This window comes from Mirounga angustirostris, unplaced genomic scaffold (assembly GCF_029215605.1).
Source record: "Mirounga angustirostris isolate CCGP_5_RB_7025 unplaced genomic scaffold, mMirAng1.0.hap1 SCAF_4, whole genome shotgun sequence".
Lineage (NCBI taxonomy): Eukaryota > Metazoa > Chordata > Mammalia > Carnivora > Phocidae > Mirounga > Mirounga angustirostris.
In genome coordinates this window covers 87229315-87343094 of record NW_026991712.1, presented here as the reverse complement: position 1 = coordinate 87343094, position 113780 = coordinate 87229315, and the positions used below count along the sequence as shown (strand labels likewise).

Genomic DNA, 113780 nt, shown 5'->3' with positions numbered 1-113780 from the left:
TGGGTCAGAGCCTCAACAAGCTCAAGCCCCAGCTCTGCAACGCTTGGCTCTGAGGAATGAGGGAGCCCAGGGGATTATTAGAAGCCCCACAAAAAACAGCAACACATACTGAAGAGCTCATTAAAGAGGAAGAGCTGCTTCAGGACCCCGAGGGACATTGCCCTCCTTGGTCAAATTGTTTTAAGCCATATTGTATCAAAGCATCTTTCCAGGGTAAATCTTGGAACACTTCATAGTGAAAGAGTCTTTTAAATAGAGATGAAGATGCGCGAATCAACTTTGGGCTTTAGAAATTTCGTTTTAAAAAAAAAGTTGCCGAGGAGCCCCTGGGTGGCTTAGTCAGTTAAGCAACTGCCTCTGGCTCAGGTCATGATCCTGGGGTCCTGGGATCGAGCCCCGCAGCGGATTCCCTGCTCAGCAGGGAGCCTGCTTCTCCCTCTCCTCCCCACTCGTGCTCTCTCTCTCCCAAATAAATAAATATTTTTTTAAAAAGTTGCCATGGGTGGGGGGATGGGTTAAATACGTGATGGGGATTAAGAAGTGCAGAGATGAGCACCAGGTGATGTATGGAAATGTTGAATCACTAAATTGTACACCTGAAACCAATATTACACTGTGTATTAACTGGAACTTAAATAAAAACTCAAATAAATACAAATTTAAAAAGTTGCCATGCACCTCCTGGTTGCAATACCATGTCCCTCCCGGGCTTTTCACGCAGGAGGCAAGGGGTGCTCCTGCAACCTTCTTTTCCCACGTCGGGGCTGATGCAGGCTTGCAGGAAGCTGGGTGCTGACGGCTGCATGTCCGGGCAGCTCTAAGCACCCAGCACAAAGAAACAGGCCTTCGTGGCAAAGGTCCTGGGCAGGCAGATTCAATCTTCGCTCCACAAAATATTCAAGCTGCGCAGAAGAGTTGGCTTACCAGTGACCTAACACAGGCAATAAACAGGTTGCTGAAATCAGGAGCCGCTTGCTCACCACACCCTTCCTCAGGCTCTGGGCTCCATCTCCTCCTCCCGTCTCGGCTCCCCATTGAAAAGGCGGCTGAGGTATAAAAGATCTTTCCCAGGGCTTTCTCTTCCGAGAGTCGCTCCTTAGCCTCGGGGGCAAGCCCCTGCTCCTTTCGGTGGTGATACAACTAGACTGTGGCAAATACACAGCAGAGGCACGTCTCGGTCCAAGGACCCTCTCAGAGCCCCAGTTCTAGTCTCCAGACCCCTTCTTTCTCTCCAGTCCGAGTCTCTGCTCTTCCCACCACGCCCTGGAGGCGCAGCTTGAGAGCCTCCCTTTCCCTGTATGGCAGCACCCTCACTCCTGCCTTCCAGCCTTGCAAGTCTTGGCGCCACAGGCAACCCCACCCCACTTCCACCCTCTTCACACTCTGCGAACAAGCACAGTCTAGCTATACCCCTGCCAAGCAAGACTGCCAAAGAAAGACGAGAACCCTGGGCTGTCAGAAGACAAACCCAGGTCTGGAATGGAAGGTTTCCAATGCATTCTGAAACCTGGGGTGTGAAGTAGCTGACAAGCAGAAGGGGGAAGAAGAGTCCTAAGAGAAAAATTTCCGTTCTTCCCATTGAAGGGGAAGGAAGGGGCCAGGGACAAAGGGGGCTGCATTTCTAGTTTCTTTGGTCTAGAAAAGATTTGTGTAAACTTGGCTATGCCCCTGGGGGCTCTGCAGTCAACTACATTCTTGGCAGGAAGAAAGAAAAAGAGCAGTGGACTAATTGAACGATGCCCAGAGAAAGCCGAACACGAAACCCTTAAACGGCTGCTGTCAGCTTTTCCAAAGCCTTGGCATTTCCGCCAAGGGCCTGGAGTGGCTCCATTTCCTCCCATGCTGATTGGTGAATCTCTAAGTAGTCACAGGACCTCCACTGTGACCAGTTCTTCTCCCATCGAGGAGGACACACACTGGCCAAGCCTAGGGCTCCCACAAAGCCACCACCCCAGACAGGGCCACCTCCTACAGTGAAGACTCAACCCACAAAGCTGAGCTGCTTAAGAGGGACATTCTAACTCCTCTGAATGCCACGGTCCTTTAGTGTTTGGGCTGTCTGACCCACACCTTCCAGATGTGGACAACAGGGGGCCCATCTTCAACAGGCATTAAAATCATGTTTTTTCATCCTCCCAGGAAAGTTGGGGGTGTTGGGGGGGGGTTGGGCGGCAGGGGAACAGGCCAGCAGCTCAAAGAGACACATTAACATATTTTATTAAGTTTGCCATACAAAGACTATGCCACAGGAAAGAACATCAGAACTGGACAGGCCCATGGAGACCATCCGGACCCCTCTTTTTACAAATGAGGAAAGTGAATGAGGAACACCAGAACAGCATTCTGGATAGCACCAGCCTGTCAGCCCAGTCCTGACACACAGAAACACACAGACGTCGGGCTTCTGGTTTTGAGCCAAGTAGAACCTAAAGACTTGATCCATGTTGACTTTGAATGTTTCTGTGCCCTACAGTACCACATTCTGATGCTTATCTCCTCCTTGAGGCTGCAGGAAGAGCCCTAAAGAAAACACGATGAGTGTCAGGGTCATTCAGAGCCGGAAAAACAGACCGACTGTGGAGCAGAGGGTGCAGAGGGCTGAGGAGAAGAACTCAATCCCACCCAAGAGAGTCCTGATCACCCCTTCCCCCCAAACAACACACACTCAGACCCCAAAGCCTCAGGGCAAATATGCTTGCCTTCCTGAAGTTCAGATCAGGTTTGAAGGAGGAAGGGAAAGAAGGAGGTAGGAGAAAAAGAGAAAAAGATTTACTTCTGAAATCAACAAGTCCAGTGGGAACACATTTTTCCCAGCACGGAGCAAATCCAAACACCACAAGAGAAGGCTATAAAACTCTGGTATTAAATCCGTTGTGAGATGTAAAGAAAAACACCAATAACTTAGCAAAATAAATACAATGAGAGTTTCACTGAAATTGATGTAACCCAGTGAAAACAGTTTTTAGGCTCTTGAGTCAAGAAGACGGACGTGTACCTTGCACTGCATCTTAGGGGAAAACCCTGAGATGCCAGGAGGCTTCCCAGCAGAGAGGAGTCACACGGAACTACCTGGGGCCCTACAGAATCTTTCCACTAAAAGCTACTCCCGGAATGTACATTTCCTTCTCCCAGGAAGACAAGGCTGGCCGGTCAAAGCTGAGGCTCGCTGGCTCTGCCCAGGCCATGACAGGCCGCCGTGTCTGTCCATAGGAGGCCCGGGTCTGCAGGGGCTAAGGGCGGAGCGAGTGGGAAAACAAACAACGTGTTGCAAAGAGCTGAGCCGTGTTTGTGGAGGGAACTTCATTCCCCCAGGCCGCCCTCCCATAGCTGTGGACAGTGGTGCCTCTGGCATCGCCGGGTGAGTCTCCCAACCCAGTGACGGCCTGGATTCTGGGCCAGCTGAGCTCCAGTCTACAGGAGAAGGGAGGCTCTGCTACAGAGAAAAACACTAACTACAGGAATAAGGATACTGCCCTGGCTCTTGCTGGCCGGTTAGTGTCCTCCAGAGGGCTGCGGTGTCCAGAGGAGGTGTTCATCCTCTGTCTGCCCAGCAGACGGGGGACAGGAGTTTGGGAAGAGTGGGACACGTGAACTGCCCAGCCCTGAGTGCAGCCCGGGAGCGGCCAGGAAGTCGAAGTCGGGGCGAAGAGCCTGCGGGGCTGGCGGGCTTCTCCGCAGGCGACAGGTAGCACCAAGAGCAGCATCCGGCTCCTCCCGCTCATGTTTCCACCACTCGGATAAGAGGCAGGGGCTTATCAGGGCTGGGGGGCTTGGATATCCTCACGCTGAAAGAAAGCCGGAAACACTGAGTGCTGCTTGCTGCCCGCCCCGCACGCAGCCACCTCCCGCATCGGCCCCCTCGCGTCCACTTCGAAACACTGACTGTCAGCAGCGTCGAAGAGAAGATATGGGGGGTCATGCTGCTGTCTGGGGGGCAGGGGTGATGGAAACACAGGGACTGAGAAGCGGGTCTAGCTGTGAGTCTTGACTTTTTTCAAAGTCTGGGACCTTTTTGTGAGTCTCTTAGAAACAAAAGGCCCTCTCTCTAGAAATACACACTTGCTACACCTTCATGATTTTTGCAAACAATTGCAGGGGGTCCATCTGTGTCCAGAGGCTGTTCATGGGCCTCCTTGGCGTTGTGCTATCAGGCTCTACTCTGACCTGGTTAGAAAATGGTTCAGGTGGAGAACAGGTCAGATTAGAGACTGTGAGCATAAGCGGGATTTAAAAGAGCCTTGCCCTTGCCTCAGCACTAAAGCTTTCCTTCCCACAGCTCTGTCCCTCTTCCCTCACTTCTCACCAGGCCCCAGCACAGGTACGCCCACTCACCTGCCCAGGTTCTCAGTCTTGGTCCAGGTCTGGGTGCTAAAGTGGCCATGACTGATCTGCTTTTCTATCAGGTGTTCCATCCGGTCATGCATCTCTAAATTCTGTAATACAAGTTGTGGGGTCAGAGTTGGCCATTTGTGACATTTAACTAGCTCATTCTGGTCTCTGCACCTGTTTGTGCTGCAGTCACCGCCACCCCTACCATGCGTGCCACCACCGGGCTGCCCTCTCCCCCCACCCCTCATCTTCACCACTCCCGACCACCCTCTTCCTCCAGTTCTCGCTCCTGCCTCCTCCCCTCAAGAACTATGTGCAACACCGATCCTTCCCTGCTGTCCTCCCCAGCTCTCAGGAAAGGCGGAAATTAGACTAAGAAGAACTCGTGAGCTGATCGAGGCCATCACCTTAGCCGTGGAGAAGACAAGACCCCTCCTACAGAACGCCTCCCCCTTCACAGCCCAGCTCCACTGTCACTTCCTCTGCTAAGCCCATGGCACGCAGCTCACACAGGGACGATGTGCCCCTTTAGAGTGGGGACAGGTCTTACCACCGTAACTCCCTGAAGGTTCTCAGAAAACACTGACTCAACTGAACTGCACGTCAACAATCTTCCCAGATACTCACTTCCCAGCAGCAGCCAGACAGGACAAAGAGCCCTCCAGAATCTCTACCTCCCTATGTACAGTCCTGTCTTCAAGAGCCTGCTCCCTTCCCAGGGCTGCCCAGTGCACACACCTCTGCTTCCAGGTAGGCGATTTTCTCCTTGAGCTCCTGGATGGTGCTGTCCTTTGACTGGACCACAGCTTTTGAATTCTGGAGCTACAAAGATGTGGGAGAAAATGGGGTTCATTTTGAAATGACTCAGTACACACTCGTCGAACTTCACTCTGCTGCTGGGGAGCCAGCAGAAACATAAGGCAGACTTTTGCACCTCTTACACAACTTGCTTAGCTTTTCTAGAAAAGCCTCATTTCAGTCAATATTGAGCTCTTGATTATCCCAGGCATGAGGGGAGGGGTTGTGAGAACACCACCCTGATGATCCAAAATCATGGATGGCTCAAAACCCATTCCATTTGATGTTGGGAAATACAAATTATTTATTCATTCAAGAAATATTTGTTGGGGCGCTGTGGCTCAGTTGGTTGGGTGTCTGCCTTTGGCTCGGGTCATGATCCCAGAGCCCTGGGATTAATCCCCGCGTCGGGGCTCCCTTCTCAGCGGGGAGCCTGCTTCTCCCTCTCCCTCTGTCCCTCCCCTGTGCTCTCTCTCTCAAATAAATAAATAAAAATCTAAAAAAGGAAAAGAAAAGAAAAAGAAATATTTGTTGAGTGCTTACTATGTGACAGGCTCTGTTCTAGACACTGGGAAATAGCAGTGAACCAAACAGAAAAATCCTAGTACTCATGGAGCTGACATGCAGCAAATATGCCCTCCCAGTTAGAGGGTTTTAAGTTCTCAAGACAATTCTGCAAAATGCCATATCCTGAGTACGCTACCCTGAAGCTCCGGTGGGGAAAGGCAGAAAATCTGCCGAGAGGTACAAAGGTTGATAATCTGCACACAGATAAGTGAGTTTATTGTGACTTCATTATTCATTTACCAGCCCTCTTCAAAGTGTAAGAGAGACTAACTTTTTCCTTCTTTTCCCATTGGAAAGCAAAGGCAAATGACTAAAACCATAGGGGAAAGATGGGAGAAAAGCAAATCCCAATCACCCAAACCTAGTAATTGGTAGCCATAAATGTTTTAATATAAGGAATATAAGCCAAGCTCCCCAAGAGAGTGAATGGCAAAAGCATGGACTTGACAGGAAAACAGGGCTGGGCTCCATGTGGTGACTTCCCGAGCAGGTGACGCGTGGTAACACGGGCCCTGTTTACCTGCTCTATCATTTGCCGCACTTTCCGCTGCTGGCTCTTCAGCATGTCATCCAAGTGGTGGATCTTCTCCCGCAACCCAGCCACTTCCTTTTCCAGACTGGCAGCCCTGGGCATTAAGACCAGAAAGCTGAGGCGAGGGGAAAAGATGCCTTCTCTACCCAGTCACAGGAAGAACCTTGGGCTTGGGGGCTTCCACGAACTGGATCCCCTCTGCCTGATGCCCCAGTGGTCTGCCATGGGGCGGAGGTGCTCGGGACACCTTGGAACAACACAGTGGAAGCCTCACTAGAGATCAGCTAGTCTGAACAAGGACATTGCAGCTCAGAGAGGTAAGAATGGGTAAGTCATTCTGGAATGCTCTAGAAGGTATAACTAGAACCAATAGGTAGATGTCCAGGGAAGCAGTCCTTATGCTAACACAGGACAGACTTTCTCAGCATCAAAGCTGTCAGAATGTGGACTGCCTCAGCTGTGATGAGCTCCTCATTCCTGGAAAGATTCAAGTGGGAGCTGGGAGTTTAATACCCAATGCCGTCAAGCTGTTGGAAAGGACTCTATGTCAAAGGGAGATAAGATTTACGGGTCCTTAAAGCCTCTTCACACAGGTGTGTTCCTAAGTCTCCTGATTCCCAGACACTGCTATATCCTCTGCATCTTCCAAACTGGGCCAAGATCCCCAGAGGTCCGGCGACTGGGCAGGGTCTCCAGGAGTTCAGACCTCTGAAGGACCGCCGGTGCCCATCACTCTCCGCTCCTGCCTGAGAAGGCAGACAGGCGCTGTTGGAAGGGCAGTGCTCCCGGTGAGGGTGGGGGCGGGGTACAATGCAATCTGAGCCCCGACATCCTCCCTAAGCCTCAAACAATCTAAGAGTCCACCCTCAGCTCTCCAGTGCCCTATTGCTCAGTCTCCTTTTATTTAGAAAATTAACGTTTATGGTGCATAGCCATCGCCTGCCATTCTCAAGCCTCTGGTTTGGATTATCTGGGTCTTCTTTTGTTTCTCCTGCTGCTTCCTCTCAGCCACCTGCCCATGAGCACCACTGCTGAGAAAGAAGGAGTGCTGAGTAATTTAAAACAATTCCGTGATGACGTCGAGCCCAAAAGGAGGTGACAATAAAATGTCTGCATGTCCCATGCCTAGACTGAGGTTATCCCAAAGGAGAGAAGATGCCCCCCACCGACTGCAGGGTCCAAGGGGGCAAGGATCATGTCTGTTGGGGCGGCTGAGTGGCTCAGTCGGTTAAGCGTCTGCCTTCGGCTCAGTTCATGACCCCGGGGTCCTGGGATCGAGTCCCACATCGGGCTCCTTCTGCTCAGCAGGGAGCCTGCTTCTCCCTCTCCCTCTGCTGCTCCCCCTGATTGTGTTCTCTCATGCTCTATCTCTGTCAAATAAATAAATAAAGTCTTAAAAAAAAAAAGGGATCATGTCTGTTAATCTTGCAATGCCTTAGAAGGCCCTCCAGGTGACGTCCGTTGAACTTAAAAAGATCTAACTTACACCACGCAGGGCAGGCCCAGCATGCTGCTGTTAACTTTGATTTACATTTGAGGCCTTATTTATTAGTAGCCAGCAGCATAAACAATTTCCCAAATCTTGACGGTCCCAAATGGCCTACTCTTTGCTCTGCAGGTTTCCCTGGTAGGGCCTCTGATCTCTGATCAGACGGCATGCGTGAAAACCTTGGGGTGGAAGAGGATCCCAGAGACCCCCTGCACGCCGCGGCCGATGCCGGCTCTCAGGTGCGGCAGCTTCCAGTGACAGGAAGTTGAGAATCTCTTCATGACGCCGCTCGCTGTGTTTTTCGAAGCATGACTTGTGAGGAAGTTGTCTGATTGACCCTCAAACACTTTACAGCCGGCCTTGTGTCTGGGGGAGGGACGTGCAGCCCTCCCCCAGACACACTGCCACTGCCACGGCGGCATCCGGCGAGCCCCGGCGGCGGGTCCGTCACCAGCTCTCGCCCCACCTCGTTCCAACACCATGCAAGCCTTCTCCTAGGCTCCTACTCCACGGAAAACGACCTCCTCAGAGATGGCAGCCTCCCAAACAGTCTCTCCCTGGGCGGGACCCCACCCAGAGCAGCCACCCATGAGTCAGAGCTGGAACTTCCTCCCCAGGCCTGGCCGCACAGAGCTGCAGGCTGCGTGGCCCGCCCTCCCCTCCCTGCACCCCAGCTTCCCGGGGGACGAGGGCCCTTACTTTTCTCGTTCCGTTTGGCAGTCAGTGTTCTTGCTCCGAAGTTCCTCCAGGGCTGTTTCCCCTTCCCTAACCTTCACCAGTAAGGCCTGATGCTCCTGGATGGGCCGAAGGGAAGAAAATCGAGGATAAGGAGGTGGCAAGGGTTTCCGTGTTTGGGGTGAAAGGGGCCCGAGGGCTGGGGCTCAGCCCCTATTGGGTCTGGGACATCTGCCAACAATCTGCAGCAGGCCAAGCTGGTTTGCTAGGGCGCCCTCCCCTGTCAGGGATAACCCTCCCCACCCTCAGCACACAGAAACTTCCCAGCTTCACCCAGCTATCTGGACAGAGAGCCTGGCCCTGCATTATCCAGGCCCACCTGCCGGCTAGGGCTGCCGGTCCCCGGGAAACCAGGCCCAGTGGCTCCTTAAGAGCAGTCTTGTCTTTTTTCTTTTCTTTTAAGCACACTTCAAAAGCCCATAAAGGGCAGCTCTACAAGAACCCAACTGAAATGGAAATGGGTTCAACTCTAGTTAGCAAGGGCTGAGCTTAGCTGAGAGAAAGACCTCTTGTTCCTTAAAGGCTAAAAGGTTCTCAAAGGTATTTGCTGAGGAAGCTGTGAAGTGTGTTTTTCTGGGGCTGCTCAGAAAAACAGACTACAGTGGTCTCAGTCAGTCCCAGGGACCAGCCCCCCCTCCCCCCCAGCCCCCAGCCCAGGAGTTAGGCCCTGAAGGCAGGACTCCAACAATTACCGCCTGCACGCCTAGCAAGCGCTTCTGGAGCTCTCCCACATCTGCCTCCTTCTGCTCCACTCTGTCCTCCGCTCTCTGAAGGGCCACTTGACTCTGTTCTGCTTCTCTCTGGTACCGGCTGAGTGTGACCTAAGACAGGATGGGGATGGGTGAAGGGGATGGAGGGGAAAGAGCAAACGTGGGTAAAAGCCTTAGGAGAGAACCCAGGACCCCGGGCGCAGTGATGGGAGAAGGGAGGCACCCCTCTCTTTCCCATTCACGGTTCTAGGACGACTTGGGAAACTAGCAGGTATCTCCATTTCCAGGGTTCACATAGTTGATCAAGTTCTACTCTTTTTTTTTTTTTTAAGATTTATTTATTTATTTATTTGAGGGAGAAGGTGTGAGGGCTGGGGGTGGTGGGGAGGGCAGAAGGAGAGGGAGAGAAAGTCTTAAGCAGACTTCACACTGAGTGTAGAGCTGGACACAGGGCTCAATCTCACAACCCTGACATCATGACCTGAGCTGAACCAAGTCAGACACTTAACTGACTGCACCACCCAGGCGCCCTGATCAAGCTCTACTTTAGAGTGACATCTGGAACCCAGAAGCACCTTCCAGATGGTGGACTTCTTCAGCATCCCCCCAAGGCGGCCAGTGCCACCCAAGCTTAACCCAGTACTGTGGCTTTCCTACAAATGCAAATGCAAAGAATCCAGGGGAGCACATCTCCACATCCTTCCTTCTGTGTCCCCACTCTTCCTCACCCTCACATCAAGCAATATGGCAGCCTGCAATATAAAGGCCAAAATGGCCTCTGGAAGGGCTACTAAGCACCAGAAGAACTGCTCCATGTCCAAGACGATAAGCCAATTTGGGAAGGATAGAAGCAGAACTGTAGAATGAAAAATTAAGGAAGAACTTGCCTCCCTTCCTCCCACATGCCAACTTCAGGTCTCAGCTTAGATACCCTTCCTTCCAGAAGCCTCCAGGCCCAGTGAGGAGTCCTTCCACTGTGTGGCCTTCCCTCTTACAGCACCAAATGGATTTTGCCCAGTCGCTTGTGTGCGCTCCCCAGTGGGCCGCTGGCGGGGGCCTTGAGCTCGGCACGGTACCTAGCATACAGTTACTGCTCGCTAACGTCATGAGTGAAATTGGTATTCATCTAGTCCGATCCTCTCCTTTTGCAACGGAAGGTCAACTGATCTCCCCAAGGTACACAGCTAGGGAATAACAGAGCCAATGCTGGAACACAGTGCCTTCATCATCCATCTCAGTTCTTCCCAGCTACCCCACACTGACTCCCCAGTCAGTTACTGAAAAAGAATCCACGGAACCTCTCAAAAGTCCACGCAGCCCTGGGAAAACAGAACGCCAAAGAAGCCAGTTTGTCTGACTCCTCCCAACGTCAGAATCAAGGAAGAGAAAGCACAGCACAGGATGATGTGTGATGGGACACGTCCATGCTGCACACCAGCCCTGTGCAGAGCAGACTCTCCATGAACCCTTCCTGACAGCAGGCTGCTGCTGGGAGAACGGAAAACCCATGCTTACTGGCAGGCTGTGTGCACGGTAATTGACAATCTTGCCCTTGCTACCCCCTGGCTCAGAAAAGTAGATCAGAGAGTCTCATTCACTAGCAAAGACCAAGAAAAGCCTCCGAAGGTCCCATATTAGCCTGGAACAGGCCAGCCCCATGGACAGGAACGTAAAAACAAAACCTCTCATTTCTGTACCTAACACTGCACCCAGGTTGATGTGTACTCAGAGCACAGCGTTAATGGGCCACGGGCTGTCCTCACTCTGCTATGGGATCACAAAGGGAAAAAAACATACTCCTCTGCCACATCTGTCCTTGTTGCTCCAGTCGGCAATGCTCCAAAGGAACCTCTTAGTCATAAAAGGGCATGCCAACCTACCCCAACAGTGGAAACAGCACCTCTGCTTGCAGGCCGGTGCTACTTACCAAGGGCAGCCCCTTCTTAGAAACTGTGGGCAGGTGACTACAGCTGTCAGGGACCTTCTGGCCTTAGGCTTTCATTCTGGACCCTTTTGTCCAAGCACTGAAACCCAGAGCGAGCAGACCCCTCCGTGGATGGCCAAAACCAACCAGTGCTTCATAATGCCTCTCGGTGTAGAAATTTCTTTCCGAAATTCACAGTCTGGTCAGTGCTACAGTCTCAACCGCCCCTTCCTCCTGCTGTGTACCAAGAAGGTAGGGAACAGTCACCAAAATGATACATCGTGAACCCAATTATCCAAATTGTGGAATCTGAAACAGATGCAGCAAACTCCTTTACTACACAGCTACTTTGTTCTGAGACCAAACTAATCACAGTATCACGCTAAGTCCAAACTGCTTAGGATAGGAAAACCCACTTAACTAAATTGATCACTAAGAAAAATATAGGGTATCTTATATTTCTAAAATCCTTCAGAGTAATAAATATACTTACATATCTTACCTCACTCAATTCACACACCACACTTGTAAGATATACTTAAAATGACCCATTTTTACATAATTTGGAACTGATACTTAGGTTAAATTACTTGCTCAAATAATTGGTCATCTCTAAAGGCAACTGATTATCCCTGTGCCCTCTTCCTCCGCCTCAATATCCCTCTCAAAAATTCTCTCTCTTAGTCCCATGGAAGAGAAGCATCAGTCTTCTTCCTACCACCAGCTCCTGGCATGCCTGGGCAGGGCATATCCTATCATTACAAATTTATGACACAGAAATACTTTACATGTGGCTGAACAATAGCAGACAACAGATGGTCAATCTCACACAGAAGCCTAGTGTTTTCCCAGTGTACCTCATTTTATACACAAAGAATTTTCTGGAAAGTATGGCAGACCTCAAACAGTTTTTAATGGGGGGGGGGGCTTTCACTCTCTACAGACTTTTGTACTTCTTTAATCTTCCATAATAATTTAGTATTACTTTTGTAACAATAATTGAAATACTCATTCAAGATCACAAAGCTCTGCATAGTAAAATCAAGATTTGACTTCAAGTCCTCTGACTCCATGGGCACAGATCCTTCTACAACCACACTGTTCCGTCCATTCAACTAGTCCACACTTAAGAGGTACCCACCTTACAGCTGGCGTTATGCCAGACATGGGGATGCAGGGTGACCTTGACAGCAACAGTCCCTGCCTGCGTGGTGCCTAGAGCCCAGTAATTCTTACTGTGGTAAGAGTAATGCCCCCTGAGTTACTTGCTATCCCAGACCAGCACTACCACTCAACTTCAGTAGAAAACCAAGTACCAACCTTTAAACCATGGGCTAGCCTTGAACAGCAAAAACGATACATGTCCAGGAATGTGAAAAGCAGAGAGGAAAGTGCCCAGGCCTCAAAGCCTAGCCTCTCCAATTGATGGCACACAGCCAGAAAGACATGAAGTCCATGCTACGTCCCTGGCACCTATATCCAGCAGCCTAACCCTTGGGGCACCTTCTCCTCAAATCCCAAATCTCACCTCAAAAGCCACACGATCGGACTGGTGCTGCCGCTCAGCCTCCTGCAGTTTGACAAGCAGGTCCCGCACAGTCTTCCTCAAGCTCTCGACATCTTCGTTTATATAGGCGTCTACCTATAGTCAGAGCAGGGAAGAGAAGGGGAAGGCCCTGTGTTTGTATAAGAGAAGGTCCCCCTCAGGGCGCCTGGGTGGCTCAGTCAGTTAAGCGTCTGCCTTCGGCTCAGGTCATGATCGCGGGGTCCTGGGATCAAGCCCGCATTGGGCTCCCTGCTCGGCGGGAAGCCTGCTTCTCCCTCTCCCACTCCCCCTGCTTGTGTTCCCTCTCTCGCTCTCTCTTTCTGTCAAATAAGTAAATAAAATCTTAAAAAAAGAATTACCATTAAAAAGAGAGAGAGAGAGGGTCCCCCGCAACACACACTTGGCCCTCTCATCCAGACCACCCTCACATCCCTCAGGGGGAGAGTTAGTCTTGGGCACCCAGGTGCTCTGAGTTATTCACGTGAACACACTCTTTCTTCATATCCTAAGGAACTCAACTAGCCTCAAATCGCTGAATGATTTTAGGACAAACTCAGTAATTTTTATACAGGTATCAACTGATTAACAGGTATGCTTATCCCATCCTCACCTGCGGGTCCTGCTTCCATCAGACTAGAGTTCTCTGAGAGCAGGGGCCGTGTTCCCCTTTAGACTACAGTGCCCCAAGGGCAGGGACTGTGCCACACCCACTACGAGGGGTGCATCCCAAAGGCGCATCTTTTGGTCTTCTCTGCATCTAGCACAGAGATCAGCATGTAGAGGGTTACTGATGGACAGGCAGGTTTAGAGCAAAAGCACCCATGACTCCAGGAATCTGATTCAATGTGAGAAAAGGTGTCTTCATCGAGGTTACGAGTCTCTCTCCAGACACACCCAACGGTGGGTTGGTGCTTAGCACTGAGCTGGCATGTGGGGTCTTGCCCCAACCTCTGCCGCACAGGTACCAGACATTTCAGTTACCAGCTCCCAGCGAGTCTGACAGAAAAATCTTTCCCCGTCTTGCACGTTAGGAAGGACGGAGCTCAACTGGGAGGTGGGCCACAGGGTCCCAGTCGCTGTGCGATCACTGAGTCCAGTGGGCCTTCACTTCTCTATCTGTGAAGCAGGAAGAAGACTCCTTACCATGCCCTGCCTTCCAGGCTGCCTCAAAAAGAAGACAATATCCGGCAGGGCTTAGAGCTTGTGAGAAGCAGCAGCTGAACAAACAGTACCAGGTGTGATTATAACCTGTTGCCAGCAGCACATTTGCTAAATACGGTGGTTCGGGGGAAGGGAAAAAATTCAAACTGCACATCTAGAGTGAGTGGCTAGAATCACAACATGCCAAACTCTAGCCATCAAGAAGTTATCCAGTCATTCTTAATCGCAGGAAACAAACTGAGGGTTGCTGGAGTGGGGGGTGGGGGGGGAGGGAGGGGGTGACTGGGTGATAGACACTGGGGAGGGTATGTGCTCTGGTAAGCGCTGTGAATTGTGCAAGACTGTTGAATCTCAGATCTGTACCTCTGAAACAAATAATGCAATATATGTTAAGAAAAAAAAAAAGAAGAAGAAGAAGGTAGCAGGAGGGGAAGAATGAAGGGGGGGAAATCGGAGGGGTAGAGGAACCATGAGAGACGATGGACTCTGAAAAACAAACTGAGGGTTCTAGAGGGGAGGGGGTGGGAGGATGGGTTAGCCTGGTGGTGGGTATTGAGGAGGGCACATTCTGCATGGAGCACTGGGTGTTATGCACAAACAATGAATCATGGAACACTACATCTAAAACTAATGATGTAATGTATGGGGATTAACATAAGAATAAAAAAAAAAAAAAAGAAGTTATCCAGTCAACTGCCCTAGATCTGTACCTAAGTGGCTGAGCAGGTGAGAATGATTTAAAGGGCTCCTGGAGGGGGTACCTGGGTGGCTCAGTCATTAAGCATCTGCCTTCGGCTCAGGTCATGATCCCAGGGTCCTGGGATCGAGCCCCGCATCAGGCTCCCTGCTCCGCGGGAAGCCTGCTTCTACCTCTCCCACTCCCCCTGCTCGTGTTCCCTCCCTGGCTGTGTCTCTCTTTGTCAAATAAATAAATAAAATCTTTAAATAAATAAATAAATAAATAAATAAATAAATAAATAAATAAATAAATAAATAAATAAATAAAGGGTTCCTGGAGCATAACTACTACGTGCTTATTTCAAATGTTCTTATAAGACTATTTAATGACATGGAAAATTTTCATGGTATAATATGAAGAGAAAAAAGGTAGTTATAAAACTTTGCATGTAGGGGGGCACCTGGGTGGCTCAGTCATTAAGCGTCTGCCTTCGGCTCAGGTCATGATCCCAGGGTCCTGGGATCGAGCCCCGCATAGGGCTCCCTGCTCGGCGGGAAGCCTGCTTCTCCCTCTCCCACTCCCCCTGCTTGTGTTCCCTCTCTCTGTCAAATAAATAAAAAATCTTTAATAAAAAAAACCCAAAAACCTTTGCATGTAGGAGTTAGAAACACATTAGATTTAAGCACAGCAATGTGGATAGATCCTAAGAACATGGTGTTGGTTAAAAAGGAAAACAAGAGAAATATAGCACAAATCCATTATGAAAATTGAAAACAAAGGCATATCTAAATCATACATTGACTATATTAGAATGTATACCTTTTGGCTGGGGAGGGGAGAGGCCAAAAAAAAGAAAAAAGTGAAAGGCCTTTATGAGACCAGAGATGATAATATGCCCTGAATGGATGGGTAGATCTGATTTAGCCAGGCACTCAAGGGCCAGAAATAACAATCCAAAAAAACAAAAAACAAACAAAACCAAAAAATCCACCCAAGCAAAAAAAACAAACAGAAAGAAATGCTATATGCAGTATAATCTCAATAGTGTAATACATATTTGCATTTCAAACTGGTTTTTTTCTGGGTAGATTTGAATGACATTTTTTCTTCTTTCACGTTTCTGTGTTTCTGAATTTCCTAAATTTTCTATGATAAGCATATCTTATTACATAATCACAAAAAATGTAATAACAGAGGCCTTTTTTTTTTTATATAAGTATAGCCATGTTTATTTGTCAATCATACCTCAATAAAGCTGGGGGAAAATTTTTTTTCAAAAAAGATAGCCATGGGTGCCTGGGAGGCTCAGTTGGTTAAGCGACTGCCTTCGGCTCAGGTCATGATCCTGGAGTCCCTGGATCGAGTCCCGCATCGGGCTCCCTGCTCGGCAGGGAGTCTGCTTCTCCCTCTGACCTTCCTCCCTCTCATGCTCTCTGTCTCTCATTCTCTCTCTCTCTCAAATAAATAAATAAAATCTTTAAAAAAAAAAAAGATAGCCATGATGAGCATTGGGTGGGGATACATAGGATTGTTGAATCCATTGTACACCTGAAACCAACACTGTATGTTAACTATACTGGAATTTTAAAAAATAAATAAATAAACAAGGACAGCCATGGAAAGAAATACTACTACGTCATTATTCAAAAGAATGAGGTAGATCTACATGTACTAACATAGAAAGAAGGCTATAAATTTAATAAATTGATAGAAGGCTATCAGTTTAAAAAAACTGAAGAGTAAGCAAGGAGTAATGTATTTATCATGACCCTGCATCTGTGCAAAGTATGTGTATGTTATACACACGTTATTTATACATGTATCTATGGTGTGTATGTATATATTACCATATATACAAACATACATGCATGTGGTATTTAGATATGGTGGTCTGTGTATAGAAAAATAAACTAGAGGGTGCCTGGCTGGCTCAGTCAGAAGAGCATGAGAATCTCGATCTCTGGGTCGTCAGTTTGAGCCCCATGTTGGGTGTAGAGATTACTTAAAAAAAATAAAAACAAAATCTTTTTTTTTTTTTAAGATTTTATTTATTTGTCAGAAAGAGAGAGAGAGAGAGCACAAGCAGAGGGAGTGGCAGGCAGAGGGAGAAGCAGGCTCCCCACTGAGCAAGAAGCCCCAGGACCCTGGGATCATGACCAGAGCCAAAGGCAGATGCTTAACGGACTGAGCCACCCAGGCATCCCAAAAAAACAAAATCTTTAAAAAAAAAAAAAGAAAAGAAAAGAAAAGATGGGGCGCCTGGGTGGCCCAGTCTGCCCAGTTAAGCGTCTGCCTTTGGCTCAGGTCATGATCCCGGGGTCCAGGGATCGAGTCCCGCATCAGACTCCCTGCTCCGCGGGAGGCCTGCTTTTCCCTCTCCCACTCCCCCTGCTTGTGTTCCCTCTCTGGCTGTCTTTCTCTCTGTCAAATAAATAAAACCTTTATTTATTTATTTATTTATTTATTTATTTATTTATTTATTTATTTATTTATTTATTTTAAAGATTTTATTTATTTATTTGACAGACAGAGACATAGTGAGAGAGGGAACACAAGCAGGGGGAGTGGGAGAGGGAGAAGCAGGCTTCCTGCAGAGCGGGGAGCCCGACGCGGGGCTCAATCCCAGGACCCCGGGATCATGACCTGAGCCAAAGGCAGACGCTTAATGACTGAGCCACTCAGGCGCCCCTAAATAAAATCTTTAAAAAAAAAAAAGAAAAGAAAATATGCTAGAACGTTGGTACTCAGCTTTGGCTAGATAGTAGAATCACCTGAAGAGATATTTTTTCTTTTTTCTAAGATTTTATTTTTAAGTAATCTCCACACCCAACATGGGACTCAGACTCACAACCCCAAGATCAAAAGTTGCATGCTTAGAGTGCCTGGGTGGCTCCATCAGTTAAGCGTTCAATTCTTGATTTCGGCTCAAGTCATGATCTCAGGGTCGTGAGATCAAGCCCCAAGTTGGGCTCCAAGCTGAGTGTGGAGCCTGCTTAAGATTCTCTCTCCCTCTCCCTCTCTCCACTGCCCCCTCAATAAATAAATTAATTAATTAAAACAAAACAAAACAAAAGTTGCATGCTCTACCCACTGAGCCAGCCAGGCTCCCCCTGAAGAGCTTTTTAAAGCCCGATGCCCAGTCCACATCTCAGACCAATTAAATTACAATCTCTGGGGGCTGGCATCAGGCTTGTCTCCTTAAAGCTCCCAGGGCCATTCCAACCAGCAGTGAAGGCCAAGAGCACTGCTCTAAAAGGAACCACCCACTTCAATCTGTTCACAGTGGATCCTTTAAAGGAGTGGAACTGGGGAAGGAGAATCTCCGGTTTGTATGTTTCTCCGTTGTTTGAATTTTTACAGCAAATGTTACTCTTATATTTAGTGAGAGAGAAAGAGCGATAACAAGGGGATAGGGGAGGAGGATATCCTGCCTCCTGGCTATGAAGTAGTTACCACCGTTTTCCCTGTTACCTACCTCAGGTGGGCTGCTATATGGGGTCGTGGAGCTTGGATTTAATCCATTGGGCTTTTCTAACACCACCTGTTCAAAGAAAAATAAAACTGGTAGTCAAAACAGCCCATAAAACCAACTTTGAAACATTAATCTCCTAAGACCTCAAATCTTAGATAGAATAAAAGAAAGAGATGGAGAAGATAGAGCAAGAAGAGGAAGGGGAAGTGAAGGAGGAAGACGAAGAAGAAAAGGAAGGAAGGCAAGTAGGAAGGCAGGTAGGCAGGCAGGAAGGGAAAAAAGACTTTGAGTGCTCTGTGGAAAATGGAGGAGAGGGAGTGGAGAAACGTGTGTGGCCTTGAAAGGGAATACTGTAGCCTTGCAGGGAGGATGCAGGGATCCTCAGGCTAAAACGTTTCAGCAGACAGGAAAACATGCAGGCTGACTCCTGGAAGCCCAGGGGATACAAGCAGCCGCCTGCCACCAACAAAGAGCTCCCATTGCCCCTCGGGGATCCTGACAAGGTTTGACGAAGCATAAAGCGAAAGGTGAAGCGGCCTTTGCTGCAATCCTTTCCAACCCAAAGCCTGATTATTCATCATATGACTGCTGGTCTGTGCAAGCAAGGGCCCTGGACTTTTGGGCCAGTCTCTGAGCACATCAGGCTCTTCAGTTACCTGACAAAGCACCTCCCAGCAGCCAGATGTGAGCTCGGGCAGTGAAAGTCCTATTTCAGGCACAGCAAAGCGAGTTGGGGGAATGGCCACACAAGCTTCAGGCACGCTCATGCCAGAGAGGAGCCCTGCCGCCTCTAGGTGCCAGGTCACGGTTTCCCTCAGGAGAATGAGGGCAGGGGCTACTGGAGGAAGACTACCCCCTCCCGAACCAAATGCAAATGAAGGAGCTATAACTCAGCCTCTAAAGGAGGATGAAGGTGAAATGGAAGAGACAGGTCTCTTCTCCTGAGGTCAGTTCTAGCCTCCAATTTTTTTTTATTTTTTATTTTTTAGATTTTATTTAGTTCGACAGAGAGAGACACAGCGAGAGAGGGAACACAAGCAGGGGGAGTGGAAGAGGGAGAAGCAGGCCCCCCGCGGAGCAGGGAGCCCGATGCGGGGCTCGATCCCAGGACCCTGGGATCATGACCTGAGCTGAAGGCAGACGCCTAACAACTGAGCCACCCAGGCACCCCTAGCCTCCAATTTTAGAAAAGCTGAATAGCAAGATCCCAGGGTTATCCATCCATCTCAAGAAGACCTCGCCTCTAGGTTCAATATGACATTTACTGATGATCTTCTGCATCCTTGACCCTGTGCTGAGTGTGGGGATACAGAGCTGGGGTGGGGGTGAACCCTAACCTCGAGGAGCTTCTTGTGCCAGGGCAGAGACCGCTACATACACAAATAACAGACAAGGACCAAGACCTCCAATTCACACCACAGTGTCACCCCAATTTAGTATGATGGACTTATGAGAAGTTTGCATTTATAGGTAATTGTCTGCTTTATAAGACACTGTGTTGCAAAAAGACTGATCACAGAATCCTCACAGAAAAGAGGTTTTGCCAATAACTTCATGTAGTTTTATTTACATGAATCCCATTTTTACACAGTGTTTTCGGAACAGGTATACTTCTCTATAGGCTGATATGTGTAAACGCAAGTGCCCACCTGCTGGAGAGCACTACTAAAGTCGTGAGCACTCTGAGAAGCCAATATTGCCTGTATTTGCGCCATTCCCGGAGAATCGCAATGCCGAATCTCCCACCGCGTGATGCAAACGGGACTACCCGGCACAACCTCTTCCATTGACCATTTCCCATTACCTGTATCTCCTGTCCATGGAGACAATCTCCTGGATCTCTGTCAAGCTTGCTACTTATGTCCTCCCGGAGCTTCTGCAGGCAGTTCCGGGCCTGGGAGGGGAGGGCAAGAAGCCTTAGCTTTGGGAAAAAGGCAAGAGAGCATACCACCTCACCCAGCTTTGTGCCCATCCCCAACCCATACTCCTAGGAGCCAGGTACTGTCCTTAGCACTGGCTGGGGGAAGGAGGGACCCCAGGCAAGTCCCTCCTACACAAACAGGAAACCCTGCCCTGCCGGAGCTAATATTCTTGTTGCAGAAACACACAACGCAAAAGGCAAACATGTGGAACATGTATTATGTTATTACATGACGACGAGTGCCAAGAAGCCAACAGGAGCCGGGGGAGGGTCAGGAAAAGCTGGGGAAAAGAGACTGGCAGTTTTAGAGACAATGGCCAGGGTACAGTGCTGGGCCCATGGTAATCAATAAATATGTGTTGATGAATGGATCGGCTGATTATTGGAAGGGTCGGAAATGATACTTGACTCAAGGGGCCTGGTGGCACTTTGGGTATAAAGGGAGCAGATGGGAGAGAACCAGACCCTACAAAAGAAGGGAGCCAAAAAAATGGGAAGTTCCCTCAGAGGGAGGGGTGCCCACCTCCTGGATGTACTGCACCTCACTCTTCAGCTGCTTGATATTCTTCTCATGGATCATCTTATCTCCAGACCTCCCCTTCAAGTATACCTGCAATCAGGAAAATGGTACTGTTCAGTTACGGAACCTCCTGATCAGTTAATGCCCCCCAGGCAGGCTCATACACTGCTGCTGGGAGGGCCAATTGTTACCGCCTTTCTGGGAGCCAATTCGACGATTCAAATCAGAAGGCTTAGAACTATACTTACTCCTTGACCTATCAAATCTACTTCTGGAAATTTATCCTAAGGAAGTAAATTTAGCCAAACTGGCATAAACGCTCACATATATATGTAAATTTATGCAAAGGAAGTTGTAAAAAGGGATTTACACATTTTTCTCTATACATGCTTCAATCTTTTACAATTAAGAAAATATTTATTACCTGTATTATAGAACACATACACAATTTAGTAACATATGTTCAACAAAATATTGTTTATGAATGCAAAACTGGAAATAGGCATAATGTCCCACAATGGGGGATTACTTATATCGTGGTGTGTCTGTAATAGCAAACTATGCAGCCATCAGAATACCAGACATTTACATTTATGGACACAGAAGATGTTATAAACCAACATTAAAGCATTAAAGTGTGTGGGGGGGCAAGCAAATTGTAGAACAGAATATATATAATACAATCTAACTTTTGAAAAAATACACATATATAGGAAAATGTCTGAGAGGATACACAATAAAGTAGTAACAACAATGATTACATCAATAGAATTATGGGGTAGTTTTGCTTTCTTTAAGGGCCATGGAATGACTTTAAATAAGAAAAAGAAATTAATTAAAGGCATTAAGATTGAAAAGAAAGAGGAAATACTACCTCCATTTGCAGATGAAGTGATCATTTATATAGAATACCCTAAGGAATCCACTACAAAACTCTTAGAGGCTGTAGCAAGGTTGTAGGATTTAAGATCAATATACAAAAGGGGCGCCTGGGTGGCTCAGTCGTTAAGGTCTGCCTTCGGCTCACGTCATGATCCCGGGGTCCTGGGATCGAGCCCCACATCCGGCTCCCTGTTCAGCAGGAAGCCTGCTTCTCCCTCTCCCACTCCCCCTGCTTGTGTTCCCTCTCTCGCTGTGTCTCTCTCTCTGTCAAATAAATAAATAAAATCTTAAAAAAAAAAAGATCAATATACAAAAAATAACTGTATTTCTATACAGTAGCAAGGAACAATCTGAAATGGAATTTAAAAATAATTCTTTACAATAGCAACAAAAAGAAAAAATACTATGTGGATGGAGCTAGAGTATATTATGCTAAGTGAAATAAGTCGGTCAGAGAAAGACAAATACCATATGATTTCACTCATACATGGAATTTAAGAAACAAAACAGATGAACATACAGGAAGAGAAGGAAAAATAAGATAAAAACAGGGAAACAAACCAAAGAGACTCTTAACTCTAGGAAACAAACTGAGGGCTGCTGGAGTGGGGGATGGGGTAACTGGGTGATGGGCATTAAGGAGGGCAGTTGATGTAATGAGCACTGGGTGTTATATGCAACTGAAGAATCACCAAATCCTACCCCTGAAACTAATAATACACTGTATGTTAACTAAACTGAATTTAAATAAAAATTTTAAAAAGAAAACATACTTAGAAATAAATTTAACAAAGTTCAAGACTTGTATTTTGAAAATTAGAGAATATTGTTCAAAAAAATAAAAGAAGGCCTAAAAAAATGAACAAACATACCATTTTTGTGGATTGGAAAACTTAATATTGTTAAGATGGTAATACTCCCCAAACTGATCTACAGTTTCAATATAATTCCTATCGAAATCCAAGCTGGCTTCTTTGCAGAAACTGACCAACTGATCCTAAAATTCATATGGAAATACAAAGGACTCTGAATAGCTAAAACAATCCTGAAAAATAACAAAATTACAAATATTAATAAATATTAACAAAATTAACAAAGCTACAGTAATCAAGGCAGTGTGGAACTGGCATAAGGAGAAGACCCATAAATCAATGGAATACAACTGAGAGTCCAGAAACAATAATAATACAATAAAAATACACTAAACTGATTTTTGACAGGACGCCAAGACAATTCAATGGGGAAAGAACAGTCTTTCCAACAAATGATGCTGGTTTAAGTGAAAGAAACCAGACACAAAGGCCACATGTTCTAGGATTCCATTTACATGAGATGTCTAGAAGAAGCAAATCCACAGAGACAGAGAATAGATTGGTGATTGCCAGGAGCAGGAAAAGAGTGACTGAAAATGTTCTGGAATTAATAGTGGTGATGATTGCCACAATCTGTAAACATACTAAAAACCTGAATAAATAAATGGATATCCACATGGAAAAGAATGATACTGGACCTCTTCCTTATACCATACACAAAAATTAACCCAAAATGGGTCATAGACCTATTCATAAGAGCTAAAACCATAATTCTTTGAAGAAAACACAGGAATAAATCTTTGTGACCTTGGGTTAGGCAAAACCTTCTTAGATAGGACACCAAAAACACAATAAAAGAAAAAATATATATAAGTTGGATTACATCAAATTAAAAACTTTTGTTTCAAAGGACATCAGTAAGAAAGTGAAAAACAAAACAAAACACAGAGTGAGAAAATTTTTTTCTTAATATTTCCAAGTCAGGGTGGGAGGATGGGTTAGCCTGGTGATGGGTATTAAAGAGGGCACGTTCTGCATGGAGTACTGGGTATTATACACAAACAGTGAATCATGGAACACTACATCAAAAACTAATGATGTAATGTATGGTGATGAACATAAAATAATAAAATTTTTTTTAAAAGTTACAAAAAAAATTTTTCCAAGTCATATATATCATAAGGGTCTAGTCAGTATCCAGAATATATAAGGAACCCTTACATCTCGAAAATTAAAACACAATTGACTTAACAAAAATGACAATATTTTATTTATAATATTCATATGCCAAACTCTTTTTGGCAAATTTAATTAATTATCATTAAAAGTCTTTTGGACTATTCACTGCTATTTAAAAATTCAAATATAGCGAGGGTAACACCATGGAGAAAGTGCGGCCACATTCATTACTTGTACCTACACATAAACTCTTTAAACACAACTGAATTTTTAAATGGGCAAAGGATTTGAATAAATATTTCTCCAAAGAAGATACACAAATAGGCAATAAGCATATGAAAGCATATCATCAGGGAAATGCAAATGAAAACCACAAGATATGGCTTCATATGCAATAGGAAGGCTATAATCAAAAAGACAGATAATAACAAGTGTTGGTAAGGATATAAAGAAACTGGAACCCTCCTACACTGCTGGTGAGAATATAAAGTAGAACAAATGTTTTGAGAAAAACTCTGGTAGTTCCTCAAAAGATTAAATATAGAGTTACCAAATGACCTAGCAATTCCACTCCTAGGTAGATACAAAGAAAACTGAAAACATATGTTCACACAAAAACCTGCACTTGAATATTCATAGTAGCATAATAGCCAGACAGTGGAAATAACCCAAATGTTCATCAACGGATGAGTGGGTAACAGAATGTCATATATCCATTCAAGGGAATGTTATTTAACCATTAAAAGGATTAAGTACTGATATACGTTACAACATGGTTGGATCTTGAAACTATTATGCTAAGTGAAAGAAGCCAGACACAAAGTCCACATGTTCTAGGATTCCATTTACGTGAGATGTCTAGAAGAAGCAAACCCACAGAGACAGAGAATAGATTGGTGATTGCCAGGAGCAGGAAAAGAGTAACTGAAAATATTCTGGAATTAATAGTGGTGATGATTGCCACAATCTGTGAACATACTCAAAACCTGAATTGTACACTTTAACTGAATCGACTGTATGGTATGTGAATTATGTCTCAAAGAGCTGTTTTTAAAAAAGAATTAACAGGGGCGCCTGGGTGGCTCAGTTGGTTAAGCGACTGCCTTCGGCTCAGGTCATGATCCTGGAGTCCCGGGATCGAGTCCTGCATCGGACTCCCTGCTGAGCAGGGAGTCTGCTTCTCCCTCTGATCCTCCCCCCTCTCATGCTCTCTCTCTCTGTCTCATTCTCTCTCTCAAATAAATAAATAAAATCTTTAAAAAATAATAATAATAAATAAATAAAAATTAAAAAGAATTAACAAAAACTGTTCTATTAAAAAAAAATAGTAAGTTCCCTAACCACACCTCCCACCTGTCTCCACAACCTCCAGCAGCTAAATATGGATAGTGGGATAGGCACCTAGAAAGGTCATCCCATCCATCCTCATGCCTACGGCTGAGTTGCACCAAAGTCACTACACACGGACTATGGTCTCCTGGTGTTAATTATCTTTCCAGGAAAATACCCAGGAACTAGCATTGAGTCTCGTTCCTCCTAGTCAAACCACAGTCAAACCCCGTGGCAAAGTCTGCTGCTCCCTCTCACATGCCTGTCAGGAGAAAGAGGGGAGAGAGAAAGAGTGGAGGTGAACAAAGCTCACCTTAATGATCTCCTCATGGCCATCACTGGACTCCACCAGTTCTGAGGCCAGGGAATGACTGGGTGAGCGGCCAGACACCACAGCATAGGTCTTCCTGCCCGCCTGCCAGAGAGGGAGAGAGAGAGAAATGGCTCAGAAATCATGACAAGCCCAGAACTTCTGCCCCTTGACCAATGCAGAAGACCTGCTCCTCAGAAGATGTAAAGGGTTAGTCTGATTGTCCCCGCCAAAAATTCATTTCAGAACCTCTACCAGAAGCCACCCAGCAGCAACACCGGACGGGGGAAATTAGCAGAAATTGCAGTTAGTTTTACTTTTAGTGGGGTCTCCCCATCCCCAAAGCAGCGCACAATGCGGAGGTCAGGTGGTGTGTCTGAAAGGAGGTGATCCTGAGCGGCAGCAGAGATGGTTCCAGGCAGCACTGGCTTGGGAAGGCAGCAGCAAGGAAGGAAAACTGGCTGAGGGGGGAGGTCTCACGCCACCAGAAACCTCGATACCTTCTGGGCTAAGTGTTCAAGTTCATCTCCTGTCAGTTCACTTTGTAGAGCCAGCCTGAGAATGTCCACGCTGCCCTAATAATGACAATGACAGCAACAATAACCCCTTACCTTTACGGTCCACGACTGGGACTTTGCCAGTCCTGTGGAGTGGGCCTTATTATCACCACTTAACAGACAGCAAAGTTGAGGTCTGGAGAGGTGACGTTAGCCCGCCTAAGATGAGTCACTCCTGGGTGGCAGGATGTCTCTGGGGCCTCTGACAGTGCTCTGTATACCACACCAGAGACTACACAGCATGCTGCTCCATGAAGCTCCAGAGGGGCTAGCTACCCTGGTCCTCGGATTACAGCACATTGCACGCATTCCCGTTTCCCCAGCCTTGAAGAAGGCATCCCCAATCCAGGGTTCCTGCACCTGACAGCCAACCAGGAAGCTACAGACGCACTTTCCAAGACTAGGATAGCCTCCTTCTTGAACCAAACTATAGGGCAGTAGTTGAATCCAAACCACCCCTTTTTTTTTAAGATTTACTTATTTAGGGGCACCTGGGTGGCTCAGTCGTTAAGCATCTGCCTTCGGCTCAGGTCATGATCCCAGGGTCCTGGGATCGAGCCCTTCATTGGGCTCCCCGCTCAGCGGGAGGCCTGCTTCTCCCTCTCCCACTCCTCTGCTTGTGTTCCCTCTCTCGCTGTCTCTCTCTGTCAAATAAATAAAATCTTAAAAAAAAAAAAAAAAGATTTACTTATTTATTTGAGAGAGAGAGTTGAGGGGGAGAGAGACACAGGAACTTAAGCAAACTCAGCACTAAGCACGGAGGCCAGTGCTGGGCTCAATCTCACCACCTGATCACCTGATCATAACCTGAGCCAAAACCAAGAGTCAGAAGCTTAACTGACTGCGCCACCCAGGCGCCCCCAAGCCCCTATTTTTATAAGGCATACAGAAATTATCCAAATGAAAGCAGGCAAGACAATAGGTATCTATCTACAGATGAGTCTAATTTCAAAGGAAGAAGCAGGTTTTCTTTCCTAACTCAAAGGAGGTTTAAAAAACAAACTGTGGGGGTGCCTGGGCGGCTCAGTCGTTAAGTGTCTGCCTTTGGCTCAGGTCATGATCCCAGGGTCCCGGGATCGAGTCCCACATCTGGCTCCCTGCTGGGTTAGCCTGCTTCTCCCTCTCCCTCTGCCTGCCTCTCTGCCTACTTATGCTCTCTCTCTGTCAAATAAATATATAAAATCTTTTTTAAAAAAATAAAAAATAAAAAACAAAATGTGGGGCAAATAGAACACATTAAGAGGGAAATCATACGGGGCGCCTGGGTGGCTCAGTCGTTGAGCGTCTGCCTTCGGCTCAGGTCATGATCCCAGGATCCTGGGATCGAGCCCCGCATCGGGCTCCCCACTCAGCGGGAGGCCTGCTTCTCCCTCTCCCACTCCCCCCTGCTTGTGTTCCCTCTCTCGCTGTCAATCTCTCTGTCAAATAAATAAATAAATAAAATCTTAAAAAAAAAAAAGAGGGAAATCATATGGTAAATGGAAAAATTAGGTGCTGAAGATCTGGGGAGATAACAACATTGAGAGAGGGTCACCAAGGCAGAGAGGACCCAACTCTGCCATAACCTGTGTTATGTGTAGAGCTGGATGAGAGATTTAGCCACCACACTGGGCCTCTGGCTGGCACCAGAAAAACAAGGAGTTGGACTAAGTATCTCTAAGGTTCCTTCCAGCTTTAATACAATGAGAGCATGAAAAGGGAGTATATGCTTCCCCCAGGCAATGATGGGAAGATGGGGGCTGAGCTACCCAAGGATAAAAGGGATCTTGAGATCCAGGAGTATAAATGCCATCTTACCCTTAACAGGTTTTAAGGAACCCTCCTAACATTCCAAATGTCTGGTGGAAGGAAAGGAGGAAGAAAGAATGTGCCTAACTGAGGGAGCTGGGAGAAGCTTCTCTGGACAGGGAATAGTCCTTCCTATTCAAGGAAGAAAACTTGGGACAGAAGAAATCAGTCTCTGTGGTCAGATACTTAACTCTCAGTGTTCTCCTTATAAAATGGCAACACTACCCTCTAACACTACTAGGGTTTTTTTGTTGAAAATTAACTGAAAGTGTATGGAGGTTGTTCTCTGCCACATAAGAGAGAGGTACTCAAATATTAGCCTCCTCCTACTTCTTGAAATGAACCCAAATTTGGGACAGATGGAAGACACTCCCACATGGCCCTTCAACCTTCCCAATCCTAGCAATGTAGCTGCTTTTACAAAAATACTTAATTCCTACCAAATACAAGTTAGGTCCTTAGTGGGGGCATTTCAGGCCCTCCGGAGCCTAGGTCAACTCACTTCTTCTGTTACTGCTTCTCAAAGCCCCTGGCCCAGTACATCTCCCCTCAGTGACTTGGCTTTCACCATTTGTCTTAAATGTCCTTTCTTCCCATTTTCACATGGGGCATCTACCAGGCCCTCCAGAATTCACACTGAAATCCACATCTTGCATGACTCTTCCCTACATCCAGTGGGAACACCCTCCCAGCTCCCTCAGCATCACAGGGCCTCCCGTGGCACCTGCCTCTCAGTTATTTATGTTCCATGAGGAATTGCCCCTTCTGTTAACTCCTTGTGGGCTGCTGTCTGCCACAGTCCTTTACACAGGTAAGTATTTTCTGAATGTATATGAGTGCTCCATGACATCTAGGTCAAGAGAACATTACACAAGAAAGAAGAGGAAATGATTTCAAAATAGCCAGAGTGGCTGCCAACTCTTTTTTCCCCAGGACACAGACAGGCACTTAGGTTAAAACATCTCTCCATACCGGGAGGCAGCTGGGGAAAGCTGGGGCATCCCTCAGCCAAAATAAAGGGGTTATTATAAGCTAATGAAGATCATCAAGTCTGGTTTATTGTATGAACCCAGGCATTCTAACTGAAAGAGCACAGACAACTAGGCTAGATGGAAGCCTTTGAGAAGTCATCTCACCCATTCATGTTATCAGAATTCCAGGTGGACAGGAGAAAGTAGGCAACTTGCAAAAGTACTCAAAGAAATAATGGCTGAAAACTTTCCAAATTTTGCAAAAGACATAAACCCGCAGATTCAAGGAGCTGAGCAAATCCCAAACACGATGAGCCCCCAAATCATGTCAAGACACATCATAATTAAACTTCTGATAACTAAAGACAAAGAAAAAATCTTTTCAAGTCAGAGAAAAAAATGCCACCTTACTTATAAGGGGAAAACACTCTGAATAAAAAGGAGATTTTTCATCAGAAACCAGGAAGACCAGGAGAAAATGGCACACTATTTTCAAGTACTGAAAAAAACCTCTTAATCAACAATCCTACGACCAAAAAATCTTCTTCAGGAATGAGGGAGAAATCAAGATGTTCTCAGGTAAAGGAAAACTAAGAGAATTTGTTACCAATATAGCTACACTAAAAGAATGGCTGTAGGGGAACCTGGGTGGCTCAGATAGTTAAGTGTCCGACTATTGATTTTGCCTCAGGCCATGATCTCAGGGTCCTGAGATCAAGTCCTACATTGGGCTCTGTGCTCAGCGTGAAGTCTGCTTGTCCCTCTCCTTCTGCTCCTCCCCCCACTCTTGCACTCTCTCTCTGGAATAAATAATAAAATCTTTTTTATTTTTATTTTTTATTTTTTAAAGATTTTATTTAGGGGCACCTGGGTGGCTCAGTTGGTTAAGCGACTGCCTTCGGCTCAGGTCATGATCCTGGAGTCCCTGGATCGAGTCCCGCATCGGGCTCCCCGTTCAGCAGGGAGTCTGCTTCTCCCTCTGACCCTCCCCCCTCTCATGTTCTCTCTATCTCATTCTCTCTCTCAAATAAATAAATAAAATCTTTGAAAAAAAAAAAAGATTTTGGGCGCCTGGGTGGCTCAGTCGGTTAAGCGACTGCCTTCGGCTCAGGTCATGATCCTGGAGTCCCAGGATCGAGTCCCGCATCGGGCTCCCTGCTCAGCGGGGGGTCTGCTTCTCCCTCTCCCTCTGCCTGTTGCTTGTGTTCCCTCTCTCGCTGTGTCTCTCTCTGTCAAAAAAATAAATAAAATCTTAAAAAAAAAAAATGTTAGTGTATTCCTTATAATCTTTCTACGCTTATTTTTTAAAAACATCGTACTGTACAAAGTTATATACTTGCTTTTTCCCTTTAATATTACATTGTTAATTTCCATCATACTCAACATTCTTCAAAACTGGCTCTTAATGGCCACTAGTATGCCACTGAATAGATTAAACTAAATAAACTTAGGTATTCAAACTAAGCCCCCTCCCTTGCCCCCACTTTTGTAGATTACTGTCAAATTCTTTTTTTTTTTTTTTTAAGATTTTATTTATTTATTTGACAGAGAGAGAGAGGCAGGGAGAGAAGGAACACAAGCAGGGGGAGTGGGAGAGGGAGAAGCAGGCTTCCGGCAGAGCAGGGAGCCTGATGCGGGACTCGATCCCAGAATCCTGGGATCATGACCTGAGCCGAAGGCAGACGCTTAACGACTGAGCCACCCAGGCACCCCTCTTTTTATTTCTTATATATTTATTTTTTTATTTCGGAAAATATATTTTCTTTTGACAGTTAGAATGAGATGATACACAACAGTACCTAGATTACCACCAAATTTATTGCCTGGTCTGTTACCCCTCAAGCCCAAATGACTTTTTCTCTTCTTTGCAGAAAAAGAATCACATTTGGAACAGTTGGACCTGTGCTCAAACACTGATTCTGGCTTTCATTTGTTGTGTGTATTGATTTATTCTCCCTCAGCCTTAGCGTATTAGTTGGTAAGATGGACAGTATGATGCTTAAGTGAAAATATAGTGACTAAAACACATAAACAAAAGTTCCAGTTCCTCAAAATTTGATGTACTGCTCCTCTTCAAAATATTTGCCATAGCATATGCTTATCGCTAAAGTAAGAGAGTCTTGTTGGAAAAAGATGTATATTTACTTCTACCTCACACCATATACAAATATCAATTTCAAGTGGATTGCATATTTATTTATTTATTTATTTTAAATATTTTATTTATTTATTTGTCAGACAGAGAGTGAGCACAAGCAGGGGGAATGGCAGGCAGGAGCCTGATGTGGGACTCGATCCTAGCACCCTGGGATCACGACCTGAGCTGAAGGCAGAAGCTTAACTGACTGAGCCACCCAGGTGTCCCTGTATTGCAGATTTAAATGTAAAAAGCAAAAAATATCTTCCCCATAAAAAATTTGATAAATTGGACTATATTAAAGTTTTGAACTTTTGTTCATCAAAAGAGAGTGCATGACAATCCACAGAGCATAAGGTATTCACTCTATATATCTGGCAAAGAATATTCAGAATATATTAAGAATTCCTATAAAACAAAAAGACTAAATATAACATGGTCTCCTGGACTGGATCCTGGATCAGAAAAAGTACATTAGTGGAAAAACTAGCAAAATCCAAATAAAACCTATACTTTAGTTAATAGTCTTGTATCAACATTAATTTTCTTAGTTATGACAAAGGTACCATGGTTATATAAGATGTTAACATTGGGGGAAACTGAGCAAAGAGTATATTGAGAATTCTCTGTAAAATCTTTGCAACTTTCCTATAAACTTAACTTAGTATTATTCCAAAATAAAAAGTTTACTTAAAGAAAGAGAGAGAGAGAAAGGGCAAGGAGGGAAAGAAAGGGAGAGAAAGCAGGTGCCCAACAGAAAAATGGACAAAAGACTTCAAAAGACACATCACATAAGAAGATATCGAAATGGTCAATAAACATCTGAAAAGGGTTCAGTCTCATTAGTCATTGTCACCAAAGAGCTAGACAATAACCACAAGGCAATACTACAAAATACCCATCAGAAAGACTACAAATGAGAGCAAAAAACCATTGTTGGGGGCTATGGAACAATTAGAACTCTCCTACACTGATGGTGGGATTGCTTGTTACCATAATTTCCTTGGAAACATCTACCAAAGATGAACATTTGCAAATCCTGTAGCACAGCAATTCTACTCCCAGTTATCTACCCAAGGGATGGGGTGGCTGGGTGATAGACATTGGGGAGGGTATGTGCTATGGTGAGTGCTGTGAATTGTGCAAGACTGTTGAATCACAGATCTGTACGTCTGAAACAAATAATGCAATATATGTTAAGAAAAAAAAAAAAGAAGAAGATAGCAGGAGGGGAAGAATAAAGGGGGGGAATCGGAGGGGGAGACGAACCATGAGAGACGATGGACTCTGAAAAACAAACTGAGGGTTCTAGAGGGGATGGGGGTGGGAGGATGGGTTAGCCTGGTGATGGGTATTAAAGAGGGCACGTTCTGCATGGAGCACTGGGTGTTATATGCAAACAATGAATCATGCAACACTACATCAAAAACTAATGATGTAATGTGTGGTCATTAACATAACAATAAAAAAATTTTTAAAAAAGAAATGTATACCTATGTTCCCCCTAAAAACAAAAAAATTCTACTCATAAAAAAATGATACTAGAATGTTCACAGTAGCATTTCTCATAATAGCCCAAAATTAGAATTTATCCAAATGTTCAAGAAGAAAATGGATAGAGGCACCTGGATGGCTAAGTTGGTAGAGCATGCAACTCAATCTCAGGGTTGAAAGTTTGACCCCAGGATGGGTATAGAGATTACTTACTTACTTACATACAACCAAAATTTTTTTTTAAGGATTTTATTTATTTGAGAGAGAGAGAACTGTGGTAGGGAGGGGCAGGGCGGGGGGAGAAAGAGAGAGAGAGAGAGAGAAGCAGACTCCCTGCTGGGCAGGAAGCCCAATGCCAGGCTCGATCCCAGGACCCAGAGATCATGACCTGAGCTGAAGGCAGATGCTTAACCAACTGAGCCACCCAGGCGCCTCTTTATTTTCTTTTTTTAAAGATCTTATTTTTTTAAGACTTCTTTATTTTTAAAAATAAGAGAGAGAGTACATGGGGGAGGGGCAAAGAGAAAGAGTCTTAAGCAGACTGCACTGAGCACAGAGCCCAACATGGGGCTTCTCACAACCCTGAGATCACGACCTGAGTGAAAACCAAGAGTCGGCCTCGTAACCTACTGCACCACCCAGGCATCCCTAAAGATTTTATTTTATTTTTTAAAGATTTTATTTATTTATTTTAGAGAGAGAGAGACAGCATAAGCAAGAGGGGGAGAGGGAGAGAGAGAATCTCAAGCAAACTCCACACTGAGCATGGAGTCCAACACAGAGCTCAATCCCAGGACCCTGGGATCATGACCTGAGCTGAAACCAAGAGTCAGACACTTAACTGACTCTGCCACCCAGGGGCCCCTAAAGATTTTATTTTTAAGTAATCTCAACACCCACAACCCCGAGATCAAGAGTTGCATGCTCTTCTGACTAAGCCAGGTGCCCCTAAAACCAACCCCTTTTTTTTAAGATTTTTATTTATTTATTTGACAGAGAGAGACACAGCGAGAGAGGGAACACAAGCAGGGGGAGTGGGAGAGGGAGAAGCAGGCTTCCTGCTGAGCAGGGAGCCCGATGCGGGGCTCGATCCCAGGACTCTGGGATCATGACCTGAGCCGAAGGCAGACGCTTAACAACTGAGCCACCCAGCACCCCTAAGACCCCATTTTTTAAAAAATATTTTATTTATTTATTTGTCAGAGAGAGAGCACAAGCAGGGGGAGCACCAGGTAGAGGGAGAAGCAGGCTCCCTGCTGAGCAGGGAGCCCGATGCAGAACTCGATCCCAGGACCCTGGGATCATGACCTGAGCCAAAGGCAGATACTTAACCAACTGAGCCACCCAGGGGTCCCAAACCATATTCTTTTAAAAGATGTATTTGTTTATTTTAGAGAGAGAGTGAGCGAGCAAGCACGCGTTGAGGGAACAGGCAGAGGGAGAGGGAGAGAGAATCTTAAGCAGACTCTGTGCTGAGCACAGAGTCGGGCACAGGGCTTGATCTCATGACCTGAGCTGAAACCAAGAGTCATACGCTTAACCAACTGCACCACCCAGGCACCCCCTAAAACCACATTAAAAAAAAAAAAAGAGTAGAATGGATAAATTAAAATTGTGATATAGTCATACCATGGAACAGTGTACAGCCATGAAAAAGAATGAACTACTGAGCAACGTGGATAAACTTCACAGAAATGTTAAGCAAAAGAATTCTGACACAAAGGTATACTATATGATTCCACTTATACACAAAGTATAAAAACAAGCAAAACTAATATATACTTTAGAAGTCACGATAGTGGTTACCCCTGGAGGACAGGGGTAGGTACTGACTAGAAGGGGATAATGACTAGAAGCAGGGGCTTCTGTGGGGCTAATGATTTGTTTCTTGCTCTAGATGCTGGGTTGAGAAATATTTCCAGTTTGTGACATTACTTGACTGTACATTTATGATACATGCACTTTTCTGTATGTATGTCATTGTTAAATAAAATCTTCTAAAAAAATTAAAATTCCTCATGGCACTAAAGTTCCCTCAGTACTAGGCTTATCATTGTCTATACCACATAATGTCTTGACTCCTCCCACTACCCTACCTGTACCCTACACTCTACCCCAAACTTTCCTGGTCCAATTGTAGGAAGGCACCCAAATCCAAATCTCTTTCTGTGGATGAGTCCTCTGATGCACTATGTGTTTCACTTCCCCATAAATGCACATGTTGCTTTCTCTTTCTGGGTCCCTTCCCATCCCTTGCCTCTTTGGAGAATTCCCAGCTCAGGCATCCTTTCTCTAAGGGTCTTAGCCCAGCACTCCTGGGTCAGAGCCTGCTCCCTACACCCACCGCATACTACACTATAGCAATGATCCCATTCCTTTATAACTACTTATTCATGCAACTCCTCCAGTAAAATCAGAAGCTTACTTAGCACAGTGTCTGAACTAAGTAGGTTCTCAAAAAATATACACTGCATCAATTCCAGGTGATGAGACCAAGGATTTCCCCAATTCCCTTTCTTACGAGAAACTCAAACTTCTCAGTTTAGAGAAGCAATATGGAATACTGGAAAAGGCAAACACAAAAAGAGGGGAAACAAAAATAATGAGCAAAGGCTAAGAAAGGTAACTCTAAGAAGAAATATAAGTAGCTAATAGACATATGAAAAGATACTCTGCATGGAGACAGATGGTAGCTACACTTGTGAGCACAGCATAACATATAGACTTATTGAATCACTATGCTGTACACTTAAAACTAATGTCACGAGGTGTGTCAATTATATTTCAATTAAAAATAATGATATAATAAAATTAAAAGTTTAATGTATAAATAAATAAATCAGTTGGTAGATAGATGGGACATATGGATTGATAAAGTAGGGGTTTGGTCTGAATACAGGGAGTTGGGTCAGTTAAGTCAAGTCATTCACTATCAAGAGCTCTATTGTCCAATATGGTAGCCATTAGCCACATGTGGCTATCAACCACTTGGGAATGTGGCCAGTCCAAGTAGAGATGTTCTGTACAAAGACATAGTACAAAAAATTGAATAATTTCTTTTTATCCTGATCACTTGGAATGATAACCTTTGCATATATTGGGTTAAATAAAATCTATTATTGGAAAAATTTTTAATGTAAAATTTAAAAATATATGAAAGAGCTCAACCTCACCAGTAATTAGGGAAATGTTAGTTAAAACAATAATGAGTTATCATCTTGGGGAGAATTTCACTAAATTGATAGATTTAAGAAGTGTAGGGGCACCTGGGTGGTGCAGTTGGTTAAACCTCTAACTCTGGGTTTCGGCTCAGGTGATCTCAGGGTCGTGAGATGAAGCCCTGAGTCAGGCTCCGAGCTCAGCCCTTGGAGTCAGCTTGGGAATCTCTCTCCCTCTCCTTCTGCCCCTCCCACTCATGCGCGCTCTCTCTCTCAAATAAATAAATAAATCTTTAAATTAAGAAAAAGAAAATTAAGAAAAAGTAAAGAAGAAACATGCAGATATATGCTCACAGCAGCATTGTTTGTAATGGCTACACGCTGGCAACAGCCCAGATGATCTACCGACAAGAAAATGGATGAATAAACTCTGGCATATTAGTACAGTGAACTAGTATTCATCTGTGAAAATAACTGAATTACAGCTTCACGTATCGACATGAATGAATCTCCAAATTAATGGTAAGTTTAAAAGCAAGCTATAGAAGGGGAACCTGGCTGGCTCAGCCGGAAGACCATGCGAGTCTTGGTCTCGGGGTCATGAGTTTAAGCCCCACATTGGGTGCAGAGATTACTTTCATTAATTAATTAATTAATAAAAAAAACAAGCTAGAGAATATAGATAATATCATGAATATAAAGTTCAAAATATATCAACTCAAGCACTATATCACTTGTCCATGTAGGAAAAGTATAATAAAGAGCAAGGAAATAAACACAAAATTCGAGTCAGTGATCACTTCTGTGGAGGAGGGAGAGGGTTATGAACTAGGAAGGACCCCAGGGGCTTCAAAAAGATTGGTAATGTTCTATTTCTTAAGCTGAGCGTTCAGTGCACAGCTGTCCACTTTATTGCTATGCTTTAAAGCTTCCCTTATACACAAGCCTTCTTTCTTGCTCTCAGTAAAGCAATGGACTTTTCCTCATGTAAATCCTGCAGAAATAGCATTTGTAGACCAACAAATGGGCAAATATTAAAGATACTGGGGCACCTGGGTGGCTCAGTCAGTTAAGCATCTGCCTTCGGCTCAGGTCATGATCCCAGCGTCCTGGGATGGAGCCCTGAGTCCGGCTCCCTGCTCAGCGGGGAGTCTGCTTCTCCCTCTCTCTTTGCCCCTCCCCTTCGCTTATGCTCTCTCTCTCTCACAAAATAAATAAATAAAATCTTTAAAAAAAAAAAGATACTGATAATATCCAGGATTGGTGAGGGTGCAGGAAGAAAGAGTAATCTCATATATTGTTAGAGAGAGTGTAAGTTTATACAAGTATTTTGGGAATTTGGCAATATTAATAAAAAGTATTTGCACATTTTGTAAACCTTTTGACCCAGTAATTCCACTTTTAGGAATATGCCTTATGAGGGGCGCCTGGGTGGCTCAGCCGTTAAGCGTCTGCCTTCGGCTCAGGTCATGATCCCAGGGTCCTGGGATCGAGCCCCACATCGGGCTCCCTGCTCAGCGGGAAGCCTGCTTCTCCCTCTCCCACTCCCCCTGCTTGTGTTCCCTCTCTCACTGTGTCTCTCTGTCAAATAAATAAAATCTTTAAAAAAAAAAAAAAGGAATATGCCTTATGAAAATCCACACACATTTGCCCAAAGATACATGTGTCAAACTGTTGATGGCAGTACTGTTTACAATAGTTACAAACTGGGAACAGCATAACTATCCTCTAGTAGGTGAGTGAGTGAATGAAGTATGGTATCATCTGCACTATGGAATACTACACTGCTGATAAATAAACTTCTGGGGATGCCTGGGTGGAGTCGTTAAGCGTCTGCCTTTGGCTCAGGTCATGATCCCAGGGTCCTGGGATCAAGCCCCACATCGGGCTCCCTGCTTAGCAGGAAGCCTGTTTCTCCCTCTCCCACTTCCCCTGCTCATGCTCCCTCTCTCACTGTGTCTCTCTCTGTCAAATAAATAAATAAAATCTTTTTAAAAAAGTAAACTTCTGGGCGCCTGGGTGGCTCAGTCGGTTAAGCGGCTGCCTTCGGCTCAGGTCATGATCCCAGGGTCCTGGGATTGAGCCCCGCGTCGGGCTCCCTGCTGAGCAGGGGGCTCCCTGCTGCTCCCTCTCCCACTCCCCTTGCTTGTGTTCCCTCTCTCGTTGTCTCTCTCTCTGTCAAATAAATCAATAAAAAATCTTTAAAAAAAATAAAAATAAAAAAATACACTTCTGTGAACTGACAGAAAATGATCTCCAAGATAAAGTAGGAAAAAAGCAAGGCACTAATTCATAAAAAATGACTTCCTATCTATTTAAGTACATATATATATGTTTACAGTAATTGTCAACTCCTATATATAGCAATTACTATGTGCTGAGCCCTACTGGGCTCTGTTCTAAGCGCTTTATATATATTAACTCATTTAATCCTCATAATAGTACTGTATGGTAAATATTATTATCAACATCCTTATTTTATAGATGAGAAAACCAAGGCACAGACATTAAGTATCTTGCCCACAGCCACATAACTAGCAAGGGTCAGAGCCAGGATTCAAACTCAGGTCCTGTAGCTCTAGAGTCAGTGTTCCCAACCACCATGCCCCAGGGCATTTCTAGAATGTAAGCACATGGGAAAAGCACTGACTTTATACACATTAAACAAGAGAAGGACAAAGGCGTAAAGGGACTTTCAGTCCATGCTTCTAGTGTTTTAAACTTTAGCAACAAAAATGTGTTTGTGAAGCACTGGTCTAGTAAAATATCTCAATTAAGAGAAGGCAAGAAAAAGTGCTAAACTTGGAGTTGGAGGTGGGGTCTGAGTCAAACTGACACCTATTAGTCCTTGAGCAAATCACTTTATCTCTCAGGGCCTGTTTTCTATCTGCAAAATGGTAGTGATAATAGGTACCCTGCCTACATTTAACGCAGGACAGGTAGAGATGTAGGATAGTGTGAAAGTGCTTTGCAAACCATAAATCACTTCACAAAGGTGAGACAGCATTACTTTCCCAAGGAGCTCTGGGAAGACACGGGGAGGAGGGTGGGTGAGCCAAATTGTCTAAATGAAGCCTGTGAACAAATCTAGGGTTCTCTCTGCCACCTCAGCCTCCAGAACCAGAGAATCCAGTCTGCAAGGCCATGAACCTCAAACCACAACCCCAGCCCAGAGCTAAGGAGGGAAACCCAGGCCCAACTCTGCCTGGTGCCATTAGCTGTCTTCCGGAGCTGGAGTGATCTCAGGGCTATGAGAAGGTTCCAGGGAGCTTTAGGAATACCCCAAAATGTCTAGCAGGGAAGTCCCACTGGGCACTCTCTGAAAGGCAAGATAAGATTTTTTTTTTTTTTTTTAATTTGAGAGAGACAGAATGAGAGAGCATGAGAGGGAGAAAGGTCAGAGGGAGAAGCAGACTCCCTGCCAAGCAGGGAGCCTGATGCAGGACTCGATCCCGGGACTCCAGGATCATGACCTGAGCCGAAGGCAGTCGCTTAACCAACTGAGCCACACAGGCGCCCCTGAAAGGCAAGATAAGAAGCAGAGCCTTCTCTAGGGAAAAAGAAGCAGCTAATCACAAGGTAAGCAGCCTCTAACCTCATAAACATTCTTGGGGAGAAGCCCAGCCACCTCCAAATTACAGGCAGCCTCTCGCTTCTGTTCAAACAAATCTCCAGCTGTGAGTCACTCCTCAGAGCAGGGAGGGGATAAACACATAGCTGAGGGGTTAGAGATCAAGACGCTGTGGAGAAATGATAGGGAGATAAAGAGGGAGGCCCCAGAGGTTCTCACACCCCAGGCTCATGTGATAGGGGACAGATCTATAGGAAATTATTGCTCCTACTCCCCAGGCTGCTATGGGGGCCATGAGCATGGGTGGCAGGTGAGGGTCAAGGGTCTTTCTAAGAAGTAAGGGCAGTAGAGATTGTCCCTGAGCTGGAAGCCAGCATCCTTAATTCATCTTCACTCTATAACCCATTCCTCCATCACTCCGTCCCTCAGTCCTATCCCCTGAGAAATGGGAATAGCCAGCCGCTTGAAACACTGGCTCCCAAGAGGCCAGCACAAGGAAAGCCCCAATAAAATCAAAGAGGGCCAGACAGGGTGGTTGGGGCTTACCCTCCCTTGGCTGCCACTCCACTCTCAGGTTTTGGGCAGTCTTGGTTCTGCCTTCTACTGGGCTCTCTAGGCCAGAGATGGCCCCTTGTCAAGTATGACACAAAGAATTATTCCACTCCTCCCCACAGATTAGCCAACAAAACAGGTGTCTGCTTTTGCCAGCGGCATGGGCTGGACAAACACCATGCAGAGGGCTGACCAGGGTGATTGTGAGGTGAAATGAGAAAAAGGATTTAGGGTGGCACCCTGAATGGGGCAGCCTTTCTCATCACCTGGAGACCTGGCACAGGAAACCGCCGGGGCAGAAGAGGCCTAACAGTGAGTGTGTATAAGGAGGGAGGTGGGCTTGAACACCTCTGTTCATGCTCAAGACAGGATCAGAGGCCATGGATGTTGACAACTGATGTGTCTGTTTTCCTCTTTTTCCATGACTGTATCTACTGCCTCGTCTTGATTTACATATAAAACCTGGAAAACCTACAAAAATAAGTGTTTTGTTGTTCATCTAGGAATAATACAGAAAATAGTGCTGTTATTTTTGGTGAAGAAAATCAATTTTGTATAGTTTATTTCAACCTAAATAAAATGTGGATTTTGTTTAAAAAAAAAAAAAGGGGGGGGGAGGGAGGTGGGCTCCTGAATGCTCAACTCTGAAGGAGACACCCTTTTGCTGAGCTAGTCGGTCTCCAGGAAACCCGCCAGGTGCTCAGTCAGCCTGGGATGGAGGGGCAGTGCTCCCTCCTCTCTCTTGTCATTTTGTCATTTTTTACTTTTGTGCCTCCAGACCCTAGAAAATCATTTCCTTTTTCTTCCTTCATCTACCCATCTCCATCATACCCTCTATTTTCTTCTCCTCTACCTGCCCCTGCTGGCCAGGCTTAAACCTAGGCCACCAGCCTCCGTGGCACATACCTATTCCCCTAACTAAACCTCCCCACCCCTAAGAAACAAAAGCATTTCACAAGGACATTGTGACCCAGAGAGGCACATACCATAATTACCGGCAGGCAGGGAAGCTCGTCTCACCTGCTGAGTATATGTGTCTGGAACCGAAACCATCTGGGTGAACACCCCATCCCCCACCCCAGAAAAATATGGCGCCAAATGCCAGGTGATTGGCTAAGCCTCCTATCCCAGATCCTCTAGCAGAGCTCAGGATTCCCCAGATTCCTGGCAGGCTTGGAGACATCAGCTGTAGTACTCTAGAAAGTAAGAATCTGGCGATGGATGGGGGAGACGGAATGGTGTGAGGAGGAATTTACGGGCTGAGCTGGGGACAGGTGTCCTGAGTGGAAGGAACAGGCAGTCACCAAACTTGAAAGGTCCCTCTGCCCAGGAGTTTCTTCCCCGCCCTGGGGTCACAGAGCCAGTGCTGTCAGCATTTTGGAATTCATTCATTCCTCTGGAGGACCAGTGACTCCAGAGGAATCCTCTTTCAAAATAAAGATATTCTGACCCAGCAATCCCACTCCTAGGTTTATCTCTCCAAAAGAAATTAAAATAGATGTCCAGGGGCGCCTGGGTGGCTCAGTCGTTAAGCGTCTGCCTTCAGCTCAGGTCATGATCCCGGGGTCCTGGAAACAAGCCCCAAGTCAGTCCCAGTCAGTCCATCCTTCTCCCTGCTCAGCAAGGAGCCTGCTTATACCTCTCCCTCTGCCCCTGCCCCTCCCCCTCCACTTGTGCTCTCACGTTCTCTCTCAAATAAATAAAATCTTCAAAAAACAAAATAAAATAAAATGGAATGAAGTACTGATTCATGTTACAACATGGATCAACCATAAAAACATCATGCTGACTGAGAGAAGCCAGTCACAAAGGATCACACATTATATGATTACATTTACATAAAATGCCTAGAACAGGAAATCTCAGAGAAAGAAAGTAGACTAGTGGTTGTCTAGGGCTGGGGGGATTAAGAGAAAATGAGGATTGACTGCTAATGGATCAAGATTTCTTTATGGCTAGAGAAAATGTTCTAAAATTGATTATGTTGATGACTGTACAACTCAGTGACTACACTAAAAGCCATTGAATTGTACATTTTAAATGGGTTATTTGTGCAGTCTATGAAGTATAGCTCATTAAAGTAGTTACAGAAAAATTAGGCCCATAGTAAACCTTCAATAAATCATAGCTTTAGTTAAAAAAATTTTTTAAATTTTTTTAAAGATTTTATTTATTTATTTGAGAGAGAGAGAGCACAAGTGGGGGGAGGCAGGGAGAGGGAGAAGCAGACCCCCCACTGAGCAGGGAGCCCGACGAGACACTCGATCCCAGGACCTGGGGATCATAAATTGAGCCAAAGCAGATGCTTAACCGACTCAGCCACCCAGGCACCCCCTCCCCCAAAAAAATTTTTTTAAAGAATGGAGCTCAGGAAAGACTTGGTATTAAACTAATTCAGCTTCTGAGATCCTAAAAGAATAACACCTGTTCCAGGATAAAGACAAAGGTTCAAGCTGTAGGCTGATGAAAAAATTGCAAATCCACCCAGGCATTGTTGAGAGAAACTCTCTGGCCAAGAGTGATCAAGACAAAAAAAATTAGAGGGGTGCCTGGGTGGTTCAGTCGGTTAAGCGTCTGCCTTCAGCTCAGCAGGGAGTCTGCTTCTCCCTCTGCTGCTCCCCCTGCTTGTGCTCTCTCACTCTCTGTCAACTAAATAAAATCTTTAAAAAAATAAAATAAAATAAAATCTTTCAAAGACAAAAAAATTAGAGATTAAAAAATGTAAATATTCTGAGGAAGGGTAACACTGATAGATTACTTAAAGGGAATCATCTTACCAAAGAGCCCAGAGCATCATGGGACATCAGCTGCCTAGGCCATGAGTCAGAAAAAGGAGGAAGAGGAAAGCGGCCTAGAGCAGGATACTAAAATATGAATCCTGACCATCACTCCTCTAAGACCAGTCCTGGGTGAGTTGGTACTAGCAAAGGTTACTCTGGGCCTACTACAGGCCCCTTCTCATCCTCAAGAGATCCTCCACTGGCAGAGGCAAGGGGAAAGGAACAGATAAGCATAAATGTGAAGATAATGAGAAGGAGCAAACCTTGACCAGACCAGAGAGTTCCCAGACTCTTCCTCCATCCCTTGCGCAGGGTCTCACAAGAGGCTAAAACAGTCTCATCTAAGCCACTAAGTAGAGCAAACAGAAAATAACAGCTAGCATTGAGCACTTATCATGTTCCAGGCACTGTGCTTAATGTTTCACATACATTATTTTATTTAATCCTCACAATAACCTTAGAAGGGTGCAATTATTATCCCTGTTTTATAGATGAGGAAACTAAGACGGAAAAGATTAAGTAATTTACTGAAATCATCTTAGGCAAAGGAAACATCAAAGCCTTGACTACAGCCCCACTGTAGGGTCAGATTCCCAGGACTGGGCTCTTAACCACAATGTCACTAACAGAAATCATAGTTTAGCCAAAAATTGTGATGTAAATATACTAGGAGGATGGGAGAAGGGAAAGAGAGTATGTAAGGGGTGGGAGTATAAACTTTCCTATAATTCCTACAGCAGGAAGTCAACAGATATCTAAAACTGATAAATCAAGAAGTATCACTCTAAGCATATTATTTAGAAACATGGGGGTAAATACCAGACAAAAGGGCTAAGAGTTGAAAGTGGTCTCTCCCATGGGGCAGGGCTTGGAGTAGGAAACTGCTTGCTAGTTTCTTTTAAAAAGCCTTTTGATAATATTAATCTTTTAAAAACCAGGCACATATATTCCTTTGACTGAAAAATGATTTATAAAGAAAAAAGAGGGGCGCCTGGGTGGCTCAGTCAATTAAGCGTCTGACTTCGGCTCAGGTCATGATCTCAGGGTCCTGGAATCAAGTCCCAAGTCGGGCTCTGCACTGAGCCTGGAGTCCGCTTGAGATTCTCTCTCTCCCTCTGCCTCCACTTGTGCTCTCTCTCTCTCAATAAATAAATAAATAAATAAATAAATAAATAAATAAATAAAATCTGAAAGAAAGAAAGAAAGTGCCTAAGGAAGGAAGAGGAAGGAAGAAGGAAGGAAGGAAGGAAGGAAGGAAGGAAGGAAGGAAGGAAGGAAGGAAGGAAGGAAGGAAGGAAGGAAGGAAGGAAGGAAGAGGAGTGCCTGGCTGGCTCAGTGGGCTGGTTCAGTCAGTGGAACATGCAACTCTTGATCTCAGGGTCGTGAGTTCAAGCCCACATTGGGTATGGAGCCTACTTAATCTTTTTTTTAAAGATTTTATTCATTTATTTGACAGAGAGAGAGAGAGCGAGAGCAGGAACACAAGCAGGGGGAGTGGGAGAGGGAGAAGCAGGCTTCCCGTGGAACAGGGAGCCCGATGCAGGACTCGATCCCAGAACCCTGGGATCATGACCCGAGCCGAAGGCAGATGCCTAATGACTGAGGCACCCAGGCAACCGAGCCTACTTAATTTAAAAAAAAAAAAATTTTTTTTTTTTTAAAAGAAAGAAACAGATCATTCAAACCAAAGTCTAATGTAGTGAACTTCTGCTGCTTTTGCCACACAGCTTCCATCTTCCTCTACCAGTAACAGCACTTGGGTTTTGCTTTGCACAATCTCCCTCCTTTATAGGATAATCTGGTGGGCCTATCCATCAAGGAACCCCGTATCGCCCTGGCCAAGGTGGGTGAGGGGCCAATGACACCCTCTCCTTGGAATCTTGAACAGAATGGCAAAAACACCTGGAACCAATTCACCCAGATGTAGAAACCCTCCATTAGTTCCTTCTACTTAGCCAGATCCAAGACTCTCCCGGTTCACACTTTTTTTTTAATTGAAGTACAGTTGAGACAATGTTACATTAGTCTCAGGTATGCCACAGTGGTGTGACAACTCTATAGTTACGCTATGTCCACCACAAATGTAGCTAGCAGCTGCCACCACTGACTGCTATTATAATACCACTGACAAACAGAACGCTTCACAGCTTTGCATGTCGCCCTGGCACAGGGACCATGCTAATCTTCTCCTTATCGGTTCAATTTTAGTACATGTGCTGCCAATGCGAACAGCCTTGGTTCACACTTTTTTTTTTTTTTAAGCTTTCCCTTACATTCTGTGACTGCCCATTTCCTTCTAATAAATTCCTCTTCTGCTTAAGTTAGCTAGAGTCCCTCTCTGCTGCTTATGACCAAAGGAACTTGACGGGAACGTCTAATAAAAATGTTTGAGGTTTGTTTGTGCTTCTATTTGCCATTATAACTTACTACAGTGGCTTGCAAACTCCTCTGACCTAAAAAAAATTTTACCTCAAGATCTAGTAAGCATACACACACACACACACACACACATATTATGTATACATACATATAACTGAAACAAAACTTTTGCTAAAAATGTCCACCCTAACACTCTGATAGTGCTAATTCTATTTCTTTTGCTTTGAAGACTTTATTTGGTTTAGAGCAGTTTTAGATTTACAACAAAACTGACAGGAAGGTACAGAGATTTCTCATATACTCCCTATCCCCACACAGCATAGCTTTCTCCATTACCTATCTCACTCACCAGAACAGCACATTTGTTATCAGGAATGAACCTACACACTGACACATCATTATCACCCAATGTCCATGGTTCCCCTTAGGGTTCACTCAAGTAAAGTGAATAATGTACATTCTGTGGGTTAGGACAAAAAAAAAAAAAAAAATCCTCTGTGCTCTATTCCTCTCCCCTCAAAATTCCTGGCAACCACTGATCTCTTTATTATCTCCACAGTTTTGCCTAGTCCAGAATGTCATATAATTGGAATCCATTTCTTTTCTAATACTAGGGTTCTAACCCACTAAGTTGACTTCAGACCCACTGGTAGTGATGATCTGCAGTATGAAAAACATTGGCTCACTGTACCTGTTGCATCTGCCTCCAACAATAAAAATAACCCAGAGAGGTATTAGCCGTATTTCCACGTCCAAGTGTGATGCACCAACACACACGGCCTGGCTGGCAGGGAAACACCAACAGAGTCCCAGAGTTCTCACTTCCACTAGGACACACTAGTCAGTTAAATTGTCTACACTGCTGACACCAAGGAGAAACATCTGTTCATTTACATATTCATTCACTCACTCTGAGCATGCACTGAGCATTCACTCGATGGTGTGAATATACTACAGCTTCCTGGAGACTGTCCAGAGCCATAAATTTTATCTTCAGGCTGGCTCAGACGACAGGAATCCAGGGACAAAGCCTATCGCCTGACTGATTGTTTATCAACTCCTCCCCTCCTTAACAGCTCAGGAATGTCTCCAAGAACAGATTCCCGCAATGCTTTTCATTCACAGCTTTGCAGTAAAAGACCTCTAAAGTCCAGTCTATGGAAGAAGGAATAAAGGGAATTTCTATCTCCCCTCGTTCTAGAGATCTCTGATTAGCTTCAAACTAATCCATGGCTGGATACTGACTGAATTCCTTGCTCACTATTTTCCTACTGACTCTTTCTCCCCCAAGAGGCAACAAAATATCAAGGGACAGAAGAGTGTATCAAATCATTCTCAACAGTACCAATGCATTGGTCTTAAGACCTTTCTGGATCTCTTTTTTACAGCCAACAAAAAGAAGCCCAACACCCCTCTCCTTTATTTTCCTCATACTCTTTTCCCTGTCTCAACCATTCCAAAATAGTGAGTAAGAGCACACAGTAGGTGTTGGGACTGACATAAAAGAGGATGGATTTTATTATCTTCAGAGTTGCACTGCTGAGGGAGTAGTGGGTTGGGCAGTATCAAGACCTGTAATGTGGGCAGAAACACTCAGACTGGACAGACATGGAGTGGGGAACTGTGAACAGAATTAAGTGATCATCTGTACTCTAAACTTGAAATGAGAAACTATTCTACCAGTTATTTTGAGTGATTTTGAAGAGCCATAATCGGGGTGCAGCCATAATTAGCTCCCCCGGGGGGCATGCTGAGACTGGAACCCAGGAAGGGAATCAGATACAGAGTGGAGGGAGGGGAAATGGAGGAATACAAACTCCCCATCACTTGGCTCCCATTTCACTCTCACCCACAATAGCTTGAAAATCCATGAAACAGTACACACCCATTCTGGGTCAAGTTCCCCAGCAAAGCCTAGAAACATTCAGCCACAAGTTACCTTCCTCTGCCTCTGGAGGAGAAAAATCATATGGTCACCTGGGGTGGGGAGGAGAACAAGGACAGGGAGCCAGGGAGTGAGGGGAGCGGAGCAGATGTGTTACCGCTGGAGAACGCCCCTCTCTCCCCCACCCTCACTAGGTCCGGAAGCTCTCGCGAGGGTCACTTCCCTTCCCTTTCCAGCCTGGTTTCTGGCATCTCCTTCATCCACTTGCCCGGGGCTTGGTAGCTGGACCCGGAAACAAAGTGAACAAACCGTCCCAGGAAGCTACCGGTTGGCCCATGGGGGAAGAGGAGCCAGGAGAACTGCAAGGGGAAGAAGAAATCCGAGCAGAGAGGTGACCCCCAAGCGACAGCCCCATTCCTCCCAGAGAAAGGTGGAGTTCCTGGCCACTCTCGGTGTACCTGGAGTCCTACCGCCCCACCCTTCGGTCCAAACCCTAGGATTTCACTCTCTACTCTTTGTCTTCTTACCGACCACCCAAAGCACCATTAAGTTCTTTGAAGGGCCTCTGACACCGCCAGGACCCACAGAAAAGCCTAATCTCCCCCGTCGGAGACCCAAAGTACAAAGAGAGCAGAGATCCCGTTCCAGGAGCTCATTTCTCCTACGACCCAATCTATTGCTCACAGGACCCCTGAGTAGCGCGCACCGGATACTCGCGCGGGGTCCCGGGCAGGAGCCGCAGTGTCCTCCCAGACGGCAGGGATTCCCCGAGTCCCCAAGCCAGAGAAGCGCCGCGGGGAGCCGATGGCACCAAGCCGGCCCCAGGTGATGTCAGCGAACTCGGCGCGGGGCACGGGAGGGACCGAACTGGAAATCGAGAATACCGGGCGGGGGAGGCGGCGCGGCCGCTCTCTCTTACCGCGGTCTGCCCCTCCGGGCGCACGTCCACCAAGGTACACCAGTTCCGCGTCCCATTCATCTTACTCGCGCGGAGATCGCAGTGCAGAAGCCCACCGTCCGCCCTGCGGTCCGGCACCTACTAGGCAGGCGTGCGCGGAACCGCCCCGATGTATAGGCGCATCGGGGGCGGGGACTGCTGATTGGACATGCCCCAAAAATGCCGTTCGCCAATGTGAGCGAGAAAGAGCGGGATGGGCGTGACCGAGAAGCAGCAGGACACGCCCATCTGCGCTCGCTCCGACATAAACATGGGGCTCGGAGGCTACCTGAGGCTGCTTAACCGAAATTTTGTCCAGCGTGTGTGGTTGCGTCTCAGACATTCTTCGTTAATCTTGCTGTTCCCTTTTCAACTCCAAGGTCGTTGTTGGTGAAAGAGAATCACCCTGCCTGCCCCTTAGAGGATGAGTTGGAAAAAAGCTTCTGTACATTCTCCTCTCCGTGTATACAGGTCACCTTTGAGGAACTCAGCATGGTAGAAATGCAGGCACCAGCGGCCAACTCACTCAAACTGGCCTAAGCCAGTCTGACAGGTGCCCTGCCCTGGCAGGAGGCCCAAGCCAAAGTCAAAACCAGCTTGGCTCTGGGTGGGGCTTGTTTTGTAGAAGCTATTATACCAAAGCTGCCCTTACATGGCCGGGAGAGGCGGGACACGTTGCCTTAAAAGGATTTTGTATTCTTGAGAAAGGATGAGCCTCAACTTCTCTAATGGCATCTGCTCCCCAAGCCCAGATTATCATCTTAAGGGCCCACAGGAGAGGATGGCCAAGGATAGAGTCTCTCTCTCCCAGCCCGGTTTTTCTCTACAGGTTGGCTGCTCCACTGGGCTGTATCCACATGGAAAGCAGGCAGGAGGTCTGACCCACTCTTGAGTGGGCAGTGCCCCTGCACCTGGCATTAGGCTCTGATGAACAGCTAACTCCCTCTTCAAGGCAACACAAGAGCAGGAATTTTGCAACCTCCCAGGTAGGGACTGGGTCCCATTCCTGATGGGAATGAATGTCTTTGTACCAGGGAGGTGAATGCTGGGGATATCCCTGTGCCCCAAGGGAGTAAAACCCAGTTCTGTCTCCTTTATCCCTCAGAGGCAGCATTTACTGGCCTTTCTATTCCCAGAAGGTTGTTTAGGAGAGAATGGAGGTGCTATAAACACAGTTTCCCTAGGTTCCATCTAATCGGCTGTAAAGAGCCTCTAAAAAGTGAGGTAAAGAAAACCCCAGCTTCAGCCTCGAAGTTCTCTAGGTAAAATGGTTTCTTCATAAAACAGACCTCCAAATAAGCCATGGAAAAGAATGGGAAGGCAAGGATTTCAGTATAGATATATAATTTTAATATTTAATTTAAAATAAAATCAAGGCTGGGTTGGTTTGGGAGAAAATCTCTAATTTGCAGAATAGAAGATTTAAAAGAAAAAATCATGAAATTACAAGTCATTAGTGAAAACAGCCTTCTTCCTCCCTCAGGCTCCTTACAGAGCCTGCTTAGGAAATAAGAAAGGTAAATCATCTCCCTTACCTCCTCCCTACCAGGGCTTGGCTCTCCCCAAAACCCAAGGGAGAAATAAATCTTCCATTGCCTCTTCCCATTTCTACCAAGAGTCAGCCCTAGGCAGGAAGCCTTGTGTCAGGTCCAAGCTCCTGAGATAATGAGGGTCCCCTGGTTCCCCACTGAGGTTGGGCACATCTGGGTCAGAGAAGCCCCAAGGAAGACCTTTGCTTTTCAAACTCGTGTAGACAGTTATCAGGATTCCCAGATGCAACCCCCTTATAAACACATCCATAGTCACAGAAGGAGAGGAGGAAAGATGGAAACCCTGAGCAGAACCAAGCCCCACCACCTTATCACAGTCCTAGCAAAGTCCATCCCCCAAGGGCTCATCAGCCAAGGAGCTAGTAGCTCTCTATCTAGACTGGGGCAGCAGGGAAAGCTGAGGGCCCTGGTTGGGGAAAGGTTGGTCCTTGGAGAGGAATGAATGTGCAGGTAGAGAAGGCAAGAAGAGCATCCTTACCTCCTCACCCTAAGGCACTGAAAGGAAAGGAAGGTAGGAATGGTGAAGCTAGGAAGGGGAGAAGAGATTCCTTGGATCCCCTGGCTTAGGGAAGACAAAATATATAGGAGTGGAGAGGGGTGGGGGCTACATATGGGTCCCATGACTGTGCAAAGAGGAGCATCCAAGAGCCACCCCAGTGTGCCATTACCCATGTTCCCTTCACCCTGCTCCAGAGTGGGAGGAAAACACGCTGCAGGAGTCAAGGGAGCAAAATCACTAAGGTATTTCCCTGAGCCTGAGGGTTAAGGGCTAAAGAAATAAAGCTTTATATACGTGGCAATGTCTTATCCCTTCCTATCCTGCTCCATCCCCCTCAGCCTATATGCTGACCATCCTATTGCTGTGAGGGAGGATAAGGAGGGTCAGCACTTAAGGGAAGGGCTCAGTTGGCCTAAAATACCCACTCCTCCAGAGGAAAGGGAAAGCCCGTTTACCAGCTTAGTGCCGATGCCCTTTTTATCACCATCGCTCACACCCCTCCAGTCTTAGGGCTGAATAATTGGGTCCCCCCTTCCAGGAATGAGGAATTCAAGGCTTGGCAGGGCAGAATAGGCCTGGCCAGGGCAGGCCGCAAGTGTGGTTTCTGGTCCCTTGTGGACCCAAGCTAACAGGAGCTGGTCTGCAGGTTGCTCTCCGTAAGCAGTGATGCGATGGAAGAAGGGTCGTAGACACTGTCAAATTCCTCATCTGAGCTCAGCCCTTCATGCTGGGTTGACTCAGCAGCTGAGCGGGAGGCTTTGCGCCTGAGAGAAAGGAATACTTGTAAGGGAGGGAGACAGAAAGATTGAGACAACCATGCTTTTCATGCCAAGGACACTCCCATTTGTCCTAAGGCCTCAAGGTACAAGATCCCCCACCAACCTGAGATCTGAGGAGATGGGATATATATAGACAGTGGGCTGAGATACTAAAGAATAACTATACAGGCTTCCAGCCAGGAAGGAGTGACTGCACAGTCCCATCTTAGAGATCCTCCTCCCTATTCAGCTCCAGAGAACCCATTCCCTTCCCGCATGACTATCCTGATTGAGCCAGGGGACAGAAAAGCAGCCCATACCAGGAGTCCTTCTCTAGGGTTTTGATCCGGGCCTGGAGCTGTTCATTGACCTCATGCTGCTCTTCCAGCTCACGCTGGGCCTTCTTCCTCAGGCCATCGAGTCGCTCAATCTCCTCTTCTGCTTCATCCACCTGCCGCTTCAAAGCCTTCACCCTCAGGCTTAGCTGGGCAGGATACCAAGTCCCCACATTAGAAAAGTATCTGCTGCTACCATGGACTGGGACCCTCCCCTGTAGCAATTTTGACAAGGGATCATTGCCCTAGAAAAATGTCGTGACCATGTGCAAGTTCCCTAACTTCACAGGTTTGTTTTGGGGATTAAATGAGTTCATACATGTGTAACACTGAGAAAGAGAACCTAGCACATCACACTCAATGCATGTGCTTACTATGACTGTTTTAATCCAGTGCCTCCAGTCTAGTCTCCATCCTTACACAAGGAGAGTCGAAGCTAGGAAGACCTATGAGATGGGGCCTCCCTTGGCCTTCAAGCAAACACACATATGGTATATGCTTACCATATGGGTGCTTGGCCCCGGCTACCATCCTTACCTGGTCCTTCTGGTCATTGACATGCTGCCGCTCGTCATCAATTTGGATGGACAGCTCTTTAACTCTCCGCTCCAGTTTTCGGTTGGTGGACTGCAGAACAGTCTTCTCCCTAGGAGAGTATGGTAGGGGGGTGTCTGTGGCTGTCGCCATTTCTAAAGGAAACCCTAGTTGGCCCCCTCCACCCTCCATGAACTCCTCTAAGTCACGTCACACTAGGGAGGATCCAGGGGCAGATCCAAAGAACTGGGGAGATAAGAGGTCATTCACATTTCAGAAGTTCTGCAACTCCCTCTGCTCTTTACCAAGAGAGAGGATCCCCCTAAAGATCAGGCCAGGTTGGCCATGTCTGACATGCAAGACAGAGAAAAGCCCAGAGGGAGAGAGGGAGGATGGGCTCACATCACCTCTCTTCAGCCTGCAGCCGCTCCTGCAACTCCCGATTCTGGGATTCAAGCTGAGAGAGGCTGGCACTGGGCTTCTGGAAGCCTTCTAAGCTGGCCAACCGGCTCTTCAAGTCCTTGTTCTGAGAGGGACAGAAAGTCTTCGTGGTCACACTCCACTTCTGATCCCTCCTATGGTCATTCTACCTGCCTCCTGGAGTCTATCCCCAAGACTCCTTACTCCCCTGCTCACCTGTCTCTCCAGGGAGATTTTGTCACACTCCAGGTCCTGTCGAGCAGACCTCTCCTGCATGAGCTCTGTCCTCAGCTGGTCTACCTAGTGGATGAGAGGAGCCAGATTTGGGGAGGGCTAACAATGAACCAGCCAGGTGAACCATGAAGCAGAGTAAAGTGTAGGCTGCTCTCTGAATCCCCACAATTCTCAGGCAACTAAGAAATCACAGCCTATTCAAATGGGAGGAGCCACAGAATTCAAACAGGGCCTCCTCCCTCCATCTCACCAGGAACTAGCATCCCTTCTGAATGGAAGCAACCTGGACTCAGGGCAGAGAGGATCCCAGGCCACCAGGATTCCTTCTCCCACTCAAATCCCTGGCTTCCCTCCACCCGTCCTGAAGCAGAGGAGACCCTGAAGTAGCACCAGCCATGCACAGATTCAGCAGCCAGAATTCTCCAGATTATGAATGATGGGAGGGTGGAGGGGTTTTTGAGAGGGCCAAGGGGTAAGAAAGGGGGTACCTGGTCCCGGCCACGACTCATGCGTTCTGTCAGCAGCTCCACAGTGCTCCTCTCCTCATCTAACTCCACTTCCAGCCGTGAGACTTTTTCCTGTGGCAGAGGAACGAGAGGTTCATTCTGCCCCACATGCTGGACACCAGAATGCTAAACCCCAACCAGGACCCTTCCAAAGCCCAGCCTCCACAGACCTTCCTGTCTCCCATGTCCCATAACCAGCTGGTCTTTGCCCCTGCCCAGAGCCAGCATGGAGCTAGCACCCTCTGCTGACCAGGCGTGGCATTGAGGGGAGAGGTGGTGGCGCCAGCTCTAGTCTTGGCCCTTGGCAGGATGACAAACCCCAGAATCGATTCCTCAGTAGGGCAGCCCTATTTCCCTAATGGGGAAACAGACAGAAACCAAAGTGCCTGAGCCAAAGCTGGGATGGAGAGTCAGAAACCGAAGTGCCAGGGTTCAGACCAAGGAAGTAGCCAGGCAGTCCCATATAGAGGCTAAGGGTATGGGCTCTGGAGCCACGCGGCCTGGGTCTGAAAATCACATCTACCACTTCCTAGCAGAAGGGCCATGGCCAAGTTGCTTAACCTCTCTGTGTGTCTGTTTTCCTCATCTATAAAATGGAGACCCTACCCCACAGGGTTATTCTCAGGACTCAATGAGCCTTGAGTGCCCAGCAAGTGGCATAATATGTGTTTGCTGCTTGCACTGGTATTATCATCACTGCCAAAGAGCAACCTGGAGACCACTGTTCACTCTGAAGGGGCGATGCCGCTGCTCAGCTCCAGCCAACTGCTGCCCTGCAGACAGCTCAGGACAGAGGCTCAGTGTTACCAGATTTTCCAAATGGACAAAAGGAGCCAGAAAGCGGAATATATAAGTAAGTGACATGTATAAATTTCAAACACTGGCAATTAACTCAAAGTCATTTAAAACACTGCACTCAAACAAAACCCATCAGCTGTGGCCTATCAGCTTTCGATACCTAGCACAGAAAAGGGGCTTGGCATGTCCTGGCTCCTTTCCTCCATGGAAGTCCCACCTGTGCCAGGACCTGGACACCCCGCCCCCGCCCCGCCACCCCAACGCCGTCACCTCAAGACCCTTGAGTTGCCGTGTCCTGTCATCCTGGGAGCGCTTTTTGTTCTCCGCCTCTTGTTCCAGCCCCTGCAGTCGCTGGGCCAGCAGCTCTTTGTCCAGCCGGGCGGTGTCCCGGTCAGCCTGAGATGCCTGCAGGGCCTGCCGTAGCCTCTGGGTCTGGGCAGAAGGAAAAATGCAACAGCTTGGAGAAGTAAGGTGGGGGCTGAGGGATGGGAGCAGTCTGCCCCTGTGGGGAGAAATGTTTCATCACTGACATTCTTTAGAATTGCCAGAGCATGGTGGTAATAAAAAGCAGGTCAACTTTTAGTCCCATTTTCTTCTCTTTGAAGATCTAGCTAGCTTTATTCAACAATTCAGGAATCAGGCAGCGTCCTATCTAGCAGGTAGAAAGGAGCTCTTAGTCCATTTTCTTTATTGTTTTAAAATGCCCTACACAAATTAGAATCACTTAAGTCATTTTTAGACAACTGATCCTGGGTCCCCGCCCCAGAGGTTGTGATTTAAGTAATACAGGATCCAGGTTGGGTACTGAGACTTTTTGGGTTTTTTTGGTTTTTTTAAACAAAACAAAAAGGGTTTAATGTAATCAAAAAACACAAAATTGTTACAAATTGTTACTGTAAAAGATTGTGAAGCATTAAAACTAGCTATCGGGCGCCTGGGTGGCTCAGTCGGTTAAGCGACTGCCTTCGGCTCAGGTCATGATCCTGGAGTCCCGGGATCGAGTCCCGCATCGGGCTCCCTGCTCGGCAGGGAGTCTGCTTCTCCCTCTGACCCTCCTCCCTCTCATGCTCTCTCTATCTCATTCTCTCTGTCTCAAATAAATAAAATCTTTAAAAAAAAAAAAAAAAAACTAGCTATCATTTTTAAAAAATAAAAATAAAACCAGCTCTCATATTTAAAGCACCTACTCTGTGTCAGACATGCCTCTGTTCTGATACCACACTTCCACTGACACTGCAGTATTAAGATCTTTTTTTTTAAGATTCTATTTATACTCTCTCTCAAATAAATAAAATCTTAAAAAAAAGAAAAGGAAAAAAGAGGCAATGACCTTAAAACCAAGGACATTTGGCCATTTCTCCTCCTACCTCATCCTGAAGCCGGCTCAGCCCCCCTGAGTTCTTCTCAGCCTCACTGGCCCACTCCTTGGCCTGGCGCTGGGCGTCTGCCACCTCCCGCCGGGCCTTCTCCTTGTAATCCTCCAGCTGGGCCTGAAGCTGCTGCAGGGCCTGCTTAGAATCATTCCCAATCTGCTCCAGCTGAGAGGCAGAGAAAAGAGCCTTTTTAGCACTACACCTCTGTCCCTCCTCCGAGCCCCAGATTCTCCTTATAGCCGAAGCAGCCCTCCCTTGCTCTCCCCTGGGCCTAGGTCTCTCGTATGGCTAGTAGTGGTATACAGATTGCCTGGGTTCAAATCCTGGCTCTACCACTTATTAGCTATGTGACCACAGGCAAGTTACTTACCCTCTCTGGGTCTCAGTTCCCTGTAAAATGGGAAAATAATGGTACCTACCATCCATCACAAGGTTGTTGTGAGAATCACATTAATGATGTAAAGTACTTATAAAAGTGTCTGATAGAAAGTTAACCTTAAATGACCATATTTCAACAAACCCAAGAAGCCAATTATTGTAAGATGTACCACTAAGAAAGAAAAACCTGCCAACTGAACTGTAATCATCAGTTATAAGACATAAGTCAACTTCAGAGATGATGCAATGTGCATTTTAGAACTGATGAAATATTTTTGTTTGCTCTAGCTTTATAAAGTAAGAGATTAGGAGGAGAACCTTATCTAAAAAAATGCAATTTATTTCCTTTTTTCCCTTTCTCCTTGCCCTCCCCCAAATATAAAATTCCACCCACAAAAATTCCTGTGTTTAGGTCTTAAAGACATCTAGGGAGGGATTACAGAACTTTCCTTTCCCTACCCCAAACAGAAAATTCTACTAATGAGGATTCTTATGTTCAGGTCTTACAGATGTCTAAGGGAGAATTCCCTTAGACATTCTCCAAGGACCAAGACCACATGGAATGGGATGTATGGGGGAGGACAAGAACACTGAGGAGCGGGAGGAAGGACATCCCTCTGTAAAGATTTGGCCTTGGCCTCCCCAGCAATGAACTTGAGGAAAGCAAACACCACACACTCTGACCACCCCCCACCCCTTGCCACCAAGCTTCCGTAAGAGCTGGGCCTCTTCCTGAGAGCCCAGGCCACCCCGTGCCCCACCTCCTTGTTGAGCTGGCACACAGTCTTGTCCAGCAAGCGCTTCTGCTCCTCCAGCTCAGCCTTGCCCCGCCGGAGCGCCTCCCGCTGCTTCCCCTCCTCTTCTAAGGCCCGGTTCAGTGCTTGCTGCTCCTGCCCCAAGCGGGCCAGCCCCCGCTGGGCCTCCTCCAGCCGGGCCTCCAGTGCCCGCTTGGCAGCTGCCAGGCTCCCCTCCTCTTCCTGAGCTGCGTTCAGGGCTGCCTCGAGCCGTTGTTTCTCTGCCTGGGAGAGGGAAGACATAAGCCATTTGGAGGGGAATAGATGGGACAGAAGAAGAGTGATTGACAAAAAAGGTGGGCAGTGAAAACAGGCTCAGAGGAATCAAGACACAGAGAACAAGCCCAGGATGGGAATAAGAGACAACAATAGCAGTGCAGGGCGCCTGGGTGGCTCAGTGGTTAAGTGTCTGCCTTCGGCTCAGGTCATGATCCCAGGGTCCTGGGATCGAGTCCCACATCGGGCTCCCTACTCGGCAGGAAGCCTGCTTCTCCCTCTCCCACTCCCCCTGCTTGTGTTCCTGCTTTCACTGTCTCTCTCTCTCTGTCAAATAAATAAATAAAAATCTTTAAAAAATAAAATAAAATAAAATAAAATAAAATAAAATAAAATAAAATAAAAACTCTTGGGGCGCCTGGGTGGCTCAGTCGTTAAGCATCTGCCTTCGGCTCAGGTCATGATCCCAGGGTCCTGGAATCGAGTCCCACATCGGGCTCCCTGCTCTGCGGGAAGCCTGCTTCTCCCTCTCCCACTCCCCCTGCTTGTGTTCCTGCTCTCGCTATCTCTGTCTCTGTCAAATAAATAAATAAAATCTTAAAAAAAAAAATAGCAGTGCAAGGGCCAAGACGTCCACAGCAAAGCACGCTCCAGGAAATAAACCCGAGTTTAACAGTGGATTGGGAAGGCAAATGGAAGCACACTCGGGGCAAAATAAAATGGGCGGCTGAGGATTTAGCTGGGGAGGATTTAGCCAAGATGAGAGGAGGGCGGGCCAGGGGGAAGCCAACGGTGTGGGCAGAAGCACTGACCTCCAGCCGCTGCACCCTGTCCCGGAGCCTTGCCTCCGCCGCTTCCCCACCTTCCGCCAGGCCTCGGGCCTCCTTCAGCTGCTGCTCCAGACCCAGGATGCGCCGTCGGAACTCGTCATTCTCCTCCTGGGTCTCCCGAAGCGTCGTTTCCACTGCTGCCCGCCGCTGCCCCAGCACTGCCACCTCTGCCTCTGCTGCCATCTGAGCCTGCGGCCAGTCCGGGGAGGGGCAGCTCAGACCCTGGGGCTCCAGGTCACCACCACCGCCAGGAAAGCCACACCCAAGAGAGCCCACAAGAACTAGACAGACTTCAACAGTGGTAGTGCCCCTGAGAAGCCCACCCCTACAGAGACGTGGTGGCTATCACCAGGTACAGCCCTGCCTCCCCCCTGCCAAATCCTGCCTACTTTTAACCACACACCTAGGATCAAGGATCTGGTCTGTACATACCCACGGTAGGGAATTTTCCATGCCCTCCAGACCCCTCAGCCTCCACCTCCTAAGCCCTGTGCCCACTCCCCTTGCCTTGGAAGCCTCTTCACAGTCCTGTCTCAGTTGCTGAAGGGTCTTTTGTAGCTGGAGGTTCTGCTGTTCCAACCCCCGGCCCCGATCAGCCTCAACCCTCAGCCGCTTCTCCAACTCCCGCTCCCGGTGGCGCCCAGCCACCTCCTGGCTCTGCTGCTCTTCTCTCAGTTCCTTAAGTTCCTGCTGTGTCTGGCGCAGCTCCTGGAAGGGAGGGGGACAGTGACAGGGCACAGACGCGGCCTGGGATACCAGACTGCGCAGCAACCGAAACTCTCATCCATTGCTGGGGGAATGAAAGATGCTGTGGCTACTTGGGCAAGGGGTCTGACAGTTTTCTCAAATGGTTAACCACAGAGGGGCGCCTGGTGGCTCAGTCATTAGGCGTCTGCCTTCGGCTCGGGTCATAATCCCAGGGTCCTGGGATCGAGCCCCGCATCAGGCTCCCTGCTCCGCGGGAAGCCTGCTTCTCCCTTTCCCACTCCCCCTGCTTGTGTTCCCTCTCTCATTGTGTCTCTCTCTGTCAAATAAATAAATAAAATCTTTAAAAAAAAAAAAAGTTAACTATAGAGTGCCCATATGAATTCCATTCCAAGATATATATTCAAGAGCACTGAGAACATGTTCCCAAAAAACACGTTCACGTGAATGTTCGTAACAAACAGCATTCTTTATGAGAGCTAAAATATAGAAATGACCCAAATGTCCACCCATTGGTAAACAGACAAACAAAATGTGGTACATCCATATAGAATATTATTCAGCCACAAAAAGTAATGAAGTCCTGATAATTGCTACATTGGTAAACCTCAAAAAAAATTATACTAAGTGAAAGAAACCAGACATACATGAGTCCAGTTATATGAAATGTGCAGAATAGGCAAATGCATAGAGACAGAAAGTAGAGTAGTGGTTGTCAAGGGCTGGGGAAAGTGACTGCTAATGGATACGGGGTTCTTTTTTGGGGTGATGAAATTGTTCTCTAATTAGATAGTGATGATGGATGTTTAACTTTGTGTATATACTAAAAACCACAAAGGGACACCTGGGTAACTCAGTCAGTTGGGCGTCTGCGTTCAGCTCAGGTCATGACCTCAGGGTCCTGGGATCGAGTCCCTCATCAGGCTCCTTGCTCAGTGGGAAGCCTGCTTCTCCCTCTGCCTGCCACTCTGCCTGCTTGTGTTCTCTATCAAATAAACAAATAAAATCTTAAAAAAAAAAAACCAACACTAAATTGTACACTTTAAAAGGGTGAATTCTATGGTATGTGAAATAAATCTCCATTAAAAAAAAAAATCACATGAAGTGAGAGTAGGTGAGGGTGTGACTAAAATAGGATTGGCTATTTCAAAAACAAAAGAAAATATGTTGAAAACCAAAACATATTACACAATAAATAGTGGCGCTGCCCTCATTTCTTTTTTAAAACATTTAAGTATTAGGGCACCTGGATGGCTCAATGGGTAGGGCATGCAACTCTTGATCTGGGGGCTGTGAGTTTGAGCCCCACATTGGGTATAAAAATAAAAATATTTTTTAAAAAATTAAAGTATGAGCTCTAGTTCTAGTTCTTTAGCTATTAGCTACTTCTGAAATTCAGAAAGTACCATAATTAGGCTGAAAGGTTATATATTTTGAGTTTTTGATGTAAGACACTAAAAACTAACTACAAAGAAAAAGAACAGCACAGCATGTGGTCTACACTGGATGGGGTCTGTTTTCCTAATGTGTATGTTGTTTGAATGAGTACTTGATAAAATATACTTCATATATGAGATAAATGAAGCACTAGTTATTACTTTTTAGCTTTATCTCATATGATAAATCAACTAAGATTGCCCAGAGGAATGTCCAAGTTTATTATGTCGACTAATATAGCGAACAGACTTCAGACTATCCTTGATATGTTAACTTCATATTAACATAGAAAAATTTAAGAGCACTTTTCATTTCACAATCACTAAAAGTATGTTTGGTCAATGTTTATTACATTTTTCTTCAAAGCTCAGACTTTTATTTATCTGGAAAATCATCACTTAGAGCTATACTTCTTTACTCATTTAATAAATATGATTACCTTGATTACAATTAGACAGTCTTATGGTAAAGGCATGATAAACAAGCACTGATTCATTAATACTTGTTAAATGAGCACCAACTACATATCCAGTGCAGTGAATCAAAGAACTATAAACCTAGAAGGATCCTCAGGAGGCCCTAAGTGCCACTTCCCTATACTAACAAAAATATTTTCTAAGTTTCTAAATCATCCAAAATAATTAGTTGCTTTCTTGTCCTTCATAAACCTATACCAGAAATATGAAGAGATATTTGTATTCGCTTCAATTTGATGACCTCATCATTTATAAAACATCCATGCATGATAAAATCCCTGCGTCTAGATTCTATACTCTAAGCAGCCTTCAAATTGCAATTTGGCTTCCCAAGTAGGTCAGCTGGCCATGCTGATGCAAATATTCCAGTCTGTGTGATGACACTTCACGTTACAAGTTAATAAACTGGCATTCTAACTGTAAATGTTTGTTTAATAGATGTAGTTAATGAGTCCATCATCCTGCCCCACTCCCCACTCTCCCACCCCCTCCTGACAGAGCAACTCTCCCTGTGCAGACCAAATTCCAAGCTTGCAAAAATGACCCTGGAGTCTCACAAATCCATCTAAATGCTACTCCCCCCCGCCGAGGTCTCTTGGGAGGCAGCCAGCAGCCTCTGGCTAGAACCCAACCAGGAGTCCTTTCTGTTAAAAACCTGTATACTTGGGTGCCTGGGTGGCTCAGTCGTTGAGCGTCTGCCTTCGGCTCAGGTCATGATCCCAGGGTCCTGGGATCGAGTCCCACATCGGGCTCCCTGCTCGGCGGGAAGCCTGTTTCTCCCTCTCCCATTCCCCCTGTTTGTGTTACTGCTCTCGCTCTCTCTCTCTCTGTCAAATAAATAAATAAAATCTTTAAAAAAAAAAAACAAAACCTGTATACTCAAGAGCAGCCCAACTGCATCAAAGAGTGTGTGGGGGAGAGAGATGGCTGAGCAGGCAAGGTGGGTCCTGAAAACCAAGTACACAGGGAACCTCATGGGTAGGCGAGGTCAGTGGCCATCACCCCAACCTGCCCTTCCACATCCCAAATCCAAGTACCTTTTTTTTAGTAATCTCTATACCCAGCATGGGGCTCAAACTCACAACCCTGAGATCAATGGTCCCATGCTCCACTGAGCGAGCCAGCCAGGTGCCCCTCCAAGTACCTTCTTGAGTTCCTCCATTTGGTGAGTGTCTGCAGCACCAGCTCGGGCCTCCCCTAATTCCCTTTGCAAGACCTCCATCTTCTCCCCAAGCTCCTCTTCCATCTCCTCCTTCTCCATCCGCAGCTGCAGGAGTCTGAGCCCAGCCAGGTGAATGCAAAGGGAAAGGGAACAAGGTCAGGGCACCTGCCTGGGAGAAGTTAGCAGGACAATGCAAACCACCTCCCCAGAAGCCAACAGACTGGGCACCCACTCTCAGCAGAGTAAAGGGCACAGCATGGGTAGAAAAGCAGCAGGATATAGGAAACATGGATAAGCATTCCTGGGAGAGAGGCAAAGTCCTTACTCCTGCTTGGTGGCTCTAAGCTCCTCCTTGTTCTTCTGGAACATGCTCTGCCAATGCCCTGTCTCCTCTGAGGTCTCCTCCAGCTCCCTCTGCAGCTCCCGCACCAGGGTTGACATCTTCTGCCTCTCCGCCTCTAATGCAGCATGGTCCTAGGGAAGGAGACAGTTGGGGGCCAGGAGGCTCAGAGGGAGAACGCACTTCAGACCAAAGTCTAAGTGTGTGGAAAGGGAGGCTCAGGCCCAGAGGACACCACACCAGCTACACACTGTGAGATCCCAGTGGTGCCTGGTGCGATACTAGCAAAAAGCTCTCCCCAAGTCACAGCACCGCCCCCCCCCCCCCGCCGCCGCTATCATTTACAGGAAGCCTCCCCCATTTATTTCCCCATGGGACTTTGGTCATACACCTTCATGGTGCTCCTGGCCTGCATCCCTTCACTCTGCCCTTGTAGGTTTTCTGGCCAAGGTTTTCATTACATCTCACATGTGTCGTTTAGAGGGAGTTCCAGTTACAACCAAGAAAGTCCCAAAATATCAAGAAACCTCAAGGCGGCTCCTTCTTGGGGGTGGGAGGGTCCCCTCCTCTGGCAGCCCCCGCTCTGGTCACATGCCTGGGTTGCGTCCTGCATACTCCGGCGAAGCTGCTCGGCATCTCGCTGGTACTGTTGCCGGACGTTTTCCACCTCCTGGTCACGGGAGGCCACCTCCTCCTTCAGGGCCCCCTTCAGGGCTGTCAGTTCCCGCTCCCGCAGTCTCAGCTGCTCCTCTATCCGCTGTTTGCCCTCCAAGACCTCTTCCAGAAGCTCCCGGGTCTCTAACAGGTCCTGGGGAAATGAAGATGGAAGTAGAGAGGTGACTCTACTAGGATCTGCCTGCCTATTCATTCATTTAATCAATCAAAAATATTTACTGAGCACCTTGTACCTGTCAGGCTCAGTACCAGGTGCTCTCTGCCCATCATTCTGGGCTCTAACCCCCACCCCACCATTGGATCTGTCTGAAAGCACACTAAGGGGTACCCATAATCAGCTACCTACTGCCCATACTGTGGGGAAACTATAGGTGAACAGATTTGAGGGTGCTCTAGCTGAAAGGAGGCAGAGTCTGTGGGAGCCATCCTGCTCCCTACCTTCCTGAGTGCCTCCTTAGCAGACTCCGGCCCCTGGGCCTGTTTCAGCTTGTCCTGCAGCTCCACCACCTGGGTCTCCAGCCCATGTCGTGCCCTTTCACCCTGATCCACAAGAAGCTTCATGTTCTGGAGCCTAATAATTAATAATAGATAATATCATCAAGCGCTAGGTGTCAAGCAGTTTTCTAAACACTTTACATATATTAATTCATTTAAACCGCCTTCTTTGTTCAAATCTAAATGAGGCCTCCCCTGACCACTTTATTTAATACTGGAACCTGCTCCTCCACCACTCGGCCCTCAATCTTCTTTGACCTACTCTACTTACCACCTTCTCACATGCTACAAATTTACTTACCTAATATGTTCACTATTTATTGTCTGTCTCCCCCCACACCCCTGCCACCACTAGAAACTATGCTTCTGGAGAGCAGTGCTCGTCATATGAATGGTTCACTGCCTGGAACCTAGATCAGTGCCTGCCACACCGTATTCATTGCAAAAACATCTGCTGAATGAACCATCCTGTGAGGTAGGTACTATTATTAACCCATTTTACAGATTTAGATTCTGAACTAGAGAGGCAAATCCAGGTACCCCAACTCAGGCACAATCACCATTACCAACAGAGAAAGTAAAGAGAAAGTTCCTATATTTAAATTATCTCTGTCTGCCCCTTCTAGCTTCTAGAGATTTCTCTCCATCTCTCCCACCCAGGTGGCACCTCCAACTCTGGCCTCCGTCCCCAAGCAGCCCCATATGCACCATCGACTGCACGCACTCTTTGGTACTCTGCTGGGCCTCCCCCTTCTTCCTCTCCAGCAGCTGCTGCAGTCGGCTGCACTCTTCTGTCTTCTCCTCCAGCTGCTGCTCCAGCCCAGCCCAGGATGGCTCTAGCTTCTGCTGCTTCTGGAAAAGGCAGGGCGAGTAAAGCAGGTGGAGAGTAGGCAAAGCCTCCCAGGAGGATCAGGAGTAATGCAAATGTCTAACATTTACTAACTCACTAAATGACAGGCACTGTTACTACGAACCCTGTGTTTATTATCTGGATTTAATTCTTTTTTTTTTTTTTTTAAAGATTTTATTTATTTATTTGAGACAGAGAGAATGAGAGAGAGAGAGCACATGAGAGGGGGGAGGGTCAGAGGCAGAAGCAGGCTCCCTGCCGAGCAGGGAGCCCGATGCGGGACTCAATCCAGGGACTCCAGGATCATGACCTGAGCCGAAGGCAGTCGCTTAACCAACTGAGCCACCCAGGCGCCCTGGATTTAATTCTCTTAACAAGCCTTGGGAATTATGATGGTTTAAAGTATGTCCACTAATTCTCTGACATTCCTTTCAAGAGGTGAAGCTTCTCCCCTTGCGTATGGGCTAGACTTAAGGACTCTCTTCTAACAAACAGAAAAAGGAAGAAGCGATGTGTAGCTTCTGCAACTAGTCCTAAAAAGGCACTGCAGCTTCCTCCTTACCTTCTTCTCTCTTGGATGGTTCACTCTGGGGGAAGGTAGCTGCCATACTGTGCAGACATTCAAGCAGCCCCACGAAGAGGTCCACACAGCAAGGAAGTGAGGCCTCCAGCCAACACCCACTGTCTTCTAATGACTATAGCCCCAGCCAATACCTTGACTGGAAACTCTTACATAACAGACCCGGAACTACCCAGCTAAGCTGCTTCCAGACTCTGGGTCCTCAAGACACCAGGAGATGATTGTTTCAAACTGCTACGTTTTGAGGTAATTTGTTAGACAACCATAGATAAATAATATAGTACAATTATTATCCCCACTTTATAGTTAAGGAAACAGTGGCTTAGAACATATAAAGAACATGCCCAAGGTCAGTTACACAGCCAACGGTTACCAGGATTTGAACTCAGTTTGACTCCACAGCTGACCACTTAACCAGGACACTATTCTGCTTTCCAGGAAATAAGGGGAGTTACAACCCAATACTTACTGAGTACTGAGTACCAACTACACACAAGGCAATACTGTGAGAGGTGAGAGCAGTATTTTTTAAACTTTTTTTAATTTTTTTTTTTTTTTTTTTTTTTTTAAGAGAGAGAGAGAATGCGAGGGTGGGGGAAAGGGCAGGGAGACTCCCAAGCAGGCTCCATGGCCAGCATGGAGTCTGATACGGGGCTCGATCCCACGACTGTGAGATCATGACCTGAGCTGAAATCAAGAATCTGACACTTAACCAACTGAGCCACCCAGGTTTTTTTTAAAGGGAGTAGATAAGACACACAATATTTTTTTTTAAAGGGAGTAGATAAGACTTTCACATAAGGCTGACCTGAATTTTTAAATTCCTTCTCTGTAACTTAGTACCTTGAGCAAGTCACTTAACCTGTCTGATCTTCAGTTTTCTTATCATGAAAGGGTCCACAATACCTACTTTACAGATCACTGTAATTATTACGTATTACCTAGGATGGTACCTATTACAAGAAGTATACTCAATAGGGGTGCCTGGGTGGCTCAGTTGGTTAAGCATCAGACTTCAGCTCATGTCATGATCTTGGGGTCCTGGGATCCAGGCTCTGCACTCAGCATGGAGTCTGCTTGTCCCTCTCCCTCTCTCTCTGCCCCTACCCCCGCTCATGTTCTCTCTCTCTCTCTCTCTCCCTCTCTCAAATAAATATACATAAATATATATATAAAGTACACTCAATAAATGACAGCTACTGGTATTGCCATCATCATAATGCAGTGAAGAGGACTGAGGGAAGTAAGCTGCTCAAGGCATCCACAGCCAGTGAACAGCAAAGCCAGGGTGGGAACTTCCAAAGGAAATGAATTCAAGGTAGTCGGAGCTCTGATGAATGTGCTCTTCTCCCTAAGCTCCAGGGAACCCCAGAAATCCTTGGTGGGACCAGCACACACGCTTGTCTCATATCACAGAACACACGAGTGCTCATTCGATCGCTTGGAAGAGCAACCAAGGCCACAGTTTCTCCCGTGTCCTGTGTGCCTCCTGCACCTCCAGTCTCCCCTCACCTTCACCTCTTCATCCAGCTTTTGCTGAAGCTCCTCCACTTTTCGGGTGAGCTCACTCTGCCCAGCCAGGGCCTTAGCAGACCCAGGAGAAGCCATCTGCCAGAGACAGGGCGGGAAAGAACAGGTCCACACCCAGACCCAGGCCTGAGAGGCCCAACACTGCCCCCCTGCTCCCACCAGGAGGTAGCCACTTACCACCAGAGGCTGCATCTGTTCCAGCACCAAATTGACCTTCCTCCTCACAGAGGTTTCGCTTTCTGAGCTTCTGGAGGATAAAAAGGATAGAAGCAAAGGCTAAGGGAGGGAAGAGGTAGCAGACATGAGAGAAGGAAGAGCTAAGGGCAGGGAAGATGGGGAAGGAAGCTAGAAGGAAAAGAGGGGAGGTGTGTGACTCTGCTGTTGGGAGGGTCCCCACTCACCCCTCCCTCAGGATGCTGTAGATGGTGGCCTTCATATGGTCCACACTGCCTGGTGGGGCTGTCTCCTGCTGGTCTCGGAGAAGGTCTGGAGTTGACTTGAACTGCAAAACATAAACCCAGAGAAACAGAAAGATGAAGCCAGCAGTGTGCTTGATGTTCCGATGGCGCAGAAGTGGCAGGTGGGAGACGAGGCCCTCCAAGCATGCTGAACAAGCCTCTCGTGGGGAAAAGAGGCAACACCGCTGAGGCCTGAGCAGCAGGCCCAGGAGAGGTCCAAGCAGGGTACACCTCTCACTATTGTTGCAAGCCAGATTCTCCTTGACAAGCAGATCTCAACTAGCTGGGAGCTCTGTGGTAAGTTATTTGTTGCTACTGACAGTTAACGTATTAGACTTTGTAAATGAACAGGCTTAAGAAGTCGCTCCCCCACTTACTTACACTCCTGAGTGGGAGACAAAGGTGGGAGTTTTGACAAGAGCACTGGAAGTTGCTCGTATTACCAGGCCTGCCTTACTTATGCTGCAGACCTAGCAAATGCCAGTGACTGAGGCACAGTTCATGGCCAGGCAGTAACACGGGACTCTCATGCTTGTGAAGACTAATTTCACAGTTAGTTTCCATGGAAGTATCTTGTACATGTGAATATCATCTATGAAGAAGATAGGTAAAGTGGAGAACAAAAGTAGAAACCTTCTGCCTTAAGTTATTTGAATCAGCAAGGGGTCCCTGGGCTGGTGGGTCAGGGATTGGAAGCCCCAGAGGAATGAGGTCTGACCTGCAGCATGCCAGGGTCCTGGGCTCTCCCCCGTGGCTCCTCAAAACTCTGAAGGACCCAGTCCTGGGTCTGACGGGAACGGCTAAAGCCACCAAGAGGGCTCTGGCTCTGGGCCGACTGTTTGGAGCTGCCCATGTGGCTGTCATGCTTTGTGCCAGGAGTCCAGTGGTTGGGGGACCGACGCTCCCGTTCCTCAAGGGTATCCCGTGGGAGCCGGTTGTCCAGGCTTTGGCTCCGCTGGCGTTGCTCAGGGGGCAGCGTCCGCATGCGCCGGCCAGTCCGGCCCCGGGCCTGCCCCCCACGGTGACTGTCAAACTTGTTGATGAGTGAGTCCACTGAAGATAGGGGAGCAGTGTCAATGGTGCTCCCAGGGGAAGCTCCTTGGGGGGCCAACTCCAGCAAGCTAGTGCTCCTGATGGTCGGACTCACAGGGGCAGGGCCTGTCAGTGAGGCCTGGGACTGGGATCGGAGTAGCCTTCCATTCCAGTGGGCCCCAGGCTCCTCATCAGACATGCTGCCCTGTGAGCGGGCAGGAAATTCCTTGGCGTGAGAGTAGGAACTCTCCGGGAATTCCGAGTCAGAGCTCAGAGCTCCCGGAGCCCCTCTGTTGTTGGCCCCCTTGATCTGGACTCCAAAGGAGTCACCACCTTGCTCCCCACTGTTGAGCACTACAAAGGGCTGTCCAGCGATGCCCTGCACACGCACAGCGACCCCATAGGTATTGGCTCTTGCATCCTTAGCTGGACGTCGCCCACCACGACGTAGGGTGCCCATCTCTGTATCACCCACTGGCTCTGTAATGAAGCGAATCTGGACTCCATGGTCTACAGGGCCCCGGGGCTCAGCCATGGTGGATGCCTGCTCCATGAATGGGAGGGTTCCTAGAAAATTAAGAAAACAGTTAAAGCTGAGAGACTGGGAGTAGAAACCCAGAAACCTCCACCTGTCTGGCTTTTGTGTGGCTTGTTACCTTGTCGTTCCTTCTACATAGAATAGTGGTTCTCATATTTTATCTGAGCAGAAGTACCTCAAGGGCCTATGAAAACACAGACTATTGGACCCTGTCCCCAGAGCTTCTGATTCAGTAGGTCTGAATTTGCATTTCTTTTTTTTTTTTTTTTAAAGATTTTATTTATTTATTTGAGAGAGAGAGAATGAGAGACAGAGAGCATGAGAGGGAGGAGGGTCAGAGGGAGAAGCAGACTCCCTGCCGAGCAGGGAGCCTGATGCGGGACTCGATCCTGCGACTCCAGGATCATGACCTGAGCTGAAGGCAGTCACTTAACCAACTGAGCCACCCAGGCACCCCTGAATTTGCATTTCTAACAAATTTCCAGGAGATATTGATGCTGCTGGTCCAGATTCCAGATTTTGAAACCCACTGACTTAGAAGAATCCATTTCCTCTAATACAGTCCTAGGGAGCTTGGCTTTGTGGAGAGTTTAATGATTTTGCTTGATCTTCGCACGTATGCCCATAGCATGGTGTGCCTCCTCCAACTCCAATGAAGGCAGAACCCAAACCCCACCTTATAGATACCTCTATCCCAATGGAGAAAAGGGGCCCTCTACTCCCAGAGCTCATTTTAAAATACAGAAGACACCCCCTCAAGGTATGCCATCCCATTTCTGGGAGGATAGCAGTGATGCCTCTGGGTTGGAGGACCTGGGGGCTAAGGACAGAGATGGGAGAGTAACTAGCTTTCTACTGTCTGTTTTAAATTTGGAACCATGTAGATGTATTGTTTATTCAAAAAAAGATTTAAATAACATTTAAGAATGTCAGTCCAAAGGGCCCTAGGATAGGCAGACTTGTCCCACATGAGGGCCAGAGCCAGGACCACCCATAGGCCAACTCCTCCAGTCCACATCAACCCAAGATTAGAGTCGGCAAATGGAGTATATTTCAGGTGTGCTCTGGCTCCAGGAATTGGGGAGGGCAGGTTCTCCTTGAAGCAAATAAAAACTCCAGCTTACCAGCCCTGCGACTAATCTCCACCACAGCCTAGCACTTAACTGGAGGAGTATATCAAGACCCGGACAGACACACAAACATACCCAGCTCGATTTCCCAGTGGAGCTCTTGGCCAAGGAAAGTTGGCAAGGCCCCCTTCAGGGACTGTAGACAAGCTAGGAAACCCAGGAAATGGGGGTGAGAGGGGAAGGGAGTGGCCTAGCTGCAGGTGAGAAAGGGCTTGGTGGGAAGAACATTCCTAGCATTCCCAGCCCTTCCCCTCCAGAGAAAGGAATAGCGAGGGAGGAGCCCTTATTGGCAATGGTTCTTCTCCTTTTTGGTTCTGAGACTCCATTGAGAGAATGATTAAAGTAATGCACCCCACCCAAGAAACAGTCCACCCAAACTTTTACCACAGAATCTCAAGAGGTTCATGGACACCTCCAAGCCCACCCTGAACTAAAGGACCCCTGTCCTCCCACCATTCCAGCATTGGGGAGGACTTTAGCCAACCTCAGATACTCCAAAGAAAAGGATATTTAGTTGACAGGGTCCTTTGTTAGAATTCAAGTAAGAGATAGGACCAGGAAAGAAGCTACAAGGCAAAGGTTCTCCAAACCTCATCCAGTAAAAAAGGAACTTAGCCCTGCTGTTCATTGGATGTATATAACCTTGAGCAAATCCCAACTTTTCTGAGCCTCAGTTTCCCCATCAGTAAAATCAGTATAACGATAATACCTCATGAGGTAATACTTGTGAGAATTAGAAAATAATAATTACATGTATACAGCTGTAAAAATTTTATCATGTTCTACACTTCAGATTCTTGCATGTAATTTACTTAGGTTCCATTTTTTTTTTTTAATAAAAAGAGGGAAAATAAGGGCACCTGGGTCGCTCAGTCAGTTAAGCGTCTGACTCCTGGATTCGGCTCAGGTTGTGATCTCATGGTTGTTGGGATCGAGTCTCACGTTGGGTTCTGCACTCAGCACGGTGTCTGCTTCAGATTCTCTCCCCGTCTCCCCCCACTCACTTTCTCTCTCTCTCAAATAAAATCTTAAAAAAAAGAAAAGAGGGAAAATGACAAAACATGAAACATAGCTAGCAGCATGTATGCCTGTCACAAAGCTGACAACAAATGTTACTCTGCATACATGTGTTCCTCCTAACAGGACCTTCCTGGCTTCATGTGCTTCACAGACGGATGTCACTTCCTCAGAGGCTTTCCCAACCACCTCCTCCCACAAACTAGATCAGAACCATGTTATATGTTCTACAGTTGTCCTTCAATGAATTTACCTCAGTTTATGATTTTCTTAAACAGTTTATAAGTAATCTCTACACCCAATGTGGGACTCAAATTTACAACCCCGAGATCAAGAGTCACATGCTGTACCGACTGAGCCAGCCAGACAACTCTGTTTATTTTTATATATTTATCAGTGATGATTTGTTTCCTGTCTGTCTCCCCCACTAGATTATAAACTCCTGGACGGCAAAGAACATAGCTCTCAGCTGATTACGGTGGCCCCAGGGCCTGGTGACATGGTATGCATCAATAAATATTTGTTAAAGGTTGTATCCTGAACCAAGGCAGACTTGCACAGCAGTGGGGAGATTTACCCAATGACCCCCTCACAGCCATTTCTCATTTGCCCCAGTAACAAGACCTCTCCCTGCCCCATTCAGTCATAATTTTGGAACCAGATGTGCCTAGACTGCCAGCTCTCAGAAGTCACATGATTTATTCATAATGCAGCTCTACTCTGTCAGTACCTCTACTGATCTTCCAGATCCAGGTCAAGGAGCTCCCAGACTAGGCCCAGCAGAGCGCACAGTCCCTCACCCACGCAAGCGCACCAAGTTGTTCAGAGTCAGTGCTGAACGTGCCCCCAGGTCCCAATGACTCCCTAACTTCAATGGACTGTTAGTCCTGGGAACAGGCGGGTCAGGGACCAGGGGGGTTGAAGTGATCTTTGGGGTGGGTCAGAAAGCAGAGCTCTAAATGATTCAACATGGAAAACCCGAAACCTACCCGCCTTCAGTTACGAGGACAGCGGGGCGTGGCCAGGGGAGCCAGGCAGCTCCAAGGTCTTGTGTAAGCCCCAGAGGCAGGTAAACAGCGATCCAGTGCCAGGAAACATGGAGTAGAGAGGCTTCGCTCTCACAGCCTGCCCCTGCTTTTCCCTCCTCTGGCATGTGCCCAGGGCACTCCTCACCAACTGTACTCTGGGAAGAGCTCAGGCCACAGGTAATTCAACTTCATCTGTCTGCCTCTGCCATTCCAGCCTGTAAGGAAAGGGAGGATACGCTGCCCCTGCACCAGACAGCCACTTCTCCCTGAGTTACTCATTAGCCTGCCCTGCCCCAATTCCGTCACCTCTGGCCCAGCCATAAGCATCTGGCTTCCAACTAGGAGTGACGGTGTCTGGACTTCTGGCAGGAAGTGGGGGTGGGGTGGTTTGGGGTGTGCAGAGGAAGAACTGATATATACAGGGCCAGGCAACATGCTAGATGCTCCGTAATTGGCAGATTTAGAAAATGGAAGAATGAGAGGTATAGAGATTAAACTCCCCTCAGAGGTAACAAGGGAAGTAAATGGTCAAAATAGAAAAGGACACCTCAGTGACCTTGATCAATTGGTTATCTTCTCAGAAAGAGTTACAAAGACAAGAAGGTTCCCCATGGATCAAAAAGAACCACCCCAAGTGGACTCCTGGCCCAGTCCACTGAAAAAGCAGAAACCTGAGAGCCATGCTAGAGCAGCTTGGCTAGTGGAGGAAAAAACACAATGACAAACTGGGCCCTGCAAACTGGATGGACTGGTTTGAGAGGCAAGGGGAAGGGGAGGGCCACGGACACTCCACTGGCAGCTCATAAAGCAGACCAGAGAAACTCCACACCACAAAGGAGGCAGAGGGCAAAACCATGGGCAAGGGCTGTCCAGCCTAGAGCCAAAGCTCTGAAGGAGTAGGCAGAAGGTGGAGAGGGAACAGGGAGGAACAGATGCACAAAGAACCTGATGAGTGACAGGCCAGTATGTGACAGGAAGACTTTGTATCCCCCGCCCCTCCCTCTCAAGTTCCCCAAGTTACATTCCTCATCCCACACTTGCCTTGGCCAACTCCTGGGCCTTAGTTCTCCCCTCCCCAGCATGAAGAGAAGCAACCCTACCTTCTCCTCACCTCCCACAGGGCTGATAGCATGCAGGTCAGCCTGGGGAAAGAAGAAAGGACTCTAGGAAGCCAGAATCCTCTTAGGGTCAGGCAAATCTCTGGATTAGCAGTCCCCTAGGGCCAGCCCCCCACTCCCAAATATCAAGGAGGAAAGAGGAGGTGCAGAGGCACCCGTAGGCAGCCTATGAACAACATAGCGGTTGCTAATTATTTCCCAATTACAACAACTTTCCTCAGGCAGGGCATCAAAGGGGCCAAGCTAAGACTGGCTCTGGTTCCCTTACCTGCCTAAGGCAAGGAAATCTGCCTCGGAAGTCTTGTCTGGGCCCCAATGTGCAGCTCTCATCCAGCCTGGAGACCTAGAAGTGCCAATTCCCCTAGTCTTGTGGTCTCCTAAGGAGTCCTGCCTATTTCCCACACCACTGGTGCCTCCTGCCAGTCTGACAGCCATCATGGTCCCAGAGTCAGGGATGCCTTGTGGGGTTTCAAGGAGTAATGGGGATCTTCTGGGAGGCATCAAGGAAATTGGTTAGGCTCCCAAAGCGCATCCAATGACTCCATCTAGAACCACAGAAGAAAGTATGCGTGCGTGGGGAGAGGGTTTGACATTAGCCCCAGTCAGAGGCCTCATTAAAAAGTATTTCTACATATTTTGTAGGCCTAGGGATCTACGCTTCTTCCTATCCCTCTCTCGAAGAGCACTCTCTGAAGAGGAAGAAGGAAAAATTCTCCCAGGCATAAAAGCAAAGGCGACAGAAACTGAAGGCTTAAGTAGTTTCACACCTAGCAAAGAGATGGGGGTGCCTTCTTGTTCTGCCCCTCAGTGTCTTCACCTGTAGGTGAATAGTCAGAGCAAGACTCCACACCTCAGAGACATCTCAAAGCCGGAAAGGAGGTGTCAGCGCCAGCTCAGAACGGCAGCCAGGGGGAAAACCTCAGGGAAACAGCACCTCTGGATGCCTTCCCCTTACGTCTCTGACCCCTTGTCCAACTGAGACTAACTACTTCCCCCTAACACCTCGGTCTCCAAGAGAAACTCTGCCCCTGGGACCGGCGTCTGACCTCCAGAGATAACCTGGCCCTGAAATGCTTTCACGTCCTGAGAGTAGCCTTAGCCTCACCTGGCACGTTCCCAGGCACCTGCCTCTGGTACCTCAGAGTAGGAGCCAGCTCTTAATCAGTACTCCCACCCCAGCTTCACCTCCTCTCCTCCCCTCTCCAATGCAGCACCTGTACCCCGGAGGAGGATATCTTGGATCGCCTCGCCCCTTGCCCCTGAGGCCCGCTTGCCTTTCAGGTGCTCTTGCCCCCTCCGCATTCACTCACCCCAGCCGGGCTCGGCGCTCCGGGCTCGGGCTCGGCGTTCCCGGGCTCGGGTTCGGGCTCGCGCTCCAGCAGAGCTGCACCAGCCGCACCAGCCGCTCCCGGGCCCTCCCCCTCCGTTCCTCGGCGCTCCCTCCCCCCCCCCACACCAACCTGTTACTCCCCTCCGGAGCTCCACCCCCATTGGCCGTCACCACCCGCCCCGCCTTACCCTTCCTCTGGTTGGTCCGTTTCCCCCGAGGGGCGGGGCCGTTCGCCGCAGGGAATTGGACCGGGGGTCGCGGGCCAGGGTTGGGGGGCTGGGTCACGTGGGCCGGCGGGCGGTGGAGCGCCGCGGGCGGGGCGGCAAGGGGCAACCGGAGGCCATTTTGGGGGCGTAATGGTTGGCCGTGTGTGGTCGCCCCCGCCCGGGCCCAGGAGCTGCCAGCCAGGGCATCTTCTCGCCCTTGCTGGAAAGCAGTCCTCTGTCTCCGCGGTTCTCGACGGGAATCTCTGTCTAGACCGCTTTCTGCCCTTCACCTATCTCCACATAAATCAGATTGCTTTGATGTCCTTTTGCAGAGGGTATCTCCCTGGTCCTCAAAACGCCAGAGCTCCGCGACTTTAGCTCGTGTCGCTTCTCCCCAGCCTGAGCCGCAGCCCCTATCTTCTGGCCTCCACAAATCATTTTCCAGCCTGGTACCTTTTTCTCTGTAGTATTTTATCATTTTCCAAATTACATAATTCAATTTTTGAATCATATTTATTGTTTGTCTCTCATCCAACGTTAAGCTCCACCGCGGAAAGAATCTCTTGTTGTGTTCGCTGCTATCCCAAACGCCTGCTACAGGGACTGGCACACATTAGGCGCTTAATTTGTTGAATGAATGGGAATTGGGTAAAAGTCCATGTAAGTTTACATCGAAGGGGAAGGTAAGTTTATAATGAATAGGAATGACCCTCACTCTAAACAAAAGGGGACTCAACCTCAGATTGTGAATCCACTTTAGAGTTTAGCCTTTCAAGAGATGGAGGCATTGATCCCAGGCCCCAGAAGAGTAAAGTCAGGTCAGGGGTGCTCAGCAAACTATAGGCCCCTGCTAAACGCTAGCTCTGGTTAAACAGCATTAAAGTTGGCTTCCTCGATTTTAACCGCTGAGATATGTAAAAAGGAGATTAGTTTACGTTGCTGGGCTCTGGATACTGCTCTCAACAAATATTAAAAAAAAAAACACACAAATATTTATTGTGTACCTATTTAGGGTTGAAGTGGAATCTTAAATGCAGCCGACAGTCTGGTGCCCTCGCTGGCGCTCATTGCCTTTTCCTCCCCCCTCCGCCCTTCCGAAACTAGGTGTGGGTCCTGGAGGGTAAAGTCCACCTACCAGTTCCTTAGCTAGGATGCAAAGTCTCCGCATTCCAAGGGAAGCATTATACCCGGATTAGAGTCATCAAACAGGCCAGTGCCTAGGGGAGGGAAGAGCAAAAGGGAGTGGGGGTGGGGATCCGAAGAGGAAGTATCCCTCCAGGACTTGTCTCTAGACCAGTGGGAAGACTTAAAAAACAAAAACAAAAACTGTTTTTTTGAAATGGGAGATTGTTAATTGACCCAGATGTTGGAAAAGTGGAAACACCTGAAGTCTCACGGGTAACACCTTAATAATTAGGGTACTTAGTATATTTGTAGTAAATATAAAGTTAGGGTGGTAAAGAAGACACCACACCCCAGCACTCTGGACACAGATTACAAGAAAAACCAGGAGGCCTCAGAGTCACCATAGTGTCATCTATTCCTCAAGGAAGCACTCAATCTCAGAAGGACACCATCATCAGGCACAGGTAGTAAAGGTGACACCAATGTTTTTTCCAGAGTTTATGGTCCCTTCTCCTTAAGAAATGTTACAATTTGGAAAAATTGGCCAGTTTACAAATATGGCAAAGGTAGGAAAGCAGAGCAAATACAATATTCAGAAAGAAGGAATAAATTACATTGACATATATTCAAGTGGTAATTAGACTTTTTGTGAAATGGTATAAAAGAGAAAGTTCTAGGTAAATTGGAAAATTTTTCACTAAGAAGTGAATTTGGAACCAAATTCCTGTCCTACAATTCTTTCCTTTGTTCTTTCCTGAGTGTCCCAGGCCATCACCACTACCACTAGCACCTCTCCTGAAATTATTACATGTTAATCTGTGGCCAATTCCTGAGGAGCAGCAGGGAAGACTGCATAGGAAGAGTAACTTAAAGATAAATAACTGGGGGCGCCTGGGTGGCTCAGTCGTTAAGCGTCTGCCTTCGGCTCAGGTCATGATCCCAGAGTCCTGGGATCGAGCCCCGCATCGAGCCCCGCATCGAGCCCCGCATCGAGCCCCGCATCGAGCCCCGCATCGAGCCCCGCATCGAGCCCCACATCGAGCCCCACATCGAGCCCCACATCGAGCCCCGCATCGGGCTCCCTGTTCGGCGGGAAGCCTGCTTCTCCTTCTCCCTCTCCCACTCCCCCTGCTTGTGTTCCCTCTCTCGCTGTGTCTCTCTCTGTCAAATAAATCAATAAAATCTTTTAAAAAAATAAAATAAAGATAAATAACTGGAAGAAGGTGACACCATTGGCTGAGATTGAAAGGACAGGAGACAGAGGGATTGGGGAGGACCCAGAAGAGGAAGAACATAATAAATTAACTTTGGAATTTGCCATGTTGGAGAAGTAGGTGGGACATACACACACACACAAGGTAGGAACTGAAGCTTAGAAGAGAAGTAGGGCTAGAAACAGATCTAAGAATCATCCTAAGAGATAATGCAAATTTGCAAAGAGGACCAAAGAACAAACCTTGAGAAATATGGGACAGATGGGAGAAACACAAAAGTCAGTGATGGAGGATTCAGAGAGGTAGGTTAAAAAAAGTCCATGGAAGAGAGGTATTGAAGTAGGAGAAGAAATGGGAATTTGACATTTTGAATTTTTGTTGGTCTTCCAGATGCAAGTTTCAGCAGAGGACAGACCCTCAGCTCAGACTGCAACAACAGAAGTATATATCAAGAAAAGAGAAGGAAAAAGGTACCTTGGCTTAAAGAAAAACAGGGTAAAAGGGGAAGTTTTTTGTTTTATTTTGTTTTTAGGGAGGAGAGACTTGGTTATATTTTGAGAATAAGCCAAAAGGGTGAGCAAGATTCAAGAAATAAGGGAGAGAGAGTGTGTGAGCAAGCAGTCAAAGCCTGAACCTAGAGGAAAAGGGAAAGTCTGTGTTCTGGAACTTAAATTGGAAGACCAGGTAAGGAGTTGAAGTTGAGTCAGATCACTCTAGTTCACCACATTGTACAACCTGCCAAAAAGAAGGGTGATTCTGAGGGCTGGAGACTTGTAAACCAGTTTGGAACTATTGGAATTATCTACAAACCTGCAGAAGAATACGGTAAGTGCCAAATAAATGGTTCAAATGAAATGCTGCCAGGAAAGCCTCTCTTTCAACTAGAAGAGAGTGGTATCTAACCTGAGTGTTCAGAAAACAGGTAGGTGAAGGGAGGGGAGGAATGAGGGTCAGAAATTGTGCAAAGGTCCTGGGGCAGGAAAGCATAATGTTTGTTGTGGGAATTGGAAGGAGCCCCTACAAGCTAATCAAAGAGACAGGGGCATAGTGGGAAATAAGACTAGAGAGGTAGATTCTGGGATAGATTATACAAGGTCTTGAATATCAGGATAAGGAATGTGGGCTTTATTTGTAATGGAGAACTATTCAAGGTTTTTGAGTGAGAACGAGGCAGTACTCAAGAGGGTTAAGCTAGGTCAATATGATAAATGCAATCAATGGCAAGGCTTGGTTGAGGTGGCACACCCTACACTGGAGTTGTGGCAAAGGCAGAAAGAAAGGGACCACTCACACTGATGTCCCTTTGCACACTGCTCATCATTTCTTTCTGGAGCTTTGTTTACAAGTATTTTGCTCTTCAAGAGCAATAATAACTTGTCATACTAATGCTTGGGGCTTTTCTTGGTTGAGTAAAATTTTTGTTATGGGTATTGTTAGGGAAGACAATAAGAAAGGGTCACTTTATATACTCACTTGATATACTCTTCCAATTTTTGGGTTCAGGATCTCCAAGAGTTCCCCAAAGATATTTCATTTTTCAGACCCATGTGCTCCACTCTTTCCACAGAGATTTTATACGCGGACATCGTTGAGGCAGAGCACTGAGTCAGGAGTCAGAGATCTGTATTCTCATCTTATTTCTGGGAAATCCATAATATTAGTCAAGTCTCCTAAATCTCTGGGACTCCGTTTCCTCGGAAAAACTAAGAAAATGGTCCCAGATTTCATAATTACATTGTTTCCTTTGAGCGTCTTCAGGAAAAAAAAGTCCTGTTCTATCTTCCAGCCCCTTTCTTATCATGGGCTGGGAACATGAGTATGTGTAACCAGGTCTGATATATAACAAGGTAACTGTTTGGGACAAAGAATTCCAAGCAACCTTTTCGGTCTAATCAGAGTCACTCCCTAACAAGGGAGAGCCTCATCTCCAAGCTCCTCCTGTCGTCCTACACTCATTCACCCATTTGTCCTCCTAGCTGCCCCACCTCTACCACTCGGGCAACCGAATTCCAGTATGTCGAAAGTCTCCAGTAGACATTCAAAATACTGTATCATTTAAAAGGGGAAAAAAAGGGGGTGCCTCGGTGGCTCAGTGGTTAAGCGTCTCATTCCACTCAGGTCATGATCCTGGGGTCCTGGGATCGAGCCCCACATCCTGGGATTGAGCCCCACATCCTGGAATCGAGCCCCACATCGGGCTCCCTGCTCGGCTGGAAGCCTGCTTCTCCCTGTCCCACTCCCCCTGCTTGTGCTCCTGCTCTCGATGTCTGTCTCTCTCTCTCTCTGTCAAATAAATAAAAACCTTTAAAAATTTTTTGTTTAATTTTTTTTTAATTTAAAAAATAAAAGGAAAGGGAAAAAAAAGAGCAAGAAGGCTACATATTTCCAATTCCAAGGGGAATTAAAAGGAACAGATTCCTTCTGCATAATTTTTCTTTCTGAGTTGTTAAGACGCCATTCTGAGCCAGCTTGCCTCCACACACCCAAACAACAGCTGATTCCGCCCTCCCATCTTGCTTTCCTTTCCTCATCAGTGAAGGAGGCAGAAGCTTGGCAGCCTAAACCTGTACACACATTCCCAAAGCCCCAAGTTCTCTCCCAGTCAGTTACGGCAAGAAATTTCAGCAGGGTCCCACCAATTGCCGGATTTGTTTAGATTCCTGATGTGAATTTTTTTTTTAATGTATATCTCAAATACAGAGAAAGGGAAGATGATATATGGATATAGCACTGAAATCAGAGACAAAATACCTGTGTGGGAGCCATGGAGATTGTATGGCTCAGATCTTCCTTTGACGAAGAATCTGCCATTCAACTACCAGCACACAGTTGTCAGCCTCCAGCTACATCACTTTGGGGATCTGTTACAGTGTCAGAGGTAAGGCCCCACTCTCCCTGGGCAGCCCCTAGTTTAGGACAAGGCATGGTATGGGGATTAGGGCTTGGCCATTTCTGTCCACTATTGGACTCTTCTATCAGACACTCTGCTCTGGAGCTTTCCATTTGGTTGACTGGAGCTTGGAAGGATCTGCATCATGGCTTGAGGTTCTCCTTGCCCAATTTGTTTCCTACATCCTTTCCTTTCAGGGGTATCGGATTTGTATCCTATCTGAAAAGCTTTCCGTACCCTTTCCTGCTTCTTTCCCCTTTTTCATTCACAGGCATTAATACCCACTGAGCCTCTTGCACTCCTAATTTTGCCCCAGCATCTGCTTCCCAGACCACCTGAATTGACTCAAGTTGGTTCTAGGAGTGGTCTGAAAAAGCAGGCAATCAGATAGGGTTTGGGAACTGCATCACTCACTGCCTGGCTGACAATAAGAACCCCTCCCAGATAGTATGTGGGCTACAGATAGTCTGAGACAAGATGGTGGCCCAGTTGCTTTCACTGATGGTGAAGTGGGAAAATATTCCTGTAGTGTAACAATTCAGGCATATGGGGTAGACAGAGAGGTAGCAGTGAATACAGAAACAATGGAATTGGCTGGCTGTTATTAAGTTGCATTGAGCCCTGCCAAGAGATAATGAAAAACAGAGCAGTTACCAAACATTGAAAATTAACTGTGAAGGCCAGACAGCCTCTTTGATGGGTTACGAAGAGGCCCTTATCTGTAGCAGCTAGAAAGCAAAAAAAGCTGAAGACCAAACTTGGGATTTAACAGAGTTCCAGGAGGCAGATCTGTAATCAAGGTCAGGGCCCTGGTTGGGAAAACCCAGGACTCTGGTACATGGAATGGAGGTATCGAAGTGGTGCCCCCCAAATTCTTGGCTCTCACACTCCTCTGAACCCTCAGAGCCTTAAGAAGGGGCCCACACCTCCCTATGAAGATCGAGCACTCCCTCCACGTGAAAAGACACTACAGAGTCCTCGCCACTGCCAGAATCTGCCCCTACGTCCTCTCCTGACTGCCAAGATCTTGTTTAGGGTTAAGTTACAGCATAGCCCAGCAAGGACATGCTGGTCCTGATGAGAGAAGAAAGGGACTATACCCCCAGCACTGCATGTGCTGCGTAAGAACTAACCAGCAGGTGCTGGTAAGATGGGGTTGGTGCTTAATCAAGGGCTGAAATACAAGACTGGATAAGGGACAGTTTATTCACTGGGGCCTACTCTCTTGGGATAGAATTTAACTTCCTGGTAAGGACCTACCCTAGTGACTCCTAGAAACATGGAGGAGCCTTTGCTGAGTGAAGCTCATCTGCCTGGATCGCCATGGCAACGGGGAGGAGAAAGGATTGCATGGCTCAGTGAAGCGGGCACATGCTAGAATCAATTATAAGAGCCAGAAACTACCAGAGGATGTTCCGTAGAACTTCTGGAGGAACCCATTTACCAAGGCCGTCAGGAATGTGCTGGTGAGGGAAGACCAGCATCGCTACAGAGCTCAGCGTGGCTTTCTTCTGTGAGCCAAGCGGGGGCTACTAAGAGGAGATGTCACCACTTGGCTCTTTTATAGCAACAGAAATAAAGGAGGGTTCCAAAGCAATAGCGGCCCAGTGGCAGCACTTAAATTTAACTGCCCGAAGCCTGGGGGTTACAATTATCCTAATGACTGGCAAGGTCAGAGTGACAGCCCAGGGAGCTTGACACAGAGTTGTAGAGATGGTTAATAGAACGTGGCATCCCTAGGGGCAAATAGAAGGGCAATCAAAGCACAGGTATTGCTGGAAATATGTCACTGAAAGAAAGCAAAAATAGATAAGCAGGAACCTAAGGATGGAAGTCCCAGTAAAAAAAAATCCTGATCCCTTATCTAGTTCTGCAACCTGAGTCCATTTTCAGACCTAAAGTGCATCGGTTAAAGAGGTGGCCGGGTCTCCAAGACTGGCAATATGGTGGTAAGTATATAGTACAATAATTCCCCAGTCTTTCCAAAGAGGACTTATGACTGTTTGCTCAGGTGACTGTAAACAGAGGAGAGGAGAACAGGCCAGGCATTTTGAGGACTGTTGGACACAGGACCTGGGTTGACATTGATATCTGGAGACCCAAAGCATCATCTCACCCCCCTGTTGAGTAGAGCTTATGAGGGCCAGGTAATATATAGAATCCTAACTGAAGTCCAGTTTACAATGGATTCAGCCCATCTAGTCAGAAACAATCTGGACTGTTGGAACATCCTGCAGAACATCCCTTTGATCTACTGATGACATCATGCTGATCAGTCAGGAGAAGCAAGAGTAGCTTGCATACTATAAGCTTCAATAAGCTTATGTGGAGACACACATGCCCCAGAGTGTGAAAGATAATCCCTACGAAGATTCTGGGGCCTACTACCTCAAAACCACAGTGAAGTTTTTAGGAGTCCAGTGTTTAAGAACATGCCAGGACATCCCCTCCAAAGTAAAAGAAAAATTGCTTCATCTTGCATCTCTTAGGACAAAGAAGGAATCACAGCACTTGAGAAGGCTCTTCACATTGTGAAGGCAAAACATTCCACTCTAGAAACACTGCTCTGGCCCATATACCAGGTGACACAAAAGACGGCCAGTTCTGGAGCAGGAAAGGAGTAGCCCCACAGTCCTACTCAGCTCATGACATGCTGCTATAACAAAATACAGCCAACTGGGTGGCTTATAAACAATAAACACTTGTAGTTTTTTGTTCTGTTTTGTTTTTTAAGATTTTATGTATTTATTTGACAGAGAGAGAGAGTTAGCGAGAGCAGGAACACAAGCAGGAGGAGTGGGAGAGGGAGAAGCAGGCTTCCCGAGGAGCAGGGAGCCCGATGTGGGGCTCGATCCCAGGACCCTGGGACCATGACCTGAGCCGAAGGCAGACGCTTAAGGACTCAGCCATACAGGCGCCCGATGGCTGTGTTTTCCCACATGGCAGAAAGAAGAGGGGATTTTACTTGGTCTCCTTCTTATAAGGACATTAATTGCAGTCACAAAGGCTCTGCCCTCAATACCTCCCAAACTCCCCACCTCCTGAAGTCATTACATCGGGCATTAAGATTTTAGCATATGACTTTTGGAAGGACACAGACTTTCAGCCCAAAGCACCCACTTACCATTACTCTCAGTGACCCCTTGGGCGACTGTGCTTCCTGTTCCTGCAGGGCGGGGCTCTGCAGGATCAGAGCTTCTAGTCCACAAAGGGGCAGGCTCTTCCCCCAGGGGCACATTAGGCTCCATACGTCGCCGCCATCTGGGCTCCTTATGGGTGCACAGGGAGCAGCGGGCACGGTGAGGAGCTACTGTGCTGTCAGGGGTAATTGACCCTGATCAGGGAGGAGATAGGACTGCTCTTGCAAAGCTGGGGCAGGATGGAGGTCCCAGTAACTTGCCAGCATCCCAGTAAAAAAGTGTGTGGTGACCTATCTGGGCACCGCGCAGTCCTTCCTTGTGTAGCTGTGACCATGAACGAAAAGGTGCAGCAACCCTGACCTGCAAAGGGACCTCAGAGTTCTCAGGAATCAGGGTTTGGGCCACACCACTGGGTCCGCCACGGAGAACAGGAGATGTAATGGCTGAGGGCAAGGGAGGTTTGCAGCGGGGAGGAAGCAAAGAGTACTGGTTGCAGCCCTGAGACTAATGGCAGCAACAGGGACAGTAGTTTATTCTGTTAACCTCCCTCTGAGTTCCTCCTCAGGAAGAGAGGCCCACAGAACACTTATCAAATGTGTAGGAGAAGTGAAGCCAAAGGACCGGGGAGGGAGGGGGCTGTAGCAGCCATGGAGGTGCCCAGCTGGATTCTCTTCAAGAAAGTATTTTCTCGGGTGCCTGGGTGGCTCAGTTGGTTAAGCGACTGCCTTCAGCTCAGGTCATGATCCTGGAGTCCCTGGATCGAGTCCCGCATCGGGCTCCCTGCTTGGCAGGGAGTCTGCTTCGTCCTCTGACCCTATCCCCTCTCAGGTGTTCTCTCTCTCTCAAATAAATAAATAAAATCTTAAAAAAAAAAGGATCAGCGCCACTTGTGCTGTGACCTCTTTAAAAAAAAAAGTACTTTCTCTCTCTCTCTCAAAATAAATAAATGAAATCTTTAAAAAAAAAAAGGGGGGGGGGGACCTGGGTGGCTCAGTCGGGTAAGCATCTGCCTTCAGCTCAGGTCATGATCTCAGGGTCTTGGGATCGAGTTCCGCATCGGGCTCCCTACAGAGGGAGCCTGCTTCTCCCTCTGCTGTTCCCCCTGCTTGTGCTCTCTCTCTCTGTCAAATAAATAAAATCTTTAAATTAAAAAAAAAGTGCCTTCTGTTCAGCTGCCAGAAGTATACCCATCTCCCCCCTCTTCCAGCTGCAGTACCTTCAGGATTCACTATTAGTTCAAGGTGAGAGCACACTCTTCCCTGGCAACCCCCACCAATGACTGAGCATGATTGGGTATTAGGACCTGGCCATCTCTGCTCAACATGGGACTCCTATACTGGCAGTCTTTGCCCCAGGCCTCTGTCCTGGGCAGGCTGAGACTGTCAGATTTGCATGGTGCTGGAGGCTCTCCTTTGCCCCGTCCTGTAGCATCCCTCTTTCACAGGTGTTACCCTTAATAAACTCCTTACATTCTTAATTTTGTCTCAGTATCTCTTCTCCCAAAGGACCCAAACTGACACACTTATGCAATAAAATAATGTTAAACAGAAAAATGAAAACTACGTACATATGTGTCTACACACACACATTACAATCACAAAGATTTTTATTTATTACTTTATTTTAATTTATTTATTTTAGGTGGGGGAGGTGCAGCAGAGGGAGAAGGAGAGAGAATCTTAAGTAGGCTCCACGCCAAGCACAGAGCCCAGTGCAGAGCTCAATCTCATGACCTTGAGATCATGACCTGAGCTGAAATCAAAAGGAAGATGCTTAACCAACTGAGGCACCTAGGCCCACAAAGTTTTTTTTAAATGTGTATTTATGTAGATGAGATCTGGGAGAAGACATAGAAAAAGTTTATTTATTGTTAAGTAATCTCTACACCCTACGTGGGGCTGGAACTCACAACCCCAAGATCAAGAGTCAAATGTTGCCCCCAACTGAGCCAGCCAGGTGCCTCAGTATTATTTTTATTATAGGCTGGGGTCCCAGATATAAGGAAGTTGGTCAATAAACATATGTTTATGCACCAGGTACCATATGTATTAGTTTTCTACAGCTGCTATAACCAATTACCACAAATTTAGTGCCTTTAAATAATTTATCATCTTACAGTTCTGGAGATTAGAAATCCTAAAATCAAGCTATTGGCAGGGCTGCATTCCTTCTAGAGGCACTCAGAGAGAATTTATGTCCTTGTCTTTTCCAGCTTCTAGAAGCTGCCTGCATTCCCTAGCTCATGGCCCCTTCCTCCATCTTCAAAGCCAGCAATGCAGCATCCTCAAGTCTCTCTCCCACTTTCTGACTGCCTCTTCTGTTGTCACATCTCCTTCACTGACACTGATTCCCCTTCCTCCATCTTAGAAGGACATTTGTGATTACATCCAGAAGGACCCACCTGGACCAGGATACTTTCCCCATCTTTGAGTCCCCATCCCTAACTTAATCACATCTGCAAAGTCCTTTTTGCCCTGTGAAATAACATATTTAGGGGGTCCTAGGATAAGGATGTGGCCATGTTTGGGAAGCCATCATTCTGCATTATTGCAGTGATACAGGGGTGAACACAGGAGGTGACATCCCTTCTCCCATGGAGAGTCTCTTCCACTGTAGGAGAGACAGAAACTAAACAGGTAAATTAATTGATAAGATACTGAAATGTGCTATGAAGAGAATTTTGAGAGGGCATCATGATGGCAACTAGGTATGGAGAATGGTTGGAGAGCTTTTGAAGCCAAAAGGCTGAAGGAGGCTTTTGAGGCAAAGCCTGAAGGATTAGAAGCCAATTACTGGCACCCTTGCCTCCATGGTCCCCCTGGAATTCTTTGGAGATTTTTAGTAAATTTGGCACCTGTTAGTTCAGGAAATGAGTTGACTTTAACCCTCCCTACTTATGAATGCGCTCTATTAAACAGACCAGTTCCAACTCACAACTATTGATTTGTCACATCTGCCCCAGGGATTTTTTTTTTTAAAGATTTTATTTATTTATTTGAGAGAGAGAATGAGATAGAGCATGAGAGTGGGGAGGGTCATAGGGAGAAGCAGACTCCCCGCTGAGCAGGGAGCCCGATGTGGGACTCGATCCCAGGACTCCAGGATCATGACCTGAGCCGAAGGCAGTCACTTAACCAACTGAGCCACCCAGGCGCCCTGCCCCAGGGATTTTAGTCTCTAGCCTTTTTGAGTTTCAAGTCAAGATCAAGAACCAACCCTGCCTCTTTAGGATTAAGAACAGCACCCAGCACTGTTTCATGCATATTGTTTGGCATAAAAGCCCTAAGACTGCAATGCAATGGCAGAGACCAATTGGGAATAATTTTTTTAAAGATTTTATTTATTTATTTGTTTGTTTGTTTGTTTGTTTGAGAGAGAGAGAGCACAAGCAGAGGGAGGGGCAGAGAGAGAGGGAGAAGCAGACTCCCCACTGATTCAAGGATCCTGACCTGAGCCTAAGTCAGCCGCTTAACCGACTGAGCCACCCAGGTGCCCCCAGTTGGGAGTAATTTAAATCCTTAGCCACTTAAATTTGATTCCTGTGGACATAATTTCCAAAACCTTTTCAGAAAAGTTTAAAGTGGATGGACCTCAGCAAGAGTTTCAATCATCACTGAGTCCTGGGGCCAGGGAAACCAGGTCCTTGATCCATCCATTCAGTGAACTGTACTTGCGTCTCTCGAGTTCTGTAGTGCCTCAGGAGGACTATGAAATGAGAGCCTGGGACCAGCAGAATGCCAGAGCAACTGGCTTCCCTTTGGAAGAAAACACCTTTCTCTCTAGGTTGTAAAAAGGAGGGCTTTATGTATATTGGTGGGGACAAGGAGAGCATGGTCTCAAGGAGTCAGCCAGCTAAATAAGGAATTACAAAAAGAACACAACATTCTCATCCCAGCTAATGGAAGACTTTCTCCTCTTAAGTTCTTTGCCTCCCCCACCCACACCCCAGAAAATGGTTAGTTTATCCTGGTGTGTGGCTGGGATTCCTGCAATGACGCTCTTTGTATCTTGTCTCCCTCGTTGTCCTTTGTTTTCTCCAAAATAATATCTTCCTTCAAAATGATTTTCTCTTTGATTGCAAAGATAAATTCGATAAATTGATATATGCACAAATTAAATACCCTAACTCTGTGATTATAAAAATATTTTAGGGGGGAGGGGGAATTAGTTAGCCCGGTGATGGGTATTAAGGAGGGCACGTACTGCATGGAGCACTGGGTGTTATATGAAAACAATGGATCGTGGATCACCACATCAAAAACCAATGATGTATTGTATGGTGACTAACAACACAATAAAATTTTTAAAAATTTTAAAAAATATTTTACATGAGATTCCTGTTTTCCTTTTTCTAAACAGCTTTATTGGGGTATAATTGACATACAGTAAACTGCATAAATGTAAATGTACAATTTGATAGTTTTGAGATACATATAGATATCTATATCTATGTCTATGTCTATATTTATATCCATGAAATCCTCACTGCAATCAAGATAGGGAACATATCCATCCACCAGAAATTGGGGGTAGGTGGGGAGGTGGGGGTGAATATTGTTCTCCCTGGGTTTTAATCTCTTGTAATCAGCTCACAAATTTGTACTCTGGATAATGAGAAAAGATGAATCATTCATAAAAACTTTTTTTCTACAAAAGTGGGCAGAAAGAAAAACAACTTCCCACCCACTTGGCAGGTGACCAGTGGTTCATTAACCTAAATCATGTCACTGCATTGTCAGTTCCCTTTCTTCATTGTGCACAGGACTGAGCTGGAATGCAAAGGGATGGGGAAAGAGCCCAGCTGGTGTCCCAGGCCAGCTCTTGGCTGCCCTGGATGGAAGCAGGAAGAGATTTTTGCCCTTAGTTCCTTGACAAGCCTGCAGTCCATCTTCATTGGGTACCATGTCCTTCAGCCCAGGGCTTCAGGCATGAGTTCGGTATCTACCCCCAGCTCCTCAATCTTCCCTATGGTCTAAGAGGAAGAGATACATGTGTTCATTTATCCTTCATTCTAAAGCCAGTCTCTCGGGGTGCCTGGGTGGCTCAGTTGGTTAAGCGACTGTCTTCAGCTCGGGTCGTGATCCTGGGGTCCTGGGATTGAGTCCCGCATTGGGCTCCCTGCTCCTCGGGGAGCCTGGTTCTCCTCCTCCCACTGCCTGCAGCTCCCCCTGCTTGTGGCTCTCTCTCTGTCAAATATATAAATAAAATCTTTAAAAATAAATAAATAGGGGCGCCTGGGTGGCTCAGTCGTTTGGCGTCTGCCTTCGGCTCAGGTCATGATCCCGGGGTCCTGGGATTGAGCCCCACATCGGGCTCCCTGCTCAGTAGGAAGCCTGCTTCTCCCTCTCCCACTCCCCCTGCTTGTGTTCCCTGTCTTGCTGTGTCTCTCTCTGTCAAATAAATAAAATCTTTAAAAAAATAATAATAAATAAAAATAGATAAATAAAGCCAGTTTCTCTTCCTAGTATCTAGACTTAATAATTCCCATTCTTCTCAATCCTTCAGCAATGTTTATTGAAGACCTACCAGGTGCCAGGCACTGTTCTAGGCTCCTGGAATATGGCAGAAGTCAAAACTGATAGAAATCCTTGCCTTTGTGAGCTTACATCCTAGTGAAGCAGGGCAACTACAAGAACCTCAGTAGAACCCAACTTTCACCAATTTCCCTTTCCCCTCTATCATCTTCGCTAATTCACTCTCTGAGTTACTTTCCTTCTGACCTCAAAGATGTATAGGAGAACCATATCCCCTTCCCTTTGCCACTTGCAGCTGCGACCCTATCTCTTTCCTTTCTATTCGCCATTGCCTGTGTCAGTTTATACCCAGTGGTTCTGAGTCCCCTTGTCCCTCCTTTATAGTTGAGCTCAGAAACCGAAAACCTCTTTTCAGTGCTTCTTCTACCGGATGTCTCTTGTTCCTCTGCTTCCGAGTCTTCCACACTCTTTCCTCCAGGGGCTCCAGCCCCTCACCTGTCTCCAGCACAGGCCCTCCCTCCCAGTCTTAACTGTAGACAAGGCTCTCTCCTCTGCCCTCAGCTCTTCTCCCTCATTCCCATGCCTTCTACTGCCACCTTCAAAAGCAGGTAACTCTCACATCTCCATTTTAAATGCTGACCTCTCGTCAGTGTACAAAATCTGTATGTATTTCTAGCTTTCTCTAAGACTTCTGCGCTTGTGCATCTCACCTTTACTTGCTGACCTCTCGTCAGTGTACAAAATCTATATTTCTAGCTTTCTCTAGGACTTCTGCGCTTCTGCATCACCTTTACTTCAGACACATACACACCAGGGGCATTAACTTCCCCGGTTCACCAACTCTTCTTCTCAGCCTCCCTGTCTCTGCTAGTGGTGGTCCTCAGTCTCTCCAGGATCTGAAGGAGAGACTCCTTGCTTAGAATGGTACCAGAAACTAGCTACCAAAAAAACCAGCCAGCTACCCTAACCAAGATGATAAATAAACACACACACAAACAAATAAAGCAAGCTTGTGGGAATATGTGGGGGTGATCCCAGCCTCTGGCAAAGAAGGCTAGAAAGCAGCCTTTTACTTCAAAGGAAGACTTACCTTCAATATGTTGAAGTCAGAGGGCAAAGGAGGAATGCACAGGGCACTGGAGTGAATGTACGGGGAGGTGGGAATGCCTGAGAGCCTCAGGGTAAGGGGGTTGGAAGCAGTAGGGAGAGCAGAGATAGGGATCTAGAGTCAGCTATTTGCTGATTCTGTATCCTGGGCATGGCTGGTTCCAAGAGGGTTTTGCTCCCATTAGCCATGAATTGATGTGGGATGACAATGATAGAAAGCAGGAAACAACTGTCATGGCCAAGAGGAGCCTAAGTAGACATTATGAATAAATAGTAAGTGGAATCCTGGATGGGGTCCTGGAACTGAAACAGAATATGAGACTAAAACACTAAGGAAATCTGAGTGAAGCATGAAATTTAGTTAATAATAACATAGCACTATTGGCTCATTAATTGTGATAAAGTTACCATACTAATAAAAGATGTTAATAATAGGAAAAACTGGGTGTAGGGTAGATAGGAACACTTACTTTTATGGTACCTACTATTTTTGCAACCTTTTGGTAAATCTGAAATAATTCTTAAGTTGTTTATTAAAAAATTAAAAGCAGGGGCACCTGGCTGGCTTAGTCAGTAGAGCATATAACTCTTGATCTCAGGGCTATAAGTTCAAGCCCCATGTTGGGTGTAGAGATTACTTAAAAATAAAATCTTTTTTAGGGGCGCCTGGGTGGCTCAGTTGGTTAAGCGACTGCCTTCGGCTCAGGTCATGATCCTGGAGTCCCGGGATCGAGTCCCGCATCGGGCTCCCTGCTAGGCGGGGAGTCTGCTTCTCCCTCTGACCCTCCTCCCTCTCATGCTCTCTGTCTCTCATTCTCTCTCTCTCAAATAAATAAATAAAATCTTTTAAAAAAATAATAAATAAATAAATAAATAAATAAATAAATAAATAAATAAATAAAATCCTTAAAAAGTTAAATAGGGCGCCTGGGTGGCTCAGTCGTTAAGCGTCTGCCTTCGGCTCAGGTCATGATCCCGGGGTCCTGGGATCGAGCCCCACATTGGGCTCCCTGCTCCGCGGGAAGACTGCTTTTCCCTCTCCCATTCCCCCTGCTTGTGTTCCCTCTCTCGCTGTGTCTCTCTCTGTCAAATAAACAAATAAAATCTTTAAAAATAAAAATAAATTAAAATAAATTAAAAATTAAATAAAAGGGGCACCTGGGTGGCTCAGCCATTAAGCGTCTGCCTTCAGCTCAGGTCATGATCCCAGAGTCCTAGGATCGAGCCCCACATTGGGCTCCCTGCTCCGCAGGAAGCCTGCTTCTCCCTCTCCCACTCCCCCTGCTTGTATTCCCTCTCTCACTGTGTCTCTCTGTCAAATAAATAAATAAAAATCTTAAAAAAAAATTTTAAATAAAAAAACAAATGAACAAACAAAATAAAACAGAAACAGGCTCATAAATACAGAGAAAAACCGGTGGTTGCCAAGAGAAATAGGTGAAGGGGATTAAGAAGTACCCCCCCCAAAATGCTGCAAATAAAATCAAAAGACTCATAAGTCAGAGATAATATATTTATAACTCATATAACAAGCAAAGAGCTAACTAATTTATATAAAGAAATACTAAAGGCAAACAACCTATAGTATTAGAACAAAGGATAGCAGTAGGCAATTCACAAAAGGGAAAAAAGAAAAATGACTAATACATAAACATGTTCAACTTCACACATGATTACATAAATGCAAATTAAAACAACTGCAACAACCAGATTGGCAAATGTTTTAAAGTTTGGAAATTCACAGAGTTAGCAAGCTGTGAGAAAAGAGACATTCTCAAATATTCTTGCTAGGAGTGAAAATCAGTACAAACTTTTTGGAGAGCAACAAGGCAATCATGATCATTATTTGAAATGTAAATATCCTTCGGCTTGGCCGCAGGGCTGCTGAGGGTATAGTGTCTGAATGTAATGTCAGCATATGCTGAAGTGTGTGTGTGTTTTTGTTTTGTTTTGTTTTTTAAGATTTTATTTATTCATTCATGAGAGACAGAGAGAGAGAGGCAGAGGGAGAAGCAGGCTCCCAAGGAGCCCAGAGCCCAATGCGGGACTCGATCCCAGGACCCTGGGATCATGACCTGAGCCGAAGTCAGACGCTTAACCATCTGAGCCACCCAGGCGCCTTGAAGTGTGTGTGTTTACATATATACACCCTGAGTGCAGCTCTGTGTCACTGCACAGGTCATACGGCTGTGAAGCTGCGCCTCTCTCTAAACACAGCTCATTCTCATTATTTGTGGGTTCCATATTTGTCACCTCGCCTACTCGCTAAAACTTACTTGTAGCCTCCCAATCAATACTTTTAACACTTTCGTGGTCATCCATAGACACGTACAAAGCAGCAAACAATTTGAGTCACAGGACAGGTTTGTTCCCAGCTGAGGTCCAACAAAGGAACGCTCTGCCTTCTTTTTTTAGCTCTGATCCTACAAACAAGCGTCCTACTCATGGTCTATGAAGTGTCATGTTTTTCACATTTTTTTGGTGCTGTTGGTGATTTCACTGTTTAAAACGGCCCCCAACTGTTGTGCTGAAGGGCTGTCTAGTGTGCCCAAGCTCAAGAAAACTTCCATGTGCCCTAGAGAGAAAATAGGCATTAGATAAACTCCTTTCAGGCATGAGTCATAGTGCTCTTGGTCATAAGCTCAATGTTAATGAATCAACAATACGTATTGAATAAGGTGTCTTAAAACAGAAATACACAAAACCAAAGTTACGTTTGATCAGTTGAAAATGTTATGATCAGGGGCGCATGGGTGGCTCAGTCGGTTAAGCGTCTGCCTTCGGCTCAGGTCATGATCCCAGGGTCCTGGGATCGAGTCCCACATCGGGCTCCCTGCTTGGCGGGAAGCCTGCTTCTCCCTCTCCCACACCCCCTGCTTGTGTTCCCTCTCTCGCTGTGTCTCTCTCTGTCAAATAAATAAATAAAATCTTAAAAAAAAAAATTAGAGGGGCACCTGGGTGGCACAGGCTGGTTGGGTGACCAACTCTTGGTCTCAGCTAAGGTCGTGATCTCAGGGTCCTGGGATCGAGCCCCACATCGGGCTCCCTGCTCCGCGGGAAGCCTGCTTCTCCCTCTCCCACTCCCCCTGCTTGTGTTCCCTCTTTTGCTGTGTTTCTCTCTGTCAAATAAATAAAATCTTTTAAAAAAAAGAAAACGTTATGATCAGGCAGTGGCTCCTCGTCAGGTGGCAGCCGTGGCGGGTCAAGAGAATCCAGTGCAGCAGGAGATTCACCAGGACTGGGCGAACTGGGAATACATTGAAGTCATCACCAGCAGCATCAAGAAAATCACGGACTTTCTCAACTCGTTTGATATGTCTTGTCGTTCGAGACCTGCAACCCTAAACGAGAAATTGACAGCCCTCGAACGGAGAATAGAGTACATTGAAGCACTGGTGACAAAAGGCGAGACCCTCACCTGGAACTCAAAATGCTGCTGCTGGGAAGCTGCTTTACGGAATACAGGCCCACGTGGGAAAGGCCCCAGCAGCCTCAGCTCCTTCCTCTCTCCTTAAAGAGCAACAGGGCTTGTTCTTGTTCTTCTTTTTTCAAAAGCGTGGCCTTTGGGCTCTGCAGTGTACGTCGGTGTGTGATGTGGCGTGTGGGAAGAGGTCCAGGGGAGCTCTTGGAACCAACATGAGGCATTTTATCTTTTAGTAACATTTTGTAGAACTGTTCGTCAGTGTATTTGAGGTGCTCAGAGCCAAATGCCTGGGACTCTTTGTCAAGGTCCTCCCCACCTCTCTTTCTCTCTCTCTCTCCGACTTTCCTTACAGCTCCCATTGCCTCTGCACTGATTCTATAAACAGTCTTTGTCTCCTTTCCACCTTTGGTGGGGGGTGGGAGGCAGTCCAGGCTGAGACACTTATGCCCTGGCAAGGTGGCCACCAGAGAATGTTGTTCCTAACCCACCAGTTTCTTGTCCTTTTGGGGAGGTCAAGGCGAGGCCCCCACTTGGCTTGAAGGGACATTTTCAGAATTTTCTTTTTGTCACTTGGGTTGTCTTTGCCTCTCATATTTCCCTAATAAACTCCTCAACTTTAAAAAAAAAAGAAAAGAAGGGCACCTGGGTGGCTCAGATGGTTAAGCGTCTGCCTTCAGCTCAGGTCATGATCCCAGGGTCCTGGGATCGAGCCCCACATCGGGCTTCCTGCTCCTTGGGAGCCTGCTTCTCCCTCTCTCTCTCTCTCTCTCTGTCTATCATGAATAAATAAATAAAATCTTTAAAAAATAATAAAATAAATAAAATAAAATAAATAAATTAAAATTAAAATTTAAAAAAAGAAAAGAAAATGTTATGATCAGAGACTTGCAATAATCTAACCCTGTGTTTCCCCAAGAGCAGTGGTTCTATATTTGCTAATTCAGTGTTGGAGACAACTTTATAGAACATAACTACCAGGAAAAACAGAGTCAACCGTTTATATACAGGTATATGCTTAAAACTTACTTGAAGTACACAAGAAATCTTTAAGAGTGTTTACCTTTGTAAAGCCAGACTAGGGGTGGCAAAGACAAGGCAGACTTTTATTTTTCATTTTATACCTTTATGTACTATTCAATTTTTTTTAACTCTAAGCATATTTTACTTTTTTTACTTTCTGAAAATAAATTTAAAACCAAATATCTCACAAATTCCCCTCATCTCAAGTCTAGTGCAACATAATCAGATCCTCACCACCTCAAGTCAGAATTATTATAATTATTTTATTATTATAACCATCTCAAGCCAGAATTATTATAACCATCCTTCCCACTCCTGATCTTTTCTCTTCTCCAGTCTTTCCAGAAAGCCACTGCCAGATGAATCTTCCCAAAACACTATTTCCATCATGTCATTTCCCTCTGAAAAATGTCAACAATTCTCCATTGCCTCCTACAGAGTCTGTCAGAGTCCTATGCAATCAGGTTTGAACCTTAGCTCTCTCTGTTCCCCAATTGCAATTCTACACCCTGCCATCTCTTCTCATTCTCCACCACCTGCCCCCATACCATGTCAGTTTCTACCTCCATGCCTTCACCTGGATCTGGCCACACCTCTGTCTTCCCAAATCTGCCCACTCTCTAGTTTCACTACCTTACTGAAACCCTTCTTAATTTCTTTTTCCCTGTAATTTTTCCCATTTCTGTTTTTGCTCTTGTTTTATTTTGTTCTTAAGTAAGTTCCACAGCCAGGAACACAGGGCTTGAATTCACAACCCTGAGATCAAGACCTGAGCTGAGATTGAATTGCTTAACCAACTGAGCCACACAGGCACCCCCAATTTCTGAATTCTTTTTTTTTTTAAAGATTTTATTTATTTATTTGAGAGAGAGAATGAGATAGAGCATGAGAGGGGGGAGGGTCAGAGGGAGAAGCAGACCCCCCGCTGAGCAGGGAGCCCGATGCGGGACTCGATCCCGGGACTCCAGGATCATGACCTGAGCCGAAGGCAGTCGCTTAAACAACTGAGCCACCCAGGCGCCCCCAATTTCTGAATTCTTATGGAACTAAGCCACACAATGAGTGTTGTTACATGTTATCTAGAAATCTCTAATTATATGTGTTTATTTATTTTAAAAGCACTGAAGCACTTATTATATGCCTGACACTATCTTAATTACTTTACAAATATTATCTCATTTAATCTTCATGATGATCTTATGAGGTAGGTAGCATTATCACTCCTACTTAAAGTGTAGGAACTGAAGCACAGAGAAGTTAAATAAGTTACCCAAGTTCACACAGTAAGTAGCAGAGCCAGCATTCACACCCAGACAGCCTGACTAGATCTAGAGTCATGCTCTTAACCATATACAATTCTGCCTGCTGCTTGCTCCAATGGATGTATTATATGACAAGTTCCTTGAGGAAGGGGAATGTGTCTTCCATTTCTTCTCTTGAGAGGCCCTTATCATACTTAAGAAAGTCTTACTGGGGTTGCCTGGGTGGCTCAGTCGTTAAGCGTCTGCCTTCGGCTCAGGTCATGATCTCAGTGTCCTGGGATGGAGTCCCACGTCGGACTCTCTGCTCTGCGGGAAGCCTGCTTCTCCTTCTCCCACTCCCCCTGCTTGTGTTCCCTCTCTCTCTGTGTCTCTCTTTGTCAAATAAATAAAATCTTTAAAAAATAAAAAAAGAAAGTCTTACTGGGGCGCCTGGGTGGCTCAGATGGTTGGGCATCTGCCTTCAGCTCAGGTCGTGATCCTGGGGCCCTGGGATGGAGCCCTGGTCGGACTCTCTGCTTGGCAGGGAGCCTGCTTCTCCCTCTCCCTTTGCCTGCAGCTCCCTCTGCTTGTGTGTGCTCTCTCTCTCTCTCTCTGTCAAATAAATAAATAAAAGAATTTTTTTAAAAAAAGGAAAGACAGTCTTATCAACTTCCTGGAGTTTTCTGGACCTCATTTTTATGGGAGGCTGACTTACCTAGGTCTGGAAATGGACTTGGGACTTAGGAATTGATCTAAGTATAGTTCCCTTGAACTTGCTAACTTCTCCTTCCTTCTCCTTGAATACCCCATTTTTATCCCACAGATGGGCTAAGTAAGCAAAGCCCTCTGCTGACTTTAGCCCTCCCCTCTGGCTTCCTCCTCACTCCTTGCCAAAGCTCAGGTCTTGTGGCCACAAGAGGGCGAGATGGATATTGGTTCCTTCGGGAAGTCCAATGAGTCACGCGAGAGCAAAAGGCAGGATTTCATTAATCCGTCTGTCCATGAGATGAGGCCTAACAGGTAGGAAGGGACTGGACTGTGAATGACCTTATGGGATTTTTATGACAAAAGTCTAACTCAAGCCTGTAAGTGATGAGGAATCATGGAAGAGTAACATGGCGAGGTTCACATTAGATGGGGATGAGAGATGTGTGGCTAGAGGTAGGGACTAATGTTAGGAGGCTATTTCGGTAGTTGAAGAAACGATGAACTAAGGCATGGTCGGAGAATGGGAAGAAAAGTTAGAGTGTGAGAGAAATGAGCACAGTAAGTAGAGAAAACATTTCCCCTTCTGGCCTTCACAGCCAAACCCTTCTGGATTGTAAGTAATTACGATGGCTGGCAATGGACAAAAGTAGGAAATATACCTCCCATTGCTCAGCCTCACCCAGAGGACTTCATTCTCTCTCTTCTATTTCACACTTTAGGCTGTGTTTCTGGGTGTGCAAGCTAAGTGTGCCAGAGACTTCTAAGTACTCACCAACATCTCCGTTCTCTTTTCTCTTTGCAAACAGCTAGACCACATTTCTTTCTTTTTGTTTTTTTAAAGATTTTATTTATTTATTTTGACAGAGAGAGAGAGAGACAGGGAGAGAGGAAACACAAGCAGGGGGAGAGGGAGAAGCAGGCTTCCCGCTGAGCAGGAAGCCCGATGCGGGGCTCGATCCCAGGACCCTGGGATCATGACCTGAGCAGAAGGCAGACGCTTAACGACTGAGCCACGCAGGCGCCCCAGACCACATTTCTAACCTCTGCTATGGTTAGACATGAACAGGAGACTAAGTTCTAGCTGAAGATATGAAGGGAAGTAATGTACACTCTTGCTTCTAGATCATGTTTTTTGTTGTTTTTTTCTTTTCCTTCTCATTCATTGTAGACCAAAACTTTTGTAAAATACACTACAAATGAGTTATTGGAAAAAATGAAATTTTAACACAAAGACATTTAAATTAAATTCAGCAGACATAAGACGGCAGCAAAACGGTTATAAAACTTTCTAAAGACTTAGTTTCTATTTCTGTACTTATCTTGTCACACCCCAGTAACTGCACCAAACTGATACCAGTCCATACAGCCCATTTTGAGGGATATACCCTACTTCTAGGCCCACAAAAACTTCCCACATGTGCTCCTCCGTGCCTTTTGTGGGCCTTCCTTAGTTTGGGTCCCACCTTCTGCATGGAGGTGGGCTGCTCTGGCTAAGAAGCAAGAAATAAACAATTGAGGGCATCTAGCTGGCTCAGTTGGTAGAGCATGTGACTTTTGATGATCTCGGGGTTCTGGTTCGAGCCCCACATTGAGTGTAGAGTTTACTTAAAAATAAAAATCTTGGGGTGCCTGGGTGGCTCAGTTGTTAAGTGTCTGCCTTTGGCTCAGGTCATGATCCCAGGGTCCTGAGATCGAGCCCCGCATCGGGCTCCCTGCTCAGCAGGAAGCCTGCTTCTCTCTCTCCCATTCCCCATGCTTGTGTTCTCTCTCTGGCTGTCTCTCTCTGTCAAATAAATAAATAAAATCTTTAAAAAAAAAAATCTTTAGGGGCACCTGGGTGGCTAGTCGGTTAAGCATCTATCTTCGGCTCAGGGCATGATCCCAGGGTCCTAGGATGAAGCCCCGTGTCTGGGCTCCTTGCTCAGCGGGGAGCCTGCTTCTCCCTCTTCCTCTGCCACTCCTCCTGCTTGTGCTCACTTGCCCCCTCTCTCATTCTTTGTCAAATAAATAAATAAAGTCTTTTTTAAAATATATAAAAATCTTCAGAAAGAAAGGAAGATTTGTATTTGAGCCATTTTCCTTATTTGGATCTATCTGTTATAGCAATTATCCTAATTAACACAACATGCTTCCACTCTTTCACAAGAGTAATTCTGTCCAGAAAGACATTCTCAGTACATCTTTGTAGTGAGAGGGTAAGAACAACATGCTAGGATGGAATGTGGTACACAGTGTCTGTATCTTCATAGAGCAATGGTCAAAGGTAGGAAAAATGTTTCAGGTTGCAGAGGTACCTTTTTTTTTTTTTTTTTTTTTTTTTTTTAATGAGAGAGAGAGTACATGAGTGGGGGAGGGTCAGAGGGAGAAGCAGGCTCCTCGCTGAGCAGGGAGCCCGATGCGGGACTCGATCCAGGAACTCCGGGATCATGACCTGAGCCGAAGGCAGTCGCCCAACCAACTGAGCCACCCAGGCGCCCTGCAGAGGTACCTTAATACTAAAGTATTTTGGGTGGATTTTTTTTTTAAGATTTTTAAATTTTATTTTAAGTACAATCTACCCCTCCAACGTGGGGCTCAAACTCACGACCCCAAGATCAAGAGTTGCATGCTCCACCAGCCGAGCCAGCCAGGTGCCCCAGTTTGGGCTTTTTTAAATTTGCATGTAGTTGACACATAATGAATACTAAAGTATTCCTGTAGTTGGTCCTCACTCTGCAGGATATCATTTCAGGATGAAATTTCCATTTGGGGGGATGCCTGGGAGGCTCGGATGGTTAAGCGTCTGCCTTCGGCTCAGGTCATGATCTCAGGGTCCTAGGATGGAGCCCCGCATCCGGCTCCCTGCTTGGTGGGGAGCCTGCTTCTCCCTCTCCCTCTACTGTTCCCCCTGCTCTTGCTCTCTCGCTCTCTGTGTCAAATAAATAAATAAAATCTTTTTTTAAAAAAAGAAAGAAATTCCATTTGGGAAAAAGCTGAAGAGTTTCTCTTGGACTCCAATATTAACATGGTACAGTAGAAAGATGTGCCTTGTATATAGTATCTATTCAACAACTGTTTGCTGATTCTGAATCTGAATGCCCAAGCCTTTCGGGGGGTTCTTTTTTGTACAGAAACATCTTTTCTAGGATGAGATCCTCCCTCATTTGTTTTGTGTTGGTGTCTACTATGGCTTGGCTGCAGGAAGTCCTTCTTGAATTATAACTTCCTTTCTTCCTTCTGTAACTATAAGATCTCTTCTTGCTCTCACTGGAGGTAGAAACAGTGTTGGCCCCTGGCAGAGTTGTCTATATTGGAATAAATCCACTTTCCCAGAAGTAAAAGGGAGCAGCCCATATGCTTGGGTAGGCTGTTCCTTCAAACAAGAGAACTGGTGCTCCACAGAAAATGTGAAAAGTTAAGGAACCTGCAAGCTCTCAACACCCTGGTTTATTTAATTAGGGATTTCATTTATTTATTGACCTCTGCAGACACTGAATAATTAATTTGCCTCACTGCCCTACTACCAGGAGGCAGCAGCAATCTACCTAAAAGAGGTACCGCTGGGGCAAGTGCCTGGGTTCTTCTGACTTGTTTCAAATCAGTAGATGATCCTGAGTAAGTAGCTACACCACTTTCTCCTCTACAAAATGTGAAAGGGGATCATTTTCCTCCCAGAAGGAAAAGGTGATATGTATTTTTCTATAGAAGTCTCTAATCTGGGGCGCCTGGGTGGCTCAGCCGTTAAGCGTCTGCCTTCGGCTCAGGTCATGGTCCCAGGGTCCTGGGATCGAGCCCCGCATCGGGCTCTCTGCTCAGCGGGAAGCCTGCTTCTCCCTCTCCCACTCCCCCTGCTTGTGTTCCCTCTCCTGCTGTGTCTCTCTCTGTCAAATAAATAAATAAAATCTTTAAAAAAAAAAAAAAAAAGAAGTCTCTAATCTACAAGAAGAGCTAACTGAAGACCATATTGAAAAAAAAAAAAGCACCCGGACACCTGGGTGGCTCAGTTGGTTAAGCATCTGCCTTCGGCTCCCATCATGATCCCAGGGTCCTGGGATCCAGCCCCACATCAGGCTCCCTGGGAAAGCCTGCTTCTCCTTCTCCCTCTGCTGCTCCCCCTGCTTGTGCACTTTCTCTCTCTCTCAAATAAATAAATAAAATATAAAAAAAAGAAAAGAAAAGAAAAGCACTTGAATTTAATCCTGATACAGGGTCAAGCTCTCCTGATTTTTATTTATTTATTTTTTAAGATTTTTTATTTATTTATTTGACAGAGAGAGACACAGCGAGAGAGGGAACACAAGCAGGGGGGGTGGAAGAGGGAGAAGCAGGCCTCCCACGGAGTGGGGAGCCCAATGCGGGGCTCGATCCCAGGACCCTGGGATCATGACCTGAGCCGAAGGCAGACACCTAATGACTGAGCCACCCAGGCGCCCCAAGCTCTCCTGATTTTTAAGTGAAGAACTTGAGCCACAGAAGTAAATAACTATAGCACAAAATTTTAACCCCATTAAAATTCTATTCAAACCCATTTAAATTCTACTAAAGCAGGAAGAGGGGTGCCTGGCTGACTCAATCTGTAGAGTGGGTGACTGTTGATCTCGATGTGGTGAATTGAATCCCCATGTTGGGCATTGAGCGTACAGGAAGGAAGGAAGGAAGAGAGAGAGAAAGAAAGAAAGAAAAGAAAGAAAAAGAAAGGAAGGAAGGAAGAGAAAGAAAAAGAAAGGAAGGAAGGAAGGAAGGAAGGAAGAAAGAAAGAAAGAAAGAAAGAAAGAAAGAAAGAAAGAAAGAAAGAAAGAAAGAAAGAAAGAAAGAAAGAAAGAAAATGGAAAGAAAGTGGAAGGCACGAAAGAAAAAGAAATTCAGATGATAAGAGACTGTTGGGTGATAAAAGGGGGAGGAGGGGCTGGGGCTGAGAGGCCGACAGAAAAAGGAACCAGAGAAGAAAGAAGCAGAAACAGTGAAAGGGAGAAGTAGTGAACTTAGTGAGCAGAACTTGTGTGCTGGGTGCTTTACATCCATCATTTCACATTTGTTCACCATGCATTCATGTATTTAAGGTTTTAAGCAGAGGGGGCGACATGATCACATGCACATGTTTAAGAGGTCACTCTGGCCACAGAGAGGTGCATAGGTGGATGCAGGTAGACAATTTTGGAGGCTGCTGTGCAAGTCTGAGAAAGAGAGGATGCTGGCTTGGTTTAAGAGTGGCTGCAAGAAGGACGCAGAGAAGCACAAAGAATTGTGGAATCTGGGGACGAACTAAAGGGACTAAGCCTTTGTATATGTTCATTGTACCTTATACTTGTCTCATCATAGCTTCTGTTACATTTCACTGAAATTACCTGTTTACTCATCTGTATTTCCCTCTAGACCTGGGCTGCCCCATACAGTAACTACTGGTCACGTGTGGCTTTGAGTAGCTGAAACATGGTGAGCGCAACGTGAGATGTGCTGAAAGTGTAAAATACCAAATTAGAAAAGCTGGATTCCAAAGAATGTAAACTATTTTATTAATAATTTCTAAATAGGTCACGGGGCGTGAGTTCTACACGTTGGGTGTAGAGATTACTAAAAAAAAAAAACACTTTTTTTGGGGGTGGTTGGAGGGGTAGAGGGAGAGGGCAAGAGATAATCCCAAGCAGATTCCACGCCCAGCATGGGGCTCCATTTTATGACCCTAAGATAATGACCTGAGCCCAATCAAGAGTCAAGGCTTAACTGAGCCACCCAGATTCCCCCAAAATAATAAACTATTAAAAAATAATAATTTCTGGGGTGCCTGGATGGCTCAGTCGATTAAGCATCTGCCTTTGGCTCAGACCATGATCCCAGAGTCCTGGGATCCAGCCCCGCCTTGGGCTCCCTGCTCAGCAGGGTGTCTGCTTCTCCCTCTGCCTCTCCTCTTGGCTTGGGCTCTCTCACTCACTCTCTCTCTCTCAAATAAATAAAACCTTTTAAAAAATAAATAATAATAATAATTTCTATATAGGTCACATACCAAAATAATATTTTAGATATATTTGGTGAAATAAAATATAATATTAAAATTAATTTTAGGGCGCCTGGGTGGCTCAGTTGTTAAGTGTCTGCCTTCGGCTCATGTCATGATCCCAGGGTCCTGGGATCGAGCCCTGCATCGGGCTCCCTGCTCAAGCGGGAAGCCTGCTTCTCCCTCTCCCACTCCCCCTGTTATGTTCCCTCTCTCGCTGTCTCTATCAAATAAATAAAATCTTAAAAAAATAATAAAAATAAAAAAATAAAATTAATTTTATTGGTTTCTTTTAAATTTCTTAATGTGGCTACTGGAAAATTTTTAATTACATAGATAGTTCAAATTATATTCCTATTGAACAGCACTGTTAGAGTATAAGAACTGAGGCATCTCCAAGGTCTAGCACTTAATAAATATGTGTTGAATGAATATGTTATATTCAGCCATAGCATACTCAGTCTCTGACTACAGATATATACTAATGTTGATGGCTTGTAACTTGAATGTTGGTTGACGCTTTTGACAATGTTGACTTCACTGTTGCCTGAAAAAGAATGTACTTCTTATACCAGCTAGGCCCAAACATTGTTCAAAATTTTTAGAATACTTCTGCAATTCATCTACTTGTCTGGAACATTCCAGGGATATTTGTCTCCTTACAGACATAGTTCACTTCCAGTTCAGTCACTCTGGAAACTGAGTGGCACATCTGGCTTAATAACTGAGGGCCAGCATCAGGTGTGCATTCCAAAAGCAATGACTAAAACATGAACCATAATACCTACTCATCAAAATCTGTGAAGCTCCTCTGAAATTCTGACTTCATTTTCACCAAATAGTCTAGCACCTTGCCAAAGTCTGTGCTTCTATTGCGCTCAGGTGCTTGAGCAGAAGAAAATGAGCATGGGGCCCAGCTAACTCCACTGTCACAGCCAGATGGAGTTGAACACTTGCATGTCTTTGAACACATCAGCAGGGCCCTTATTTTATTTCCCTGCAGCTTTACGTGAACTGTGCTAGGCTGTCACGTCACATCAGTAGGAAAGAACAATTTTATGAGCCAGTAGGGGTCTGGCATGTTTTATCTCTCAGAACCTTTTTAATTAATTCACTAAAGTCTAATCTAAGGAAACAGCTCGGTAAATCTCTTCAACAGGTTTCCACCACTTAGCAGTCTGACAGCATTGAAGTAACTCGATCTCCATGTTCTGTTTTCACCTTTTCCAAATATACTAAAAACTGAATATGGCCAAGGGCAGAAACACAAAGAAAATTCAGTTAATTCCTTCACTGAATCATGTGACTTGCACAGCTCCCAGCTCTCACTCTCCTAATGAGTGATGTAATAATGGAAACCAGGGCCCACTAATCGCTTTTGACATGAATAACTTGAATAATGTGTAGAAACCTCCCCCCTCCAATCTGTGTCAAGTGAGCTTAGCTTTTCCATATTTAAACAAACTTCTTAAGTTCCATCCTGACAAGAGGTTAGGCCCTACTAGTTAATTAGGCACGCTTCTTTCCCCCTGAAAATTTGAAGTGGTCCACATTCCAGTCAAGAGAGCCTACATCTGGTAAAAAGGCTGCAGGATGGATACCTTCATACTAAGCTTCAGTGATGAAATGAAGTCATTGTGCTAGAGGGCTCCCATCCTAGTATTTCCCTGTGTATAGTACGGGACATGGCATGCTAATTAATTCAACCAATACTTACTGATTGCCGCGTGCAAAGCACTTTGGAGGATATCAAGATAAACAATACTAATAGCTGTCATTTAATGAGTCCCTATTATATCCTATACCTTTTAAAATGCACAATGCTACAAGGAGATTAACTCCATTGCACTGAAGAATAAAATAGGGCCCCTACACTTTGGGAGTTTATGTTTCACAAATATTTCTGATATATAACAAGATATAGACTATATGTAAATGAAATCCTAAATGCTGTATTTTTTTAATATTTATTTATTTATTTGAGAGAGAGAGAGGGCACGTATGTGAGGAGGGGCAGAGGGAAAGAGAGAGAATCTCCAGCAGACTCCCTGACCAGCATGGAGCCTTCATGGCGCTTGATCTCATGACCCTGAGAGATCATGACCTGAGCCCAAATTGGGAGTCGGATGCTTAATCGACTGAGCCACTAAGGCGACCCTAAATTCTACTTTTCTAGCTTTTTAAAAATTTTTTATTTATTTGCGAGAGACAGCGAGAGAGAATGAGAGCGAGCAAGCGAGCACAAGCAGGGGGAGGAGCAGAGGGAGAGGAAGAAACAGGCTTCCCGCTGAGCAGGGAGCCTGACGCAGGACTCAATCCCAGGACTCTGGGATCATGACCTGAGCCTAACACAGATGCTTAACCGACTGAGCCACCCAGGCAGGCATCCCCTACCATAGAAATTTTTTAAAAACAATCTGAATTAACCAGGGCTGACCTAGGTATAATCTTACCCACTCAAAGAAGAGACATGTATTAGAAGAAGTAAAACAAAAACTAAGTCTTCACCCATGGAAATGTTCATTACTTACCAGGGTGATGTTTGGGGGAGTCGACCTCCATTTGGCAAAATTACCATCACACCAAAATCTTTTTTTTTTTTTAAAGATTTTATTTATTTATTTGACAGAGAGAATGAGAGAGAGAGAGAGCACATGAGAGGGGGGAGGGTCAGAGGGAGAAGCAGGCTCCCTGCCGAGCAGGGAGCCCGATGCGGGACTCGATCCAGGGACTCCAGGATCATGACCTGAGCCGAAGGCAGTTGCTTAACCAACTGAGCCACCCAGGCGCCCCCATCACACCAAAATCTTATGTTAAGTGTCAGGTGAGGGCAGAAGACAGAGCCTTGGAAAGCCTGACCTTGGGTCCTTTCCAAATGTAACTTACATGTAAAGTAATTTGAGAGAGAAAAAGAAAGTAGGGAAAACTCTGTTTTTTAAATCACATTTTAATTTTTCTCCAGGTCACCTCATTTTCTGCACTCTCAATATGGCTCCCTTAACGCAGTCTGAGGCCAAGAGATGACGACGACAAAAAGAAATTATCAATAAAAGGCGGCTCTAGGCGACCGGAGACTAAACCTCCCCCGGGGGTGGGGGTGGGGGTGGGGTGGGGCAGGGAGACGTCGGCCCCATCCTCAGCTCCCCGACCGCCAGCGCCCCCTCCCGGGCGGCGGGCGCTCACCAGAGGCGCGCAGGCCGACGCTGCCCCTCCCGGGACTTCAGGTTTTCTTTTCCCCTCCCCGCCGGCCCGCCCCCCCGCCCGCCGCCTGGCGCCGCCGCCCCGCCCCGCCCCGCCCCGCCCCGCCCCGCCGGCCGGTCCCGGCTCCCCGGCCCCTGCGCGCGGCGCCCAGCCACTCGCACGTCCAACGCCCTCTTTCCCCCTGAAAAGTTTTTAGACGGTGGGGACTATTTTCTTCTAAGGTAACCTTCCACCAAACTGGAGGGAAAAGTTAACCCGAGGCCGGAGAAGGGCTGGGGCGCCAGCGGGACCCGCGGGAGCCTGGCTTTGGGAGAGAGGCTTCTCTTGCATGGAAATGAATAGCTGGGCTCCCAAACCAGAGTTGTGTGTTGGGTTAGTTGTAAAAGGTGCACTGTGGTGCTAAATATTTAAGATGGAGATTTTTTAAAAATTAATAATAAATAACATAAAATAGATTCCACTAGACAAATGGTTCTTGTCTTTAGACCTTGCAATTCGTTCGTTCTATTGATTCTTATGTTTGTCTGTCCTATAGGGGAACCAAGGTCCCCTGGGAATGACTTCTTAAATCCTAGAGACAAAAGTCAAACCTTGAAACTGCCCTTTGGGGCAGTTCGCTGAATTCGGGTGAGTAAACAACCTACAGAAATATTTAGGAAAACCCACTAGACCTGTATTTTTCAAACTGTGAGTGGCAAATCGGTTTGAGAAGAATATTAGGGAGGGAGGAAAGAAGGAAGGAAAGAAAGTACTACATAGTAAGGATCAGTATTCTTTTATGAAACCTGTATCGGGGTACTTGGGTGGCTCAGTCATTAAGCGTCTGCCTTTGGCTCAGGTCATGATCCCAGTGTCCTGGGATCGAGCCCCACATCGGGCTCTCTGCTCATTGGGAAGCCTGCTTCTCCCTCTCCCACTCCCCCTGCTCGTGTTCTCTCTCTCGCTGTGTCTCTCTCTGTCAAATAAATAAATAAAATCTTAAAAAAAAAAAAATGAAACCTGTATGGTGAGAGAATATTGTATATGTTAGCATGTACCAGGTGGAAATTGTGTGCGTTTGCATGTATGAGGTCGAAATGTTGAAAAATGTTTGAAAACCTCAGCACTAGACAGAATTATTTTAGGATGATTAGATTGGAAAGCTTTGAAAAGTCATCCAATTTATGCCTCTATACTTCATTTTAAAGACTACAGGCTTTAATTATCTTTCTTGCTTATTATCTTCCCATCTCAGCATCTGTTATTAATGATTTGTGAGTAATTTATCTCCTTAAAGCTATTATTTCAGTAAAGAAAGCTATAACTTAAAATATGAAGGCAGTTCTGCCAAGCTCCCCTTTTTCCCCTCTTCTATCCTGTGACTCAGACTTATGGCCACATTCCAAATGTGTCTGAAGACCCTCCAGAAAGCCTGGGTTGCTGTGATATTATGTAATCAAATATTCCCCTTATCTAGTTTATTTTAATTTATATTAATTTAAAATATGTATTTTTTTCCTTTATTGCTTATTTTAAAAGTTTTATACCTGTATAGATAATATGAAAGGCAGTAGTGCTTGAATTTGACTTTGTTCCTTCTCACTATAGGGGAAGCTCTCTTTTATGCCAAACAGGGGCGTGGTCTGTGACTGAGTTTTCTATCTTTACTACCCTGTTGCTGGAGATACACAGGCTCCATTCATTCACTCATTCATTCCTGCCATTTTCTTTAATTTGATATTTGTATCAGAAGTCCCACAGGTATGTGTGGCTAAGGGTGCTGATGGCGAGGAAATACTCTTCATAGTCATTAGTGAGACGCTGGCCCAGTAACAACAACAATAATAAAATACTTGTAATAATAAACATTACTCAGGTTTACATTAATAGCTGACATTGACTCAACACTTTTCTGTACCAAGCATCTTACATGCATTAGGTCAGTAAATTCTCTTTAACCTTGTTTCACAGTTGAAGACATTAAGCTTAGATGGGGTTAAGTGAGGTGCTAGCTAGTGCTTGGCATGGTTCTTCAACTACCACCAGGCTCTCCTTTCACTTTTCTTCGCTGACTTCCTGAATATTGAACCTGAACATTTTCCCCCAGAGACCTCTGCCTAAAAGGCAGTTGTGACATCAATGAGATATTTATGTTCCTTGAAGTCACGCCTTGTTAACTGGCACCAGGCACACTCCACAGATCTTGCCTACCAGGCAGGAGGGGGTCATTCCAAACACCAGCTGAAGAAGAAGAGCCCCTGGGTAAAACATTCTCCAAGCTATACACAGATGTGCCTTGGGAGAGAGGAAGAGCAAACACTGGGAACTGACTTAACTGGTTCTCTTTCCTCTATGTGTTCATCATGGGTCAGCGATGCTATTCAGCTGGTTGTTCAACATTTTGAGCATCACCCTGGCAATAAATCTTGGAATTTGATCTGTCATGGGGCAATCGTAGGAGATCTATGAAGGAGAGGAACGGGATGGAGAGAATTTTAGTGCAATTAGAAAAGTATTATTTTGAAAAACAGTGTACTTTCCTTGTTCCTTTATGAATAAACGACTTTATCCTTAATTGGTCCTTGGCATCCATCTGCTTGAGGAAGATAAGGATTTGTTAGAGAAGGAAGGGGGGAAAATACTGAGATATTCAGCTTCTGACATTCAAAATAGAACTTTATAGCAAAACAAGAAGTTTCTAAGCCAGGTTAGTGGCTTGAAAGAAGATTTCCTAAATTCCTTTCAAGATTAAAAAAAAAAAAAGTCTGTTTGACTCCCTGAAGATACCAGCTTGGAGGACTTAACTCAGGAAGTTCTCCCAAAGGGTATGACTGCCAGGCCATGATGTCTGCTGCTCAGAGGTAGAAGGACACAGAGTGGGGGAAGGCAGGGAAGCCTATGTTTGTTGGTCCTGGGGGATAATTGGAAGAAAGAGTGGGAGAGAGAATAAGGGGGGAAGGGAAAACTGTCAAATGTCCCGATTTCTCCTTTCCAGACTTCTGTCTAGAGATGACGAGATGGGTGCCTGGGTGGCTCAGTCAGTTAAGTGTCTGCCTTCAGCTCAGGTTGTGATCCCAGGGTCCTGGGATGGAGCCCCACATAGGGCTCCCTGCTCAGCAAGGGAGTCTGTTTCTCTCCCCCCTCCCACCCCTGCTCATGCTCTCTCTCTCAAATAGAAATGACAGGGTACATCATGTGATTGGAGGGAATAGCAGGGACTTGCTCCCTTTTGCTATGCTCTGTATCTTCCTCTGGCATAACACATCAGGTAAAAGTGTACTCAGACCAAAAGCCCTGGGGTCTGGCTTTCCTGGGAAGCTGTCAATGAGAGCCACAGTATCTGACTGAGGAACTTGTTGGAGGTGACCTTAGCAAGCTAGAGCAAGGTGACACAGTAGTGAAGCCTGCAGAGTGGATTACCTGCCTCCACCAACCAGGGCCAAGCCTAATGGACCTCAGAGACAGACTGTTATTTGTAGGATCTGCAGAGCCAGAGAGCTGAGGGGAGGCTGTCAGTCATGAGGCCTGAGCAACCAAAGGCCAGCTCACAAGTTATATCCACATGGTCTGGAACTATATCTTTCAGCTGTCAATACCAGCAGGACAAGCAGTGGCCTGGTGGGAAAGGGACAATGTCCCAAAGGCCAGAACAGTCCACATTGCACTTAGGGGTCTCTTGGATTGTCTCCTTTGTCATACAATTGCATAAGCTGTGCTTGCCCCCTAAACCATTTGGGGGAAAACTGGAGAAAAAAGTGAAGGTCTGGGAATACTGAGAAAACCAAGTGTTATTTCCTTTCTATCTTTCTTTCTTTCTTTCTCTTTTTCTTTCTTTCTTTTTTTAAGATCTTATTTATTTATTTGCCAGAGAGAGAGAGAGGGAGTACAAGTAGGGGGACGGGCAGGCAGACCTTGAAGCAGGCTCCCACTGAGCAAGAAGCCAAACGCGGGACTCGATCCCAGGACCCTGGGATCATGACCTGAGACAAGGCAGATGCTTAACCGACTGAGCCACCCAGGCGTCTCCAAGGGTATTTTCCTAAAGAGAATGAGTGTTACCTAAAAGTAACCTAAAGGGATTGCTTAAATTTGATAAGATTGGGGCGCCTGGGTGGCTCAGTCGTTAAGGGTCTGCCTTCAGCTCAGGTCGTGATCCCAGGGTCCTAGGATCGAGCCCCGCATCGGGCTCCTTGCTCCGCGGGAAGCCTGCTTCTCCCTCTCGCGCTCCCCCTACTTGTGTTCCCTCTCTCGCTGTGTCTCTCTCTGTCAAATAAATAAAATCTTTAAAAAAATAATAATAATAATAAAATAAATTATTTGATAAGATTTAACTTCCTTTTTTGCTCTTCTTTAAATTATTTTATTTTATTTTTCTTTAAATTATTTTAATGAGATAATTGTAAAATATTTAAGAACCACAAGAAATAAGAAGTAATATAAGGAACTTACGTACCTACCACTCAGTGTAAAAAAGAAAACATTACTGGCGCCCGCGTGGCTCAGTCAGTTAAGCGTCTGACTCTTGGTTTTGGCTCAGGTCATGATCTTGGGGTTGGGAGAGGGAGCCCTGATTTGGCTGCACGCTCAAAGTGGAGTGGGCTTGAGAGATTCTCTCTCCCTTCAACTCCCATACAGTTGAAACTTCCAGTGTACCACTCCATAAATGCCACTTGTATTAATTCGAAAACAGAAAATTGCTGATATTAGATTGCTTTTTTTGCCTACAAAAAAACGTTCAGAGATTTTATATTATTAATCAACCTAATATTTTATTTACCTTTATAGGTTTGATCGGTACCTTGCTCATTCTGTTGTCCACTTGAAATGCCTTCTTCCCTTCCCTCATTTATCCATATTCTAACCATGCTTCAAGACGAGATCTGAGCCCCACTCCTTTCAAGAAGCTTTCTCTGAAGACTTGAACCTGCACAGAGCTTTCCTTTCTCTTTCCAGAACATACAGTCTGTCTCACACAGCATTGTTTTATGTGTTCTATTCTGTAATTATCTGGACCACACACATTTGCACTTGGTAATATTGTTACCTTCTTTGCTGTTTTGTTCATTAATATATGGAAGAAATAATAGGCTTTTACTGAACATTTGGCTGATTAAAGATAATAAACTACTTATTTCTTGGAAGTTATTACTTCTAGCAATTTTTGTAAAAGATACTTTTGCTCAAGATCCAAACTATTTCCAGGAGATACTTTAAGGTGGGAAATCTGGGAAAGAATCAGAATAGGAGCCTGTTATCCATGAATGTAGTCAAATTTTATCATGTTCCATAAAATACTTGCATTATGGTATAGAATATCTTAAGAACTAATAATAAGGGACACCTCGGTGGCTCAGTCGGTTAAGTGTCTGCCTTTAGCTCAGGTCATGATCCCAGAGTCCTGGGATCAAGCCCCACATTGCCTAATATACCCTGGATTTCACCAGGACAATGACAACACACCTTTATTGCTGAGAAATATATCACTTCTCTGTGAAGACAGGGAGTGAAGGATCTTGTCCAATGAACCCAGGGCCTGAGATTCTTTCCCTGGGGTTCATACAGAAGCACACAAATGGGCTTCAAGCCTGAAAGTATTTGCAAAATTTTACATCCATGTACCAATGTGCATTTTTCATAGGGAGATAATCCATAGCTTTCATAGAGATTTTCAAGAGGTTCATAATGTAGAAAAGGTTAAGATCCACTTTTCTAGATTAGGAATAAGATCTCTGAATTGGAGAAGCAGAGACCAGAGGCTCCCAGGAAGCGGGGTGCATAGGAAAGAAGAAACTCATATTACACCTGACTCATAAGGACTTACACACCAATGCGTTTATTATTTTTTTTTTAAGATTTTATTTATTTGACAGAGAGAGACACAGCGAGAGAGGGAACACAAGCAGGGGGAGTGGGAGAGGGAGAAGCAGGCTTCCTGCCGAGCAGGGAGCCCGATGTGGGACTCGATCCCAGGACCCTGGGATCATGACCTGAGCCGAACGCAGACACTTAACGACTGAGCCACCCAGGCGCCCCCACACCAATGCATTTACACCCAAGAGTAGAAATGAGAACAATTTTCTGGATGAATGAAGGCTTAATCATTTTGCTCCTATAAAATTATTTTAAATTGGTGAATCTTGGCACTTTCACATTTTCAGGTCTTACTAACTTTATGTCTCAGGCAATACAAAAGACATTAAAAATGAATCTCTGGGGGCACCTGGGTGGCTAAATCGTTAAGCGTCTGCCTTGGGCTCAGGTCATGGCCCCAGGGTCCTGGGACTGAGCCCCACATGGGCTCTCTGCTCAGCGGGAAGCCTGCTTCTCCCTCTCCCGCTCCCCCTGCTTGTGTTCCCTCTCTCGCTGTCTTTCTTTGTCAAATAAGTAAAATCTTAAAAAAAAAAAAAAATCTCTGGCTGTCTTAGGAGATGGCCCTCTTGCTACCTCTTACTCCTACTGTACATACTCAACAATAAGAAGACACCCCAAAGGATGTGATCACCTATCTACACCAGAAACCTTTAAAACTAAATTCTGGGGGCGCCTGGGTGGCTCAGTTGGTTAAGCGACTGCCTTCGGCTCAGGTCATGATCCTGGAGTCCCGGGATCGAGTCCCGCATCGGGCTCCCTGCTCGGCGGGGAGCCTGCTTCTCCCTCTGACCCTCCCCCCTCTCGTGTGCTCTCTGTCTCGCTCATTCTCTCTGTCTCAAATAAATAAATAAATAAAAATCTTAAAAAAAACTAAAACAAAAAACAACTAAATTCTGGAGCCTGAGTCTCCTCTCTGTAAAACAATGATGTTAATCCTCTTGTCCTTCAGAAGAATGAATCAAGTTGCTTAATGTCTGCAATTGTGTTCTGGAAATTATTCATGACTATAATAAAATACAAACACTGCTAAATTAGAAAAGAATGTATCCTAGAGAAAAAAAGGAAATTTTAATTAAATTGTACTTTGAAATCTATTATAGTGAACAAACCACATAACAAATGTATCTATAAAGTAATCCAATTAATTTTTCCACGAAGCTTTATGGAATCAGTTTAATTACTTGATAATCATACCTGCTCAACTCCGTAGCAACAACCTAGATGAAACAAATGTAGCTTTGCTTCTGGGTGTCTCTTAAATAATATTAATTTAATTCAAAGTTTAACTAAATTATTACCTTCCATGAAATCATACAGCAACTCACAGAAAAGTCTTGATGACTGATGAAATTGCTGCTCATCCATTTCTCGCAAAATATATTTGGAAGGCAGAGACCTTCAGTTGCTTTTTACTGAAAGCTAACGAGTAACGTTTATTTTATTTTACTTTATTATTTTTTTTAAAGATGAGACCTGTGTTTTTTTTTTAAAGATTTTATTTCTTTATTTGGCAGAGAGAGAGACAGTGAGAGAGGGAACACAAACAGGGGGAGTGGGAGAGGGAGAAGCAGGCTCCCCGCAGAGCAGGGAGCTCGATGTGGGGCTCGATCCCAGGACCCTTGGATCATGACCTGAGCCGAAGGCAGTCACATACCAACTGAGCCACCCAGGCACCCCAGCAACGTTTATTTTAGAAATCCAGTCTAAAAACTTCCTCCAGTTATTTCTCACCTCTTGAGAATATTCTGAGCCCCTAGGAAAGTCCTCAGCTCTTCTAAGCATAAAGAGGTAGCACATAATATTTTTATTTTTTATTTTTTTAAGATTTTATTTATTTATTTGACAGAGAGATAGAGAGCACAAGTAGGCATAGAGGCAGGCAGAGGGAGAGGAAGAAGCAGACTCTCCACTGAGCAGGGAGCCCGACATGGGGCTTGATCCCAGGACCCTGATCATGACCTGAGCTGCAGGCAGCCGCTTAACCAACTGAGCCACCCAGGCGCCCCGCACATAATATTTTTAAATACAACCTAGCAGCAGCCTCTGGGTTCCCCATTTTTTATTGGTCCCTGGTCAAACATAGATCACTTGCCCTTTATGTCACAATGATTTCCCCATGAAGTTAGGCATATCCCATCACGTTATGCATATATTCCCACTCGTATGTGTGGACTTCTCTTGACTCCCAGGTTCAGTGCAATCAGCTGTTGATCTTTTGGGGCTGGGAGATGTTCTGATGGTGAAAATTTCTGCACTGTTTTTCTAGCTCTCACATCTTGCAGAATGAGTAGCTTCCTTTGAGTTCCTAGGTTTGACCACCCTGAGTGTATATTGCAGAGAGCAAGATGTTCATTTTAAAGAAACCTGGCATTGTCCCCCACTGAAGCTGCTTTCTGCCTGGACTGACCTCACAATCCTCTCCACTCCCCACGCTGACAACTATGGGTCAGCTTCACACTGAACCTGAGCAGTGGGTGTTGGGTCTGGATATTAGCAAAACAAGGGCAGAGGGGCACCCATGGATCACTGCTTTTGAAAACATGTTGAAATCATTTGTCTCTCTGCCTTGACACTCTCCAAGCTACAGGTGGTTCTAATTTTCAACTCGTGGCAGAAACCATAAGCCAAGGAAGCAAATAAGTGTTTCCATAAACTGTAGAAAAGAAACAGTCTCCGGCTACCTAACTGTGAAATGCCCAACTTGGGACTTCCATTAACTTTTGACCTTTCTTAGAAACCCATATGGAGAGGATTCAATTTTTCTAAGTTAGCTACTGAAGACAGGGAGGGGTAGCTTTTTAGCAGCAGTATTAGGGTACAATTTCCAATATACCAAACTGGATTGGCTTTCAGACCCCTCCCTAATATGTTGTAGAGGCACATGTGAATGGAATTCTAAGGTTTCAATCCAGGTTATCTGCTCTGCTACTTTGGTTTCCCATCAGTATCAAGATGGGTCAAGTATAAGAAACCACAGCTATCAGTTCTATTCACTCTAGGAGAAACTTTTGTGTCAGCTAAGGACAGCAAAATGTTCCAACACTGTCCAAATTAATATGGGCATTCCATCTTTAGCACAGGGAATACATTTCTGGAAATGGGAGAGCACTAACTGTAGAGTCTTTTTGCAGATGTTGCTTTAGTGTTGCAGGGTGGTGGAGTTCTTTTCACATCCCCCGAAGTTATAAAATGTCTCTACTACTGCTTTCTTCCAACAATTAGTCATTCAACAGTTGATCAGTCCTGGCTGTGGCATAGTTAGGACATCTCTTATAATGCAAAGAGCTTGCTCCATTCCCTGATTGTTGATCCTTAACCTTGTTTCCTGAACTCTTTCCTCAAAGGTGCCTCCCGTACCCAAAAAAACTCCCATTTCAACATTCAGCATGATGTTCTTCTTTTATTTCTTTATGGCAGGCAGGACACCATCACTCACACATTTTGTTAGCCATTATCGGTCAAAACTCTCTCCCAGCACGACGCCTTGTTGGCTCAGTCCATTGTGCAGCCGACTCTTGATTTCAGCTCTGGTCATGATCTCAGGGTCCTAGGATGGAGCCTGAGTAGAGTCGAGTGGGGCTCCGTGCTCAGCGGGGAGTCCCTGCTGCAGGATTCTCTCCCTCCGCCCCTTCCCCCCCCCTAAGAAATAAATAAATCTTAAAAACAAACAAACAAAACTTGTCTTCCAGGACACAAATGAAATTACAGAAAAATAGGTCACAGAGAACTAAACAACACACTGCAGAACTCACTCAGTTGAAGGAAGCAGCAGCTCCACGGTTCCCACCCGGTCCAGGCCACCATCACCTCACCTGGATTATTGCAAAAGGCTCCTAAGTCATCTTCCTGCATATACTCCTTGCCCCTTCCAGTTATTCTCTAAAAGCAGCCAGGGTGTTCCTTTAAAAATGTTAGTCAGGTCATGTCACTCCTGGGCTCAAAATCCTCCAATGACTTCACTTTCTGAAGTTGCCTTCACTTTCTTCAGGTCTGCGCTCAAATGTCGCCTTAATAATGAAGCCTTTTCCAACCACCCCACATAAAATAAGGACTTTCCCATCCCCACCTCTGTACCACACTCCCAATTTGCCCTATCCTGTCCTTTTCCCCATCCATAGCACCTATCATGTTATCACCTACTATATATCTACTGATATGATGTGTGGTAGATTATAGTTTCCAAGATGGCCACAACAAGATTTCCCATGCCACAGATTCTTCTTACAATGTGATATTTCTACTACTTCCTCTGAGAAACGTTTCCCACTGGCCTCAAATCAAGGGCAGCCTTTAAGTGTAGTGGAAGTGATGCTTTGTGACCTCTGAGGCTAGATCACAAAAAGCCATATAAACCCTGCCTAGTCTTCTTGAGGCACTCAATCTTGGAATTCAGCCACTATGATATGAGGAAGCCCAGGCCACATGGAGAGGCCAACAGTCAGCTGTTCTGGCCAACAGCATTCACCAACTTCCAGATATTTGAGGAAGCTTTTGAGATGATTTCAGCCCCAGCCCCTGCATGAGACTCCAAGTGAAAACTGCTTAGCTTAATCACCTCCCAGAACCATGAAAGGATAATAAAATTGTTGTTGTTCTAAGCCACTAAGTTTGGGGGCCATTTGTTATTCAACAATAGATATTGGAACAATTTGTTTATGTATATATTGTATGTCTCTCCCCACCAGAGTACAAGTTTCATGAAATCAGGAATTTTGTTTGCTTTTTTTGTTGCTGTACTCCCAGCACCTAGACCAGTGCTTGCATATAGCAAAGCACTCAATAAAAATGTGGTGAATAAGTGAATGGATGCATGACACATGTTCAGTATGGTATGCTAATGGTTACTGGTCAACTATGCACAGTACAGTCAGCTGGACTGACCTCATTGGCAGAGAGGATAAGCTGGCACTTTCAGTATGGCAAAATACATTTCAAAAAGAAATATTTCAGAGACAAATAACATTATAGTGAATTATAAT

The 113780-nt window shown here is 46.0% G+C and overlaps 3 protein-coding genes, 1 long non-coding RNA gene and 1 other non-coding gene across 9 annotated transcripts; 2 read left to right on the top strand and 3 right to left on the bottom strand.

The window, feature by feature from the left end:
- Positions 1–2192: 2192 nt before the first annotated feature.
- Positions 2193–47245, bottom strand: TUFT1 (tuftelin 1). 5 transcript variants are annotated; one of them, XM_064588532.1, is made up of 13 exons: positions 47087–47244; positions 25396–25470; positions 24899–25000; positions 20387–20473; positions 19747–19836; positions 17946–18011; positions 12613–12726; positions 9143–9271; positions 8415–8509; positions 6215–6320; positions 5068–5151; positions 4333–4433; positions 2193–3785 (listed from the first exon to the last, which is right to left on the bottom strand). In XM_064588532.1, the coding sequence occupies exons 1-13, from the start codon at positions 47144–47146 to the stop codon at positions 3719–3721; spliced, it is 1176 nt and encodes a 391-aa protein (XP_064444602.1). In that variant the 5' UTR covers positions 47147–47244; the 3' UTR covers positions 2193–3718. The 5 variants fall into 5 exon arrangements, with proteins under 5 accessions (XP_064444602.1, XP_064444605.1, XP_064444604.1 ...); XM_064588535.1 differs by lacking the exon at positions 12613–12726 and having other exon boundaries at positions 47087–47245; XM_064588534.1 differs by lacking the exon at positions 19747–19836 and having other exon boundaries at positions 47087–47245.
- Positions 44029–44133, bottom strand: LOC123860665 (U6 spliceosomal RNA). The gene has a single exon (XR_006794786.1). It is a non-coding gene; the product is annotated as a U6 spliceosomal RNA (small nuclear RNA).
- Positions 47246–48439: 1194 nt separating the features above from the next.
- CGN (cingulin) lies at positions 48440–72329 on the bottom strand. The gene is made up of 22 exons (XM_064588531.1): positions 72211–72329; positions 68598–68764; positions 65756–66636; positions 64981–65081; positions 64757–64826; positions 64562–64657; positions 62344–62471; positions 61563–61695; positions 61045–61257; positions 60435–60583; positions 60092–60224; positions 56837–57037; positions 56312–56518; positions 55251–55508; positions 54106–54276; positions 53009–53170; positions 51923–52012; positions 51417–51500; positions 51188–51306; positions 50784–50892; positions 50232–50395; positions 48440–49917 (listed from the first exon to the last, which is right to left on the bottom strand). The coding sequence occupies exons 3-22, from the start codon at positions 66620–66622 to the stop codon at positions 49779–49781; spliced, it is 3594 nt and encodes a 1197-aa protein (XP_064444601.1). The 5' UTR covers positions 66623–66636; positions 68598–68764; positions 72211–72329; the 3' UTR covers positions 48440–49778.
- Positions 72330–86858: 14529 nt separating this feature from the next.
- LOC123860253 (probable protein BRICK1) lies at positions 86859–91446 on the top strand. The gene is made up of 2 exons (XM_064587516.1): positions 86859–86887; positions 90538–91446. Exons 1-2 carry the CDS (start codon positions 86859–86861, stop codon positions 90899–90901), a joined length of 393 nt encoding a protein of 130 aa, XP_064443586.1. The 3' UTR covers positions 90902–91446.
- Positions 91447–103066: 11620 nt separating this feature from the next.
- On the top strand, positions 103067–108064 carry LOC123858244 (uncharacterized). The gene is made up of 3 exons (XR_006794119.3): positions 103067–103172; positions 103487–103578; positions 107716–108064. It is a non-coding gene; the product is annotated as an uncharacterized LOC123858244 (long non-coding RNA).
- The last annotated feature ends 5716 nt before the right edge of the window (positions 108065–113780 follow it).

Excerpts from the sequence above, each read along its gene's own strand:
- LOC123860253 (XM_064587516.1), top strand. The coding sequence starts at position 86,859 with ATGCCTTCTACTGCCACCTTCAAAAGCAG. Across the intron at positions 86,888-90,537 it reads ACTGCCACCTTCAAAAGCAG|AAAACGTTATGATCAGGCAG; the intron begins GTAACTCTCACA and ends TTTAAAAAAAAG.
- TUFT1 (XM_064588532.1), bottom strand. The coding sequence starts at position 47,146 with ATGAATGGGACGCGGAACTGGTGTACCTTGGTGGACGTGCGCCCGGAG. Across the intron at positions 25,471-47,086 it reads GCCCGGAGGGGCAGACCGCG|GGCAGCGTGGACATTCTCAG; the intron begins GTAAGAGAGAGC and ends TGTCATTATTAG. Across the intron at positions 20,474-24,898 it reads GCCATGAGGAGATCATTAAG|GTATACTTGAAGGGGAGGTC; the intron begins GTGAGCTTTGTT and ends TCCTGATTGCAG.
- CGN (XM_064588531.1), bottom strand. The coding sequence starts at position 66,622 with ATGGAGCAGGCATCCACCATGGCTGAGCCCCGGGGCCCTGTAGACCAT. Across the intron at positions 61,696-62,343 it reads GCCCAGCAGAGTACCAAAGA|GCTCCAGAACATGAAGCTTC; the intron begins GTGCGTGCAGTC and ends ATTAATTATTAG. Across the intron at positions 51,501-51,922 it reads TGAGTCGTGGCCGGGACCAG|GTAGACCAGCTGAGGACAGA; the intron begins GTACCCCCTTTC and ends CTCATCCACTAG.